General features: G+C 32.8%; 1 protein-coding gene, 1 long non-coding RNA gene, 2 other non-coding genes and 3 pseudogenes across 4 annotated transcripts; 2 read left to right on the top strand and 5 right to left on the bottom strand.

The window, feature by feature from the left end:
* Positions 1-18,323: 18,323 nt before the first annotated feature.
* Positions 18,324-80,096, top strand: MMRN1 (multimerin 1). Its single transcript, XM_039845717.1, has 9 exons — positions 18,324-18,384; positions 23,460-24,296; positions 40,138-40,257; positions 42,800-42,906; positions 53,370-53,474; positions 54,731-54,904; positions 59,386-61,371; positions 78,043-78,183; positions 79,359-80,096. Exons 2-9 carry the CDS (start codon positions 23,707-23,709, stop codon positions 79,778-79,780), a joined length of 3,645 nt encoding a protein of 1,214 aa, XP_039701651.1. The 5' UTR covers positions 18,324-18,384; positions 23,460-23,706; the 3' UTR covers positions 79,781-80,096.
* LOC120588547 (5S ribosomal RNA) lies at positions 27,191-27,309 on the bottom strand. The gene has a single exon (XR_005649258.1). It is a non-coding gene; the product is annotated as a 5S ribosomal RNA (ribosomal RNA).
* Positions 74,301-74,419, bottom strand: LOC120588669 (5S ribosomal RNA). The gene has a single exon (XR_005649270.1). It is a non-coding gene; the product is annotated as a 5S ribosomal RNA (ribosomal RNA).
* A 17,342-nt stretch (positions 80,097-97,438) lies between the features above and the next one.
* LOC120588658 (uncharacterized) lies at positions 97,439-97,554 on the bottom strand (annotated as a pseudogene).
* Positions 97,555-100,108: 2,554 nt separating this feature from the next.
* On the top strand, positions 100,109-100,241 carry LOC120588456 (uncharacterized; annotated as a pseudogene).
* Positions 100,242-108,061: 7,820 nt separating this feature from the next.
* Positions 108,062-108,916, bottom strand: LOC120587982 (uncharacterized). Its single transcript, XR_005649113.1, has 3 exons — positions 108,775-108,916; positions 108,587-108,670; positions 108,062-108,269 (listed from the first exon to the last, which is right to left on the bottom strand). It is a non-coding gene; the product is annotated as an uncharacterized LOC120587982 (long non-coding RNA).
* A 28,343-nt stretch (positions 108,917-137,259) lies between these two features.
* Positions 137,260-137,378, bottom strand: LOC120588596 (uncharacterized; annotated as a pseudogene).
* Positions 137,379-144,179: the final 6,801 nt, after the last annotated feature.

Genomic DNA, 144,179 nt, shown 5'->3' on the forward strand with positions numbered 1-144,179 from the left:
CTAAACCCTTTCTTTTTTCACCCATCCTCCAAACCTCTTACATATTGCATTTTAATAATTTTCTACATTATGAGCTGTGACCTTTCCCAAAATGGAAAATAAAATCCTTACTTTCTCAGCCACCTTTCATCTAGGATGCAGGCAATATCTTGGATTCTGTCAGATACATAAACTAGCATAAGATTTCAGTATGACTACCCAAAATAATCTATAGATTCAATGCAGTCCTTATCAAAATACCAATGGCATTTTTCGTAGAGCTAAAACAAATAATCCTAAAATTTATATGGAGCCATAAAAAACCCCGAATAGCCATGGCAATCTTGAGAAAGAAGAACAAAGTTGGAGGCATCACACTACCTGATATCCAACTATACTATAAGTCTACAGTAATCAAAACAGCATGGCACTGGCATAAAAAACAGATAAGTTGATCAAGGGAACAGAATAAAGAGCCCAGAAATAAATCCATGCCTATACACTCAATATATGACAAAAGAGGTAAGAATATGCAGTGGGGTAAAGACAGTCTCTTCAATAAATGGTATTGGGAAAATGGGACAGAAAAATGCAAAAAAAAAAAAAAATAGAAGCTGGACCACCTTCTTACATGGTATACAAGAATAGACTCAAAATAAATTAAAGAATTAAATGTAAGACCTGAAACCATAAAATTTCTAGAAGAAAACATAGGCAGTAAAGTCTCTGATATTACTCACAGGAAGTTCTTTTCAGTTATATCTCCTTGGGCAAGAGAAATAAAGAAAATATAAACAATGTGACCACATCAAACTAAAAAGTTTTTGTGCAGCAAAGAAAACCATCAACAAAACAAAGACAACTGACTGTTTGCGAGAAGATATTAGCTAATGATACATCTGATAAGGGATTAATATCCAAAATATATAAAGAACTTACACAATTCTACAACAAAAAAACAAACAATCCAATTAAAAAATGGGCGGAAGACTTGAACAGATCCTTCTAAAGAGGAAATACAGATGGCTAATAGACATATGAAAAGATACTCAAGGTCCCTAACCATCAGAGAAATGCAAATTAATACCACAATGAGATATCGTCTTACACCTGTCAGAATGGCTATCATTAATAAATCAAAAAACAACAAGTATTGGTGAGGATGTGGAGAAAAGAGAACCCTCATACATTGTTGGTAGGATTGCAAATTCGTACAGTTGCTATGGAAAACAGTATGGAGGTTCTTCAAAAATTAAAAATGGATATATCTCTTGACCCAGTAAATGCACTTCTGGGTATTTTCCTAAAGAAAACGAAAACAATAATTTGTAAAGATCTATGTACTCTGATATTCATAGAAGCACAATTTACAATAGCCAAGATATGGAAGCAACCTATATGCCCACCAACAGATGATTGGATAAGGAAATTATGGTTAATATATACAATGGAATATTACTCAGCCATTAAAAAAATGAAATCCTACTATTCACAATGACATGGATGGACCTAGACAGTTATTATGCTGAGTGAAATAAGTCAGAGAAAGATAAATATCACACGATTTCACTTATGTGTGGAATCTAAGGAACAAAAGGAACAAACTAATCAAAAACAGACTCACAAATATAGTGGACAATTTGGTGACAGACAGAGAGGTGGGGGTGTGCGGAGCTGGGGGAATGGGTGAATGGTTAAAGTGCAAATAAGTAGTTGACAGTTGGTCACAGGGATAGGGAGCATGACACAGGGAATGCAGTTAGCATTAATACAATAGCTGGGTGGAGGTTCAGGAGAGGGAGGGAGCAATTGGGGGGATCATTTTACTAACTATATAGATGTCTAACCAATGTACTGTGTACTTGAAACTAATTTAAATAAATAATTTTTTTAAAAGAGATTTCAGTATGAAATCGCAGATAATGAAGACCTTTGTTTCATTCAGGACATTGAGTTTCCTGATCTATGTGGTGGTAGAGGAGTCCAGGTCTTCAGGAACATTACTGGCCAATTCTGGTATTCAGTCCCCCAAAGTGTTGATGTGAAAGGGGCTCTAGAATGATTGATATGATGTGTGATACTTAATATCTTTTAATATATTTGTTTTTTCTTAAAATACTCACTATTGAGTTCTATTGTTTGCAACTAAGAACTATGACTGATACACAGGGATAGAGGTGACAGATTGGTCATTAAAGGACAATTGGAAAAGGTGATATGTCAGAAAAAACATAAATGTAAGAAACCAAACAGAAATTAAAACAACAAAAACATAAATAAAAAGTCCTGAAATAGGAATTGTTTTGATGTATTTTGGAAGCAAGAGGAACATTGGTATGGCTAAGAGGATTAAGCTAAGTGGATAGTTATAGGCAATGAGATCATGAAGAGAGTTATGAGGGGCCTTAAAGACTATGACAAAGAATTGGATTTTATGGTGAGTGTAATAGGAAATCATTGGATAGTTTTAAGAAGCAGTTTTATAATATCACTTACATTCCAGAAACTTACTCTGACTGCCATGCAGTGCTAATTATAGGGAATCCAGAGCAGAAATGAGAATCACAAAAGTCAGGAGAGACTTTAGTGGATTACACTAAACTGAAAATAGTGGAGGTCATAAAAATAGGTTAAATTCCAGATATATTTTGAAAGTTGAGGTGTCACTTTTGCTTGTGTAGTGGATGTGCATTGTGAGAGAAAGCAATTGGGTGAATTATGTTCATTTTCTATGAATGAGACAGCTACGGCTAGAGGAAAAGTGTTTTTCTGTTTGTATGTTTGTTGTTTGTTTGCTGTTGTTTGTTTTAATATGAGGATTGGGAATAAAAAGCTCAGTTTTGAACTTACCAATTAAGTACCTGAATGGAGATTACAAGTAAGCAATTTCCTATTGCTCTCAGAGTTCAAGAACAAATATTGGGTTAGAGATATACATTTTGAGTTATCTGCACATAGATGGTATTTAAAATCTTCAGTTATCCGATCAGTACCCAGAGGTACTGATAGCAGATAGGGAATGCAAGAAGGCCATGTACTAAGCTATGGGACATTCTAACTTTAGAGGTTGAGGAGAGTATGAGGAGTAAAAAAAAAAGAGAGAGAGAGAGAGAAATTGAGATGATATAAAAATTCAGGACAGTCTTGCTTCCCTAATTCCAAGTGAAGAAAATATTTCTAGAAAGAAGGGGGTCACCAACCATGTCAAATGCTGCTAACTGGAATAAGATGAGGACTGAGAATTTAACCATTAGTATTTATTTGGCAAGAAAGAGATCACTATGGAGCCAGGTCAACGAGATCTTGAGAATAACTGAGTCAAGTGGAATAAGAAGAAATGAAAATCTTATAGGTAGAGGATATGAAGATACTAGGGGATGAGAAAGTAGACACATGGAGTATATGGTCCACTGGTTTTCTACAAAGAAGAATAGAGAAATGGGGTTATATCTGAAAGTATAAACTTTAGGGAAAATTTTGTCTTTTTTTTTCTTTTTTACCATATTCACATTGACACAGAAATCTATTAAAATAGTGATCCATCATTTTGTCAACTTTTAAAATCTTTACATTATTTGTTTTAGCTACCATTACCCAATGGCTCTCTGAAACACAAATCAAATGGCAGATATCTTGATGGTAATGTGCCATACTTTATGAAAACTACTCAGGTTATTAAAAAGTGATTTTAGAGGACCGACTGACAACTTTAAAGTGTAGAACAATTTACTTCAAAAAACTTCACTTTATCATCTCAAAAAGATTTTGTTTTCACATGCTAGAAGGCTATAGAATAAAAAATATAACAATAAATATTTTAGGTTAAGAATATCTAAATTTTGATACTAAAAATAATGCTTACAGTATTTAGAAAATAAAGTAGAAAGAACACAAAAGTCTAGAGAAGATCAAGGAAGTGTGATATTCCTAAATTAACATAAAACAAAGTCCAAAGTCTTTTACTTTGGCCCTACTATATGTATTGAGGAATATGCTAAGTGTTATAGGAAATGTTCATGAGTATGAGGCATGGTTCTATAAATCAAACAACATACAGATAGAGTTGGGAACATAAGGAATATACATTAAGAAGATAATAAAGCAAAACAGTAAATAAATGGGTAGTGTATACAATATGTGCCATAAAGTTTAGGGCAGAAAAGAAGTTTAGATCTTGAACCATTAGTTGTCCTTTATAAAGGCAAGAATAAGAAGCATGCATAGAAACTGGAAAGGCAAGTAAAATGAGAAAGAAAATTCCCAGAAGAGAGGAAAATTTTGGAGTAATACACTAACAATTCAATTAACAATATTTTCCTTGACTCCTGTTGTGTTACATGTTTAAGAGCAGGTATACAAAAACAATGAAGCTCCTCACACACCAGAATGACTATAGTCATAAAGACATACAGTAACTGGTGTTGGTGAGAATGTTGGAGAAAATGGAACCCTTGTGCATTGCTGATGGCTATGCAAAATGGTGCAATTACTTTGAAAATGTGTGAGGGTTCCTCAGAAAACAAAATGTAGAATTACTTTATGACCCAACAATTTCACTCCTAGGTTAATTGAAACATATGTCTACACAAAAACTTTATACACAAATGCCCTTAGCAGCATTATTAATTATTGCCCCCAAAAGAAAGAAATAACCCAAATGTCCATCAACTGATGAATGGATAAACAAAGTGTGGTACACATATACAGTCAAATATTACTCAGTCATAAAAAGAGAATGAAGTGCTGGTACGTGTTATAATAGGAATGAACCTGGAAAACATTATGCTAAGTGAAAATTCAAACATCATATGCTACGTATTGTATGATTCCATTTATAGAAAATGTACAAAAATGGCAAATACATAGTGACAGAAAGTAGGTTAGTGGTTGCTACAGGTTCAGGGGAGAGGAGAAATGGAACTTATTGCTAATGGATATGAGGTTTATTTATGAGATGATGAAAATATCCTGGAATTAGTGCTGATAGTTACACAATCTTGTGAATATACTAAAAACCAGTGAACTGTTTTTGTGTATTTTGGAGTCATGTAGAAGCAAAAGTAGACGCAAAAGTTACTAGGTAGACTAGGCTGACTGGAGAGGATAATTCGGTCTCCTTGAGACATAAATAAAGTTTTAAAGATGGGTTGTACCAATCATATTATTGTAAAAATAAGTAGCATGATATCAAGAATTAGGAAAAACTGAAAGGCTGAAATCAATTTATTATAGAATGTGATATGTAAAGAAAGCATTACTAAATACATCCTCATTTAAGAGTTAAGGAAACAGGTACAGGTTCCTGAAGAAGCTTGTGTTAAGATAATATAGAAAATAAAGGATAGAATCAGGATCTGAACCCAGATTTGACTGACTCCAGAGTCAAAAAACACCCGGGACTATTTTTACTTCCCTTGAATAATGACATGTTTTATAACTACGAAGTTTACAGTATAAATAAAATCACTTTTATAGTTCCAAATTTTATTATTTTTCTTCCATTGTCAGCTGAAAAGTTAAATTTGGTTTATATTTTACTAGCACGCTAGAACCAATTGATTTTAACCAAGTGCAGAGAGGAATGTCAACTTTTTTACCACAATTTATTCTATTTAAAGTTGAATTATTTTAATAGTATTTGATCTTAAAGGATTGTTTTGAACACCCTATTTTTCTTAGACCATTCCAAATATATCTTAAAAGGTAAAAATTATGTTTATTGTAGAGATAAAACAAAGAGGGAAACTGAGACACTGGAAGAAGGATATATGTTTTTATAGTCCTATCCAAGGTCATTTAAGCAAATCGTAATAACATTTTAGACTGCTTTTTGTTCCTGCCTTCATATATAAATTGTTAAGGAGCCATTCAAGAAATAGTCCATTGTTAAAGTATCTTTGCCTTCTTCTGTTCTTCTATTATCTCTTACTCATACTCACAGTGAAAAGTTGCCAAAAATTCATAACTTTTCTAGAATTATTGATTGATTCAACTCTCAAAATTATTTTCAAAGACAGTCTACAATGTTTGAAGCTCTGTGTCAGTTACTGTGTTAGGCAGTATTTGAATGCAATCACTGAAAATCCCCACTAATTGTGGCTTAAACTGGATAGAAGTTTACTTCTTTCTCCTATTCAAGAAATCTGGACATAGTCTGTCCAGCATTGGAGTGATATATCACAATGTCCAGGATTCATCCATCCTAATGCTTTGTCCTGCACAGATTTTGATTCCAAGTTATTTTCATGATTCAAGGTGATTATCAGAGCTCCAGATGTTCTATTCAGTACGAAGGAGGAAAGGGCAATGAAAGATGCAAATGCGTTTCTTTCCTGTGAGGACACTTTTTTGGCAGTTAGATAATTTTTGCTTACAACCCATTGAACTTAATCACATGTCCACAATAGACCACAGGGAAAACTAGGACATGGAGCCTTTGTTCTGGGTATTATAGCTAAAAAAATAAGGGGTTCTATTACAATGGAAAATAAATATTTGCAGAAAACAAACAAACAAACAAACAAACAAACAAACATTCGTAGTCCCAACAAAGACAGAAACCAATGCCATTTAGAATTGTTCCTAGTCAGAGTGAGGAAGCAGTCTTCGTATTTCAACTTCGATCACTTGTTGCAGGCTGTTGTTGTAAGGAGGTATGGCACTGGGCAAGACAGTTCTCTTCAGCTGATATAATCCCCAAAGAAGGCTGACAGTTGAGGCCAGCAGTTGCAAGAATAATTCTTCATTTCCGAGGAGGGGCCAGGGTAGTTCATCACAGCATCTACCACAGCAGGCTATTAACACTGTCTGTGCTTTGGAAGATAAAAAGGGAAATAAAAGCACATCTTGTCCTGGACACATGAGGAGCTTATGTTCCAGTTACATTCCAAATTGCTCTAATACAAGGTAGAAAGAATTAAGTGTTTAAAAAGAAATATAAATGATGAGCTTTGGGTGTTCAGAAGTTACTTTTCATCTACTCATTTGCAATTTTTATTAATCACCTTAAGCACCTACTGTATGTTAGATAGTGTGCCAAGCAATATGATAAAACAAATGAATCTATGATGGACATGTTCCTTTAGCATCATGGAATTTAGTGACTCATTTGGGAGACTAAATGATAACAAGCAAATAAATGAAATAACAGCTAATTGTGGTAGGAAGGAAATAAAGAGTAAATGAATGACTAAATGTGAAATATGTATTTGAAGGAGATATTCATAGAGAAGAGAGAACTATACAAGCTGAGAAATAATAATGAGAAGATGGCAGAATGATGAGAAGGGAAGAATAGAAAGACAAAGTTCTAGGCAAGAGGCCAAAAGTGTACAATGACAAAGTTCCGTGTTTGAGAACTGAAAGAACACCTGAGTAACCGGGACATAGTAAGCAAAGAAGAAAATTGTGTGGCATGAGATTGGAGTAGTAAGATCATTCAGCGCCTGAGAATGTGGGTTGTATTTTGGGCACAATGGAAAAAACAGGGATTTAACACACACAAGAATGTATATAATCAAATTAACACTTTATATAGATCACCTCTGGTTGCTGTAGAGAAAGTAATATTTGAGGATTGAAAAGGCTTCAGAAAATTTGACATTGCTTTTGAGAGCTGCTTTCAATAATTATTTAATAAACACATAAATGTGCCACATTCTAGAGATACAGTGATAAGATAAAAAGACAATATTTTTTGCCTCATGAAGCTTACTTTTCTATAGATTCTATATATTTAATCTTTATCTCCATCTCTCTCTCTATGTATATATACACACACATAAACGTGCACACACACAAATTTATGAAAATGAATAGATGAAAAATAATCTCTAATAATTCCTATAACTATTTTTTTTTGCTCTTTAAAATGCTTATTTTTTTATCTGGGGATACACACAAAAAAATCTATATATAGACAGATAGAGATAGAGATACACTAAATTGTGTATATATTCTATATGCTATACATGTATATTATGTGTACGTATGTATGTTATGCATGTATACATGTATGTATATGTTATATATACGATATAGTATATATAATACTACATAGATGTTATAATATATAATATGCTTTATACTGCATTATGTATTAATAGTAAGAGTTTTTATGTATTTTTAGAACTTTTAAGTAAAGACATTAACTTTACTAGAATAATTTGTGCAGTGTAATCTCAGTTTTGTTATGCTCAATACTGTGCATCATATCCACACAATATTCTTTAGTGAACTCACAGACTTGTGTTTAGGTCTGTCTGTGAACATAATTTTATGTTTTTATCTTAATGAACAATTATTGTTCTAAATATATTTGTGTTTATAAAAAAGAATATATGAAAATACATCCATCCAAACATAATTTCTTATTTTAAAGAATAATGTTCAAGTGTAAATTTAGTGTCAAAGCAAAAATATTTTTTATGGACATATGACTATTATTTAATGCATTATATTTTGATGTGATAATGTACTTATAAATTTAGAAGTTTTCTACTCTGACTCTAAATAGGAGAGGCTACTGGAGCCTAGAGGAGAGCTGAATGCAATGTGCTTCATGACTTTTATACATTATATTTTCATAGAACTCTCTGATAGAATTTTGGATTATTTCATGTGAGAGATTTATACTATGTTATGGTTCTACCCATTTCATAAAAGCACAGTAACTAATGGAATGCTTGTTTTATTAAAAATAAATAACCTGTATTCTAGTTGTTTTTTTTCCCCCTAAATAACGTTTTTTTGTCTCTCAAAAGCAGCACATTGAAAACTCATTGAAATTTAGGTACAGTGACACTTCCACCCACATGCCTCTAAATTTTCCAAAGGGTTTTAGACAGAGATCTAAATGTGCTAATATCTGGAGACTGTTTTTTAACAATGAGCAATGAGTTGGGGTGTCTCATCTGATTGGAGAGAGAAAAATCTCTCAGGGAGCAAAATATATGTGGGGAGGAATTCAAATTTATGTCAAAACTTCCACTACTTTGAGCTACTGAAGCAAACACCACATATTTATTGATTACCCATCATGTGCAAGATTAGGTCTGAGGTATTAAAAAGACAACAGCACAGGACCTTCCACCCGCTAGTAGAGGCAGATCTATTTACTGAACATAAGGAATGTGACAAGTGCTGAAACAGAGGCAGCAGCAAATTGTAAAGGGATTCAGCTGAATAAAATTTCTCTATACACCAGAAAAATTATGCATGAAATGTAGACTTCCAAGAACTCATTTTTCACCCATTTACAGGAGCTGTATAAGAAACTGTAGAATGCTTTAGCAAAGAATTAGAGTAGATTTTATCAGCGAGGTGTGGCTGACTATGAATTGCTCTCAAGACCAAAACCCAACCAAGGCTGCAAGAATGCTGTTAATCTAAAAGCTAGAGCAGATGACTTGCTTTTTTTTCTTGTTTTTAAACTGGGTAAAATTAAGGCTGAATCTTAAGACATAAAATGTATATAGTATGCCTATTTTCAATGCTGGCTTAAATATTATTAACTGATGAAATATAATGCCATCAATATTTTTTGCAAAAACTCAACCTTACATTATTCAGAACACTAATCACAGAGGCGACTAAGGCTTCAGGTTGAATAATACTTTTTAGTAAGAGCCCCAGGCTCCTGCGCAACACTAAAAGGACACAAGGAGGCTGAGGGTCAGTGCCCTAGGGCATCTTAGTTTCTTGGTCTCTGGGCTTCTGTTGCTAGGCATTCACAGAGAATAAAGGCAGGGCCATTGAAAGGGTGCTTCCCTCCCTCCCACCCCAAATCCCCGCCCCTCTTAAGCTCCTGTTTCTCTGGTTCTGAAAATAAGTGAATATTTGGAGGCAGACTAAAGAGAGACTAACAGAGGTTTTCACGTGTTGTCATCTAGTTTGTATTCATGGGCAAAGTATATTAAGGTAAGAGAAGAGCTACTAGTGATTTTTTTAAGTTAATATTCTGCTTGAAAGATTTTTTTTTTTTTTAAAAGAAGTTTGCTATTGTTGCTTCTAATGAGATTGCAGGCCTATTTTGAGTACCCTAATAGTCTCATATTGTGGAACATACAATAATTTAAAAAAATACACATTAATTTTCTTTTAAAATATGTGATGTATGAAATTTATGATATTCCATTAGGACAGTGTGTACAGAAAATTTTCTAGCAGAATTTAACAATGCATATGAAAATAGCCTAAAAAAAAATTTATGTTGAAAACTGTTATGTTATTACGACTTATAGAACAGTCAATTATTCAGCTATTCCTTCATTTAATAGCCTAAATTAGCTACTAAATCATTGGATTTTGTACAGTGAAACTGTTAATCTTTTGGACATAGTATACTGCTGGTTTAATTTTACAGAAATTCTCATTGCTTTGGGTGTAGGAACCATGAAGGAGGACTGGTACATTTACAAATATGACTGCTTTCTTCTCATTTGATACTAAGCTCTGGGTCTGCTATTTCTGTTGTTTTTTTAGTGTAACAGAAATTGTCTTCTATGTGTCAATAAAATCTAAGAATCTAAAAGAGCAAATAAGATCTGGTTCACCTTGGGGAGAGAGGATTTATTTTAAGCCCCAGAGCTGAAGGACCTGAGTTCAAATGGAGGTTCTGTCACTTTTCAGCTGCCATCCTTTAGGCAGTTGCTTGACTTCTTGGTAAAATGGGGATTATGAGTCACAATGTCACGGGTTGTTAGAGATATTAAATAAAATAATACAGTTTATATGCCACTTAATACAACTCTTAGCACACAATTAGTGCACAACGAGCTAACAATTATCAGAAGGCAAAACAGTTTTAAACTATCCTATTGTCACAAGTAGAAGAAACTCAGAAAATTTATGATCTGTCCAGTGAGAGTTTATAGAACAGGTGAGACCCACAGAAGGCTTTATAACAATGCTGAGTAAGAATAACTGCCTTCAAGATCAAAGAAATTCAAGAATAGTTGGGTCCAGGCTTTTTTGCCATTGCAAAAGTAGAGAAAATATAATGGAAATAGAGTGTAGAACTGATAAACTATAACTCTGGTTTCTATATAGAGTAATATCCCAGCTTTTGCTAATATATTGATTAACAATGTATGAAACAGTCTCGTATGCACCAACCAGTCTAATCACAGAAAGAATACAGAGAGAAAACTGAAGCTTAGCAAAATTAAGGGATGTTTCTAAGAACGTAGCAGTAGTATGTGACAGAACACTGATGAGAAAAAGATCTCAGGTTCAAACTTGTACTATTTGCCATGCTGCCTTCTTTCTACACTGTGCTGAATATGATTTTAAAAGAAATAATTAAAGGATTAGGAGGGATGAGAAAAATTATGTTATTTATTAGAGTAGGGTAGATGTATTCAGGAGAAAGCATTATCTTTTGGGATTTGGGAGTAAAAGCACTGATAAACTAAGGGAAAGGCATACATTGGCTGCTTCAATGCAAATCTGAAGAATTCCTTTGCCTAAATTCATATTTTTGATGGATAATTTCCTTTACTTTCTATAACCAGTGATACATAGATTTGCACATAATAAAATAAGCAACAAACTGTAGCTGCCAATGGAGGCAATTTCTTTTTTTTTTTTTTCAAGGCATATCTTAATGTATTGATATGATATAATCTCCATAATGCAAAATTAAGGGTAAAAAAGTAAGAGCCATGAGATTGCAACAAGACAGTGTATGGAGTACTTGATTATATATATACAGGTATGTAGGCATAAAATCTCTGGAAGGATGCAAAAGAAACAGGTGGCACTAGTTGCCTCTAAGGGAGAGAGGCTTTTTTCACAGGATACCTTTATTTTGTTCTTTTTGAAATGTTTTTCTTTATGTATTGCCGATTTAAATAAAGAACCAAGTTTAGAGATTAGCAAATACTCAACCACTGTGCAGCATAGCTGCGGGATGAACCAGGGACTTCCAAAAGCCGGACTTTTTTTTTTTTTTCCCTCAAAAAGAAAAGCAACACAACATCCACATTTATTTAGTTTAACATTTCCCCTGATCTAAAGAGAAAGATGTCAAAAGAAAACCTAGGACATATACATAAGCACAAACTCAGCTGAGCCCAGGTAACCTAAAAGAAAAAAATAAGGGCAAAGCTCTGTTCAACAGATAAATTTATCTTCGCTTCTGGAAGAAGTTTCCGCGTCCCATTCCCCAGCTGGCTTGGCTGTCGCTCCAGCTGGCTTTATAGTCGCAAAGGAGCTGCAGACACCATGCTCAGGCCCACCAACACTGTGCACCTCGTTTTCCAGTGTGGGTGGCAGGATTGGAGGCAATTTCTTAACTTATTAGAGTGTATGCTAGTATCTAAAGTTTAAATTCAATCTGCCATATACATACTTCATAACTAAAATTTCATTTGTAAATTTGAAGCGAATACATTTGTAACACATTTCTTAAATTTAGGAACTACTTATTCTAAGGCATTAAAGGACTCTAAGATAATTTGGCTGTTTTCTAGCCATGACATATGAAACACCCAAAATTTGAGAACTAATGTTGGATGTACTTTTTCTGTTAAAATGATTTCTTCTAACTATAAAAGCAAGTGTTATCATTTTGCATGAATGCTAACATATATATGAATGAATTATATGCCTTTCTTTAAATAAAGGAATGAGACAGAAATTTTAATGTTTTGTGTTTGACAAGCTGCCAGTGATGAATGTAAGACGTCTTATTCTAATCAGCACTGTTACGACAACTCTAGCCATGGCCTATCTAGCATTGATTCACATTTTTACTCAGTTAAGTACTGTATACCTTCCTCAATCCACTGATGTACTGTTGCAAGTTGTATATAGAAGTTGTTTCTTCAGGACTACTTTTCAATGAATAATTTAGTTTTTGAGAACTGAACAGCAATGATACAACTAATGAAGGAGTTGAGTATAAGTTATGCATCACAATTACTGAGAACACTTCAGATGAATACAAAGTGCTTCGTGAGCTGTTTTTGTTCCAATTATAACTTTTTTTTACAACATCTGGCCATTTCTTAAATTTTTACTAAATACAGTCAACAGCCACGATAACTCTAAATTTAAGCTATTTATTTAAAGTAGGGTCTTATATTAACCACTTTTCTGCTGCTAAAAGAAAGTAACTTTCATATTTTGGTGATGTTATATGTTATAACCATATTTTAAAAGATTGACCATACTTCTTTAATTCTTGTAACATCAGAGGTATTACAGGCTCTTCATTTTACCACCTTCAGTGGCTTTTGTCATGGTAAAAAAAAAAAAAAAAAAAAGAGAATGATTGGATTGCTATTCAATGATTTATTTTTAGGTTTTGTTGTTTCTCTCATTGTAAATCCATATTCCTTATATCGAATAATTTTTATCAATGTTATTTTGGCTTAACAATAAATGTGCAAATAAATATATATGTTGTTAGAAACAGTACTTAACATTTTTCCTTCTTTAATAAAATTAGAAGAAATCTTCTAAGCTCTTAATTTAACCAAGTTTATAGGTTTTAAGGAAATACGTATGAAGACAGAGTTAGGTGTAGAAAGACTACTGACCTGGTTTTAGAAAACCTGGATTTTAGTCCTGATTTTAATAGTGACATTTTTTTAGTGCCCTACTGTATTTTTTTCCCTCCATTTAATGTTCTAGACTTACCAAATTTGGATAAGTATTAATTCAGTTTAAGTTGGTATCTTGCCCTGTAGATCATCTCTATTCTACAGATGACTGTAAATATTAGATTTGTTGTATCTGGTAAAGGAAAGATCGTACATTTGATTTAAGTATGACATAGAGAATATAGTCAATATTATCATGACTATGTATGGTGTCAGATTTATTGGGGCGATCACTTCATAAGTTATATAAATGTCTAATCAGTACGTTGTACACCTGAAACTAATATAATATTGTATGTCAACTGTAATTGAAAAATAAAATGTATGTATTAAAAAAAGAAGGAACAACATGCTGCTAGGAAGGGGCAAACATTCTTGATTTTAAGCTCATTAAATTCTTTTTTTCACTTAAAAAATTAATGTGTAAATTGGATAAAACAAAATGCACAGCTCTTAGTTGCTTTGTTCAATAATCTTGACAATTGTATGTACTCAATACCCACAACTAAGTAAAACGTTAAATATTTCCATCATCCCAGAACAATCTTTCATCCCTTTTTCCAATAAGTCCTTCCACACCTGCCCCCAGAGGAAATTACTTTCTGATTTCTACACCATAAATTAGTATTTCCTGTTTTTCAACTTCATGTAAATAGAACTATAACATTCTTTAATGTCTCAGAGCTTTCACTCAACATATTTATTTTGAGATTTCTTCATGTCATTGCATATAACAGTATTTTATTCCTTTTTATTGCACAATAGTATCCCAGTGAATAAACATTCTACTCTTGGGCATTTGGGTTGTTCCTAGTTTGGAGCTACTATTAGAAATAAGGCTGTTATGGATATTCTTATACACATCTTTTTGTGGGCATGTTTTTATTTCTCTTGGGTAAATACCTCAAGGTAAAATTCCTTTCTCAAGGGTGATGCATGTTCAGCTTTATAATTGTCACGCAGTTCTCTAAAGTGGTAGTATCATTGTATAATTCTGGAAATACCTATGTTCTGATTATTTCACTCACTTCTGACATTTGGTGTTGCTAGTCTGTTTTGATTTTAATTCTTCAGATGGTTGTGAAATGGTGTCTAATTACACCTCCTGATAAATTCATTGTATATTGGGAATATCCTAAATTGAAAATGCACTTAATGCACTTAACCCACCAAACGTCACAGCTTAACCTAGCCTACCTTAAATGTGTTCAGAACACGTTAGCCTACAGTTGGGGAAAATCCTCTAACACAGTCAATACATTGTAGAATGTTAATCGTATACCTTTGTAATCGCATGGCTGACTAGGACCTGAGCTCACTGCCACCGACCAGCAACACAAGAGAGTATCTACTGCATGTCACTTGCCCGGGAAAAGATCAAAATTCAAAATTTGAAATATGGTTTCTACTGAATGCGTATTGCTTTTGCACCATCATAAAGTCGAAAAATGTTAAGTCTAACCATAGTAAGTCAGGGACTATCTATATAGTTTTAATTGCTTTGCTTTTCTCTAATAACTGAAAATGCTAGGCGTATTTTCATGTGTATGTTGGCTATTTGCATACCTTTGTTAGGTATTTGTTCAAGGCTTTTACCAATTAATTGGATTGTTTGTCTTTTTATTATTGATATTTAGGAATTCATTTTGCATTCTGGATGAGTAATTTTTTCAAATATCTAAATTTTTATTTTTTTTTCAATGAAGGACTTGCTATTCATTTTCTTGTGTCCTTTGATGAACTAATTTTTTTAATTTTGAAGAGTTTAAATGTATTAATTTTTTATAGTGCATGTTTTCTGTGTTGTACCAAAGAAATCTTTCTCTACACAAAAATCATGAAGATATTTTCTTATGTTTCCTCCTTGAAAGTCATGGTTTAGTTTTTATATTTAGTTTATGATCCATCTTAAATCAGTTTTGGATTTGGAATGCTTTAGAGGCGAAGGGTTTTTTTTTTTTAATTTACATCTTTATTTGCTTCAATATCTTTTGTTATTAAGATTTTTTAATGATTGGATTAACTTGATGCTTTTGCCCAAAATCAGTGTATATTAATAACTAGAGTCATTATTTTTTTTCTGGAGTTCTATTTTTAAAGAAAACTCTCTTAGCTTTACATTATTAAGAAATATCAACATCATACTGTTCTGAGTACTACAGAGTAAGTCTTGACATCAGGTAGCGTGAGTCATGCAATTTAGTTCTTTTGAAAATTGCTTGACTATTTTAGATCCATTGTACTGTGAACTTGCTTAAATTCACTAATTAGTAGGTTTTTCTTTTGAAGATCACATAGAGTTTTTATGTACACATGTATGTCATCTCTGTATAACAATGTTTTACTTTTTTTTTATCACTCATTTCTTATTTCTTTTGTTTGCCTTGATGCACTTGCTAGGATTTCCAATACAATAGTGAGCAGAAGTTGTAAGAGCAAACATTTTTGTTTGTTCTTTATGTTAGGGGAAAGGCATTCAATGTTTCATAATTAATAAAGGTGTTATCTGTAGATTTTTTGTTGCTGCCTTTCTATTCCTAGTATGCAGAGCGATTTTAATATGAACTAGTATCAGTGCTTTTACTATAGCTATTTAGATATATATCTACATTTTTTTCTTTATTTTCTTTTGCTAATATAATGAATTATGTTACTTGATTTCCAAATGTAAACCAACCTTGAATTCTTGGAATAATCCCCCATCTGGTTATGATAAATTAGTGTTATTATTTAGAGTGTTTTTATTTTCACATCCACAAAGGATATTAGCCTGTGGTTTTGTTTTTTTTTGAAATATTTGATTTTGAAATATTTGATATTAATATTTTCTGGCCTCGTAAATTGAATTGGAATATATTACCTGTTCTATTTTTGAAGAGTTTGTGAAGGCAAAGTATTTCTTCCTTAAATGTTTAATAAAATTTTTAGTGAAGCCACCTGGGCTTGGAGATTTTTTGTGGGAAAGTTTTTATTGTAAAGGGAACTTTTTCATTTTTTTTATGTCTCTTTTTATCAATTTTAGTAAGTTTTTTTTTAAAGAATATATCCATTTCACTTAAATTGTCAAATATATTGACATGTGCCTTCCAGAGACCAATTCTTTCAAGTTTTTCTTATTAAGATGTCTTTATTTCCCCTTTACTTTGAATTATATTTTACTAAATATAGAATTGTAAATTAACAGGTTACTTTTTCTTTTGAATACTTCAAAGATGTCATTTCATTGTGTTCTCTAGTTCATTGTATATAATGAAAAGTCAGCCATAATTGCTGTACCTTTTATGTAATGCGGATTCTTTTTTTAAGTGAGTGCTTTCAATATTTTCTTTTTATCTTTGGTGTTTCAGTATTTTAGCTACAATATACCCAAGTATAATTTTTTTCTTGGAGTTTTCTGAACTTGAATGTTTCTGTTGATATGTTTTATTAATTTTAGAAAATTCTTATTTGTTATCTTTAAAATTTTATCTTTTGTTGTAAACTCTCTTTTTTCCTTTACTTTTCTCCTATATTTATTCCAGTTATATGTATATTAAACCATATGAAAGTGTCCCACAGATCTCAGACACTTTTCCTTTTGTCTACATATTTATCTGTTTTGTGTGTTTCACTCTGGATAATTTCTTTTTGATTTGTCTTCAAATTAATTGATAATTTTGTTTGGTATTTCTTGTGTTCTATTAACTTTATCAAATGTACTTTTTAGTTCTGTATACTTTTTATTTGTAGCATATCCATTTAGTTGTTTTTATAGTTTTCATCTCTGCTGAAGTTCCCTTTGTGTTGCCTTCAAGATATGTTGCCCACATTCTCTACTACATTCTATCATGTTTATTTTAAATTGTCTGCCTGATATTTCTAATATCAAGGCTTTTTCTGGATCTTTTTCCATTGATGTATTCTTTCTTGACCATGGGTCGCATTTTTTAATTTCTTCATTTGTCTTATAATTTAGATTATATGAGAGGCAGGCAGTATGTTTAAAAGAACTGTAGTAAATATTTACCTCAGAGAAGGGAATACCTCTTCTCCTGTCATGCCTCTAGTGTGGAAGCTGAGTCACAACAATTTGTAGTTGAGCTAGGTCTAATCTAAATTAAAGTTGTTATAGTTTTAATTAGTTTTAACTCATGACAGTCTTTAAATACTGTGAGAGCATGATCAAGATTTTTTTTCTAAGCTTGAGATCTGAACATGAGCAAAGCCCCAAAGACCTCTTTATTCTTTACAATGACGAAAAACAACAACAAAAAAAGCTCTGTGATCTTTGTGTAATATAAGGCCTAAAATTAAGATGCAACACTATGTGCTGCCTTGACATGTGAAACCTGGAGAACCTCCCATGGCCTGACCACAATTTCCCTTACCCACTCTGCTCCAGTGGATAAGGCCTCCTAGCCAAAGAATCTTTCTTATCAAGGGGACCAGGCACACTTTCTACTTATCCATGAATAGTGGTTTTCAGTTCTCTGACAGCCTGTAGAATTATTTAAACAAGCCAATCACATCCTCCAGTGGGAGCCAGGGGTAACCCACACTCCCGATGTTACAAAGTTTGCCTCCGACAGCCCTAGTTTCTGAGTATAACCCCTGTGGGACCCTGTGTGGTGTGTGATGTCCTTCTCATCCCTCACTTCCAGGGCTGTGGGTATATGTATAAACTGCTGGCAACCTCATTCATCCAGTATTGGGTGTCATGTGTTCAGTCATCCCCATAACTCTAGGGTGGGAATTCCTCCCTCACCAGTGGGGTGAAGAGGAGGTGATTAAAACACTGCGGAAGATCTCCTACTTTAGAGTAAGAAATCTTTTTTTCTTAAATCTCTGTGAATTCTCTTTTTTCCTTAGCCATGCCCTTGGATTTCTACACATGGAAGATATCTTTCTAACTTCTTGTCTTATCTCCAGTTTTTTTGGGTGGGGGTGGGGAGGGAGGGTCATTGGATTCTACTCAGAGAAGGCCTGGCATGCCTCGAAGCTATTTTTTGCTATTTGCTCTGGTTCTTTACCCAGTTTTGGGAGGGCTATAGCAGTAACTAAGTGAAGCCTTCTTGATGATAAAATTTATGGCTCCTCTATTGGCCTCCTCTATTGGCCTTCTCTGACACTGCCCTGGGGAGCGATGGGGGCTGAGACACGTTGCTACAGCCTTGTAAGGTGGGAAAGTCTAAGCCCTCCATTCAACCTTTGTTGGCAGGGGTGGGGCTAGGACCCCAGATTTTTTTCTATGGTGTCAGGTGAGAGTAGAGCAGTTATTGTCTAAAAAGTTTTCTGTCTAAGCTGACCGTTTGTTGGTTCTTGGGCTTTTCTGGAGGCTTTTATTGTTTGTACCATTCATGTTTCTAGTTTGCCAAATTCTCCAGGACCCAGTCTAAAAGATAAGAGGCAAAAAGAAGATCTAGAGGACTAGATGCTGTGTTGCTCCTCGGGTCAGTTAGCAGTCTGCTTTCTTTTCTTCACTTTTCAGAGTCTTCTTATGTTTGTGTTTTACATACAGTGTCCAAGATTTTTAGATGTACTTATTAAGAGGAACAAGGAGAAGTACGTTTATTCCCTAGTTCCAGAAGCAGAAGTCATGCATAATAACCACTTGATGGCAAGACTTAAATTTTAATTAAAGAAATTAAAATACTGTTATTTCTAAAATGTTCGATTTTAGTCTTAAAGACTTTTAAAATTAACTCTTATTTCAAGTGTACTTTTCTACATACAGAAAAAATATAAAATAAGCAATAAAATAGTTTTGCAACCTACTGATATAGCCATTTCCTTAGGAAATGTTTTATAATGTGTTCTTTATATTCTTAATTATAAAGTCAAAATGTTAATGTTAGGACAAAATATGTTGAAATGTTTTCCTGACAAACTAACATACTTCTCTAGCTTAATATAAATAATTATGTAACTTATTTTACTTCTATATTCCCTTTCTTACCAGCCCACTCAGATCTAAATTTTGTTCTTAATTTCAATTAATTTACATATTTTAGATTTTTGTTGCATTACTACTGCTTAATTATCCTTTGTTATACAGATCTGAGTCTTTGCTTTATGATCTCATGTGTCTGTGATGGAGTCAAAATAAACCATCTTAAATTTATTTTGAAAATAGATGAGGCAGAACAATAGGCTTTCTGAATTTTATTTAGAAAGGACTTAGAAGAAGCAATCTGATTGAAAGGGTATTTTAGGAGACTTTTTAAGCTATATTCATAGAGTGAGTACATTTTATTTACTTAGATTTTTTTTTTTCTTTTGTGTGGCTATGAGTTAGAGAAATAGCGCCTCCTCTGTAACCCTCTGACAGGTGCTGTTATTGTCTGCAGAAGTACATTCAGTTTCATTCATTCATTCATTCATTCATTCAATAAATATTTATATTGAATGCCTACTAAACACTGTTCTAGATGCTGGGGATATAGCAGTCTTCTACTCTCCATTTTAGCAAATGAAAGCAATATGTAACCTGTGCTGTCACGAATAATGCAATTTCTCACAATATTGCACAGGAATTGAAAAGGCACCCAACTGAAGAGAAAAAAAAAAACAAACTGCAGAGGTTAGACTAAAAGCTAACTCATAAAAATACAAAATTTTGCCTCTAAATCTCATAAATTCTAACTAATAGCAATCAGTAGATTATTAGTAGTATCTCAGTATACATTTTAGCTTTGAGATAAAGGCAAAAAATTGAAGAAGTTAAAAACGATTGAGAAAATAAATTTCAAACAATTTCAAAGTTATTTTCTATAAATTTCTATAAACTTAGATGTTTACTATTTGCCTTTTGAGGGACATTGTTAGATGGTGAAAAGAATCAGAATGGAGCATAAATGTTTATTCTACTATCAATTACCAGTGTGTTACCCTAGGAAGTTATTTAACTTATTTAAGCTTAATTTTCTAACAATAAAACGAGAGTGGAATACTTATCTAGCATGATGGGAAGAATTAAATAATATGCCAGATTTGACTAAACTAGTTCATTGGCTCATCAAAATCGCATGTAAATCTGTTTCTCTCCTTCTCCTGTATGCTTATAACTCCCTTTGTCCACATATAAATTTAAGAGGTTTTTAATACTCTTCAACCAACATAAAATTGAAAAAGGCTTAGAATTTTGTCTTCTGCAATTATCTTTTGAGAGTGCTGATTTATAGAGAAGGACCATAAAGAAATCTTATTTTAAATGCTTAAATTATTTGAAGAAAATAAGAATTCCTTGTGAAGAAGAAAGAAAGCTGCTAAAAAATCCTCTGAATCAAGTGGAAGTTATTCCTTATCGCCAACATTTTGCAAAGAATAAATAACTCTTGCAGCCATAAAAATGGCTTTAAATAATACATAGAACAGTATACAAAGAATGAACTCCTCAAAGATTCTTTTAATTCACATTTATATTTTGTTTCAACTTAATAAACTCTTTTTCCTTATGATTAGAAAATTAATGCATATGTATTATAAGGGAAAAAAGATAAAGGAAATAAACCTGTTATCATCACATAGAGAGAACATATTTTGCAATATATATTCAGTCCTACATTTATGATACAAAGAAAATTGACATAAAATCCTTCAGATAGCACATAAAATAAAAAGTTTCATAGTTTCTTTTAAAATTACTAAAGGAGAATAAATGACAATAGGGCAAAAATTTCAATACAAACATCCTAGTGGGCATTGCGGGGATAATAGAATGATTGGGTGTAGACACAGAAAATTCTGATGGTATAGTTTAATTCAGGGATAGTATTTAGAGTAGCCAGAAGAATGGATCAAGTATTCTTCAGGCTGTAATCTCAGGAATATCATTTTTCTTAATTGTTACTTTATAAGTATTAATGAGTTTCAGAAAGCAGAATTAGAGATTATGCCTCTGACAGTTTCTGGAGTACAGATAGTTTATATCTTCAATTAAAAGATAATCCATACATCTAACTCCATCAAATGAGCTGAGGATTCTCCAGGGAGTTTAAGTGCAAGATGGCTGCATGGATTGATAATGAGATACAGAACCTTTACCCTTTTGATCACAAGGTCCTTGTAAGCTAGGATGGGGGTAACCAAAAGTGATTATTGGTCAATACCTTACAAGAGATGAAATGAATTACTTAATTCAGTTCAGTTTTTATTACCCTTGAGAGCTATTTGTTACGGGTTGTAGATCCAATGAGTGACCTTTACTCCTAAAGTTCACTTGCCCTGAACAGGATCAAGATTTTTTTTTTTCAAACCAAAACTCATCTACTTTTACTCAGTCTAAGGAAATAATTTAAAATTGTACACTAAATAGAAAAATTTTAAGTGGGTTTTTCTAAATTGCTATCCTGTTGTAAGCCAAAGTTAGTTGCCTGTGTCTTTTCCAGATAAAAAAGCTGTAATATCTTTTTCTCAGTATTGAAAACCATGTTTGTGCTGTGAAAATTATGCAGTTTCATTACTCTTTTTAGTAACTAATTGACTATCTGTGCTGGACCTTTTTGCTCTTTCACTAATGCAAGGTTTTGGAATTGTTCTGTGGTATATCTGAGAAGCAGATACTTTGTAGTCCATATCAAATTCAATTGGGTTGCTACTGATTAAAGTTTTTTAGTTTAAATAACCTTATATTATATACTTTCTAATAGGTCATCAATGTACTCATAGAAATGAATGGCAAAAACTAAGGAGAGAAAAAATACTAAGAGCAAGTAGTTCATAATTAGTGGAAAAATAAGGCCTCGTTTCAAAGTACATGTCTACAATAACATGTAACAAAACAGGTACTAGGTTTCACACTTTCCAATTTTGAAAGGAAACATTCCGTGACTGAATATTTAGCAGGAGTCTAACACCTTGCACAGAAGTTTGACCCGCTTTACCCTTATCTACCTCCCCCTCTCACCGTTTTCCCTCTGGTAACCACTAAACTGTTGTCTGTGTCTATGAGTTTTTCTTTGTCTTATTTGTTTATTGGTTTCAGTTTTATATCCCACATATGAATGAAATCATATGGATCTCAATTCTTTATATCTTACTTATTTCCCTTAGCATGATAATCTCAAGATCCATTCACATTGTCAGAAATCTCAGTATTTCATCTTTTCTCATGGCTGAGTAATATTTCATTGTATATCTGTACTCCATCTTTATCCAGTCATCTAAGGGCATTTCAGTTGTTTCTATGTCTTGACACTGGTGTACTTTTGTACTACAGTAAAAGTACATAAGCATTATATCTGATCCTATTTGAACGTATTTTCATGTGACTTCATGTTTTCCTCATATTCATTAGTGGCAAAATACTAATTACTCCCAATGACTAGATCAGAATTAGAAAACAGCAGAAGCAAAATTCTGATTATTCATTCCATTAATTAGCTCTGGTAAAACTTCTAGAACAAAATTTAAAGTGAATTCCTGTATACCTGTGTAATTCAATTATTTAAGCTTTTGTTTTGATTAGTTATGATCGAGATTAACTTCAAATAATGCTACAGCTTAAGTGTATTTATAAAAATAGGGTTTGATAAATTTTTGTTCCTAATTCAGCTTGTGATGTATGAAAGGACAGAGATACTGTAAATGAGTGTTTGTTTATGTATGTGCACATGTATACAGAGTTGAATAATATGTGGTTCTTTGGATGGGGCACAGTGGGAAAGAAGTGTCACAAATTCATTTCTCAATTTCTTTGTGTAGTCGAACAAAATGTTAAACTCTTTGATTCAGCCCATTCAAACAAATCCCGTATTTCCCATCATCGACGTGAAGTTTCTCTTCAAAATCAGCAATTTACGAAACATGAGTGTACTTAGGGAAGCGAAGTTGCTTCATGTTTTTCTAATGGGTTTTCCTGATAATAATTGCCTTTGTTTTCCCATTTACCCTTAGCTTCGTCAGAGATCCTTCACCACTTACATAGATCCATCCTACCAGAGGTCGCAGATCACATACAACCTAAAGAAACAGGAAATCAGACTTCCTGAGTCCACTACAAAACACAGAAACCTGTTTCCTCTACACATCTCATATCGCCAAAGCTCTGTCTTAGCGGATACAGCGTGGAGGCAGCTGTTGAAAAGGCTGGAAGGACTTGATTCCCAACTTTATTTGAGTTTTCTTGCTTCAAACTGCTGAGATGAAGGGAGCAAGGCTATTTGTCCTGCTGTCTAGTATATGGAGTGGGGGCTTTGGGCTTAATGACACTACACAGACTTGGACTACATCCGAGGATGAAAACTCCCAGAAGAATATGACCTCTGCTTTGGTTCCTCTAAATAAAATACAAAGTCTCCAAATGCTGCCAACCACTCAGATCATGTCAGCTGAGACAGCCACTACTCCTGAGACAAGAACCTCTGAAGACAGTCTCCTGAAATCAGCACTGCTTCCCTCCGACAATAGCGCATCTCCTGGGGGTGTGAGAAATCTATCCCTAACGTCCACAGAGAAGACAGAAGAAGGGGAGCTAAAGTTTCAAACTCTCGCCCTCCCGACTGAATCTAGCATCAAGTTCAGTCCGAGAGCAGAGTCAGTGGTCCTTTCCAACTCCACGCTGAAATTTCTTCAGAGCTTTGTCAGAAAGTCAAATAACCAAGTGATTTCTCTAAACTCAGCTGGCTTTGTGGGAAATCGATCCCCACGGGAAACGTATCTCAGCAGAGGTGACAGCAGTGAAAGCCAAAGAACCAACTATCAAAAATCAAGCTTTGAAACAACTAGAGGAAAGTAAGGAAACTTCTTTTCTTTATCCCGCCTCCCACCCACCCCTCGCCAGCTATAAGGTTTATAAGATTGCAAGCTAACAATTAAACTATCTCACTCCCAGAAAATGATTTCATGTTCAAGGTAATATTGGACCATATTTCAGTTAGATAAGGTAATTGAGTGTTACCTTATCTAATGGAGAAAAGATAAATGAAATGTAGCAGTTCTTTTTTAATTGAAGTTGTCAAAGTTACTTACAGAGATGCTTTTACTTGGGATAGTTACTAACAAAGAATGTAACACCACAGTGTTTTTTCAACACAAGGGTATGTTGTCTGTGTTCAAAAGTACCCTCAGAACATGAAAGAAAAAATGTCAATATAGCTGAGACATGAACAGATTTAAAAACTGAAACAGCCTGGTACTGTGGAAAGTATACAGTTATTGAGACAAACCAAGCAAAACTAGCTGGAATCTTGCTCCACTGCTGTCTAAATCCATGACTGTGAGCAGGTCAATTCATTTTCCTGAACCTCGGTTTCTTCATATGTACAATAGAGATGTTGTACAAGGAGTACAAATAAAAAATACCAGCTTTGCAAGGTTATCATGTAAGATTCATATTAATGAAATGTGCTTAGATGTGTGCTTCTTACAAAATAGGTACTCAATAAATCCTATTTTACTTGTACTGTATGTTGAATTATGCCATCATCATGAATGTGATGAATAGAAAAGCCAATTTTTCAAATGGATTTTGATGTATAATTAGAGAAAGGTCAATTTGAATTGTTGGAGTAAAATAAAAAAGCAAAGCTTAAAAGAGTATCATTAAAGATGGCGTTAAAAAACTTTAAAAAAACCCTGAAAAATACAGGTCAATATTTTATTTATTTAATATTTAGAGTTATCTATATGTGTGGAATACTAGAAGTTTGGTGTTATGAAACTAAACTTTCAAATATCTTTTACCTATGATAAAATAATTTTAAGACACCAAAGAATGCCTAGGTGAGTTAAATACCTTGCTAACTATATGTAAGATAATTCAAGCTAATAATAGTAGCTTATTCCTGCTGTGTAAAAGGCATTGTGTTAAAGCCCTTGTTGATATAAAATTGAGAAGACACAGGGAAAAATACGGGTCAACAGATTTGTATTTATGCATTTGTTATTATTCAAATCCACTTTTTGTTGTATTTCAAAGGTTATAGAACTTTTAAAAATATATAAGTAAATATGATTTTAATTAAAACTTTTTAACTTGGAATTTGGAACAATCCTAACTAACTGTAAAACAAAAGCTATAGGTTAGAAAATGTCCAATTTGAGATGGGTAGATTTTGTCCATAATAGACATTTTAACAGATATAAATTAATCTTTCTTGTGTTTAGGGACAACAGAATGTCATTTATTAAATAATAATAACAAATGCCATTTATTGAGAGCCTTTTCTAAGTCACTTACATGATCATTTCTATTAATCATTTCAATAGACTCTATAATTTAATTTTTTAAATTGATTATATAGAACTCTTAGTCACTCAGGAAATAATTGGAAAGTAGAGCTGCTGTCATCAAGAGATTTTTCAGTAGAATAAGACATAATCAAAAGAAGGAGACAATTCGAATTAAAATTTAACAAATTTTATATAACATATAAGAAGTGGCATATAGTTGTTTCAAAATTAGAACTAGTAATTGATAATTTGAATAATATTAGTTTTTAAACAAGTTTTAGTTGTTTAATCCAAAGACTTCACTTTTAAAGCTTGTGAAATTAACCCTATTTATTTGATCGTTCTTTGGTAATCTTTTCCATGAAGTACAAAATTTCTCACTCTTTAGTTCATGCAATTAATAATGGTATTACAGAAAACTTAGGTCTATCTTTTATGGACACAGTGTTGATGCAAAGAAGACTTGATAATAGCAAACACTTTATGGCATTTGTTCCTAGAACTTACTGTATGAGTGAATATTTAATCATTACTATAACTCCATGAAGAAGATTCTGTTATTTCTTTGCAGAGAAGTTAAGAAACTTAACTAAGGTCACTTAATTAGCATTTCTCAGGGCAAAGATTCAAACCCAGGCTGGCTGGTTTCAGAGACATAGCTTTCAATCCGTATTAGCAGTCCTCAATTTTTTTTGGCACCAGGGACCGGTCCTCCCATGAGAATCTAATGCCTGATCTGAGGTGGAGCTGAGGCAGTGATGTTAGCGCTGGGGAGAGGGTGCAAATACAGATGTAGCTTCACTTGCTCAACGGCCACTCACCTGCTGTGTGGCCTGGTTCCTAACAGGCCATGGACCAGTACCATTCCACAACCTAGCGTTGGGGACTCTTGCCCTACATTATACTCCTTCAGCAAGTACAGTCTGTTATCTCATCTTATGAGCCTTTAGAGGCTAGTCTTTGCCTCTAAGATAAAGTCCAGAAGCCTTACCCCAGTAAGTAATTCAAGTCTACCTCCTGAACTTCATTTCTGTGACTTCTTGGCCATTAAAATTTGTAGTTCTTTGGTCCAGAATATGATGTTTATTAAACCTACCTTTATTCTGTTTGTTCTTCTAGCTAGCATGGTCTTCTTTTCCCATCATCTACTTTCTTTACACCTAAAAATAATATCTCCAAGAGCCTTCTCGGTCTAAGTTAGGTGGCCCTTCAAACTGTTCATATAGTTCTCTTTGAATTCTTGTATCACTGTACTACAACAGTGCATTTTAATGAACTTGTGATCTCCTCGTGTGTAGGGTCATACTTTCAGTGCTAGCAAAATCTCTGGCTGATAGTAGGTACACAATAAATTTAATAAACTGAATGTAAAGTTTGTGGATCAATATATAAACATAAAGAAGAATCCTTCCCAAAGAAATATTCTTTTTTTCCTTTCCTTTTTTTTTTTTTAATGCCTACGGCACCCGGTCTTCCTACGTGGTCTCCCATTCAAGTACAAACCAGGCCTGACCCTGCTTAGCTTCTGAGATCAGACGAGATCAGGCACGTTCAGGGTGGCATGGCCGTAGACTCCAAAGAAATATTCCTATTCCTCTGTGATAAAACCTAGCTGATTGGGATAAACTCATTTGAGATAATTTGGAATAAAAAAACTTAATTTTTTCTTTTCCTACTGCTATTGGAATTTTATAGTGATTCTAAGTAAAAGGAATACTTATGTCTATAGGGTTTTTTTCTGGCATATTTTTGTCTCATCTTGTCCTTTCTCATCTTAGCACTTCAGGAACTCCTGGTTACACCAGAGCTGTGGTTTCCTGTCTGGCAGAGTGGGTGTTGGTCAGTGACCAAGCACTTTGAATTAGGCAGGATAAAAAGAAGAAATTAGGATTAACACATTTATGCATTGAACAAGTATTTGCTGAGGTCATAATCTCTCCCCAGCACTACCTGTGTTGAGGGTGAAACAGTGAGCAAAAACTCTCACCTATCCTGCCCTCTTGGAATCTACAGTCCAGTGAGAAGGGCATGGGGTGGAAAAACAGTGAATCACAAATGCTGATATTGAATTAAAATGGTGATAAACATTCTGAATGAAGCTTATGAGAGTATATAACAGGGTGAACGGCCTACGCTAAAGGGTAGTTAGTAAGCTTTTTCTGAGCAGATAATGGGGGAAATGAGCATTGGTACACATTGCTGACTACTTAACTTTTCCCACAACCCTAACATCTGCACACACGTCCTTGACTCTTCAGCATTTCAGTGAACGGCTAGTTGAAACTTTAGATGTATCCTCGGCACTATTTTTTTCCCTTGCAGCCTTTATCTGATTTCTCAAGAAGTCCTCTTGGTAACCTCTCCAATGTATTCCACACCCATCAGCTTTTCTCCATCTTCACCACACCATCCTGTTCCTGGACACCATTATCTGCCACTAGTCTCCTAACTTGTCCACTCTTCCACTCTTGCCTCCTGTAATCCATGCTCCATATTCTCTTTTAAGAGATCTTTTAAACTTTTTTATTGAGTACATTTGACATATAACGTCATGTAAATTTAAGGTGTTTAAACTTTAAATCAAATTAATACATTTTATCGGATGAAGGAATTCATCTGTTCTGACACATTATACTACATACCAAAAAGAAAGAAAAGTATGACATCATTATTTCTTAGATTTATTTATCACTTAGACTTAGAGATTTTTAAAAATTATATATCACTTTTTCGTATGCTTAAATAAAAATATAAATGACATTGGTTAAGGTATTTCTAAGGTAATGGCAATAACTATTGTCTGACCAATACTGACTGAAAGATACCATGGATTTCAAAATATATTCTCGATTTCAGAGATGTGTGTTGTAAAATCTGTGGAATTTGGTATTTTGCTCACATGCTCAAAATTATTGAGTAGCTTTCCATTACATTTGGAATAAGATCCTAAGTCCTTACCAGAGCCCACAGATCTTGCTTAACATGACCCTTGGCTGTCTTTAAGATCTCATCTTCCATCTTGCTCCAAGCTCACTGCACTTCATTTTTTCCAGCCACACTGGCCTTTCTGGTTATCGAACATGTCAGGTTAATATGCATCTCAAGGAAACTTCCTGTTTGCTCTTGCTAGAATGCTCTTCCTTTAGTATTCAGATGAGGGACTTTTCCTCATGAAACTTCAGCTTTCATGTCTCCGCTCAGAAACCTTCTCTGACTACACACTGTAAAGTCACCATCCTTATCTTATCATCCTTATTTTTTTCTTCTTAGCACTCATTTGGTATTATTGGGTCTATTTAAGTAGATAGTTTTGTATTTTATGTCTTTCCACAATAGAATACACATCCCAAGAAAATAGAAACCTTGTCTGCCTTATTTACTATCCTATCCACTGCCTACGACAGTGCCAAGCACATAGAAGACAACAAAATTGTATAGAATGACTGATTACTGGATGAATTTGGAGATCAGAGCAGTGATCGACTAGAGATTTAAATTTGGGAAATATAATAAATATAGAAACATGGACACGCTATTGAGGAGAGTTGTTTGCTTATTTTGCTTATGAAAGGGAGGAGAGAGGGAGGGCAAAAATCAGGGTTAGCCCAGAGAGTTTTCAAACTTTTTGTTGTTTTATTTTATTTTGTTTACAGAATGGTCAGAAATATGGTAAAATGTTAATGAAAAGGGTCAGAAGGGAAATAAAAGATGAATATAAAACAACATAAATATTTTATTTGCTGATTTTATTAACTTAATTGCTTTTAGAATTTTACTTGTTTTTCTATAAGTCATACAACTTGCTTTATGTACAAATAAGTGGCTTAAATTAAATGAATTATAAGTTCCAATATAATGTCTAAAATTATAAGTTCTACAAGTCTTTTATTAGGCCACTGGTAAATAGAGAATTTAAATATCATTTTAAAAATTAATGATTTAAAATTACAAAAGCTAACCATTATATTAATTCTGCTATCTATTATAATATTCATTTTTCTGCTGTTTTTACAAATTATAATTAGATTTTAGATATGAAAAATCTTATCAGTAAAATTCATCTCTTGTCTTAGTCTGTTCGGTTGCCACGATGGCTGGGTAAGGGCTCTTTTCTGGGTTCCAGATTTTAAATTGTATTCTCACGTGGTGGAAGAAGTGAGGAATATCTCTAGTGCTTCTTTTATAACGGCACTAATCTCATCATGAGGGCACTGCCCTTATGACCTAATCATCTCCAAAGCCTCCACTTCTCAATACTGTCATATTTGGCATTTGGATTTCAACATATGAATTTCGCAGGAACACAAATATTTAAGCTATAGCATGCATAGTTTGCAAAGTTATTGTCAGGCTTAATAGCACCTAAAGGGAATTATTCTCACATGCTGTAAAATTCTAAAGAGAAACATACCAGTACATTAAAGAGTATATATTTTTTTATTTCCTTGGGAAATAAATACACCTACTGCATTACTGCCAGTGAAAACTAATACTAAATAAAGTGTATTTGGTATCTCAATTTTTTTTCTTGCCGGTTCCTTTTATTATAGTCCTTTGATATTTCTACTCAGTAAATTACTGCTAAATATATAAATACATATTATATTATACATGCTAGAATTTAATGAGTGCTTATATAGGCCAGGTTATTAAATAAGAAAATTTTATATTTCTATACTTTTTGTTTTTTTATATGAAAATATTATTTAAAAATGTATTATTTGGAGGAAATGCTAAGAATCAGTTTTCAGGAACCACTGTATTACGTATCACAGCCTCGGTTAGCTTTTCTTTCTGGAGGCTTCGCAGTCTGCACACTGGGAAAGCCTGACACCTACTGGAATAGAGACAGTTTACATTGTCTCTGAATATGTTGAAGTCACAGTTTGGGGAAAAGGAATAATGAATAAATAGAATTAGGTAAAATAAAACAAATTTATGAAAAAGATTATATTAAAGTAACTTTAAGAATTGTTACTTTTAAAAAGTATATGTTATACATATGTAATTTAATGTACCTCTTTAAAGCTTAGAAAGTAGATTGAGATCAAAAAGCAAACTCCATGTATATCCCTGGATGTGGATACCTTCAGCTCATTCTCCTAAAATTTTATGCTGAAAATATTGTATATATATATAATAATTTGTGATTCTAAGTCACTGTACAGCCATTTATCACCAAAAATTCAATTACATTCACCATACTGTGCCCACTATGGAAAGCAAATTAGTGGTACCTAACAAGAGACTTTTAATTGCAAAAGTTGATATACAAAAAGGATTTCTTCTTAAAACTTAAATTAACCAGAAAATTAAAATATAAGAAATTTCTTACGATATAATCTTTGCATGATTGCTTTTTGAAATTTGTTTCAAATATTTATTTACATGATTCTTTTGTAATACTAATACTTCCTCTGTTTAAATATTATGTACAATTTTGAATGAACTATATCAAGATACACTAAAAATGAACTACAAATTATTTTTGTTTGAGAATAGTCATTTTCTTAAGGAGATTAGTATGAAGTTGAACTTATCTTTTGAACTATTAACCAAAACTAAATATAAAAAGCTTAGTTTTTTATTCATGTCCGATTTACATATCAATAAAATTTTTAAAAAAATCTACATACTTCCAATTTCTACTTTCTTCTTTCATATTGTGTATATTTTCTTTGGGCTATTTTCTCATTTATGACTGGTGAACTATATCTAACTTCTCGTCTCTCAAATTAATAATTTGATAAAGGTCTTCCCTTTTGAATTTAATTGAAAAAATATAAATTCTTATAAAATAAAGATTTCACAATACTTGGGAAATATTTATGTTCATAACATCTTAACACTATAGAGGCATTTTGAATATATTTCTTCTAAAAGCTAAAATTCATTATATGAATTGAACATAAATGATGATAGTCTTCTGTAATGGTTTTCTGGAAATTATTACTGACCTGAATATGTAAGCAATTACCATTAAGATGAATTTATCAGGTCATTAAAGAAGCAAAAAAAAAGAGCCATGTTGCTACTTGGATATGAGGCAAAAAACATTGGGAGATATAAATATAGAAAGAGATATATAGATATCTAGTCCACAAAAGAATCCTACTGAACTCTCTGAATCATTTAATCATTATCAGCAGCAGCAAATGTTTTACATTTATTAACTCATTTAGTCTCACAGCAATCCTGTGAGGTACGTAATATTTTCACACTATTATATAGATGAAGATGCAACATTTAACAAATAAACTAACGGCTAATAAGTTATAGAGTCAAGATCTAATTAAAAGCAAGCAGTCCGGCTCCAGCATCAAGTCAACAACTACAGTACGTGCTTCTCTATTCAAGGAAATTTTTCTTTATTAATTCGTTTTGCCAATGCAGTTTTCTCCACCCCTACTGCTCCTCTTCTGCTTAATTTGACAATAGAAAAAATAAACAAATGAAAAACTCCAGACACAGGATTATACTCTTCATTTGCCCCCATGTGTAGAATAAAAGAAAAGAATGAAAAAATCTTGTTCAGTAGGCAGTCCATCATTAGAAATGATTTTCTAAATCTGACTCTCAGACAGGAAAAGTGCATTGAGAAAAAGTCCTCATTTTCTTTGTCCTCCCTTTCCTTCATTTTCCCTTTTCTACTCTATTTTGTTCCTTCTATCTTTACATTTTTTCTGTATTTCTTTCTTTCTTTTTCTTCTTCAATTTCCTCTGATTTTAGCAAGAGGCATGCAAAAATTATTTATAGCTTTCCATGACAATTTTTTTAGTGTGTATGTATTTATTTTTATTGTGGTAAAATATACATAACATAAAATTAACCATTTTAACCATTTTTAAGTGTGCAGTTCTGTGGCATTAAATACATTTACAATGTTATGCAGCCATCACTACCATTTATTTTCAAAACTTTTTCATCTTCCCAAACTGAAACTTTATACTTGTTAAATAATAACTTCCCATTTCTCCCTCCCCCCAGTGCCTGGCAACCACCATTCTACTTTCTGACTCTATGAATTCGACTGCTCTAGATACCTCATATAAATAAAATCATACAATATTTGCCTTTTCGTGACTGATTTATTTCACTTAACATAATGTCCTCAAAGTTCATCCATTCATATTGTAGCATATGACAGAATTCCTTTTTAAGGGTGAATAATATTCCATTGTAGAGATAGATGATAGATGATTATGGATAGATGGATGAATGGATAGATAGGTAGAAGATAGATGATGATAGATAGATCAATGATAGCTAGCTAGCTAGCTAGCTAGCTAGATAGATAGATAGATAGAGATCTGTACATCACATTTTTTTAATCCATTCATCTGTCAGTAAGTACTTGAGCTGTTCCCACCTTTGGCTATTGTTATCCATGATATTTTAATGATGCTCTTAATAGGGTAGTGTTCTAGGGAAAACATTTACCCTGACTAGTGGTGTTATCTGAAATCCGTTCTCTTTTTACAAATTTAGGAAGCATATTTATCCCCAGAAATAGTAATTGATATATTGAACCAAAGGAGGCTTTATTTGAATGCTTTTCTCCCTAATTATTGACATCAACAAAACTAGGTGTTGTTAGGATATACTCTTGCTTTTAAAAATGTATTTGCCTTTAAAACAAATTACTTTTTACTGATTTATACAAAAAAAAGAGAGATAGAAAAGGAATTGAGCACATATGTCAGACTTATAAAAGAGGTGAGAATGAAATAAGCAGGTTGGACGTACAGAAGTAAAGACTTGTCATTAAAAATACAAGACTATTTTTGATGCATTTAGAATATGTTTATCTCACTCATTATTGAATTTAGTGGAGATTTAATTGCTATGTACTTGAAGAGTTTATTGTCCAATGATGTGCTACACTGTAATTTTATAATTTTGCTATTAGTAATGGTTACACTTAGCTCAGGTAGGTTTTTGTTGGGGTATATTTCCATGCAATCATAGTCTTATAATTAAGACAACAGTGTTCCTCATAAGATAAATTAGTGACAACATGAAAGAATTATTCTCTTATGAAGGATTAATACTTTTCTCTCTAAATTAAATTTCATAGGAAACTTAGTCCTTTCCCTTACCACTTATAACTTTATTAACACATATATGTATTGTTAGATTTGTAATTTGTCATTTGTAGTCACCTTCAGATACAAAGTAAAGAAATGGTTATTTCAAATCTTACACTTTCCAAGTCAGAGAAACATGGGAAGGCATCAGGTGAAGTGTGGGAGTTTGATAGGAAAGTTACCAAGAAATCATCTCATAAAATATATGTTAATTTTCAGAAGTAGCCATGTCTGCCTCATTTTATTTCATTTTCCTCATGTTCCTCTTTGAATTTCTAAGTTCATCTCAATAAGGGGATGACAAGAAACAAAGTCATAGAAGTCTTTCATCTATGAAGTCTCCCTAAACACAAAATCTTCTCCAACTTCCAAGAGAAAATTACATACTATTGGCTAATTTATGGTGGGAAATTTTGCTGGCTTACCTTGATTTCTGGTGAATATTCTCAGGACCTGGTATTTTCATGCTATTGTGTCAATTCAAGTCACAGATTATCATTATAAAAGTTTAAACATTCAGCTTTTTAACCAACAGGATGACAAGCAATTAATCTGAGTTCTAAGAACTAATATTAAGGAATGATGTAAATTAGATTGTTGTCTTTTATTTCTTAAGAAAAATATTTGTTGCGGTCATTATTTAAATGAATTATTTATTGCTTCAGTCTATTATCTGTTCAAGATAAGAATGGATATGATTGGGCCATGGTTTGGTCAGGGTACACTTCAAATGGCAAATGACCAATTAAGAAGATTTTCTTTTTTAAATTTAGTCTTTTCACTAGTTCCCTAGAAGACTGGATTTCTAAATTTCTAAAGTGTTATACAGAATCTATTGTATTTTTGATTTCTAATGTTTTAATCAAAAGTACAATAGATTGTGTATGTATAATGCTTTTCTTAGTTCATTATCCACAAAACTTCAAGTTGTATAAGTCAAAATAGAATTCTTTTTCTACCTTCTATTTTATATGTTCTGCAAGCTAGGCTCATGTTCATAAATAACCAAAGATGTCTGTTTTTTCCTAGGACAAACCTTTTACCTATTAACTTGGAAAATCCAAAGAATCAATTCAAGCTTTATTCAATACATGCTGTGCAAAAGCAACAGTGTTATTACCCTTATAGAGAATCCCAAATGCAGTCTGCTGTTTGGAGGGTTACGACCCCATGGAAAGCTAAACACTTCAAAGTAACTGCTTTCCATCTACCATAATCAGACTGGAAAGGTACAAAGGATTTTTAGATTTAAGCAAAATGCTTGTCTGAGATCATTACATCTGCCTTTACACTGCCTGTCACCATTTTACCATGCTTAATTTCCTATTTTTAAACTTATATTCGTGGATTATTTGGTTTTAAAATTATATTTACATTTTTAACAGCCCTTAATGAGCTTACTTCATCATAGCATAAACCTAATTATAAGTCACACCAGGGGCTCTTTGGCTGTGGATAGTTCTACCAATTTATATTGGATCAAAGATTGCTGGGCTATGAGCAATCTGATGATCTGCTTTTTGCCTACTCAACTGTTTCAGTCATAAAATTGACTATTAAGAATTTTAAAAGATTTCTATCATCTATATCTATCATCTATCATCATCTATATCTATCTATCATCTATCATCTATCATGTTTTTCCCAAAACCAAGAATATGTAGGGATAGTGGAATTTACCTTTTTCCTGCCTCTTATTCCACCCTCCGTAGTCATTCAGCAAATGTCTGTGTGACAGTTTAACTGTGCTTCTATTGAAGTTAGTCATTCTCTGTAATTAGGATAATCAGTGGATTTGCATGAGGAATCTAATTAATTTTTTAAAATCTCCATTTATGTAGTCCTCTTAACTTCAAATCTTTTCTATTTTTATTTCTTGCTTTTGCCTGTTTTTTTGTTTCACACTATTTTTGCAAGTACCACCATGCTTTAACAAAATGCCAGTGTTTTTTAATATCCTTATAAAACTGAATTATTAAACATCTCAAACCTTGCACAATAAACTATACGGTGCTCAATTTATCTGCCTTAGAAGGGTATGTGACTGAATCAGCTTGACTTGTAGAAGAATCTTTGGTTCTAAGAAGCCTAAATATTACAAAGCAGATGATTGCTAATTTCAGTGGCTCTGCTCTAGGGAAAAGTACATTTCCTCTTTGTCTTTTAACATTAAAGTTGATTTTTGCATTATTTTATTATTTTTTTAAAAGCAGAATAGTTTTCTTACATTCTATTGATTTATAGGCATATATCTCATACATCAATATGAACTTGTAGTGGTTTGATTTCACAGTTATGTAATGTTTGTTTTAATGCTGTTTTGCAAATCATCTCTGATCCCCAGAGAGGGAAAAAAACTCAGTTACAGATGAGAGAAAAGAATATAAATTAAATGTAACAAGATGCATAACCACAATAGTAAAAAAAAATCATAGAAATAACAAAGTAAGGAGGAAAAAAAAGCCAGATATAATCCAGTCATTAATTCAACCTATAGTATTGAAGACTTTCTATAGGATATTTGGTATAGGATATTTTATGATGAAGTAACAGGTGTAGCAACTAGGAATGAGGCTGCTCCTTCTTTTCCTAAATTGTATCTATATATTCTACTGTCTACCTTGAAAGTATTAGAACAGTAATTGACATCACATATTACAAGCACAAGACAAAAATTTCCAGACTTCTATAGCCACTAGGTTTCACCCATTTGTGTTAATTTATTTTCTCATATAATTTATTAATTTATTTTTTATGCATTTAAAATTACTGTTTTCTGTGTTGGCACTTATTCAACAATTAATATTTAACTCTCCACTCCCTACAACTCTATTTGAAGCATTAATGTATATTTTCAATTTAAACTTTCTTGAGGTAAGGAATATCTTTAAATGTCTTTATTATTTTGGATAGCTTCCACCAAAATATCTAAAGATAAGTACTCTAATAAAAGCAATTTTTGTCTAATTATGACCTTTTGTGGCAAATGACTGATGCTCTTAAAGTTTCTCAGCTTCATGGAGTGTAGTTGAATCATATTTCAATACTATCTTATATGTTAAAGAGAATAAGCATACATGGATAGATATAAACAAGTTTTTTAGAAACTGTCTTGAAAAAAGTTATAGATACAATATAGTTTAAATGATAAGATGTAGGAATCAAAACAGCAAGTCAACTGAATCTTTCTATGAGACAGGATTTATTTGTTACCCTCATCATTTTTCAAATTGTGCTATATTTGATACATACAAAATAGATGCATTATTAAATATAATTTTATCATATGTATATTTATCACTAAACGATATATCGTTAACTTTTATTTTTAGCTTTACATGAGAAAAAAGCATCATACTGCGTTTCTTTAACTTGCTTGCATCACAAGTTTGTTATAAGATAAATTTGGGCTATTAGACAATATTACAGTTCATTCTTTTTTTACTGGTGAATAATATCCATTGTGTAAGTATTTCAGAATTTATTTCCCCATTCTATGGTAAATGGACATTTGAGTTACTTTCAGATTTTGGTAATTATGAATAATGTTTGCTGCTATAAATATTCAGATATGATTCCTGGTATACAAGTATAATAGTTTCTCAAAAGTATGTATCTAGAAGTGTAACCACTGGGTAGAGAGTATATGAATGTTTATTTTTACACGATATTAACAAATTGTTTTTTAAAGTAGTTACACCATTGTATATTTCCATCAACAGTATATAAGAGATTCTAATTCTCTATATCCTCTGACCAAATGAGATTGTCAAAATCTCAGTTTGCTTATGTCGAGGTATAAAATATTATTCTGTTGTAATCTTAATTTGTATTTTCTTGATACTAACAAAATTGAATTTCTTTTTATGTGTTTCATGGCCATTGGTATTTCCTCATATAAAATGCTTGTTCAAATAGTTTGTACATTTTTCCATCCTATTTTTTTGTGCCTTTATCTTAATTGGTATAAATTTGATATGTATGTCTTTTATGGATGCTAATACTTTTCATGTGTGTTAAATATCTTTTCCTAATCTGTAGCCTCTCTTTTCAAATTACTCACATGAACAAAATTTCTTAAACTTTAGATATTCAAGTATTTTAGTTCCTACTTAAGAAAACCATTGATGTTTTTGTGTATTGACCTTATATCTCACAACCTTGCTAAATTCGCTTACTACCCCCAATAGTTTCTTTTGTAAGTTCATTATTATTTTCCACATAAAGCTCATGTTTTCTGCACATAAATATAATTTTACTTCTTAATTTCCAGTCAGCAGGACTTTATTTTCCTCTTGCCTTATTACATTGACATGATAATCCCAGGCCCTAAGAGTTTTATAGTTTTAGCTCTTACTTTTAATTCTTTGATCCATTTTTGAGTTAATTTTTATATCTGGTATGAGATGGAGGTCCCACTTCATTTGTTTGCATTTGGCTGTCCATTTGTTATACCATCATTTGTTAAAAAGAATATTCTTTCCCCATTGAATCACTTGGCACCCTTGTCAAAAGTCAATCGTAACTGTAAAGGTTTATTTCTGGACTCTACATTCTATTCCATTGATCTATATCTCTGTCCTTATGCAAGTCAGTTACAGTCTTAATTATTGTAATTGCAGTAATATTTGAAATTGGATAGTATGAGTTCCAAGTGCCCCCCACCCCTTTTAATATTGTTTTGACTATTCTGAGTTCCTTGCATTTTCATTTAAATTCTAAGAACAGCTTTAAATTTCGGCAAAAAAACAAAAAAAAAAAAAAAAAGGGCAGCTGGGATTTTGATTTGGATTGCATTGAAGCCATAGATCAACTTGGGGGAGCATTGTCATCTTAACACTATTAAGTCTTCAACTGATGAACATTTTCTATTTATTTAGGTCGCCTTTAATTTCTTTCCATGATATTTTGTAGTTTTTTCACTTCTTGAGGTGAATGCTAAGGGGTGTTTAGTAAGAACTTTCCTCTTTGGCTGGTTAGAATTCTCCACTACTGGGCGATATCTGGGACCTCAGTTCGGCTCATGCAGATCCCCATAACTTGTTCTCTGCCAGCCTAGCAGAGAACTATTCTTTATAAGCACAGCATAGTATTCCGCCCAAGATTGAAGGAGACTCAATATTAACTTTTAAAATGACATCTCTTTCCAGCCCCCTTGTTTCATTAACTTTTCTGACATATTCTAATAGCCTCAGCAGCCCCAAACTCGGATCTCTGTTTCCTTCACCCAGTGTTCTCCATCTTTGGGGTCTACCCCTCTGATACAATTTGAAAATTGATCCAAAGCAGAAATCTAGATTGAATGTGGAATTCACATCATACATGAGATTCCCTTCTTTCAAGAACCATATAACTGCATTGTCTGTTGTCCAGCATCTGAAAAGTATTGCTTTATCTCTTGTCTAGCTTTATAGTTTTACCAAGGAAAGGTAAATCTTGTGCTCTGTTATGACAAGAGCCAGAAATTTCTGAAATTTATGTTTTCAGTTTATTACATTAATAAGCTTATTAAGCTTGTTTCAAACTAAGGTTTGATTAAAAACTCATTGAATCTATAGATTAAATTGAGAATTTATATATTTATTTACATTGGCTCTTCCCATCAATGAACATAAGGTATTGGATTTTCTTTCAGGCTTTTCAATAAAGCTTAAACATTTTATATGTTAAATCTTACACTTTTTGTTGGATTTAACTAAAATAATATTTTTGCCATTTTAAGCAGTATCTTTTGTCATAACTGATCTTAACCATGTGACTAAACTTCATTAATTATAAAAATTTTCATATTGATATTAACTATATTGCCAAGCTTTCTAATTGTAATCATTTGCATCTATACTGTTTCCTATCTTCCTTATTCACAGTGATATACTCTACTGCTAATTATAGCTATTTTTTCCTCTTTTTTGTCCTTACACCATTTATTTACTTTTGTCTTACTGTACATTATTCTATAGAAGTAATGAACTTAGGTCTGAATTTCCAATCTCAGTATTAATATTAGTATTTGCTCTAAGGGCAATCTGGATTTTGACTTAGCTTGTAGCTAAACAATACAGGTTCTGGTTTTAGGTCTGATTTATTCTCAATTTATTTCGATCTTGCAGTGTTTCTTTACTTTCCATGAGTAGAGCAATGAATAACAGTATGTTTTCTCTGATCTCTAGATGTTTTAAAGCTAGATATCAATTTTTCAAGGTATTTGATCTGTAGTACTGGCAGTAATAGATAGAGGTTTATGAAAATAATTTTGATAAAAACAAATTCTTTGACTATGACTTTTTTCTAACAAAAATGATCTCTTCCTTAGGAATTGGTGTGCTTATGTACATACCAGATTATCTCCCACAGTGATACTGGACAATCAAGTCACTTACGTTCCAAGTAGGGGAGGGCCCTGTGGCTGGAACAGTGGATTCTGTCCTCAGAGGTATGTAACAGTTGTTGAAAATAGACACTTCTTATACCATAATCATGTATGGCTTAGAATATGTGAAGTTAATCAACCCAGACACATATGTTTAGTAGGGTCAGGGTAGGGTCATCACATCAAACTAGATGTATGATCTTGAATAAGTAAAATGTGGATATTAATAATACTTGCCTCATATAGGTGTTTTTAAAATATGTGAGATAATGCAGTATTATACTTAGCCTAGTGCCTGGTACTTTGTAAGTTTCAATGTTAATTCTCATGCTTATTTCTATTTTTACTACTACTATTACTTTTATGCTATAATCTGATCAACAACCTGTCCTTTATTTTCTTATGAAATTCATATACAGCTTTAAAGGTTTATTGATAATTTCCTTTTCATATTAGGTTAGAGAGAAGTCCATAACTTGGCAAGCTACCAATTGCAATTATGCCTGGTAAAACAGAATAGTGGGCCCTTTCATCTCGTGTCTATTCTAATGGCTCATGTTAGTTTTCATTTAAAAAAAAAAAAAAGTCTATGTAATTGTCCTAAAACACAGGGCTGAGTAACTGATAAATTCTCTGAATTCATACAGTCACAGTAGCTCAGCTGGGGGTATTTCTGAAGAACCTGAAATAAGAACTAAAATTGTTATTCAGGTCATGATGGTTAATGTTATGCAAATTGTCATACAAATAACTCAGGCAATGAATCTGACACATCGGTAATCTGGAAGAGTGTGCAGTAAGAATACATAAAATTAAGGTGTTTCTTAACCTTTGAGGAACAGCTGAGGTTCATGGTCCAGAGAGCTAAGCATATCTTAGGGATTTGAGAAAGCCGAGCACCAGTTCTGCTTTCAGCATCTACTTCCTTTGTGACAATTTCCTTGTTGACATGAGATACAAAGAATACGTTGTTAATTCTTTTAGTAATAAAAATATTACCACAGTATCCCATATCAAACTGCCCTTCTGAGTTCAAGGTGAACTTTTTTTTTCTTTGAACAAATCGGAAATATGCATCTTTATTTTTATCTCTTATTTTTCTCTGTCTTTTAATGGGTCTTTCCATTCATTCACTATTTCAGTACATACGCAATGTTTGTCACTTTTCTGTTTATTATGTTTGAGCCACATACATCAGAAATCCAATTTCCCAAAGCAGTGACATTGACTCCACCAATAATGCAACTACTGCTTGAGTTCACCCTTATAAACTAGAAAGGGTCTCTTTCCAAACTGCCTTCCTATTACCTTTAGCTACTAGACTAGAGACGATATGTCACTGGAAAGAGTTATTTACCAAATATAATTTACTAAAACAAACATGGATAAATAATACTTTCTAATAATAAATAAAGCCTACTTATAGAGATGGAGAGAATCTCATCTTAAAATTGAGGAATAACCTCACACATTTTGAATTACCCATCAAGTTATAGCAGAAACTAAAATCCAAGTCTCCTTAACACTGTTATGTTTCTGTTATGTTTGTTATGTTAGTTATGTTTGTTATGTCCGTTATGTTTCCTCCACATAATCAGAGTTTATCCATGAGAGCGACTTGTGTTGTCTGCAAATGGTTGTATGCGACAAACTCTAGATCATACAGGAGAGGCTAACCCACACAGCATGGGTTAAAGTCCTAGCTCCATCCCTTTTAGATATGGAATTTTGAGCAAGTTATTTCATTTTTCTGTTAATCATGTTCCTCATCAGCAAATCAGGATAATAATAGTACTTTCCTCGAAGAACTAATATGAGGGTTAAACAAGATAATACATGCCAATTTTCATAGACCTGTTTGATAAATATTAGTTATATATTGAAGTCATAGGGATAAAAATAATATGGCAAAATTGTATTTATGATTTACATTTACATACATAGAGCCTGTAATTTAGTATCATTCACTATTTATATTGATTGTTGAAATGTTACAGTTTCTTCATGGTTTCCTTCCATGGTTTCTTCTCAGAAATAATATTTTCTCATGTTAGAGCTCTCTCTCTCTCTCTGAGAAATAGTTTATGAGAGAAATAATACATAGTATGATTTAAAAACTTGAGAAATGAGAAAGCTCGGGTTGAAAATAATAGTGGTTATCAATTTCGATTAGATCACTAATACCCAACTAGTTTTAAGTCATTTGATATTGATTTGGAGGAAAACAGATCCTTTTAACTTATAACAATATAAAAACTAATAATTGAAATAAAATAAATTGTCCCCATAAACTATTTAAAATTTTGAATTCAAATAAGTTTTAACATTGGTTTAGTGAAAAGCATTTCCAAGGGGAAACCTACAGTATCTTTAGAAGATATAATGATAAGTATAAGTTTAAAATACCAAATAGTATGACCCTTAATATATTTTATAATGTTTTTAAAGAAATCTAAGTTTGACAATAATATTAATAATAAATAAAATAACAGATAATGATAACTGAATGCTATTTCAAGAATCATCCCACTTTGCAATGATTATTCCAACTGGTAATTTAATGTGAAACAAATAATCCATTTTTCCCAATGGTTCTCCTCTCTAGATCTCAGAGGACATCAAATCCTGTCCACAGGATGCAACATAAAATTGTCACCTCTTTGGAATGGAAGTGCTGTCCTGGGTTCAGTGGAGCAAAATGTCAGCTAAAAGGTATATTCTAATATTAATTTTATAGTAACAATTACAGGCATAAAATTTCTGAAGAATAAGCAACTGATTCCAGTAAAGAAAAAGAGTTGCCTTTTCTCTTTGAACTGGTTAGTTCCAGTTCAATTTTTTGAAATAATATTGTATCTATGAATGAAATTCAGTTTTAAAGCATATATACAAATATGGCATGAATTATTCTGCTTTATATCTATACATCCTAATGGAGCCATTTCTTCAGCTGAGATTTTAAGGCTTTTCTGGTGGCAAAGCTGATCAAACACACAGTAATTTGCCGTGGCTTAACATCTATGTGACTATTATTTTGCTTTTGGCTTTAAACAGGTTTCCTTTGAAAAATAAGATATGGCATCAGCATACATATTTTAAATGAATGAATATCACAAGAAAGGCCGTTAGCAGGAATTCAATCAGCAGTGTAAGAGACTGTGATTAAAAATTAATATAAGTGTGGAGAAACCATTATGATTCTTATTAAAAAAAAAAAAAAAAAAAAAGAAAGTAAGTTGTAACATAAAAGCTCTAGGAACCCTGCAGTTTAGCTAGGGATATTACATATGGTTCTTCTAGGCCAATTCAACAAGAATCTAGAGGTTTGTTCTGGGTCTAGCCTAATTTCAGAGATGTTAAAAAAAATTAATACATTTTCAAAGTATAGCATGAATATGTACTTTATAATCAGATCAAGTAAAATTTTAAACAAAGTATTATCTATACAGAAAATATTTGGAAACAAGGTAATTCAGCATATTCTTTGAAAATCCAAGTATGATACTGCTTTCAAAGGACTTTGGATTTCCATGAGGTACACAGATATACTCACAGAGGTAAAATATATTTGTTTATTGTCTGTATATGGCAGATGGCTAAAAATTCTGGATAGTATTTAGAATTATATTTCTAAAGTCTGTGATTAGTTTTTATATTTCTCTTCTTATATAAAAAAAGGATTTCTTAGGAATATTAATTCCATTATTATTTCTTAAAGATTCAAGTGTTTGTTCACAGCATACCTTTCTAGAAATATAAATGCCATTACACATCCTGTTGTACATAAGGGGCTTAATGGAGATACATGTTAGGAAGCAAAGTCTGTATGTCAAGGGCTGTCCTGTGCTCCAGCTGGTAACTGTGATTTCCTCATGCATGCTTCATCCTTTTATACCTACTATAGTTGATCCTTGAATAACGCAGAGGTTAGGGGTGCTAACATTTCCCACAGTTAAAAACTTGCATATAATTTTTGCCTTCTCACAAACTTAACTACAGTCGTCCCTTGATATCTGTGGGAGATTGGTTACAGGACCCCAGCGGATACCAAAATCTGAGAACGCTCAAGTCTCTAATATCAAATGGCATAGAACAGTACATACCATGGGCCTTCACATCTGTGAATTCCAAACCACTAATCAAAAATACTATTTTCCATCCAGATTGGTTGAATCCACAGATGTAAAACATTGGGATATGGAGGGCCAGCTGTATATTTATTGAAAAATATCCACGTATGGGTAGATCCACACAGCTCAAGCCTATGTTGTGCGAGGGTCAACTGTGATTGATTATTAATTACAATGTGGACTATATACATCTAGAAGGAAAGGAAACACAGAATTTCATCATTATAAATATATACACAAGAAACAAGACTGACAGTTTTGAATATCTACTATATACTATTATTCCCCCTTTTTTTCAAAGTATTATATATTTAAATTTGATTCAAGTAGTTTAGTTTTGTTTAATGACACCTTGTGTTCTAATTGGAAGTAAACTGTGGATATCTTTCATACTAGATTTATAAATTGTTATCTTGAATTCCCATTAACAAAAATGTCCCAGAACAGTTTTGACTGTGTCCTTCTGTCACAATACCATAATTAGAATTACCCATAATTCACGTTTCTGCCAATTAAGCTGTTGTGGAAAGATCTTTCTATTGAAATCTATGGTAGGAATAATTTTCTGAAGGCATGTATGCCTATTGTGTCATTGTCATACAGTAAATTCTAATATAACTGTGATTCCAAAAGAACCCACTGTTATTCCCTACAATATTATGATCATCCCACTATTCATTTTTATTGCAGTACATAAAAATTGTTGAATTTTTCATTAGTGCAATTGATGCACTGTATGTATCAAGAACTACTGTGTCCCTTTGTCCCTTGAACCAGTCTTCATTATCTTATCTATTGTGGTTTGTTTGTTTGTTTGTTTTCACAATTTTCCCTTCTGATTTCTACCCCAAATCATGTCAAGTTCCCCCTCCTTTTTTTTTTTTTTTTATCACACTTTATATATGTGCCAACAGTCTTTTGTTCTTATGTGGGAGAGAAAATTGGCAGGTTTCCTTTGACAGCCCTCTCCACGCTGTCTCATATGACAAGCAGCCCCAAATATGGCAACGATAATCGGTGTGGCTGATCTGTTCTTTAAATTTCTTCAGAGCCCTGAAGGGTTTTGAATAACCTTGTTGGGTAGCTTACCACTATAATTACTTCAGTGCTAGTCCTTCACAACACCAGGAGATTATTTTATTCATAGAAAATTTATAAAAGACTACATAACTTTCACAAATCCCTGCTTCCTTGATAAGTTTCCTCCCCACAAAATAAATTTTATAAAACAAAAGTAATGATTTCATTTTAGTTTATATCACAGCAGAGAGATCTTTTTAATTATATGAAAAAGAGCAATAGATCAGGAATAATCACTGAAGCTGCTAGCAACTGTACTCTTTTACTTCTTCTCCACTTGTCTACTGCTCTCTCTCTATTACTTTCTCCCTTATTCTATATAGATCCATCCCCAATCTGTTAGGAAGAGATGCTGTAATTCAAAATCTATGGGGCTATTCTACCTGTTGTCTTATTCTACAGTGTGCTATTTATAATACTACTGAACCTCTCTACACATGCTCTTTTTGCTGCAACTCAGATAACCAAAATTCTAGTAATAAGTTCTAGATTAGCTTATTAAAAACATTAGTCATACTTGCAAGAGAAAACAAATTTTTTAAAAATTTAAGTGAATAGAACTTCATTGAAAAAAAAGAGCATGAAGTCCAACAAAAAGTAATAGATTTGCTATGTTTTACATTTGTTATACCTTTTGAGAGTCTTCAGAAACTAATCTAATTTTGTAATATCCAAGACTTTTTTTTTGAAATGTCAGTAACAAAATGCTTTTTAAAGAAATTTTATAAAATTTGCAATAATATGCTTTTCCAGTAGATGTCTCTAAAATATTCTGAAGTAAAACAAGTAAATTGTGGTTTGCTCTAATGACACAAAACACAGACATTTCATTTCAAATAATGTTAGATCAGAGAGGAAAACAGAAAAACTTCTCTGTAAATCCATTAAAAAATCCAGTCAGCTTTAGTTAGATCCTCCATATAGGAAAAAAAGTATTTTACAAAATTATGCTTTATAAAATCTATCACAAATATTCTAAATGCTGAAAAAATATAATCATGCAGTTCTGGAAATAGCCTGACCCCTGCCATATGTTATAAGTATATGAACACATTTCATTTCATACTGCGAAATAATTTAATAAATTTTATAAGTTATTATAACTCACATTTTAAAAATGGAGCTTCTCCAGTAAGATTATCTTAAAATATTACCTCAATTAATATGAAACAAAAGTTATAATATTTAAAACAGAATAAATATATCTTATATCTTTGCATTTTCCATTCTTCCAAGTGACGGTTAATGTTCTCCGCTTTGGAAAAGAACCTTACTTCCTGTACACATCTTGCTCAAAATTATGATGCATTTTGTCAAAACTCACCATGTACCTTAAATCTTAGTTGCACCAAATTTCCTTCTTTGATTGAACTATTAAATCCCAGTAAATCTTTATACATGTACCGAACGCCACCATGCAGACATTCACTTAATGTGGCAGGATCAGCTGGAAACCGGTCTTGTCAAGCCGCACAGGAAGGTTTCTGCTTCTAAGGGAGAGAGAGCAAGCTTCCTCATTACTGAGTTGCCATTAATGACTTTCTCCATGTCTCAGAGGCCTGAAAGAGAAAAAAAAAATACACTCATAAATAACACCTGTCTAATTTAAAAAAAAAAAAAGAAAACAGGGAAATGCACCTAATGAGGAGGCTGTTTCTCTTGACATTCACCGACTTTGCCTGCATCTCTTAAGTCCTTCATCATTAAGGTCAGAGTTTCTTAGTGCAAGGAAACAGAAGTAATCATATTAGGAGAAGAAAGAAAAAGGAATCTAATTTTTTAAATATATTGAATTTTTTTTTTTTTAAATCCAAAGTGCATAAAGATCTTTAAAAGTTACTAGACTTAAATAAATACCATTCTGTTTCAATTCCAATCTCATAGAAAGGAACAAAGTAAAGGTCTGTGCTTAAGTGCACAATGAGATACATTGCCTGGAAAATCTAGGATCAGTGGCAGTCCTTATGGTAGATACATTTGGGAAGACATTTGGGAAGACAGAAGGATTGCTAAATGAAAAAATAAAAGCACATCGATCAACCGGGAACTTTATTACAGGAGAGTAACTGACTCCATTGTCAGAGATTCTATCAGCGCTTTTTCACCAGCTAAACCTCCTGCAATAAATTGGGATGAATGCAAGTATTGAACTCCAGTCAACAAACAGAGCTAGAAAAAGATAATAAACTATTGAACTAGTTAAACAGGCATTTCAAATTTTTAACAGCCTTGGCGGGGACTCCATCCAATGAATTCCAGAGAAAAGAGATTCACATGACAATTGTATCCCAAAGATCTTTGTGTGGTACTTAACCTTTTTTTTTTTTCCCCTCTCAACTTAAGAGAACAATTTCCTCACCTATTTCATTCTAAAACAATTTAAAGATAACTGTAGCTGAGAGCAAATGGGAAGTTTTATGCAGATACACACACTCACACACACACACAGTCACATGAGTTTTTGTCATTCAATATTTATTTTTCCTATTACAGTTTCTTTCAAATCAGTCTTTTTAAAACTTCACAATATGGAGTTTTAATTTTTCTTATTTCATGTGTATTATTTTCCCTCATAATAAGGAGTAAATCACTAAAGATTAGTATGCAAAAAAACTAGACTTTTAGTCGATTCTTTTTGAATTATTCTCTCTTTCAATTTCTTTTTTTTCTGAAGAGATTAATTTCTCTTCTCCCACTTGTTACTGATTTAAAATTTTTTTATCTTTTTCATTTTTATTTCTAATTGCTGATTTTCTCCAGTATGTCACTTTCTATTCTCTTGTTAGTAATGCAATTGCATTTTTCCAGATCACATGAATGAAATTTATTTGAAATTCTTTTGACCCTAAAATAGAAAACTAGACTTTAGCTATTCATTTACCTCCTTTCTATTCTTAACACTTGATCTCTTACCCAGGTTTGTTTTCACTTTCTGTACATTCATCTTACCTCGACTGCACTGCACAAAAAGAACTCTGAGGATGACCTGCCCCCACTCAAATACAACTCTTGAAGACTTAGAATCCTCTCACACCTACTCTTGTGTGTGTAGGTCAGTGTGTATATGTAAGATTCCCTACTTTGCTTGTGCTCAAATGGAAAACACTAAGGGAAATACAATGTTATTATCTCCACATTCAATATACAACATACAGTACTGTGTAAAGAATGAGACAAAGAGAAGAGATTTCATTTGAATATAATAACGCAACATAAAATAATGCCTTACTGTTTATAATAAGGCTTTAGCAAAGCATTTTGAAACTCTGGAAATAAACCCTATGTAAAATGCTGTTGTGACTTTTGTTGAATAAGGGGCCATATTCAAACATTTAACAACTAATTCAGTATTAATTAATATATAAGTCAATTTACAAATCAAAAATTGGGAATACATTATTTTCTTAAGTTAATGCGTATATTATCTATAATATATTATAAAATTTCATACCAGGTAGTATAAATCATAATAAACCATTCATCCTACTATTCCAATAATTTCTGAACAATGTATTAATTTCTATAAATTATTGGTGTGTTCTTTCTTTTGACATAGATGACTCCAGCTAAATAATGTCCTGTCACAGAGATGATTTAATATAGGGAACTGCCACAATCTCTTTTAAAGACTTCTCCATTAGATTTACAGTCATTGGGTCACATTAGATATTGGTAAATTGATAATTTTTATCAACATCAATGATATTACCATTCTTCAGAATTAACAGTGACTGCATTTAAATTTTTTCCAGTTCTTGAATACTATTTACATTTTTAATATTCAAGATATTTATTATTAACTGAATCACAGACATTCTTGTAGGAATGTACAATTTAATTAATTTATGGATCTTTGCAAATGTCATCTGGCCAAATTCATGGCACCATAAATCAAGAAACTTAAAAATTTATTATATATTTGAGTTTTGTCATATAAATTTCATTTTTAGATAATTTATTAGGAAATCTATGTTTCTCATGTAATGGATCCCTTATCAATTTTTGTTTCAAATAGCTTATATATACATTTTTATATCTAAAATATTTTTCATCAGTATTAAAATTATCTCTAGTTCAGTAAGGGTAACTTCTATTCCCTATTTCTATTAGAATGTTATTTCTAAAAACCAGTTCTCTCTCTCTTTTTAAAAAGCTTATTTTCCAAATGCTAACCATAAAACTGATTTGCAGTGCTATGACTTTATCTGAATTATGCTACAGGTAAATTATTTTCTGAAATGATCAATTATTTCAATTATATGACATATTAAAAATTCTAATTTTCTCTTCTATTTTTCTTGTATTGACTTTTTATTGATATACTTGATAAAGTATTTTTGAATTTTTATATTATTTTCAAAGTTTTGCTTTACTTGAAAATTTTTAACATTATAAAAGCTTATTTCATAACATTGTTATAAAGTTCTTTAATATTTTTCCCTTGATGATTACAAATGAATTTTAATAGAAATTGAATGCCATTAAGATGAAAAATAAGTCTAGTAATTTTAATTTTAAATAATACAAATTTAGATCATTATTTGAATCCAACATCAATATAGCAAGTAAAAATTACCCATTAATTTTTATTGAAGATCATGTTAAATTTCATTCTAAAAATACATATTTCTTTTAGATTTAATTGATTTTTTTGATATCGATTTGATATTTTTATTGACATTTTATACATCAAAACCAGTTCCAGATTAACTGATTTTTTACATTCTATCATTAGATGATCCAGGTCCAGGTTCATTTTTGATAAAATTTGTTTTTTCTCAGAGTCAAAAAATTCACACTCATGAATCTGAAAGAAATGCTTTGAAAATTTAGTTAAATTTTTGTGTCCTTTCCAGTGTTTTTAATAATTTGTTATAAATTCTTGAATAATATTTATCAAAAACTATGCAGTGATAACAATTAATATATATTAACAAGTAAACTAAAGTACCAAATGATTTGAAAATTCTAACTACTACATAAACCAAACAATGATAAAACTGATGTCTGCTAAGACATTGAATGTTCATAAAGTCTATGCAGAGCATAACATGAGCCCAAAAATGCTAATCTGAAAAACATTTCTCAAGTGTTTTACAATAGGAATTCCATTCATCATGTATCTTACAAGACATATCCTTATTAACTTGAAATAAGTTAATATTATAATTTTTACATTAATTTTATCACTTATTACACATTATGTATTTATCAACAGGTGTGACTGTACTTCAATATTTTAATAATTGGTAGGCCTTATTGATGCATACTGACTAAATACAATCTTGGAGGTAGGTATGTGGAACATTGATAGGTGAGAGTGAGGAGTAATAGCCTAAGTTTTCAGTAGAAAGGGCTTTTATTTATGAGACATTCTAAAATTGTCTATGATTTGATCACTGGGAAGATGGCTTAAACACTCTTCACATGTTTCCATGCTTAGCAGTACCTCTTCAGGGACCTTGTGTCATAACAATAGAGAGAATGGTATTATCTATGTGAGGGAATCGGGGAGCTGTGAAAAGCACTTTCCACCCTGCCCCACATCACTTACCTCTTATAAAGGCCCACTTCTCTATGGAATGGTAGGAGACTCAAGGTTTTCATTCATTAGAGTTTTAATAAATCATGTCTTTAACTTAAGTTCTTGTTATCAACAACCATGTGTGACTGTTTAAAAATCTAGGAAAATCGATTTTTAATTGCAATTTTAATATAAAAATATCTGGCATTTTCTGCCTCTAACAATGAATTTACTTATTAGAATCAGAAAATTTGCAATTCATTCTAAATCAGTACTTCTTAACCAGGTTCATACCTCATAATTACCTGTTCATACCTCATAATTAGACTTTTAAATATATACATATATACACATGCGCAATTCCCTAGAACAGATCTACTTAATCATAATCTTCGGATGGAGGAATGGAAAAAAATTTGATACTTTTAGCATTTCAAAGTTTACAGGTGCTTCCGATTTCCATGCATGATGAAAAATTACTGTTTCTGAGAAACATTTTTTAAAAAAGTAATGTCTTTAAAGTTCATGAGACAAAAGGAAATTTGAATAACAATCTTGCATGCCACAAAACAATATAGTTTTTGTTTTTACTATAATTATGTATTGCTTGCTAACAAAGTGTCCACTGGCTATCAAGTTATGGTATGCCCTTCAATCCATCAGCTCTTTTTGTTTTCTATGGTCTAGCTCAAAAAGGTAAGCAGTAAGACAATGAAAATACTATTTGTGCATTTTATTAAACTCATCTGTTCCTTTTGCTGTAAATACTTAGAAGTCTGTATCTTGAACACTCTTATACTGTTAAGAGAAATAAAATAGAGAGGTGGGAAGTTGCTAGAGAAGATTTATCTTGATGCTCTACTCCAGTGATTCTCATACTTTAGTGTACATTGGAATTACCTGGAGAGCTTGTTAAACCACAGATTGCTGCCCCACTTCAGTGTTTGTTTTAAATTAGCAGGTCTGGGCTGGGGCCTAGATGTTGCATTTTCAAAAGTTCCCAGGTGACGCTGATACTGCTGATTCAGGGACCTGAGTTTGAGAACCATGGCTTACTCTCTAGTTGCCTTCCTGGATAGACAGCTTTTAGCTGCCAGAAAAATGCTTTATTAGATCATCTAAGGAGGAATTTTGATTTTTTAAAATTATGCAGTTATTTAATTGATATGTTTGTGTGAATTAATTTGAATTTAGACTATGAGAACTTTATTGCTAGGACTGAGTAGAAAATTAACACTTTTTGCCACCTACCACAGCCCCCAGATAAGTACACTTTCTCCCAAGCTGCAGACTGTCTTCTTCAACCGAATAAATCAACAATTACGCAGGACTTTAAGTAATACTTTTGGGGGAAAAAAAGAAACAAAATCAAAACAATAACTCTGAACATGAATGGAAATTCATTAATTTAACTCAATGCTCTGAAGAAATGCATTGCAAAATTCAATCTAACAATAGAAACTAACTCAAATTAGTGTCAAATATATTATACTTTCTATGGAGTGGAGATGCTTTAAGATTATTGTCACAGCCACAAATACACTAGGGAGTATAATTAACATGTGCCCAAGGTTCAGTTTCATTGGTACATAATTTCACATGGGAAGAACAGATACCAAACACTTGTTTTCTCAGATTTTAATATGCAGACTTTAATGAATAAATTTGTTCATTAGAAGTCTGAAAATTACAGACATACATTGCTTAATGTTCAATATTTTTAATAAATTTCTTTAAACTGTTTTCCCCAATGAAAAATTATATTGCCATTGAAAATATTACTTGATTGGTGGAAAATGGGAAGGGATTCTTTAACAGAGTTAGATTTATTTTATTAGAATTTCTTTTTTTCTAAAATGTCACTGATTTCACAGGTCAATCCCCTTGAGATATATCCTGTAACAGTTTACAGTTTACTTGTAGTCTTTACGTTCTGAGCCTATGTATTTCTTAAATATCTGGTAAAAACCCATTTAGGTGGCACTATTACTTAAACAGATATTCTTTCAAGTAAGAATCCTGTAGCTCTCCCTTATTTCCAAGTAGACACCAGTTGGCATAGGCATTGTCAAACAAACAGCTTTTGTGGCTGTTCCCCTAAAAAACTGCTACAGCTTTTAACACAGCTGATTTTAAAGTCCCCTTAATTATGCAGGCACTTTACAACTTCCAGTTTACAGTTTCCCCCAAACTACCAACCATTTTCCCCTAATAGGAGACTTGAATAATTTTATTTTTTTTTTCAAACATAGAGTTCCGCCTCCAAGAGCAACGTGATAACACATTGCCCTATGAGTAGGGGCAGAGCAGCTTACTCTGCAATCATCCTGGACCATCATGCTTCAGTACACAGGAAAATGAACATCAGCCACATATTACTGGAAAAAAATGAGGCAGGCCCAATGCTTAACTCTCTCTTCTCTCCTTTTGCTTCCATCTAGCCCAGGAACAGCAGCATTTGCTACACACCAACCAGGCTGAGAGTCACGCAGCTGTTGGCGGAGCAATAGCAGAGCAACTGCAGCAGCAAGACTGTTGTGACCCAGGTTCGTAATTGCTATCATCTCTAACCTAACTATTGTCAACACTTTAGGACAACATCCAAACAAGAAATCACTTGGCTGTCAAATGTTTGATGATGACACATTAACATACCTGGTGCTTATGTTGGGAGAAACTGGTTGCGCTGCAGGTTCCCGGCCGGAAAGGGACCATGCGTAATTATTGAAGCTCTGTGTGCAAACACAGAAGGGAAACAAAAATGCTGTCATACAGGGTTGTAAGGAAATCGCAGGTCCCCAAAATAAATTCAAACTTTTCTCCTCCTAAGACCGCATTCGTGGAAGAATCTTGATATGGAAGGAACGACTTGATCATTTATTTTAGGGGAACTAAAAAGGCTCCCTTTCATTGGTTGATGAGATCACCAACAGGTGTTGATCGCTAAGGAAAATAATTGTGACTAAGAATCAACAAGAATCTCTTGATCACATAGTTTTTCATCTTTCTAATCATAGTACTTTATCATTTCCTTTAGGCTTAACTTTATCATTTAGAAATATATTCGGTTACTGATAAAAACATCTCTTCATTGTGTTTGGCATAGGTCTAGTCGTACAATATCAGGCACTCAAATTGAGAAATGTGAATTAAGGGGATCTCTTTAAGACTGCAGGTAAATATATCTTAGAAACTGTAGTCTGAATTTTTTAAGGGATTGAAATTCAGGATCTTCATAAAATACCATAAAATCCTCCTTGAATTATTGAAGTACATGCATAAAGGCATGGAAAGCATTATTGCTGTATAAAGTGATTTAAACTAAATTCTGAATCTCTTTATCTCTCATTAAAGAATGTCTCAGTAAAGAATAAAATCCTCAGAATACAGAAAAACCTACATACATGTAAGTGTACAGCTGCACACATTTAATGCTGAAGTGTTGGATTTGAAAGCAGAAGATTGGGCATTAGCCCTGTAACCTCAAACAAATTATTTTGGTTTTCTGACCCTCAATTTCTTCATCTGTTCAGAGTGTAACAACTTTTTAAGGTTAAAAGAAAAATGGAAAATTCTGGACATCGGTAAAACATTTTAGAAATCTAAGATATTATAATGCTTTTTATAAATTTCTGCTCCAAAATAGTGTAAAATTTAGGTTGCCATTTGCTAAATGCACATACTTTGAAATATATAGTGCAAACATGGTTTATTTAAATTACCTTTAAACTTACCATGAAATTTGAGAGGTTTTAAATATGTATTTTTAAATGTTTCTAATTTTCTCTTCTTCTATGTACAGCAGTGACACAAAAAATGACTGACCAGATGAGTCAACAGGCAATGAAACTGACCCTTCTGCAGAAGAAAATTGACAATATTTCTTTGGCTGTAGCTGATGTAAAGGACACGTACTCCTCCCTAGAAGAGAAAATCAATGAAGATAAAGGCAGGGAATTTCAATCTTTTCTAAAAGGTAAAATTAAAACAAAATAAATTATTTAATTAAGACAAAAGGCAAATAACTCATTTATCTTTTCTCATATTACTTTGGTATCTTTGCTTTAGATTGAGTGGCATATAAGTATAAGACAAATGACTTAATAAAATATTTTTAAATCACTCAATCTCTGATATAACTTGAAACATCTGAATATTTTTTCACTACATATCAAATCTTTGAATATATCATCTGATTTATGGACATTATGTATGTATCTAGTTAAATAGCCTAACTCATACTTTGTTATAGTTAAAATGAGCCATATGTAATTTACTTCTATTGCTGTTTCCAGTTCAGGATAAAAATAAGGTTAAGGGATGATTAACAGAGTAGCTAGATAAGTGGTTGTCTCAATAATATTGATGAAGATATTGAGGATAAATCTAAAATGCATTACTATCCCAGAAATTATTTAGCTCCTAGAGTATAATAAATAAAAAATATTCCAAAACATCTCAGGCTATAGATATAATAAGTATTTTATATATATGGATCAGCTTCTCCTGAATTTTGTGCTCTTAAAATAGCAGGCAGTGTTCCTTTCTGAAGTTTCTACATTATAACCTATTCCCTGTTCTAATCCAAGTTGTAAGAATTTATTTTCTGGCAGGTGTAGGAATGAAGTCTTGTTTTCTTGGTGGCTTTAAGCTGAGGCTTGTTCCCACTTTTTAGAGGCCACTGCATTTCTTGGCTCATGGCTTTCTTCTCCCATCTTTAAAAGCCAACAACAGCTGTTGAGTCCTCATGTCATCTCTCAGACCCACTCCTCTGCTTTCTTCTTCCTCTTCTAAGGACTCATGATAACACTGGGCTCCCCTGGATAATCCAGGATAATCTCCTCATCTCAAGATTCTTAACCTTAATCACATCTGCCAAGGCCCTTTTGCCATGTAAAGTAACATATGCACAGATTCAGAGAATAAGGATGTGGACATCTTTGGCAGGACAGCATTATTCTGCTTCCCACAGAGGAGCATATATAGTAATTGCTATGGTAGAGTTATATGCAGGGTACAATGGGACTGTTTGATAGAAGAAGGCTTCTATAAAAAGAAAGCATCTCAACTGACAAGTGATGGATTAGAAGTTGTTAATTAGCCAAAGGTGTTTCAGGTAGGGGTATGGATCTTTTAAGAAAATAGTTTAGTTACTAGGAGTGGCTCAATTCATTGGGTTTATTGTATGTTTCCAAGTTTCAGATTTACTGGTCCCTTTTATTTTGTTTTATAAATTAAAAAATACTTACTATACAACCCCATTTCTATCACTCACAAGTTTTGTTTTGTTTTTCTATTTTTTACCTGTGGTTCATAGGTAAAAGAGATAAAAAGGTGGAGGTTCCATTTCCATATCATCTACCCACACAGCAGCAATCACGATTGTATTTTAACCATTCAGATAATTGGTACTATTAAGCCACTGAAAGAAAGCCCCTGTCCTATGGCAGCATAAGAGAAGAATATATTTTCCTGTATATTTTCATGATAGCATGAGAAAGATGTCAAATAGAAACTATATAATTGACTATAACCACCATAATGAAATTGTTTAGCAAAATTTTGTTATCATAATCTGAGAGAATTAGGCCAGTCAACTGCTTTTTTGTAAGCCTACTAACAAAAATTCTGATACTGACATAGTAAAAATATATACAATCATAACAACAGCAACAACAAAAACAAACAACAAAATTCCCACCTCATTAGGAGGCATTGATTATGTACTGAGCAAAATCAATTATGAGAAACAGAGGGCCTACAATTAATGAATGTTTGTACAGGCAACAAAAACTAATCTCACTTCCCCAGGTACTGTGTTTGACTAGCAAAACCACAATCTCTTCTCTTGCTTACTTTATATCTGAGGTGAGAAACACTACTTTATCAATGAGTAGCCATAAAAAGTGTTCAAAATCCAATGTCTGAACTCCTTAAGATGTATCTGGATGTCATGAATAGGCCATACATTCACAGCCACAGAAGGGACATGTCAAGGTATCTGATATCAAATATATCTGTTAAATTACCAGAATCAATATCATCTTTTTTAGAAAGTAGAAGCACATGAGTCACATGAAACAGAATCAAATAGAGTTAAACAATGTGCTCACGCGGTATTGACATAAAGCACTTTGATATATTTTTGCAAACCGGATTCTTACACATATTTTTCTCTAGTAACAAATTATAGAAATGTTATCTTAAAAGCTTCTTAACCTGAAACAAGTTTTTAAGTTAATAATCTGACTTCTTTTTGGACACTGCTGTGATTTCACCCTTTATCCAATGTATTTTTTCATTAAATTTTAAAGCTAAAGTACCTCCTAATTTTCATTTTTTCCATTGCTTACCATTTTCCTAATTATTTTGATCAAGATTCTGTACTGAACTTTACCTATTTACAGGGTTTTTTTTTTTTAACCTCTTATCATTCTATTTCAAACTTTTAGATCATGTAGTTTTTCACTTGCTGAAATTAAGCATCTATTGTCATTGTCCACAATTAAATAAGTCAATTACACTTAAGTTTTATTTTATCTTTTCAATCTTGAAAACATTTTAAAGCCAAAATTATAAGGTTATAACTTCCAAAGATATCTGATTCTTTACCTTGAATATTTTATTGTATTTCATTAAGTTGTTGTCATAGAATTAAAGACAATATTAACTAACAGGAAATGAATAAATGATCCTGTAGAAAGTGTAAAGAAATAGCTTTGCTATACTCAGGGAAGTTAACATTTTATTTTAATATCAGAAATCTAATTTTCCAAATTTCACTTTGTATTGTATATAAAATGTACTCAATTAAGCTTTGTTGTATGAATGGGTGACTGGTTAAATGCTAAGTAAAATTTAGAAAATAAAAACACTTTAAAATCTTTCTGATGTGATTATTCATATTATTAAATACAAAAGCTGGGACTGTTTCAGTATAATTTATCTTAATCATGGCTATTTAATCCTTGATAATTAGTTTAGCCTTTCCTTAGTACTTTGGCTCTTTGTGTCACTGATTACTATTCCATACTTCACCATGTTTTTGTTTTTGTTTTTTACATACAAATTAATTTTCACTTATGTTTTTTGGCCTTTTAAATTTATTTTCATTTCATTAGGTTTAGAAATTTAAGATAAAGTTTTTACTCTGGAAATATTTATCCATGTAAACATTTACAGCTTTGTCTTAGTACCAGATTAAATGATATCAAGGAAGATCAAGTAATACATCATCTTATTTGGTATAATTGCTCTTTTCACAATACTTTTTCTATAGTCTCTCAGGCATCTTAAATACTTTTAGAAACTTGCTTACAAAACAAATAACACTTAGAGACTATTTTTTGTCTTATAATTATCTTTCCTGAATATATTTTGCAGTAGCCATACTCGTCTCACATCATCCCATCATACAAACCTTGCCTTTTAAAATGCTTCGTATTATTTTACTGGTACATTATGTTACAGTCATTGATTACACTTTGGGTTTAAATGGGCAGCTTCCTTTTATATGTGCTTCATATGTGCTATAAATATACATCAAGTATGTTTTATTTTTTTCTCATTTTCTGTTTTGTATATAACAAGTTTTTTGTTTTGTTTTTACATTTTTAAATACATATTTTTTTTTCTATTCTAAATAGTTTTGAATGGTTCAGAACCATTTTCCCTTTTTTTTTTTTTTAAAGCTGTCTACAATTCTGGCTTATGATCAGCCCATGCTTTCTAAAATACTTGAGATACTAGTATGTGCTTCATTACTGACAAGTTTCCCCTCCTCTTTTTGTTAAAAATTAATGTCATATTATGATAATCGAGATATATCTTATATTCCTGTTTTCATTTGACTTACTTTTGGGATCCCCAAAACTCTCATTATTATTTTATTGTTTTTATAAACTATTGTTGAATCTTGTGGCTATTACTTTATATTGTTCCTCATTTGTGAATCTCATTAAATTTCTGCAGTCAATTTATTAGTTTTTGTAAGCACGAAACACAAAATTTGAAGCCGAATTATTAGAAACCTAATAACACAATCACAAAATAACACACCAGGTATTATTTACTAGGACAGAAAGCCCAAAGCCATTTATTTTCATATAAGACTAAGATGAGCCCTAAAATCATTGAGTAAAAGGTCGATTAACTGAAGTCAGTAGTAGTTCCTTCATGTCTTTTGTCTAGAGAAGCTTAGCTTCATGGTTCTACCATGTTCTATACTACAATTCATTTCTCCTCTCAGACTTATCAGTTAGGAATGTTATCATCTTCTATAAATTATGTTAATCTTTAAAAATTTATAAGTGAAGGAGTATATATAGTCAAGGAGTATTTTTATTATTACATGTTATTAGTGTTTGACCTCAAACTTTTTATCTTTTTAAATATATCTAAAGTTTACATAATTAAAGTCCCATGTAATTTATTGTTGTTGGTTATTTCTTTCCCTAGGTCTAAAATCCAAAAGCATTAATGATCTGATAAAGGACATAGTGAGGCAACAATTAAAAAATTTCCAAAACGACATGCAAGAGACCATAGCACAGCTCTTCAAGACTATATCAAGACTATCAGAAGACCTTGAAAACACCAAACAAAAAATTCGACAAGTTAATGAATCCATAGTTTCAACAGCAGTCCAAGAAAAGTCTATTTTAATTAAAGAAAATAGGCCTACTTCGACTGATATACTAGATCTAAAAAATCGCATTGTGGATATGAGGCAAGAAATAACTTTGACATGTAAGAAGCCTATTAAAGAACTAGAAGCAAAGCAGACACATTTAGAAGGTGCTCTAGAACGGGAACACTCAAGAAACATTCTGTATTATGAATCCCTCAATAAGACTCTTTCTAAAATGGAGGAAGTACATGAACAGCTTTTATCAATAGAACAAGTATCAGATCAGAAGAGCGTTCCAGCTGCAGAATCAGCTAGCGATAATGTCACTGAGTACCTGTCTAGTCTACATGAGAACGTAAAGAAGCAGGGTTTGATGCTGCTGCAAATATTTGATGATTTGCACATCCAAGACAGCAAAATTAACAATCTCACCATCACTTTGGAAATGGAGAAAGAATCTCTCAGGGGTCAATGTGAAGATATGTTGTCCAAGTACAGAAATGACTTTAAATTTCAAATTAAGGACACAAAGGAGAATTTACAAGTTTTAAACCAAACAATGGCTGAGGTTCTCTTTCCCATGGACAATAAGATGGATAAAATGAATGAGCAACTAAATGATTTGACTTTCAATATGGAGATCCTTCAGCCCTTGCTTGAGCAGGGAGCATCATTTAGAGAGACAATGACAGATGAACAATCAAAAGAAGCAGTAGTTACAAGGAGAAAAGTGGAAAATCTGATCAGGGCAGTCAACAATCTAAATATTCTTATCAAAGAACTTACAAAAAGATACAATTTACTTAGAAATGAAGCACAGAGTCAAAGTGATGCCTTAGAAAGACGTATCAATGAATATGCCTTAGAAACAGAAGATGGCCTAAATAAGACAATGACTATTATAAATAATGCCATTGATTTCATTCAAGATAACTATGTGTTAAAAGAGACTTTAAGTACAATAAAGTATAATTCCAAGGTTCATCACATATGTACCCAAAATATGGAAACCATTTTGACATTTATTTCTCAATTCCAGCGTTTGAATGATTCTATTCAGATTTTGGTCAATGATAATCAGAAATATAACTTTGTTTTGCAAGTTGCCAAGGCCCTTGCAGATATTCCTAAAGATGAAAAACTAAGTCAGTTCAACTTTCAAAAGATTTATCAAATGGTCAGTGAAACCACTTCCCAAGTGATAAAATCCCAGGAAAATATAAGTCATTTGGAGGAAAAAATACTCTCGGCCACAATGAGTTCCAAAGATTTTGAAACTCGGTTGCAAGATGTTGAGTCTAAAGTGACCAAGACTCTCATACCTTATTATACTTTACTAAAAGAAGGCAATATGCTCACAAATAAGAGAGACCAGGCTCTTCAACTGCAGACATTAAATTCTAGATTTAAGGCACTGGAAACAAAATCCGTCTATCTTTCAATTAACTTCTCTTTACTTAACAAAACTGTCTATGAAACTTTAACCAAGTGTCATAATGCTTCTACAAGTATATCGAAACTGAATGCTACCATACCTAAGTGGATAAATGGTTCCCTTCCGGATACTCAGCTTCTTCAGAAAGGTCTGACAGAATTTGCAGAATCATTAATTAAAATAAAAACTCAAATTGCCTTATCTAATTTAACTTTATATATAAATCAATCATTGTCTAGCATTCTTGCAAACGTCAAACCTCAGAAGCAAGTAAAATCATTACTGAAGAAACCTAATATGCTTAAGAAACCAGCAGTGAATTTTACGACTGTCCTCGTAGGCCGGACCCAAAGAAACACAGACAACGTTCTATTTCCTGGTAAGCTATCATCAAAAATTACTTTTGACCTCTCTTTCTATTTAAATGGTATTTAGTAGATCTATATGGTTTAACAAGACCCTAAGATATAAAAAGTACTTACTTGAACTTGGGTAAATAGTTAAATAATTCAGAAATCATTGTAGCATTATTTGAATTGGATTCCATCCTGTGTAAATTAGGCATAAATACAAAACAAGTGCTTACAATGTATATATTTGTCTACATGTTTCTTAAGTTTATCTCTGAAAAGATCCCTATAAAGCAATCAAATTTTGCCCCTGCAGAACCCTTTTTCTTTGCATACAAAAATTAAAGAAAGTTGTTAAACAACAAGCTCCTTGGTGAATAAGACCAGACTGTGTCTTATTCATTCTGGCATTAAATGGCGAAATGTTGGTGTGCCATAGGAACTCAGTAAACATCTGTTGAATGACTGTCTGAATGAGTGCATAAGTGAGGAAGAATTTGATTTGGGTAGATCACAGAAGGCCATGAATGCCAAGCTAAGTGTCTTAGTTCATTTGGGCTGCTATAACAAAATGCCACAGACAGGGTAATTTATCAACAGCAGAAATTTATTTCTCACAGTTTTGGAATCTGAGAAGTCCAAGGCCAAGGTCACATAGTCTATTCTGGTGAAGGCCCTCTTTCTGGTTCACAGCTGGTGATTTATCACTGTATCCTCCCCTGGAGGAAGGAAGTTGAGGAGCTCTGTGGGTCTCTTTTAAAAGAACACTAATCTCATTTATGAGGACTTCGCTCTTATGACCTAAACACCTCCCAAATATCCCACCTCCTAATATCAACTTTGGGGGTTAGAATTTCAGCATCTAAATTTGGGGGTGGGGGAGGGCACATTCAGATGATAGCCCTAAGGCATTTAGACATGATTATGTAAAGAGTAATGTTTGAAAATTTGGAGCAGGGTTTTAGGTGTGGTCAGAAGCACAAATCTAGCTAGTAGTAGTGTGTATCCTGACTGCAAAGAATGAAGTTAGAGATAACAAGTTATGACATTATTGGCAAGAGCAATAAGAGCCAGATCTAGGGAAGAAGTAATTGAAACAGAAGAGACAGATGCGAGAAATGTTATGAAAGTAAATCAACAGAAACAGAAGGATAGTGGGAAAAATAATTTGAGGATCAACCAATCATGATTCTTGTCTTAGTTGTTTCAGTGAGTTTCTGTGGAGCCTTTAGTAAGATCATCTCTCTGGGTCACAGTTTACTTTTTTTTTTAAGTGATGGGAGTGTAATAGATACTTTACCGAGCTAATTAGTACGTTGCGGATTGCATCATCTTAAAAAAAAACAATGTACACTGTTCACAGGCTGAATGCACAGCACCTGGAGAAGGAGAGAATTAGAATATTCTGAGGTTTTGAATTTGGGAAATAAAAGAGTAGCAGTACCATTAACAGACAGAAACATGGCAGAAGGGGTATAAATTAGGGAAGAAAGAGAAATTCAGTGCAATGAATATAAACTACTTAATAGTCTCTCTGCATGAAAGCAGTGTTTTATGAATTTGTTTGGCATTTGAGTAATATTAAATTATCTTTCCTTGGTGAGAGAATAGCTACTGATTCCTACTAAAGAAATGGAAGTGTTCCTCTCACATAAGTCGGCTGCTAAATTATAATCCCATTTGGGTGAATTTTGTATTTTATTGCTTTTTAATTACAAAAAGGTGATCATTATCCTAACAATATAACTCCTCATATTTAATCTCTGAATGTTTTGATAATAATAATAAAAGTCATAAAGTAGTGGAATCACAGAACAAGCTATTTAGACATATGTTTTCAAGAGAAAGGCAATATCTCAATAAAAGATGTTCTTATAATAATAATTTTAGAAAAAAATAATAATTGTTCTTTTTCCATACTGTTTTAATCCTTTATCTCCTGGGGAATACTGCAGATGAGTTTCTGTTGAGCTCTGTAGGATGTGTGATTATACAGCAGGCAAACCGTATTTTTTTTTTTTTTTTACTTAAACTAAAAAAATACCTGAATCTATACAGTACATATAAATCGTTGAATATTAATTCAAAATTAATTGATTTAAAAGATTTACTAGAACATAAGAACTTGTAAACTTTTATAGAATGAACTATACATGTAAGGAGCTTACAAAAATTGCTTTTGTATTTTTATATAGCAGTTAACTCAATATTGGGCTTACTGGGCTAATAATTAACTCATTTCTGATTCTTTGTTCCAAATATGCCTTGATAAAATTGCTTGTTATTCTTTTATTTACTGTAAGTAGAATTTTTACAGGCCTAAAATTAATAATTAAAAGCTTTTTATTTTATTTCAGTGAAGATAACCAATAACTTTGTAAGGGCAATAAAAATATATTGATCTACTTTCATGTGTGGGGTACATATTCACTTTATGTAGGACTAGCAATATAATTTTAAGCAGGTGCACAGAAATGCATGCTCATTAAGCCAGGCCTGCTTTTATGGGCCACAAAACTGATGACATTCATTGGACAACTGGGCAGGTAAAGTCTATGCATGGTGATGAAAACAGCAGATTCAAGCTAAGTTCTCCCATAAGGATAAACCACTTGCAAAATAAACTACTTCCTTTGATGCTTTGTTTTATACATGCTAACATACTGGCTAAATTTGACTGTGTTTCTTTTCATCTTTGCTATTCTATTAAAAATACCAGATAACCACATTGCTTCCCTACATAACTAACACCATAAAATAATTTATCATTTTACTAATCTCACAATATTATTCAGATTATAGCTGCTATTATTTGCAGAATAAGTTTAGTTTTTAGAAAGAAAACATGGTGAAATTTAATCTTAATTTTAATTACTGATTTACTTTGAAGCTTAATAAAAGATATACTATAATAAGATAATATTGGGTACTATTTATTGACACTATAGATTAGGCACTGTACAAATTATACTATATACATTATTTTATTTAACAATGCCTACAAAGTAGCTATGATTATTCTTATTTTGAAGATGAGCAAACTAACCCTCAAAGAGGTGAAGTAATTTATCCTACCCAAGATCCTGTAGCTAGTAAGTGATAGAGCCTGGCCCCTTGTTTGTTATACATGGCTCAGTCCTCAAACACTATACCCAAAAAGATCGTAGAGTTGTTCACCTGCCTTTCCTTTCCTTCTGCTTCTGTTTGATGAATCATATCTGTTCCAGAGTCTTGCTATATCTGAATATTCCTTACAGCCAGAGTTGATATTCCCAGGGAGTTCCCTTTCTTGAGAATCCAAATACTGCCCTTAGTTTCTGCACTGACCAGGAGGAAGTAAAAGTGCAACTTCTCAGTCTGGCTTTACTGTGATATGGCCAGTGGGCAGTTGTCATTGAAAGTCACCATCAATTATTCACAAGATCTTCTTTTGACAGGTGCAGTAGAAGGGCGATGTTCAGAGTGCTCATCCCCATCACTTCCTTTGGAGCCATTCTGACATTCGGTTTTGCTAATTATGATTTCTCCTAGGCCAGTGCTGATAAGCTGTTCCAATTGATTCACTAAATATTTGATTTGTTTCTAAACAGTATTCCAATAGACACCAAAAGGGTTTTATTTCATCTTTAGAGATTTGTTCGTATAGCAATTGACAGACTTGTCCCTGTTGAGAGAATTTGGCTGCTTGCCTTCTCAGAGGAGTGGAATCCTGCTATGAGATCAGATCAGCAGCAACTTTATTGATGATGCAAGCTTCCTGCTTGTGAGACCATTGACTTTTTAACTATTTCCCCAATATTTACCAAATGTTTTTAGCATTCCTTAATAAACTTTTTTTTCTTCGTAATTACCCCTTTGACTACTCCTCTTAAGAAAGATTACATTCTGTAAAAGATTTGGTAGTGTACCAAATACAACTTTTTAAATTATCATTACTGTGAATATAAGCAGTTTAAAAGGAGAAAATAAGAACCTAGAACCTAGTGGCTATTTAACTGTTTTACATGACCTTAAAACATTAGAGGCATTTGGGATGACTAAAGAGTGCTGAATTTGGAATCAGGAATCCAAGGTTCAAGTCCTGCCTGGTAACGTATTTATTTGTAATAAGTTATTTTTCTAGACCTTACTTTCCTCATTTATAAAATAAGAATAACATATCCACCTTACAAGTTTATTTTGAGGATTGAGGAAATAACTTAATACAGTATATTAAGTTTGTTATGACTATATGATATAATTTTTAACTATTTTCAATGTTTATATTTTATTTACTTTAATGTCTTCAGTTAATATTTGATATATAATTATTTTCACATGGCAATATAATTTACAGACTCATGGTATTCCATTGTTCCCTATCTTTACTTTTAGAAGTTACTGTTTTAAACTTAACATATGTTTATAAATGAGCTTATGCTCATCATATAAAGATAAATCAAAAAGAATAAGATACAAAATGTAAAAACTTAACTATATAAAAATGCATCTGCATTGACAGGCACTGAAAAATATCTGCAAATAGCTTTAATAGTTTTTTTCCAAGGCATTTTCTACCCTTTATATGTTTTTCCATATTATAAAAAAAATAACATTTTCAAATATACTTCAAGACAGTTAATAAATTTACTTCTATACAATATGATTGAATATAAGCTAATTGAATTTTAAAGGATATCTGAATTTATAATTATAATGTGTTTTATAAGGTCTCCAAAACCACACACAATTTTGACAATCTGTTAGACGCACTCATGAGACTCAGCATATAGTCATACACACAGCTAAGGTTTATTATAGTACAAAGATACATGATAGGATCAGCAAGGGAAACAGACACAGGCAATCTGGAGACATCTATTCACAGGCTTTCTTATGCTCTTTCCCTGCCATGATGGGGCAGAATTGTGTGTACTATTTCTTCCAGTCACAAAAAAAATACAGTAACGTGTGCAATATTTCTGCCTGGATAAGTCCATCAAAATATTTAGCACCCAAAGGTTTTACTGGGCTTGTTCGGGTTGCTATCACAAAGTACCATAGACTGGGTAGCTGATAAACAACAGAGATTTAGTTCTTACAATTCTGGAAACTGGAAATCCGAGATCAGACCAGCATGATCAGGTCCTGGTGAGAGCCCTCTGCTGGGTTGCAGACTATCAGCTTCTTGCTGTATTCTCACATAGCAGAAAGGAAGAGTGACAGAGCTCCCTGGGGTTTCTTTTATAAGGACATTAATCTCATTCATGAGGGCTCCACCATCATGACCTAATGGCTTCTCAAAGGCCCCAGCTCCTAACACCATCACATTGGGGGTTAGAGTTTCAACATATGAATTTTGGGGAGATACAGACATTCAGTCCATATCAGAGCTGGCCATGTAGGCACCCTCTGCTTAGCACATACAAAACCCCAGACTCTCAAAAGGAAAGCAGATGTTCAGCACAAACCATATCATTTGTAAAAAGAGTCTGGGAACAATGAATGACACTTAACAGTTAGTAAATAGAAGCCAAGTTTCCAGATACAGGTCAAGAGCAGAATCATGCACGTAGGCCTCTCTAAAGATATCAGTCTCAAGCCTGCTATATTAACTCTTTTCTGCTCTTAAAAATGTTCTTTGTGTCAGAATTGATTATCAAGCCTGTCCACTGGGGATAGCCTCCCCAGTTGGTGTCTATAAAGCATATCAGTGTTGAAGAGAATATTAAATGAACAACTTTTTGTTCAATGTTCCCTGGGAGAAGAAAAGATCCTCCATAGGATTCCCCTTTATATGGCAGAATGACAGTTGAAGAAAGAATGCTGACAAATTGACAAGCCTTTTCTGCACCTTATCTTGCAATAAAGTGGCCACATCTAAGGTAAACAGTCCCATACATTTGATTCTGACATCTGAACCAAAATTTATAATGCATGGTCTGCCAATAAAAAGGAAATAGGATGGAAGACTAGGTTGCATTTACGTAGTCACTGCACATGTGTGGGTTCTTTCTCTGATAAGAATCACAGGAGCTATTTCTCAACAATAGACCATTTCTTTGACAACAGTGACTTGGAGCAAAATTTGATTATGAACTCATCTGTAATTAAATACAGTGAATAGATGTCTTTCTACTGGTCATTAACAACATTATAAATTTCAAATTTCACATGATAGCACTATTTAGTGCCATATTGATTATTAAACATGAAAGTGCAGGGATTATTAAATCACGGATTGTGAACTTGCTGCACAATTGTCTAAGTGGATCTTGCATCTTGAGAAAAAAATGCAGCATAAAAATATTAGCCGTGCCGTATATTAATTGCACATGAAGTTTATAAAACATATTTTAAAGCTTTTAATCATCAATTTTACTATACACAGCTTAAAAGTGTTTTTGAAAAGTAATATTTATTATAAAAATTTAATTTGAATCATTCAAATCTGTTTATATTGAATGTCATTATTTAAAGGGAAATATCTCCTGGAACTTTATTGATATTATTATTGATTGATCTAAACTCAACTCTAAAAACAAATTACCAGTAAAATTATTACAGCATTTGGAGAACTAAAAATATCAGTGAAAGTTATTTCATGTCATTTGCTAGAATGTTATATGAACCAAAAAACACATCGACATTTTACAAAAAAAGGAAACCATTTTTATAGTTAATCAACGCTCCTTTAAGAATTCTTTATATTCTATGTTTTATAATCTTGAGTGTTAAATTTTAAAATTAAGATATGAGAAACACTGGCAGAAAGATGATATTTTGAAACTCTGGGTGTGGGTGTCATAAACCAGGGGAATACACATGCTGCAGAGAGACTAGACAAAGGAGCAGAGTCAGGGGAACAAGAGCCTTTAATGAGTAGTTGGAGAGAGAAAAGTCAAGAGCGAATATTGAGAGGAGACAAAGAAGTAGTGAGATGAACACATTTTATGTGGACATTATCATCTAATTGTATTTTCTAGCTAGCACTGCTTGAGTAAATTAGAAGTTATGAAAAATGCTCAATAACCCAAAGAATTATCTGAGAAATAAGGAAGAGACATCAACACTACCTGTCAAACATAACCTAAATTCAGTGCCTATATTGTAAACTAAGAGGTTTACAAAATCATGTATATTTTTATGTAGTAATCCATTATAAGCTAAGAATTTTGTTTGGAAATGTCGAACTACAAATCTGCCTCAAGATCTTTTTAAAACACTTTCTTAGATTAAAGATAGAATAAAAGTACAAGATCATTTTTATTACTCAGTGTTAGATTAGCTCAAAATATTATGCTTAAACTCATTTAAGCAGTTTTTCTCTTAGAATCAAAATAAGCTATCTTTGAAGTTATTACTCTTACTTACAAATTATAATAATTCATAACTGCTCAATTCAATTTAACAAACATTAATTAAGTACCAAATGGTAGCAGATACTGTTCTACATGCTTTGAGTACATCATAATGTTAAAAAAAATGGACTTCCTGAATAAAAATATAAATTACATAGTTTGTTAAAAGATGATAAATGCTATTCATAAAAGAAAAGGCAGAGAAAGGTAAGGGACATCAGAGTACTGTGGGGTGTGCTGGGATATGCTGGGGGGCAGATTGCAGCATTATTAAATAAGATGACAGGATAGATCTCATTTGTTGGAAAACTAGTGAAATCTGCAACAGACTGGGAATAAAAAGGAACAGAAAGCAACGCTTGGCTCAGAAGCTTTGTAATTTTGTTTTAGATAAAGTTGTTAGTGGAAGGTGTGCCTAAAGAGAGATGTGATATTTTGTGGTTGTTACATTTTATATTCTTTTTAAATTTTTTTGTCACGTGCTTATGAATACTATGTTATTATAAAGCTATCTGATTGTGGGGAGAAAAAAAAAAACACGCCACGGGATATATTAAGCACCAGAAGAGTGTTTAGGAGTTCAGTATTATAAGAGTTTAGTGTCTTATTAAGAACTGAATGTTTGGGCATATCTCTTGAAAGAGGCTAACTTGGGCTGAGCGTTTATTCATTCAAACATTTACATAATGTGTTGCATGTAGTATGTTTAAATTCATTCTTTTAGTAACAATTAAAGATTTTTGTTATGCCAGAGCATGACATAATCTGTATGTGCATTATTAAGATTTATTCTAGTTCTTCACACTGACCAGTTAGAAAATCATTACGTCAACTAGATAGTAGAGATAAGAATAAAATGGAAGCCGGGAATGTTAGTTAAATGTGAATGTATAACTAGTAGAAAAAAACAGCTAATTAAAAATACTCTTAGAGTAAAGAATAACATCAACATTTAAATAAAGCATCAGTGATTGGAACGTTAATCATTGCATTGGTGGAAATAAGAATGTTGAGGAGGAAATACAGATCTACACAGGAAGGGAAGCTTCATCTGCAATACATTAGTTTAAAGAGCTCCTGTCTCTGTGGAAATCAATTAGAAATGTAGGTCTGGAACTAAAAGAGGGTTTGTAGATAAAAGTTGGAAATTATTTGCATGAAAATGATACTAGAAGACACAAGTAAATTAGATAGCTAGACAAAAAAAAACAGAACTGAAGATTTCCCTTGTTTAAAGAGCAAGAGAGAGAGAGAGAGGGAGAGAGAGAGAGAAAAAAAGAGACAGACAGACAGGTTATTGAAGGAAAAAAGAAAAAGAGTGATCAGAACCAGGAAAATGGTTGTGTCATGGAACTAAAAGTCTTTAAGAAAAAAAAAAAGAAGAAAGCTATAGGAATACAAAGAGGACTGTGTAAACCAAATAACATAAGTGAAAATGTTGGGAAATAAAAACTGGATTGGAAAAGAACAAAGGCCCATCTCAGGGACTACTGACAAATGTGAGTAGAATGTTGTCAATATGACCATTTAAATGCCTATTATACTTAAGCTGTGAGAAGGCAATTGGAGTTTGTGGTTTTTGTTTTTTTTTTCTGGCTCCATGAGTAATGTATGTACATTATGAAAATATGGAACGTCTCTAAAATATAAATAAGAAAATAAGCTGGCATATCATAAGTCTTAAAATAATGCTAGATATTTTATTATGCATATTTTATAATTATAATAATTATAATTCATCATAAATACTTATTATGTGATTAATATTCTTATCCAGAATGTTTTTTTAATGTATTCTATGTACCAAGCTTATGGTGCTTTATACAGTTAATATATCAGAGTTTCAAAACAATTGCTACTAGTATTTCTTTTTTATAGATGAAGATACTGTGTCAAGAAAGATTGAGTGACTTGCGCAAAGTTTCAGAGCTAATCTGTTTTGGAGCTGAGATTCAAACCCAAGTAATCTATCCCCTCTCATGTTCGAGATATTACACTGTCTCTCCATTGCATGAAAGAATGTGCTGAGATTTATTTATTTAACCTACATTTACTTTTTATATTCAGGGCCTTTTCAAATTGTTCTCTGTTACAGGTAATGCTGCACCAATAGAGACATCTCTGTGCACATCTCTAATTTTATTTTCTTAGGATAACTTCCAAGAAGTAAAATGTTTGTTCAAAGCCCATGTATGTTTTTAAAGAACTTGATAAATATTGCCAAATTTCTCTTCAGAGACTATCAGTGTATGCTCCCTAGAAAACTTTATGAAAGTCTGAGTATTATATGTGTGTGTGCATACACACATACACACTTCAAAGTTACTTGAAAAGTTTCCCTGAAAAATCTAAAAATTTAATAATACAAGATTTACAATGATGTTTACATTGTAGAGTGTTAGAGAAATGTATTTCATAGCTATACGGACAGAGGTTGTTTGTTTAGAGGCAGGCATAGTAATTTTTAAACTACTACAATCGTTTAGTCACGCCATAATGAGAATGTCAATTAAGAAAGTTAATGGGGATGAAATGAAAACCAAGGAGTAGAGGCATTACTTATAGGACATTGTGTTTAGTAAAAGAATAACTACAACAACAATAACAATAATAACAACAACAACAACAACAAGAGCCTGGAATATATCTTCAGTGATTTTGAATTCCTAGGTAGGAAATTGAGAGAGTTAAAGGAAACAAGTTTCTTTGTTTGTGGTATAATTTACAGAGTTAAACTTGCTGTATTTGATATATAGTCTATGAGTTTTTGACATATGCATAGTCATATAATCACCACTACAATCAAGACAAAGAACAGTTCCAACACCTTCCAAAATTTCTTTATGTACCTTTATAGGAAAACCTTACATCCACTCCCAGTCTATGGCAATCAGTGATCTGTTTTCTTCCCTTACAATTTTATCTTTTCCAGAATATCTTATAAATATCTTTAAGTTCTTTAAAGAAGCATGATTCGAAAAACTATACACACTGTATGATTTCATTTATAAGATATTCATCTATGTTGTTACCTGTATTCCCTTTTGTTATTGAGTAGGGTAGTCCACTATATGGATATACTAGTGTTTGTTTACCCATTTACCAGTTGAAGGATATTTTGGTGGCTTCCAGTTTGGTGTGATTATGAATAAAGCTGCTAAAAACATTCACATACAGTTTTTGTGTGAGTCTCAGTTTTCATTTCTCTTGAATAAATACATAGGAGTAGTGTAGCTTAATTGTAAAATAAGTATAGTTTAACTTTATAAAGAATGGCCAACCACTTGGCACTTGCACTAGTAATATATGAGAATTCAAATAGCTCCACCACCAACATCTTACCAGCACTTGGCATTATCAATATTGTTTATTTTACCATTTTAATAGGTGTACAGTATCGTGATTTTATTTTGCATTTTCCTAATGACTAATGATGTTGACCGTATTTTAATATATTTTCCAGTGTTTTTAATTCTTCATTTGATTTATGTTATGACTCTGAAGAACAAGGTGAAAACAGTTGATAATATCAAATAAAAAACATTGAATCTCCTAAGTCATGGCTAAAGGTAAATCTTTTGAGACAGGGCTAATACATTTGGTAAAGATCACTGATTGCTTAAGTGAGCTTTAAAATGATATTTGGAGGGTTGAGAAAAAAGATCCTAGAAAGCAATATCAAGAACAACAGATTTAGTAAAATAAAAAAAATTACAATGGATAATTTGAAGGAAGTCATAAAGATGGTTGGAAATAATATTTCCATCCATCCATGTACCAACGAATATGAGTAATTAAAACAAGGAATTTAAAATTTTAACATAAACAAATATTGGCATTTCTAGGAGTTGTTGTAAGGTGCATATGAAGTGATTCCAGAGCCCTAGAAGAATAAGCCCCTGATTTGATAGACACAATATTGATAAAAGGGGAGGCAGAATAGCACTGGAAGTTAATATATCCATAAGTATGATGGTCAAAACATTTTAGAGAACACAAAATTAGGATGAAAGATAAAGAAAAGTGCCAGCATTGTGTGGGCATATTACCTAGAGTAGAATTATATGGAGGATTTGTATAAGGCCTTACTCTATGTATGACAAAACTGGCCCAGAGGCAACAAAAGGCTCCATGCTAACCTGTTAGAAACTCCCTTCTGCCCCAAACAAGGATCAGTTATCTGCCTTCTGCAAAGTTATTGTTTAAATGAAAAAATAAAAAAATAAGATTTTGATGCTAAAGCAGAACTAAGCAATAAAAGTAAAAATTAAATATTACTTAAATAATTATTAATTAAATAATAAAATAATAAAATATTATGGAAATATATATAGCTATAACATGTCTAATATAAAGAAAGATAAGAATGAAGTAGAAGACATCAATGCAACGTGCCCTTTCATTTTATTCATCAAACACTTGTTGAGTAAATTCTAAATGAGCATTGAGAGAGACTGAGTCAGAGTGGTAAAGTCAACACAGTCTCTGTCATGGAGCTCATACATTAAGCAAATAATTATATTAAAGAATGGCACATATTAGCAAAGACAGGGTGATTTGAAAATGTAGGGAGCTCTCCGATAAGCTCAAATTTAACCTGAACATTTATGAAATATGGAAGTAGGATTAATAGAAAAGTATAACTTGAGCATCTATCAGGGTCCAGAAAGCAAAAGCCAGAATAAATGAAGATTTATGAAACATTTCTAGCCAATGACAAAGTCATTTTAATCATGTTCAGAGCAGAGAAATGAATATTGAAAGATTGGTTATACTACTTGCACAAGATACTAGAATGTTGAATTGGCAGAAGTGTTCAACTAATTGCATTGATCACCATCAAAGAAAATAAATGGACTAAAATTTAAGAGGTTTTGAAGTCTAAGGTAGAGGTGAAGTTGTGGAAAATACACTTGAAATAAGTCCATTTCTGTAGAAAATCATGCTAATGACATGTGACCTTTAAGCTCTGAATTCACAGGAAACATGAAAAATACCAGCTCATTTCTCATCTTAAAGTTCATGCACTCCTGCTAACTGAAAAATTCTTATTTTATCATTGTTATGCTTCTAGTTTGGAGTTTTACAGAATAATAGATATGTTGGAATATAGATACATTGGAAGGACTCTGTTTCAGTAATTTTCTTCCAGATAATCAAATCATTTTGCTTATTTTATAAAATGAATAATATGTGAAATCTGTGTAGATTTAGAATATTTTAAAAATTATAACATGAATCATCAGCGCTTTTATTGCTTTGATATTTGAAGAAATATCATGAAATTTACAGATATATACTTTGAGTGTTGCTTTTAATTTAAACTAGGCAGTGGAAATAGCTATGAAGACTGACTCTAAACCAATATTCCACAAATAACTATTGGAATTGCACAACTAACATTGGTGATTAAAAAAAATTCTATGTGATCTTTGAGAAACTGTGAAGAAGGGATAAAGTATTGGATGAGAATGGTGTGGTCAGCAATCTCACATTACTTTGCTTATACATCTTTATTTTTATTTTTTTAATTTTTTTTAGTCAAGGCAACCCTTGGTTGATCTCACAGATTGCAAGGACTTTCTCAGCTTACAATCTTTTATTTTTCTATTTTTTTACGCCTACAGCACCTGGTCTTCCTAGGTGGTCTCCCATCCAAGTACTAACCAGGCCCAACCCTGCTTAGCTTCTGAGATCAGATGGGATCAGGTTTGTTCAGGGTAGCATGGCCATAAACACTTATTCATCGTTAAAAACATATTATCACTTCTATATGTCAGGCATTGTGCTATTCAGTGGTGACACGAAGTTTAGTAAATAAAGGAGCTGAGTCCCGACGTCACAAAAGCTCACACTCTAGTTGGCAGTAAGAAGGACATATGAGCAATTACAATTGAGTGTGATAAATTCAACAAGAAAACTTCTGAAGCTCAGATAATATTAATTAATAAAGTTAATGTAATTTAGTCTTTTGACAGGGATGGAAAAGATGTCAAAAAGAAAATAATGCTTCATTCGAGTCTGATTTTTGTTGCTAATTCAAGAATAAATTGCTTATTGAGCACAGATATGTGCAAGAACTTTTAAAGGTACCTAACTATTTTTTTAAATTTTAGAAATAAAGGAGAAAAATGCAAGTCAGGAATGCACAAAAGTAGAGCTGTAGCCAATTGTGTAATGAAGTACAAATAGTTTCCATTGATAAATCAGTGCCAACCACTCTTAAGTCGTCTTTTGTAAGACTGCATACCTGATGCTGATTCATTAAGTATTTTTATCAATGACTTGGATGAACACATAAATTTAGAAATAATAAAGCTGGGAAGGGTGGTTAAAACATTGGATACAGAATTAAAACAAGGAACAGAGATGATAAATCAAGTGTAAGATACATTTACTTATCAGTAATAATTGTGAATTCATGTTAAAATGAGTTAAATAAATATGGAATTTTAGAGATCTTTAGTGACATCAGAGCATAGAATACCTGTTAGGGCACAATGTGATACAGATGCAAAAATAGATAGACAATGAACACTTAATGCTTATGTCACGTTAACAGAAGTGTAAGGTCATTTCTTTATGACAATTGTTATCATAGCCTGCTCTGATTGGACTCAGTTCACAATATGTCCAGTTCTGGGAGCCATGGGCATCATTTTATGTACTGTAATGTAGATTATTTTGGCAGAGACTTGAAGACTAGAGATGTCTAAAATATCAAGGAAGGCCACGAAAGGCACTTAAAACAAAAGCAGCAGAAGCAAGTGGAGACCAGCAGGTAAGGTATCCTGGACAAATAATCTGTAGGTACCATAATAGATGTCCTAGTAGGAAAACCATACATAGTCTTAGCAAGTTTGAGCTACTACAGCAATAAGAGAAAGTGCTGGCTGCCAATCAAACTCAAGTGGACCCTTCCTCCAGTGACCTTACAAAGGAATTGAAATAAAAGGCAAAATGGCACCTTCCAAGATGACTCAAAGAAGGATAAAGAAACAAGACCCCATTTCTAGAAGTAATGGAATAGAAGGAGGAGAAAAGAGGACTTGCATCCTGGATGTTAAGGAGACATACAGGCCTGGTCCTCTAGAATCACAGTAGAGCTAATAGCAATGCAGAGAAATACATTACTCACCGTTTCTCAAATTTTCCTGCCTAGAACAGGTTTGATCTCTGATTCATGGGCAGGGCAGAGTCTACAGGTGAAAGTGTCATTTGCCCAATGATGAAAATAAGAATTTCTAAGCTGATAATTTTTCTAAGCATAGATATGTTTCTAAGCATAGATAATTCGGTGTTCTCCTAACTGCACTGCAGAGTTCATTCATTCCTAGTGAAACACATTAATTGAACACTGTCTTATGAGTTGAATACCATGCTAGATTCAGAGAATGTGAAAACAGATGAAACTAGTGCTTTGAAATAAAGACCACATTTTTATAGGTAATAGAGAATCATTAAAATTTATAAAGCCAGCAAGTAATGAACTAGGTTTTAGAATCAGCTAATAGCAAATGGAAGGGTTTAATAACCTATTTGCGTGGTTGAGTAATGAATGATGTTAAAAAAATATAGGCCGATTTGAAACATTTGTTAAAAGATATTAATTGGAAAAATGTTTTATGGGAAAATAGAGTGAATGTATCAATAATTTAAGTCAATTTCTCATTGCATAAGTAATATATATTTTCTTGGCAAAAAATTCTAAAAATAGAGGCACACAGTTTGGTCAAATTTTATGTGAATCTGAATTAGTTAAATGTAAAGTAGAATGTATATGAAATATTTATAGATCTCACTTCTTGAGAAAAGTGTTAAAGCAAATAACCATAAATTTAAAAAAACAGTGAAACGAGTGAATTGTAAACTGTTTACATTATTGCCACAAGGTGGTGCCATAGTGGTAACTGTGGCCAGTAATGTAAGTGTTCTTCCAAACTTTTCTCTGTTTGCATAATTATGTATTATATTTATAATCATACTCATAATTTGAGGCTTTATAAGTAAATGAAAATTTTCTGTATATCTAATGTGCAAACTGGAACTTGCTGTCTTCAGTAAATCAAATATGTTGGGGATCCATTTCATTCTTTAACCGCTGTCTAATATTCCTTAGTAAAAAGATCTGTAATTCATTTAAGTTTCGTATCAATGGTCATTTAGGTTTCTTAAAATTTTTCACTAATGCAAATGATGTTACAAAGAACATTCTAGAACAGTTATCTTTGCAAACATAAGCAAGTGTGTCTGGAGTACATATTCTACCAGGAGAAATTTCTGTCTCAAAGCAAGTGAACTTTTGAATTCTGACAACTGTAGTCAAATGGGTCTATTTAAAGGTTCTAACAATTTAAGCTCTAGCCAACATTGTGTGCGAACACTCGTTTTTTTCTCATACCACCAATACTGAATATTTTCTATCTTTATAAATGTTGCTACCTGATATAAAAATGATGGTGGTGGTAATTTATCATTCCTTCATTAGTAGTAAGGTCGAATAGGTTTTAAAATTTTTTGTGAATTTTTGTGTTTTTTGTTTAGCAATTTGCCAGCTCATATCATTTGCCACTTTTACTTTTTTCAGGGAGTTAATTTTTTTCTTTTGGATTGGTCAGAACTTTTCATATGTTATAGATATTAGTCATTAGATTGAGTTGTCTGATACTTTTTCCTCCTAATCTGTCATTTATCATTAAACTTTGATAACAGGGCTTTCATTGTAAATGAGTTTTAATTCTTAGGTGTTCAAATGTCAGGAATTTTCTCTTATGGCTTCTGTTGTTTTGTGTGTGTGTGTGTGTGTGTGTGTGTGTGTGTGTGTGTGTGTGTGTTGTTTTACTTTGAAAGAATTTTCAAAAATTTTAAAGCTCTACAAAATTATTTTTTTATTTGACTGTAATATAATCATATGTGTTTTTTCAACATTTAGTATTTTTGTATATATGGAATCTGTTTTAATGGATATCCAATTATCTGAGCATGATGTATTAAATAGATGTTTTGCATCTCCAATGATTTGAAATATTATCTTATTCATGTACCAGTTCCAAATACTCATGATTTTGTGATCAGATCATCTGTACTGTTCTGCAGTTGACCAAAATCTTAACATTTCCACACAAATAAAGGCAATGGATCACAGAATTATCTCTACTTCCAAGAAACAGAAAAGAGAGCTCAGAGAGTTAAGGGTTTTGCATGAAGTCCTGTAACTGCATTAGTGGCCAACTTGGGCCTGAGAACCCGTTTTTCTTATTTCTTAGTATTTTTTCCCATTCTACTGTAAACTATGATTTGAGATCAACAGAAAATATGTCACTTTTACCCTCTTTTATTTTGATTCATTTTCAATAACAGAGGAAGCCTGCAGTAAATCCCCATGCCAGAACGGGGGCACATGTATAAATGAAAGAGCTAGCTTTATCTGTGCATGCCGACATCCTTTTACTGGTCACAACTGTACTATCAAGCTGATGGAAGAAAATGCTTTAGCTCCAGGTAAGAAAGTGCATACACCCTTGGATTTGTTAATTCATAAAAAAAAAACATTTTTTGAAAATATTTACAAATGAATATTTAAGCCTTCTTAATCTGAACTCTTATGAGAATTAATTCCTTTAACTGCTAAAAGTTATTGAATAATGCACATGGTTTACAAGTGGAAATGTCTTTGTCAGGTAAATTTGTATTAATATACATTTGTTGAAATTTTCAAAATTGGTATAATAGAGACAGGGGTGTTTTTTTCTTTTTCCTTGTGCTTCTTAAAGGAAAATACAGATGTATATACCTGACTGGTGTAAACACTTTCTCCTCAAACAAGTTGTTAAAGAATACACTTTCGATTCATATCAGACATGGTCATTTAAAAGAAGCTTTAATAAGAGCTTAGCAGCATATTTGCCATAAAGATTAAACTAATAGTGCCTTTTGACTGGGTGAGGACTGTAGAATAAGATGCCTCTTTTTGTCCACTTCATAATTATTGGTTGCTATAAATTTACTTCAAAAGTGTACCTGATTCTTTATACAAGAAAATATATGCAACATTTAAAATATATTCTCTTTAATTACAGCAAAAACATTTTAAATCAGGCTTTCCTAATATGCTGCATAATGAAGAGTAAATTTTTTAGTCTATTTTTACATCTCAGCCAAGTACAATTGGCATTAATTACATAGAAAATTCCTTTTGTCTTCTCTATAGTTCATATGACTTCATTTGGTTTCCGTTTAGCCTCTAGAAACTGTTTGACAAGGTGCTGGAAAAATTTTTTCTACATCATGTCAACTTCAGTTCCTTCAAGGGTTTTTAAAACATTCTGGCATACCATAATAATCATCGAATGCTTTGAATTTCTTTATCTCTGGAGAGATCAAAGCAACATGCAAATTAATCTTAGAGGCACTTTTATGAAGGAGGTATCAACTGTCGTTATCATTCTATCCTGATTTAAATGGAGAAACTGAGGCTCAGAGAGGCTAATTGATTTTGGGCAACTTAGCCAAGAGAAGAGGCAGGCATCCAGACATGCCTGTCCTTGTTAAATCTGATGAATGACTTTTTTCTTTCTGCTAACCATTTTTGTAACAGATAAAATGATAGAGATATGAGAACAGGCAAAACAAGACAAAAACATGAAAATTAACTTTTCACTTTTTTCCTCTAACAGATTTTTCCAAAGGATCTTACAGATATGCACCAATGGTGGCATTTTTTGTATCTCATACATATGGAATGACTACACCTGGTCCTATCCTATTTAATAATTTGGATGTCAATTATGGAGCTTCATATACTCCAAGAACTGGAAAATTCAGAATTCCATATCTTGGGGTGTATGTTTTTAAGTATACCATTGAGTCATTTAGTGCTCACATCTCTGGATTTTTAGTGGTTGATGGAAGAGACAAGCTTGCATTTGAATCTGAAAATATTAACAGTGAAATACACTGTGATAGAGTTTTGACTGGGGATGCCTTATTAGAATTAAATTACGGGCAAGAAGTGTGGCTGCGACTTGTAAAAGGAACAATTCCAGCCAAATTTCCTCCTGCTACTACGTTTAGTGGTTACTTGTTATACCGTACATAAATTGGTATGAAAGACAGACTATCACCTTTACTCAGAAGCAGCCAGTGTTTTTATTTATCTTTGCATGCACATCTGTTCTGTTTTTTAGTTTTCCTACATGTAATGAAAAACAACTTCTTTTTTAATGTGAGTAAGTCTGTATTTGATATAATCAAATTTGTATATCTTTTGGATAACCTATATATGATGTTCTTGGTCCCTAAGAGATTTAGTGGCACAGAAAACAAAATGAATGTGTAACTATTTTTGTTTTCTCATATTATGTCATTTAAATGTAAAGTAATATTCTAAACTGGAAATCACTCAATATTGTCAGTCACAGTAGTCTTTTTAATAAAACATTAACTTGTATTATTCCTTATATATATAAATGTATAACATATATTTCCTAAATTCACAAATTCAAATAAATTAGTCAAAGACCAAGAAGTGTGTTTTTTAAAATTTGATTTTTACTCCTTACTGTTGATTTGATCAATTTTATATACTAAAATTTTTATTTGTAATCAAAAATATAAAGTTGAGTTTGGCACTTGATATATACTTAACTATTGTCCTCTTCCTGTAATGAGGTTAAAGTAAAAATTGACAAATATTTAAACATTTACACTATGTTGAAGGATATATAAGTGGACCTTTTACCTGCCTCCATTATAGCATATCTACAGGAAAAAAAAAATAAAATCTTCCTCATAGGATGTCCTTCTGCAGCAGCACCTGCAGACTTGTCCAGATTTTTATACAGAATATGTAATACTCCATAGAAACACTAGAGTTTATGAGATGCTCTCTATGCCTAGATTCTCTTCTAAGAAACTTACATGTCATATCTCATTGACTCCTCACAGACTCATATAAAGTGGGTATTATTGTCACCATTTTTATAGTTGAAGAAACGGAGAAAGAAAGATTAAGGATGGACCAATCTCCACAACTAGTAAGAAGTGAAGCAGAATTTAGAATCATACATCCTTTCTAAACTATACTGTCTCCTATAGGGGTACTACAATTTATTTACAAATCCCTTATCAAAAGTCGCTGAGATTGTCTCTAGTGTCTCCAAGACTGTTTACTACACCCTTAAAAATACATTCCATGCATATTCAACAAAGTATTTTTGAAGAATAGATTCCTACAGGTAACAGTAAAAGTAACAGTAAAAAATTGGGGGTATACAAGCATTTTTCATGAATTAATTTATTGAATGCTTACTATGAATTACATATTAAACCTATGAGATACATACTATATATTATGATCCTCTTTCCACTGATAAGAAACAGATACATACAGAATAAGTCATTTTCCTGATATTGTAGCAAATTACAGAGAATTTCTGGAACAAAGGATAAGCATATATTTTTATTTTGATAAGTACTATCAAACTGCCCTTGAAAAGATTTGTACTAACCCATAGTCCTATTTTGTTTATATAAAAGAGTGCTCTTTACCCACCACATATCCTCATCAAAACTCATTTTTTTAATACTGCCAATTTTGAAGGTGAAATTTCCTTGTAGCAGAATTTCAATTTTTTTTTTTAATTTGCTGCAACTTGAAAGCATATGTCCAAAGACTTATACACAAATGTTCACAGGAGCTTTATTTGCATTAGCCAAAAATTGGTACCAGTCACATGTCCAGTAACAGATGAATGCTTAAGCAAACTCTGGTACATTCATATAGTAGAGGACGGTGAAGTAATAAAAAGAAATGAAAACACTCTACAACACATGAAACTCATAATAATTATGTAAGAGATTTCAAACTGTAACCTGAAGAACCTTAGCCAACTTAGCGGAGAAGCGTGAAGTGAACATATTTTTAAAAGTTGAGATATAATTGGCATATAACATTATATTAGTTTTAGGTGTATGACATGATGATTTGATATATGTACATATTGTGAAATGATTACCACAATAAGTTAATAGGTATTACCTCACATAGTTATATTTTTTCTTGTGATGAAACTTTTAAAATCTATTCTCTTGGCAACTCTCAAATATATGATACAGTATTGTTATCTTTGGTATTGCCTATCAGAGTATCTCATGTTGAGCCAAAACAGCTGGGCATTCATATCCCAGCCTCACTCAGTAGACACAGGCAGCCAGGGAAGATGTGAGCTGGATGCGAGAGATGGAGGCTAGATGACTGACAATTTCTATTCTGTGTAAATGTGCTGTTTTTAAAAATATTTAGAAATTTTTGATAGTTTCTTTAGTCCCTGCCGAAAATTGTATTCAATTTAAACTGTTTTTCATTTTATTTCTTTAAGGACTTATAGGCTAAATAAAATTTCTGTCTTACAAATATACTTTTCAACATAGAGTCTAGTGATTTTAATATACTGGTTTTTTTTTAATATTAACAGAACAGAAAGAAATAAGTCATTTGACAATACTTGTCATTGCCATACACAAGTTAGTTAAGCAATTTTGTAATTAGTAAGAACATTTAGCATTGGTGTTTGGAATTTTAGTATTACTACTATTGTTTACTTTTATAAGTATTTGTAGAAATACACAAATGACAATTTGTCACTAATAGCCAAAAAGCATTGTAACAACTTTTAAATTGCTATGATATTGTTTGGCTATTTTTTTTAAATCCATACAACATAAGACAATTAATTTAGTAATGTATTTCTAATTGTCATGATCAAACTTTCCCATGTGTATAAAATACAGCACTAGGATTTTCTCGATTTCTCCTATGGAAACAGCACATTTTCATATATTTTATAGATTGAATTCCAGAGCACTTCTCTTTCACCAGACCTTCCTGCCCAGCAAGCTCCTGAAGTACACTAAGGCTGTAATTACTAATGACAGTCTCATATCCATTCATTCATCAATTATTTAGTAAATTCCTACTGTGTGACAGGCAGGATAAATCACATAGAAAAATAATATAAAAATAAATATTAAGTAAATCAGTACAGACAGATGCTGCATTTGAAATACATTATCCAGAGTCCTGAGGGTATTTACTACCACCGAAATCATTAGTTGCTTAGTTAGAGTGGAAATGTATCTTTAATAACCACCCCCTCTTTTTTCTACACATCCGACTAAACTTTCATTACCTCCTTTTGGGTCACTCCGGAAATTGAAGAAGTTCAGATTCAAAGCAAAGTATGCTTAAATTGCTCTTCCTTACTTTCTTTCACCAGTCAAAGCTCTCATTTTGGAAGAATGAGCTAATATCACTTGGGCATTAAGAAATTATTAAAATAAGCCATATTGATTTGAGGTTGACTAGCCTATTTAATTCTCTTAGAGGAGATTTTTTTTGTTGTTCATCTATTTCAAAATATAAATTTACTGAATCAAATGAATTTCTAATTTGTATAAGTTCAGTTACATTATATATAAACATATCATTTATAAATTAGATATTTATATCATATATACATTCAGTTAATTGTATACATATGTAACTTAAGGTTTTAATTTATTCAACATATAGCTAACATAAATATATATTTTTATCTAATATACATAAATATCTATAATAAGATATAAAAACACAAGTTTTTTCCCCATGCACTTTTTATTTGTCTGACAAAATGGGTACACAACTTGGTACATTTTTATTAATTGTTATATTTACTAGTGTCAATTTTTTCACACTAGAAATTAGTTGAGTAATAGTCTTTGTCTTTATCAAAGGCAATTTTTAATGTAACACAATTTACCTTATTATTCAAAACTGTTTGCCTATACTCTATCCTTGCAAGGCGTGTTTGAGACACATTAAAGCAGAAACGATAGTCCTGTCCTTAGAGAGTACTTTCAGTTGGGTTGATCTCCCCTGTTGAAGGCAGAGATAGGTGCGGCCTCAGTGGTGTAGAATCCAGGGTTTCATCAATGAGCCCGGGAATATTATGAAGCACCTTACCTTGTGAGCTTTTATCACAGCTCAGTGAGAATCTTCAGTGAGCTATACTGTATTTGTGTCTAGAGAAAACAATCGCAAAGTAGTATTCATTTCTCTGGGCTGATATCCTAATTAAACAACCTCAAACTCTGGAAAAAGTTCAAATTTTGGAGTTTTTATTGCATTTATTTATGGATTGTTTCATGAATTGTCAAAGCCCAGGCTTTAGTCAAATGTTTTCCAGATACCAAGTAGCGATATTTAGAATATTTTTAAATGTCATTTCCACAGCTTTATAACTGTTAGTCTATAGCAAATCCTGGTTATAATATGATTTTCTATTAATAGTTAGATTCAGATAAATATTTATATTAAGCCCACTGATGATTACAGTGAAAATGCTACAGGACACAACCTGGAATCAGTGGGGTTTTTTACTACATTTTCAGCATATTTAAATCTAAAGCCAAAAATTTGGATTTAAATATATATTTGAATTTACTATTTTTTAGATTCAAATAAATATCATATTGAGTCCACTCAAGTTAAGAGTAAAAGTACAATACATTTGCAACAACATGGATGGACCTGGAGATAATCATGCTAAGCCAAATAAGCCAGACAGAAAAAGTTGAAAATCACATGATATCATTTATATGTGGGATGTAAACCAAAAAACAACAAATGAACAGGACAAACAAACAAAGACTCATGGACATGGACAATAGACTAGTGGTTACCATAGGGGAGGAAGGAGGTAGAGGGGAGAGGTAGATGGAGTGAAGGGGGTCAAATATGTGGTGACAGAAAGAAATCTATCAGAGTTGAACACACAATGTAAATATGCATATGCCTTATTGTTAAACTGTTCAGCTGAAACTTACCGGATTTCATTAATCAATGTCACAATGAATAAATAAATAAATAAATAAATAGATAAATAAATAAATAAATAAATAAACAAACATCCTCCCCTGCCAAAAGAAAAGAACGAAAGTACAACATGACACAACCAAAGGGTGTCTTCTTATAAATATTACTCTGCTTACTTTAGGCACTAATGAATGAATTGACTAATTAGATTCTTTTTACCAGAATACAGACAATTACAGATAGATTTTGAAACTTTTCCTATCCTCATTGACCTTTGCTGTCACCATCATAACCACGAAAACATTAATTGTGTAAAATATGTATAAAGAGGACTACATGTCTATTTCTTCAAATATATGACATCTTTTGATTAAGGATGACATTAATTTATCAGAAAACACATATAGAAAAAATTCATTTATTTGTACTTCCTAGCCATTTCCAAAAATAATCTGAGGTGGCTAGATGGATAATACAACATATGATAAGAAAAATATTAAACTTTGACAAAGATAGTTGCTACTTATACATCAAATATATGTCAAGAACATGTGCTTTTTTAATCCTGTTTAGAGATATATTCACACACATTAATTTTCATAATTTATCATAATCTTGCTGTTAATAAAGAATATCCTACAGAGAGGCTCCCGTATTCTGAACCCTTTTTCTGATTTCTCACTGTACCTTATTCCTTATTTTACCATTGAAGATTTGCTATTTAACAAACATGTTTAGATCTTTTTAATCCTGCTAAGGAGGCAGCTAAATAGTATGGAAGTTATTCTGTAGATGAAATTTAAAAGACCCTCCAGAGATTGCAATTCTTTTTATTGTGATTTTCATTGCCCTTTCTAAAATCTCATCATTACATTTTTTGAATCATGATTCTATTTCATAAACTCTAATTCTATTTTCTTTAAATGGTCAGCACACTAACGGATCATCAGTGGGTTCTAGCCTACCATGGAGCTCTATATTAACAGCAAACTATGACCTCTGTGGCATACAATGAATGAAAACAATAAACAAAGACCATGACTGCATTTCTGTATTATTTTGGTTTCTCTCTTCCAATGTGGTATAAAGTAAAACATGTTTGAGAAAATGACATCATTATCAACAGCACCTATATATCCTAGAGGCATTCTTGAAAGTCATAAAAGAATCTATACTTTCAAATTTAAAAAATATAGAGCAGATATCGCTGGAGCAGTATTGGTATCTGAAAACTGATTCTGTGGTCTATTCTGGACAATGGGCAGACTCAGATACCCATAGGGCACCTTAGAATTCCATGAGACTGGGTCCCAAATGCCTATCAATAAAGTTATTGGTGTGGTAGCTAGTGGAAGAACACTGAAATCAGTAAATGCAGAGAACATGCATGGAATGTGAAAAGAATTAAATGTCTTGAATTCATTAATTAAATTTTAGTAATTTAGAAAATTTCCAGGTAAAATTTATTTTACTCACTCTAATGGAAACATATTTGAAAGTGTATTCACCAACCCAAAACTATTCCTAATTTCTCTTTTTTGAATCTAGAAAATTAAAATGTAATATCTATTTTTGGCTAATGTTATCTTTGATAGAGGCTTTAGACCTATGATAAAGACATCAAAATTTCTTAAAATGTTATCATTCTGGGCCATAACAACCAGCTACTATATGCCCTAGCTATGTCCTTAATACACTGATGCAGTTTTGCCACCAAGATACATCTTTTTCACATCATTGGAAAAATTATCTTGGCAAGAGATTTTGTGAGTATCCTATTTGTACTAGGGCTAAATAGTTACTACCTCAGGAAGAAAACTTTTTCAACAGTAAATAATTATGCAGAATCTGATCTGTCATTCTCTTTTGGAAGTACACATCACTGCAAGTTACTAATTTTACTACAACACTACAGTTTAAAAACCATAACATTATTCCTCTCCTACAATTATAAAATCAAAAACAACACAAACTACAGGAAGGAAATACCTGAATATTTTTTTCCCTATTTCTTCTGACAGCTATCTGGCAGAACTTGTATGACCAAGACAAAAGAGGAAGAAGAACAAAAAGAAAGAGCAAAACAGAAATAAAATAGAGGAAGAGGAAAAAGAGTGGGAGAAGGAGGATGCCAATGAGAGGAGAAAGGCAGTAAGAAGGAGAAGGAGAAAAAACTAGATTCAAATTGAGAGATAGAGTATGGCCAGATACAGGATGAGAAAGTGTGGAAGAGTGAAAACAATCTGAGAAAAAGCTACTGGTACCATTTCATTCGTTTCCCTCTAGGCTGAAAACTAGCAGAGCAAACCTATGATAAGGAAATTGCTACAGTTTCTATTCACTCAAGCTAGCATTTTGAAAAGCTGTGCATTTGTCTTGAAAAAATTTTAGAACATACATTGCTCTTCTGATTTTGTGGAATGCTAATCTCTAAGAAATGTAACTCTAGCCTCACAGACTAGGAAGGAAAAGGACAAGGATTACTTTGTAATTCCAAAAATTGTGGTTATGTGGTTTCATTTTATTTCTCTCTTATTTCTTGAAACTAGGCAATTTGTCTAATGAGAAAAAAATTTACCATTCCCACAAATTTTCTTTTAATGGTATCAGTGTGTTTATTCAGCATACTTCTTAAAGTCCTGTGAGGCAGCTTTGCATATTAAAACAAAAGGCATGAATGAGTAAAATGGGAATATTCTTAATAAATAGTGCTTAAGTTCCAGTAATGGAATTGCCAAGTTTCTACACTGATATTGTTGCTGAATAAATGTAAGAAGTTAGCAAATGGAGCTCTAAAAGTTAAGAAAATGTTTTCTGAGCTCCAAAAGTTAAGAAAATGCTATAAATTTTTAAAAGATGTCTTAGAGTAGTAACTTTAAAACAAATCTGCTTTGAATTCAGATTGATCTTAATATAAAGTATGTCTGTATAGATACATTGATTAGAAAATAATTTGTAATGTATACTTTTTTCTCTCCTAAACAGCTCTTAAAAAGTAAGAGAAAATAAATTTCCATCTGTAAGGGAGGAAAAATAATCTTTCTTCTACCTTTTTAAATTCTTCTGGCTGGACTAAATCAAATTAACATGAGACAAATTAACAGGAGAAAATGACCAAATTTATTATGTATGTATGTACTGGATTTCTCCAAAAATGTGGGACCTGAGGACAGAAGCAGCGAAGGCCAAGGAGAAAGCAAGGGTAGGGGTTTGGGATTTTAAAGGGCAGAAAGGCAATCTGCGTGGAGATAGAAAAGCAAATGTTTGGTAATCAAATGTTTGCTGGGCCATTTTTAATAATGGGACACATAGAGGACTCTGATCAAAGGGACCTTGCTAAGTTCCTCCCTATCTATCACACTTAGTTTATATTAAACTATGATTATTAATGATAATAGCTCTCTTTCTGGAGCAGGACTTCTATTGAAATTCTTTTAGGTAGTATGGGGGAAGGTCAAAGCTTTTTTCTGAATCTTTTGCTTCTTAAAAATAACTAGCTTAAAATAATATCTTAAAAGGCATATTTTATAGTGGTAAACTGCTTCCTTTCACACTTAAAGTAAAATTTTATTGATTTTAGCTCATATCTCTTTCGTAAAAGAAGAGATAAACAAATATTTTATATATATGAGTGTATATATAAACACACACACACACACACACGCATATATATATGCGTGTGTGTGTGTGTGTGTGTGTGTGTGTTTATATATACCTTGGAGAAACAAGGTTCTTTACAAAACCTTGGAGAAACAAGGTTCTTTACAAAATCTCAGCACATATAAAAGGTACATTCTTCTGATTTTCCTTTCCTGAAATGTAACATCATCAAAAATTAAAATGACAATTTTTTAGAATAAATGGAAAGATATTCTGGAAGGTATACTATTTTGTTTTCCAACCCAAAGAAATAAGGGCAATTCTATTCTTTTTTTTTTTTTTTTTTTTTTTTTGCTCACTTTACATCTTATTTGACCCCTAGATTCACCCTCCTTGTGTTTCTCTGCATCCCCCTATATTTCCTCAGGAGCCTCTCAAACTGTCCCAGGTGCAGACAAATGGCGGTTTGCATTACCTGAGAACTAGCCAAGACCTAATTGCCTCTCCCCAGGTCCCATTGGCATGGACTTTTATTCATTTCTCCCCGACTTCCATTCCTTTTATATGAAAGCAAACCTCAAGGCAGGATGTCACCTTCTCATTACCCAACAGCTTGATTCTCTACAGTGAGCCTCTGAATGTCAGCAGGAGAACGTCTGGCCTTGCAAGTGGAAGCAAAAGCTTTGGTCTTTTCATTTTTATGATCTTGCTTCTTCTGTGTCTCCCTTCTCTTTTCCCTTCTCTTTCCCTTCTCCTCCTCCTCCTCCTTCTCCGCCTTTTTCCGTCTTCTTTTTGTTTTCTAACTGCCAGTATTTTCTCTACTAATCTCTGCATTCTTCGTTCACTTTCACTTCATCTCTTTCTTTTGCTCTCTCTTATTCTCCCTTCTCCTTCCCGCCCTCCATTTCTTACACACATTTTCATAAACTATCATTTATAGAATGTGCTGATTATAAAATCCTGTGACACCTTTTTCCTCTTTTATTTTTTGCCACGTATTTTCTCAGATCAAATAATTAGAAACACTCCCTACGAAGTACTATGTTTTCAATGGAATTTATTTCCATTGTATAGAGTACTGAATCAGGCCTAAATTGTATTTTTTTGATAAAAATATTATTGTCAATGTGCTACTCAGTAGGATTCTATAATTATCTGAATAAACTAAATTAAACTGCCATCTGAGTAGTACATTTCAAAGAAATAATTTAACATTATTATTTACAAATTATATACAGTTTTAGTATAGATGACATTTTACTTATTTAGGTGAAATACTTGTCATGTACAAAGAAACACTGAATGACAAAAAATTAATTTTAAAAAGGCCGTATCTATAAAAACAATAGCCATATTTATAATTAAGAAATATGAGAATAATGCACAACTAAATAAAATTATTTATAGTATGGAATAAAGAAATCCTTGGGGTAAATTAGCCACTATACAAAAACTGTTCCAGTCAAAAAATTTTCTTCCTAAGTATCAGAAGCCTTTTGAACGTGCAGGGCTCACACTGAAAATCAGTACATTTCAGTTGATGAAGATTAAGTATGATGAATGCTTGATTGTCTCAGATGAAATCACATGTGTTGACAACATCTGTTACAGCCTTCTTTCTTGTTATTTTATTGGGAATTTACAAGCTATTATAATTAAAAGAACATGATTAAAATTATAGACATTTTGCATAAAGAATACTTTACAGAGCTCTCTAAATAATCAAATCTATTTTGAAAATGACTGAAATTTTTAAAAAGAAAGGAAACTCTATATTTATTGCTTTTCATTAGAAAGAAACACTGGTATTTAGTATCTATATTCAGGCACAGCTCCCACTGGGTTGCGGGGAGAAGAATCTCAGAATTTGAAACCTGTAATACCCACTTATTTGTTATATTTATTAAAGCTATTTCACAAAGACTTAACATTGTTTTTTCTAGTTATTTTCAGTATCTGCAAGGTCCAACCAAATGGCCAACATATAGTAGACATTCATTTAGTGTTTGTTTACTAATGCTTGACTTGAAATAAGAGTGAAGTATTCATAAGGGCATATGTTTTAGGTTTGCACAAATATATCATGTTGCCTGAGAAAGTAACAAATTACTTCATATAATTGTGTAATTTAAACATGAAGCAATGTGAAATAGTAAGAGTAATATTAAATGTTTATAAAAACAATCTCCCTCATATAACTGGGGTTCCCTATAACCATTTGTCTGTTCAGTTTAACAATTAAACTAAATCTGGGGAACTGGATCAGCTCCACATAGAAGGCTACAAGAATCACTTGTAAACTACGGTTTAACTATTTGCATGTTACTTAAAGTTCTGATTCCATTAATTATTTACCATAAATCAATTTTTCTAACCAGAATTAATCACAGATTTAGATGCCAAAATAATCAGGTTTTAACAGGCTGTCAACAAGGCCTGTAGTCAGTTTTCAGTTGGTCAAACCCAAGGGTCACAGGTTATCTTACACAATAGGCAGTCTATTAAGGGTAGGGGATCTAAAGAGCATGGATTGACTAGGTTCAAATTCCCGTCACAAGTTATTTGATTTTAACTTTGCTGTGCTTCATTTTTTTAATCTGTAAATAGACATATAAATTGTTTCTACTTATTATCGGGATTCTTATATAGATTAAATATGGCAATGCAAGTAAAACATTCAATGCAATGATCAGCACAAAGCAAATACTCAACAATTGGCTGACACTATTATGCTAGAAGGAAGATTGTGAAGGGTAAAGGGGAATGCACAAAAAAGAAGAGGAGACATTAGCAAACTCTCACTAAATGCTTATGGTTGGATTAAAGTTTTAATAAAGAAAAGAGAGGCAACAAAATGAACAGAATTAGGAAAGTAAGTAAGTTTATGTAAATGGATAGGACAAAAGATACCATGTTATCAGAGTAAACTTGCATAGGCATCGAAAAACAGAGAAAAAAATAGATAAAAGTTAGTTTTGTGAGCTGGATTCATACTTCTGAAATGAAATATATCTCTAACATGAGTTAACACATCAATGTTTGGGGGAAAGACAGAAAAAGAGGGCATATGAAGAAGAAATGCAACAGGGAATTATTTGTTGAACTTCAGCTGCTGTATTAATTATTCACATTCATTTCTATTATAGTGATACAAACCTTGCAGGGGTGTAGAGAAGGCTTAACTACAAATCCTATGAAAAAAAATCATTGCCAAGATGAAAAAAGAATTTCTCACATAAATCGACTTTTAAAATCTATTTTAGACTGATTATTACCTTTTAAAATCACTTTTACCATAGTATTAATAGATTCTTTATGTACTGTATTAACCATAAATGTCAAAATAACTGTAAATGTCAAAATAACAGATCACATAGAAAAGTAGAAGTTAAATCTATAGATCTTCACAAGCTATTCTAAACTATCAAAATTGCATAAAAATTAAGAAGTCATTTTATATTGCTAGAAAATGTCTGCTTCAGTAGTGGTAAAATACTTCACTAAAATTTGATTGAGCTATCCTAAAGTAAGAATTTTCAAATGTTGGATTAAAAATATTCTTCCTCCACCCCAGCACGCTGGAAAAGACACTACAGAAAAAGCAGATTAATTTAAATGTTTTATTTAACTGGTTACAAGAAAGATTGTTTTGCTCAAAACCTGGCTCTGAGCATCAGTTTTATCTTCTGTAAAATGAGTAATACTAATAATATCTACCTCATAGGGTTGGTGCAGGGATTAAATTAATTAATAGATATAGATCATTTAGAATACTAGTTGGCACAGCAGTACTCTTGAAGTATTCACTTTTGCTATTTCTGGAATTCTTCAATTAAAGATTATGGCAACAAATATTTGCAATCTCGAAGGTAAAAAAATATGATACAAACTTTTAAGGTGTCAATACAATGTCGCTTAGAGCTATATACTTCAGTTTATTGTCTAACAAAATATTTGTTTCTAATCTCAAAGATTTTACTCGAAATAAAGATTTTGAGATTCTTAAAAAATCTCCCATGTAACAAACATAAGGAAAAAGCTACAGGAAATATTTTATTAAGAATCTCTTGAGTAAGCCCATGTGCAACAGAAACATTCAGATACTGAAATGAATTTCCTAGTCATGATTTTCATCTATCTCTGTTGCCCTTCCGAAGTTTTTCATATATGGTGAAGTTCTTCATTATGATACAGGTAAATCATAGATTTCAATTAATCCACAGGATTCCTACATGCTTAATTTAGTTGTCACTCAAGCACAAGTTTATAAACGATCTGTTTAGCTATTTTACAGAGTGATTAAATCCACCTGTGATGTTGTGATATATATTATAAAGACCAAATATATGTATATGTGTTGTGATATATATCACAATTATATATTATATCACAACATATATACATATATTTGGTCTTTATCTCTGGCTCCTGGCACAGAGCTCCTAAAACTTTTGTAAATTCCTAAGTGATCAAGGTGAGAGGAGTTTCTTTTGTTATTCATAAGCCCCTTTCAATCATACTTTAGTTTATGTTTATCAGATGACTGGTGGCTGGAGCCCCTAGATTGCTTCAGGAAAGGGGCTATTTGCCAGGAGAACCAACCCTGTGATTAGAAGGTTGAAACTTTTAGCCTGAACCACTGGACCTCTAGGGAAGCAAAAGGGGTTGAGGTTTAAGCTAACCACTAATGGCCAAGATTAAACAATCATGTGTAGACAATGGAACCCTGTAAGAACCTTAAATGAAGGTAGTTAAAGAGCTCCTCAGTTGATGAAGATGATACATGCGGGAGGATGATACACGCCAAACTTCATGAAATTAGAAGTTCCTGCACTTGATCCCTTCCAGACCTCTCACCCTACATAGCTCTTCACTTGTCTTTTGTCTGTGTCCTTTACAAGAAACTGGTAATAGTAAGTAGAGTTTTTCTCTGAGTTCTGTGAGCTATTATAGCAAATTATCAAACCTGAGGAGGGGGTCATGAAAACCCCAGTTTGTAGCCAAGTTGGACAGAAGTGTGGGTAACCTACTACAGGTGACCTACTACTACCTACTACTGACATCTAATGTGGAGTGAGGGGCAGTCTTGTGGGACTGAGCCCTTAACTTGCAGGTCTTCACTGAGTAGTTATTGCCAGAACTGCATTAATTTGTAGGATACCCAGCTGGTGTCCACGGAGAATTGAAGAATTGAAGAATTGCTTGTTATGGAAAACCCACACATTCAATGTAAGAAGTGTTCTATATAGGTTAAAAAAAAAACAGTAGTAGAAGAGATATTCTGATTTAAGGAGTATTGGTGAAAGAATAAGCATATTAAAACAACCCGACACACACTGACAATGAATGCAATTAGGTGAAATAAGATGGGTAAAGCTCTAGATTGAGATTGACTCAGAGGTGTTGTCAGATTAGTGATTTGGAAAAGAGAGAAAAGCAACAGATGAGAATTGAAAACATATTTACAAAAGATACTGTTTCTTTTGTCATATATACATATGAAAAACTGAAGTACTGGGGAAAAAACACCAGTAGGAAATGGTTTTGCACTCTGGATTTCCCATCTACTGCTGAAATACAAATATGTCATTAACCTCTAGTAGAATAGTTAGTTTGTGTTTGGGAAAAAGTTGGAGATTTAAAATGGGATCATAGACAATGGAGGCTATAATAGGAAATTATTTTCTGAAATTCAGAATTCTACTTATATTTATGCTGTTGTACACAGTAAGTAAATATTTTGTTCTATTTAGAGTTAATATTAACATTGACATGAACTATAACAATATTTATAGATAAAACTTATTTTATAATATAAAAATATCTGATTTTGAGAAAAGTCACAATGGTTATATTTTTATTGTTTGTGATATGCTATTTATTCCCTTGACGGTAACAGAATATTGGGGAAAAAATTCAACTCAACTAATATGAGAGAAACATCTACTTACTTCTTAGATGTAGCCATATGAATCTCAGGCCACAAATACAGGTGTCATTTCCCTTTCCCCTAGTAATTGTTCCCTCCCATCCCCAAGTGAATCCTAATTCCTGAATTCAAGATCCTATACAGGGTATGCAGTACCCTGAGAAATGTAATTCAGAAATTCGTCTCAACCCTCTTCCTTCATTTTCTTCCCTATGTGCCTGTTTCTTTCTCTCTTGGACAGTAGTTCCCCCAAACAGAGGGCTTTCTAAATCATTGGAAATAAAAATGTCTTCACTTATTTTGGTCTAGTCATTTAATTTGCCATGAATTAGAAAATATAAAGAGTAAATATACAATCAGAGGGAGTCAATAGTTTTAAAATTATTCTAAAAAATCCATTTACATATTATAGTAAGGTATTATAGACATGCAAGAACATTTATGTAAATGGATAGGATGAAAGATACCACATTGCCAGAGTAAATTTGCACAGGAATCATCTGACCTCTTGAATATATGAAGGAAAAAAATAGATAAAAAGATAGTCTTACAAGCTGGATTGCATCCTTCTGAAGTGAAATGTATCTTTAGCATAAATTAACATATCAGTGTTTGGGGGAAAGACACAAAATGAGGGCATATGAAGAAAATGAAGCAGGAGAATATTTGGATTGCACAGTTAATTATCTGAAAAAAAAAAGATATATCAGAGCATAGTTGCTTTATATTGAAAAGAATATACCTGTTTTATACAATGAAAATGACTAAAAAGAAGTTCTCATGTTAATTTTTTAAATTATTAATTATAACTAAAAATCTTTAAAATATTGAAAAGCTGAAGGAGAATAAGATGATAACCATCCCACTGTATTTCATAGTCTTTGACCTTGCAGAAATTCTGAATGCCATTAGATGTTAAAAGGGCATTCAGCTTTTCACTTATCCACAGGTTTCTTTTCTCTGGGAGGAAACACATCAGTAATTATATACTGAACTTAGGTAATGTTTAAACGATTCAGTTACATCAACAGTAGAAATTGAAACAGGAGAGTATTTCATGGAGAGTTGTCTGGGGATTATCCAGCCTTTGGATACTTTATTGGGTGGTGGTGGTGGGGGGGGGAGTGTATTACATAATGGGAAGCTCATTTTATTTTAAGGCACATATATTGTTCCCAATATTGAGATAAAATACATTTCCCTGTTATTTTCACAAGTGAGTTTAGTTCTGTCATGTAGTCATATGGAAAATAATATTTATGGTCTTACTGCTGCTTGTCAATTCAGAGTGCTGCATCCAGAAAGGAATGCTCTGATCCAAGGACCAAATCAACTGTCACGTGGGAGGATGCTCAGAAGCTATGCCTAACAAGAATTGTCAGGGATGTCAGGCTCTTGACATGGAGATTGCCATGTCCACCCCTCAACACTTCCAGTTTGCCTGGAAGTGTCAATCAAGGATCATTTGAAATAGAACTATAGGCACCTTTCCCCACTACTGTAGCAGCTGAGATTAAAAAAAAAAAGAGTCTAAAGTCATTTCACATTATTTAAGACATTCTACAAACAAAAATGAAGCATGAACTTAACTGATGGTAAAACCTAGCAACTGTAATCAAATTATATGATTATGCACATAATTAATATAAAATCTATTGTTATAGGCTGAATTATGGTCCCTCCCCAACAAATTCATATGTTGAAATTCGAACCTCCGGTACCTCAGAATGTGACTGTATTTGGAAATCAAGTATTTAAGAGGTGATTAAGTTAAAATGAGGGTCTTTAGGTGGGCCTTAGTATTCATATAATAAGACGAGCACATTCACAGAGGAAAGATCATGTGAAGACATAGGAAAAAGCCAAAGGGAGAGGCCTCAGAAAAATCAAACCTGCCAACATCTTGATCTTAGACTTCTTGCCTCCAGATAAAACAAATTTCTATGGTTTAAGACACTCTGTAGAATTTTCTTACAACAGCTCTAGCAAAATGATACATATATATTACATATAATTATTTGTATGTATATGTATTCATATATGTATTAATTATATACAATATTTTAATAAATGATATGTGATATATTCTATATTAATTTGTTATTATAAATTGATAACATTATATCTATGTCTATGTCATCTATATGTAATCTATATCTATAAATGTTTCTACAAGGTGAATTCTCTTAGAAGAGATGATATTAAGGTCAATATAACTTATTTATGTCAGCAAGCAAATTTTTATATTTGTCTATATTGGAAAACACTAACTGTGAATTTAAAAATAATAGCATACTGAGATCATTCCCACAGATAGCTTGTGGGGAGTGCATAATTCTGCTTTCTTATCAAGCAATTTGCCTTCTCTAGCCAAGAGAATTTTAAAAATTGCTGACTACACACTTACACAATTGCCTCCAACCTAACAACCTTAATGAGAAATTTCTATCTGTGTTTTGATCTTCCTCAGTATGGTGACTGCCTCTTTCAAAGTATTGTACCAATCATTTGCTCATGTATGCTGATAACAGCACGCTATCAACTTCCACATTATTGGACCTATCGTATTTGACATACTTGATCATGGGCCTTCATACTCATATATAGCATATGTTTTTGCCTTAAAGAAGCCTGATTCTTTGCTCATGCAATATATATAGTACCTTATTGTTAATATTGCCCAGCATTTTCTGATTCATTTTAAACAAAGCAGTAGGACCCATGGGATTTAATTCTTGAATAAAGATGGCTCCAGAATTGTTGAATCTAAGATATATTTTTCTTTGAAGATCATCATTCTGAAGTACAGTTTCGGTTGACATTGTTATGTTGATGACATGTGAGTTTATTTTTCATCTCTCAAAAAGCAATTTAAAAATTGATGAAGTACCCAAGTGTCATTTGGAAAGTAAAATTGTGAGCATCCATCCATTACTTGAAAGGTGCCTTATAATTTTCACTTTCATGTGCATTGTATTTATTCCACAGCTATAAGGACATTTTGATTCATATATTATATGTGACAGCAGGAAACTTCACCGGATCCTACTATAGTTTGTGTTGAAAATATTTTGATACTTTACTTCTTTTAAATGCTTACAAAAGTGATATATTAGAATAACATCATATTAAGGTATCTTACATATAACAACAATTTAAAAACAAAATGAAACTACCAGGTAGACATTGTTATCTCTATTTTACATAAGAAGTTACCAAATAACTAATAAACGTTAGATTATTCACTAATCTAAACTAGATGTCAGATTGAGGGTGTGAACCATGTCTGATGCCAAAGTTTACTCTCTTACCTACTATGCTGCACTAACACATAACTCTCATTAAAATAACTTTATTATTATTATTATTTATGCCTACAGCACCTGGTCTTCCTAGGTGGTCTCCCATCCAAGTACTAACCAGGCCTGACCCTACTTAGCTTCCGAGATCAGACATCGGGCTTGTTCAGGGTGGCATGACACTAGGGTGCAAACCCAGGAACTTTTGCATATAAAGCAGATGTGTTAACCGCTATACAATGGAACCACATCCTCATTAAAATAATTTTGAATGTATTCTAATTGTCTTCTACACCTGAAGATTTATTATTTTAAGGCTGATGTTATTCAATAAACCAGTTGTATCAAAATATTTATATAAAATAATATAGCTGGTTGATCATGTGATTAAAATCAAGCATTAAAAAATGATTGTATAAGCTCTACTATAAGAAAAAAATAGAGATTATAATTAATAATTGGTCAATGTACAAAAATAACATTAAGAAAGTAAAAAGATAACCTAAATAATGGAAGAAATATTCTCAATAGATATATTAAAAAAATGATTGATTTTTTAGAACATATAAAGAACTTTTACAAATCAGTAAGGAAAATATAGCTTAAAAGAGAAATGGGAATAAGTCTTCTACAGAAACTTGGCAAAAGAAGACATTTAAATGGACAATGGACATTTAAAAAGGTGCAAAATATCAGGAAATGCAAAATAGAAGCAGAATGAAATAAGTGTGCACATCACTAAATTGCTAAAAATAAAATGATTGAAACTAACAAGTATAGGTAAGGATGTAGAGGAATGAAATTAAGAAACTTTGTTAGCATGAAATTGAGAAGCAAGAATCTAAGATGGTATTTTTCAAAGCTCATCTTTCAGACATGGTGTTGAGGGACTGAACATGTTAATATTTGGAAAGCTTCCTGAATATATATTCACATATGAGAGTTCCAAATAGCACTAGGCCCAAACAATTATTTTCAAGATGTCAATATTGTCCCTCTCTGTAACAGCTTTGAGTGACTGTGAAATAACCAACTTAAATTTGAATGTTTTTCTCTTATATTTTATGTTTTGGTTTTTTTTTCACCTAATAGGACTGATATGACATTTGGAAAAGTTTTCAATGATGACTGACAACAGTAATTTTACTATACAGACACCCTCTGTGGTATGATTTAATCATCTAAGACAGTGTTTTTGACTTTTTTTTTCTCCCTTTGGCTAGAAAAACTTATGTGTGGAGTGTAAACAAATAAAATGAAACAGTGTGTGCTGATCTGCTCGAAAAATTGTTTTTGGAAGCGTGAAACCATGCTAACCTTCCCAGCTCCCTCGAAAGGGAGTATCTTGGCTATACAATGCTAATTCTATCTCTCCAGGTGATTGAATGGAAATAATATTTAATTATCTGAATTACTAATGCACTGAAACACAGATCTACACCACTGTTTTCAAACACTGCGTATTTAGAAGAAGAAAATTTTCCAAAATGCTCAGGAAAATTGTCTATAAATCCCAGCTGATAAACACTAATTGAAGACACTAAATTCTTAACCTAATAAAACATTTTGAATTATGTTTTATCCATGCAACTTAAAAAGGGTTATCATTGAAATAAAACCACACAACTTATTATTTCTTTTTGAATTTTTGATCCTCAGTCTTTGTGATTCACCAATTTCTAGTTTGCCTACAAAAACCCAGTTTCAGTAAACAGAAAAAGCGTCTGCCTGCTTCTAATTTAGTGTGAAATTTCCTCAGCAAGGAGACTGCCACTTGGCTTCAGCCCTGCCAGTTATTAGATATGTGCCTGAGTAGATCACTTCAGCTTTGCATCTTTTTCCTTCACCAAAAATGTGAGTTACCTTAAGTGATCTGTGAGGAATTGTGTAGGCCAAACGATGATGCCCCTCTCTCCAAGACATAACTCCTAGAACCTGTGACAGCTACTTAATATGGAAGATGCGATTAAGGTAAGAATCCTGAGATGGGGAAATTCTGGATCATCTGAAAGGTCCTAAATGCAGTCCCAATGTCTTTATAAGAGGAAGGCGGAAGGACACTTGATATAGAAGAAAAGGCAATGTGACCACTGAGTAATACAGCCAAAGTCCAGGAATGCCAGAGTCACAAGAAGCTGGAAGAAGCAAGAAACAGACTCTTCCTTAGAGCCTCTGGAGGGAGTATAGTAATGTGATGACTTATTTTGTCCCAGTGATACTATTTTAGATTTTTGATCTCCAGAACTGTGAGAAAATTAATTTATTTTTTAAAGCCACCAAGTTTTTGCTAATTTGTTACAATCGCCACAAGAAACTAATGCAGGACCCTTCCAGCTTTAAAATTGCATGTAGACGAAAACAAAAGAAGATATAAAAGTCAACAGGCTCAGAATAACTTGTTTTTATTAGCTAAAATTCTAAAATACAACTAAATGTTAAGAGCTATGGCCTTTTGACATCTGTGATTGGCGGAGATATGGGCTCTGAAATTTTTTACTTTATATAAATGCTTTTTACTTGAAAAATAAAGCCAGTTATTTGTTACTAGTCCAGAACTTACCTAATGTCTAACTTATGATGTTTATATTACAGTTCCCCACGACATGGGCCTTCCTGACCTTTGTCATGTCCTACCCCACAGCTCATCCTATAGCCTCCTCAACATTTCTCATTTACTGGGGGGCTAGTTGGTTGTTTAGCTTTCTAATTCTTTCAAGAAATATTTCTTAAAAACTCACTCTTGTCTATGGCCATGCCACCCTGATCTCGGAAGCTAATCAGGGTCTGATCTCGTCTGATCTCGGAAGGTAAGCAGGGTTGGGCCTGGTTAGTACTTGGATGGGAGACCACCTAGGAATATCAGGTGCTGTAGGCATTAAAAAATGTAATAATAAGGACGTGGTCCCACAGTGTAGCGGTTAGCATGTCTGCTTTATATGCAGAAATTCCTGGGCTCACGCCCTAGTGGAGCCATGGTCCACAGTCTACAGCCATGCCACCCTGAACAAGCCCAATGTCTGATCTCAAAAGCTAACCAGGGTCGGGCCTGGCTAGTACTTGGATGGAAGACCACCTAGGAAGACCAGATGCTGTAGGCATAAATAATAATAAATAAATAAGTATATATATATATAAAATAAACAAGAAATAACTCACTTTCTCTGTTTTTCATTATTGTTTTTAATTCTTCACCTCCCTCTCACTCCTATCTGCTCAGCTCTAGCTGAGATAAAACTATTTTTCTCAAGATCACTGATATTGTCCATATTATTAAATTCAAAGGACACATTTATGTTCTCTTCTTTATTCCCTAGCGGCATTAAATATAACTGATTTCCCTTTTCTGCCATAAAACAATTTCCTCTTTTGACTTCCATATTATTGTGCTCTCTTGTTGGTCTTCCTATTTCACTGTCTACAACTCCTCAGTTTCTTCTGATCCTCTTTATTTATGACATCTAGTTTTAAACATTACTCAGAGCTCAAATTTCGTCCTCTTTTCTGTCTTTACACTCAGTTTAGTTGATCCTATCCACTCCCATGGCTTTAAATGCCTTCTGACTTCTGATGGCTCCCTGACTTATATGTCTGAACTTCAGATTCACAAATCTAATTGCAAGATTCATGGTTCCTCTTGAATACCTAATGGCATATTAAGTTGAAATTGTGCAGAAAAGACTCTCCTTTTCTACTTGCAGTCTCCCGTTCCTATCTGTTCTTTCTCTAGCATTTGCTATCGTAGTAAATGGTGCCACCATCTACCAAGTTGCCCCAACCAGCAATCTGAGAGTTATCTTTAATACTTCCTTTTCCTTTGGCCACATGAATCAAATATGTTTTATATTTAATCACATTTCTCCATTTCCATGACTACCACTGTCTCTACCTGACTTACCTCCTAGATGGTCTCCTTGACCTTACTGTTGCTCGTGTTTAATTCATTTTCCATGCGGCGACCAGGCTGACCTTTAAATAAATTCCTACGCCTGCTTAAACATTTTTCTAAATATTTTTTATAAATATTTCTTCTAAATATTTTTTATAAATAAAATCCATGCCTTATCTATCCTCTTCCTGTTTCTCCTAACTCATCTCAAACTTTCCATTACACACACTATGAATATTCCCTCATTTCTCTAAAATGTCAAGTTGTTTCTGCTTCAGGATTTATAATTGGCATTTCTTTCTGTGGGGAACATTCCTCAAACTTCATCTCCAGCTATTCTCAGGTGTGACTTTTTCTTCTAGTTACAACTTACATTTCATTTCTTGAGAGAAATAAAGAAATCATCCTTGACTACCTAAGGCAAAAAAAATTATAAAGTCTGAAGTTACCCTCAGTTATTCTCTATCAGGGTACCCTGTTTGTTTCCTTCACTGCACTTTTCAGAACTTTTTTCATTATTTTATGTGTTAATTACTTCTTTGTTTCCCTTATTAGCCTAAGCCCTATGGTAGGTGAAACATCATTAGTTCTTGTTAATGTTTTGTTTTTAATATGTTTTGCTCTACATCTTTATTAAAATTTTACATATACAGAAATTTTTTAAAAAGACCTGTACAATAAGTTTGGTAATAATGAAAAAGCATTCCCCTGGCCCCCTCTTCCACTTTTCTCTTTTTTCATAGATACTTTTAGTCAATTAAAACTAATTATTGTGCTACTTAACTCCATGGTTCTCAAAAACATGTTTGTATTCTTATTTCTTGATATTTCAGTTTTAATAATCATTTGCTCACTTGCTACTGTGGAATATGAATATTTAACTTTCTTCCTTTATGCTCCACATATACACACACATCCCACCATCAAGCCTCCCAATATAGTTATGATATTTGTTTGATTAGATTAATATTTTTTCACATTATGATAATTGTATAAATGCTAGTCACAGATGAGTTTTCTCTGCAGTTAAAAATCGCCTTCGTTTGATTGCTTAATTTCCTCTATACTCATCACTAATTCAATCCCAAGCCCTTGGCCAATTGTATAAATTTCCTCATTTAACAGATTCATGAGTTATTCTATCAACTTCATTTTTTGACTCCAATTAAGTTTTATTGCCCCCTCTGCCTGATGCACAGCTGTCATCCAGGAACTCTTTTAAATATCATAGTGAGGATTCCCTTCATGTCATTTCAAGCAATCTATTCCGTGTTTTCCTTTTTTTTGTTTTAGTCTTTTGTTTTAATGGGTCACCTTCTCAAGCTTTCTTAGAGTATGAGGGACATGTTTTTTTTCTATCCTTCATGACTAAAATATCTTTATTCTATGCTCATCCTTGATTAAGTATAGATTTATTTCAAATTCTCAATTTAAAATAATTTTTCTTCAGCAACCTTAGAAAATTATTCATGAATTTGTTAGCTTTCAATATGACCATGGAGAAATTCAAAGTCGTTTTGACCCTTCATCCTTCGTTAATGTCCCTCCTTTTTGTGTTTTCTTTTCCTCTCTGGAAGCCTATAAAAGTTTCTCTTTGTCCACAGTCTTCTGAATATTCACTATGTCTAGGTGTGGATTTATTTGTATCCATTAATTTGGGCACTCCCAAATTAATGGATACAAATGAAAGGAAGGGAAGAAAGAAAGTAGGAACAGATATAGTTGTGCCCAAGTTGGTAAAATTATAATAATTTCTGGTAGATTTATTTTTTTAATAAAGTAAGATCTTTTACTGAGGCCCACAAAAATTTTTGGAAAATCATTCAAGCCTGGTGGAGAATAGGAGATTCTTATTAGATAAAATTTATTCTTATTCTTAAGTAAGAAGATGACACTCTTTGGGCCTCAAGTTTAACTGAGGGCCCAAAAGTTTAAGAACTTGTTACTAATCTGAGACCATAACAAAGAGGTTGAAAATATTTTTACATTTCGTAATGATGTGCTAGGCATCTATGCAGGACACGTAAAGTAGTTGATCAAAAATCAGTTTTTAACATGAGCCAGTATCTACCCCATGCTCTTCCTCTTTGAATTCTAAAGGTTTAAAGTTTAGTGAACAGAAGAGAAAGACTTTCTTTGAGGAAAGCTGGAAAGACTTGTAGCATTTTCTTCTCTCTTCCTCTTTTCTCCCAAAGGAACTGAGAATCAACTTACTGGCTTTTTACCATGAGCCTGTCGAATGTGTAGTTGAGAGGATTACTTAGAGAATTTAGTTTATATTCCCTGGAGTTTTGAGAAGGTACTGAGTCAGTGTCATTCACACCTGGAGAATTTTAAAAGTGAGATATTATGGATGGCTAGCTTCCGTGACCTCAGAATAAGTAGAGGTGGCTCTATTGGAAACAAAAACAAAAAAACTACATCTGAAGGCATGAAGGATTTGGCGGTCTTAGGATAAATGTTTTCTCTGAACCAGAGTCATCTTGAGGGGACGTTTCCCAAAGAGGGTGGCGAGCCAAGGCAAGGGACCATAGGAGTAAAAGGATAAAGGTGGGGAGGGTGTGAAACAAGAGCTCAGCCAGATACATATCACCTGCATGAACAAAATGTGCATTATCCTCACAGAAGCATTCCAAAAGTGAATATCAGCTTTGAACACATGTGGACCATAAAAATCTTCAAAACCAGATTGCAACAGGATTGATAAATAGATTCCTGATCCTTATGGATCATTAGCCAGTACTATTGCTGTTCATATTGCTGCTCATAGAGGTGCAGATATAACCATTAGAAATTCCTTCAGATTGGATCTTGTTTCCTTTCGATCTGAATCCCGTCTTTTTTTTTTTCTTCTTCTAACGTGTTTGTACCTTATGGAATCTCAAAATACTCTGGGCTCCTTTTGCATTTTTCCTGCCATGGCCCTGGAATCACAGCTTCTCCAAAGAGTTCTGGTTTCCTTTATTGAAGAATGTATTTAGAAACAAAGATCTGGACACTAGATATCCTTGATAATGCTTCTAGACTCAGTGTTCAGAGCTAAGAGATATATGTTTGTACAGTAAACCCTTACACACATACATTTATGTTTGTATATATATATCTATTTGTAGATACATTTTTTAAACTAGTTCCTACTAATACCAATCTAATTTAGTACAACAGGATTCATTCAAGCATTCTCCTTTTCTTTATTCGTAACCTCTCTGACAGTTTAAAAAAAAAATCTACTTAAAATCTATAAAAGAATTCCCTTGTATTGAGAAGAATATAGTTTCTATGGGATACAAGCCCTGTATGATCAGGGCTTGTATCCCATAGAAACTATATTCTTGCTCATTCACCCTTACTGTGGTATACTCTACTTCGAGCTCATTGGCCTCATTTCCCTGTCTTAAAAGCCCCTGTCTTATCAAGACAATCCTGCCTTCTTACTCTCCCCTCACCCCCAGCAGCAGAACAAATCTAGTTATTTGTCCTACAGATGACTTCTTTGCTTTGCTGGCTGAACTCAGATGTCTACGAGGAATGCCTTCCCTGACCATGAGCAAAAGTGGCACTCTCCATATCATCCTGGTGATTTCATTTATTGCACTCAACAGTCACTGAAATTACCTTTTTACAGGTTCACTTGTTTATACTCTGTCTCCTCAATTGTAATATCAGTGTCGTGAGGGAAGAGATTCCTCTCTGTTTTCTTTACAGCTCCATCATCAGAGCTCAGAATAACTCTTGGCACATAATATAGACTTAGTAAACATTTAAAGAATGACTCATAGAATGACTGACAGTCAACAATGGGAGTCTGTTCTATCAAGAATAGTCATCATGAATTTGCCATAGTACCAATTTATGCTACTGTGGACAATGTGGATATAAGCTTTCTAGAACTATTAGTCAAAGTTGCGTTCTGCTGGTGGGGGTGAGGGGAGAGTAAGAAGGCACAAGGATTTAGATAACTCCAAAAGTCCATATTCTATATTGAATAATTTGATTTATGGCTAAACCATAACATAAGTGGGCAGCAAGTAATGTCATTTTAATTTCCTGGCCTCTCCTAAGTTTTGGAAAGAGTAGCAGTCTCTGATGCTTGCAGAGAATAGATGTATTGGGATTCTAGGAGTAAACATTGGTTAGCTTCTGAATTACTGATTAATACATAGCAGTCTTGGTAGGACACCTTAATACATTATTATGCAAACAGCTACAATAGACTCAATTTTCGTCTTCCACCAGGCTCTATGGAGATTCATCTTGTTAGAATGAAGTCTTTTTGGTGGCTCGCATTAGATCAGTGAATTCAGTCCCTGTCTTTTCCTGTTGAATTTAACTGTGCTTTGTCTGGTCATTTCCAAAGAATGAGTTTTGAAGTCATGCATGCTTATATGAAGATAAAGCTGGCAGATAATTTGTGAGGTTAATAGTGATAAAATAGAGAGAAGAACCAAGAACGTGGTCTCTGACCTATCGTGATGGAGATAAAAAAATAGAAAAATATACTTAAAAGAACTAAACTGTACAGAATGCCAAAACCAAACAGAAAGAATTGAATGAGACATAGATTTTTTTTTTTCTTCTGAATTTCATGATCTTTTTCAAGCCACTACAGTACAATTTACTTCACTTGAAGTAATTTACTAAATGTATTCTGGAGGAATTCCTGAGTCCATGTATCACTGAAAATGAGCATTTTTTTTTCCTTTCTTGTAATAATAAGTCCAACAAATTATATAGAAATAAGGAAAAAAGATGTCATTAAATATATTGAACTGGTTGAAGTAGTGGTTTTCAAATTGTATTCCAAGGTCAAAGACAGAGCAGAAAGGCAAAGCAGAAGCAGCTTCAATTAGATCTACTCCATTTTTATCTGTTTTATATATTGAATTTCTACATGTGATTACATTTAAAAACATGATTCTGCTCGAAAATAAATTAGAAAATCACTGATATATAATAAGAAAAAATGGAACATCTTTAAAATACATCATACAACTATGTTTAAATACTATATAAATACTAAAACATCATAAATAATGTTTTAAATTTCTGTAGTTGTTATTTAAAAATATTCTCATATATCTAAGTTAGTGATTTTAAAGTAAAAAGGAAGTAAGAAAAAAAAGAGAGTGAAGAATAAAAATAGACCTGCTGTGTTAGATTTCAGTATCAACTTTATTTTTATGGCAAATTATTCTTTGACCATTGCCTTTGTAGTCCGTGACTACATGAAAATAGATTTTAAATAGACATGTGATTATTTCTTTTTATTCGTAAAGCTATTTAAAAAAAAAAGGAAAATTTCTTCAGAAAGAGAAACCGAGTGATGCTAAAAAATTAACTAGAACATAGTAGGCATTGTATAAATATTTGTTAAGTTAATAAATGATAAAGTTTCAAGAAAAGATAAAAAACTATAATTTCACTTATTTATTCAAATATGAGGTGATTAGATAATTATTAAATGTTTATGAAAATATAAATTTCCATGGATTGTTAGAAAATTTTTTACATTTCTCTTGTTTCATAACATAAAATTAACCATTTAAAGTGACTAATTAAGTAGGATTCAGTACATTTACAATGTTGTGTGATCCCTAGCTGTTTCTAATTCCAAAATATTTTTATCATCCCAAAAGAAAACCCTTTGCTCATTAAGCAGTCACTCTCAATTCCCCTCTCTCTTCAGACCTAGCACCCATCAATTTGCTTTCTGACTCCATGGATTTATTGATTCTGGATATTGCATATAAATGGAATTGTACAATATGTGACTTTTTGCATTTGACTTATTTCACTTAGCATAATATTTTCTAGGTTCATCCATGTTGTACCTTCTATTAGTACTTCATTCCTTTCTATTACTAAAAATATTCCATTGTATGTATATACCACGCTGCGTTTATCCATTCATGTGTCAATGGCCATTTGAACTGTTTTCACTTTTGGTTGTTATAAATAGTGCTGCTCTGAACCTTCATGTAAAGGATTTTCTTGAGTATCTGTTTTTAATTTCCCAGGGAATTTATCTAAAATGAAATTGCTGAGTCACATGGTAATTCTATATTTAATTTTTTTTGAGGAACTATCAAACTGTTAATCACAGTGGCTGCACCATTATATATTTCTCCCAGAAAAGTATGAGAGTTCTAATTTCTCCATATTCTTACCAACACCTATTGTTTCCATTTGACTATCTTTTAATAGAACATTGCTGTGATTAAATGTAATTATTGGTTTTATAGAGGAATAATTTGTTCAAAAAGGATTTCATTTTTCATATAGCTACTTTGTTTTTTTTCCAAATTTGAATCCCTTACTCCTCTTCATTCAATGTATATAAAAAATAGGTTCCGGCTTTATTAAGGCATAAATGTAGAATACCATGTCATTACACTGTGAGGATCTGCTTTCTTTAAATAGAACTCCAGGATTCATTAAGAGCCTAAGTAATATTTCTAGAAGTTTTTATCATTTCCCACTCCACTCCCATAATGCCATATGTTTTCTTTTTTACTAAATATTTTTGGTGTAGCATTTCTAGGTCAGTTATAATAAAGATTAGGAGTGAGTAGGGAATAGAAACACAATGATAAGAATTAGAAAATGTTTTTTTTTAATCATAGTTTAATCAGTTATAGCCATACTACATGCGGCTTCGCATGTATACAAAAAATTATTTCATTAGAAAATGTAACTCTCAGGATTATAGAAGCATGGGTATTTTGTCCATCTTTTGACATTTTTACCATTATTTTAGTGATTTCACTGGCAATTTTGCTTTTTGTTCATATAATTTTATTTTTCTGCTTTATGGCTCCTTTATCATCTAAAATCAGTTGTTTGGGTGACTAATGTGGCCACATATCAGTTTAATACATTTCTGTTCAAGCAGTGATCAGTCACATGCCACCTGCCAAGCATTGTAACTGATCATCAAGTAGACAATTTTGACAGACTGTTCCCAGGAGATTCCTGTGCTGTGTTTTGTAACAGGCGGTCGCCCAGCAGGATCACAGTCTAGGAAAGTAAACCCAAAAGCAAAAATGAAAAAAGAAGGAAATGAAGAATGAAAGTGACTAAGTACAGGATAAGACTTTTAAAAATTAGAAGTAATTGTTTAAAGATTATAAAAACATTAACTAGGAAAGAAATAGATTATGAAGTGTTTTGGCCACAGCATTAGAAAAATTAATAAGACTGGATGGCATGATAAACTATGTAAATTAAGTATATGAAAGCAGAAATTCAGGAAAAGACAATGGAGAAAACACATAGCACAAGTCACACACAAAGCAATAATCCTAAAAGTTATCGTTCATTGCTGAAACACATACCTTCCCTCTGTGAAGCTTGGGGTTTCAGTTCCAGCATCATCAGTTTATGTGCACTTATAAGAGCTCAGTCGATACTTGTTGGTTCTATAAGAAAGAAAGGCATGCCACACAGGACATTTACATATGTAAAACATAAAGAAAACAAGTATTTATTTTTTCATCCATAACCTGTGAAAACATGTATTTACCAATATTTCTTAAATGTGTCCTTCCTATGAGGTGGAATAATGAGCCTTGACTGTATGATGTACTTCTCAGGAAGTAACAGCAATATAACCAAAGAAAAAATGTTTCTTTAAAGCCTCCTATTAAGAGTTGTAGGCTGGACTTCAGAAGAATGATGCGAACACCCAAAGGTTTGCTCTCACTTGGCTCTGAATGGTGTGGCAGGCAGGAGGACCACAGACACACTCTGTTTCTTCCTGTCACGCTGAACGGTTTGGAGAAGCCACAAGCAAAGAAACTAGGGCTGTCGCCTTGAATCCAGTTCAAGAGAAAGACAAAGGCAACTTTGTGCTCTCTTCTGTCCAAGGGAGAATCTTGTGGGCACAGGATTTGTTACTGAAAACCTGCCTGGAAGAAAAGTATATCTGAGACCAGACTCTGGGTAATTGGAGATTCAAGCTTTTGTGGTGCTAGAACCTGCAAGGGACAGTCCTGATTTGCTTAATAAATATCTACACTCTCTAAATTGTGCAGTAATATCTTCTTTGGTGAAGACACTGAAGCTGACTTTGTGGTAGAAAACTATTCTAGTATTCCCCTTTTTTCCTAATTTTTATGAGTCGCAAAATAGAACAAGATAAAGTCACAAAAACAGGAAGTCCACGAACACAGAAAAAATGACTGAGTAGTTCTTTGAAAAGAGGATGGAAAAATATTGGAAAGTTGTACTATAGTGGGGGTGGTGGTTATGCTTTAGAATCAAAAGAAGTTTGCCTAAGGAGCACCAAATAGCTATTAAAATGACTTCTTTGGAAAAAATGTTAGAAAAATATTAAAGAGTGTATCCTCTTATCTAGAAATTTCACCATTATTTCTTTAGAATTTAAATATAACCTTGTATTTACATACTACATGGATTAATTTTTTACAAATCAATTTAAATAAAACTTGTCCATAATGATGTTACAACAAATTTATCTGGCAGTTATAGAGACATAATGTGATTAGCTATTAATACAAAATAAATTTGATTCTATTATAGCTATTAAAAAATACCTTCAAAATGGGGTGTTTCTGACATCAGTAAATTTAAGGTACAGCAGAACTACACATAGACAGGTCAGATTCAGACATCATTAGGTAAAGGAAGCTGCCTGCCTGGTCAGCCCACAGAACACCAGGTTTGTGATTACAAATATGAGTTTGGCCCAGCCTCTCCCTCTGCTCACAAGATGAGATATCTTTCTTAAGGTCAACAGAATAATGTTTATAAGCATTGACAAAACACTATGGAGTAAACAGGTTACAGTTTACTAGGCAGATTAAGTGTTTGATAACAAATTCAAATAATATGCAGATATAATTCCAATGATGTTCTTGCTAATCACCAATATCACCGTACTTAGCCACCGAAGACAACTTAGTTCAACTAACAGTTCTATATGGATCCTTTTGGTCTTTCACCTTCTGTTTCTTCATTTTATGATCATTTACATTCTATATGGGATTTTGCTGAAACATGTCAGACTTATTTCCTTTTATCAGAATTGATGAGAAAATTTTAAAATTTCTCAGCAATTGAGGAAACATGGACCTTTAGCCAGACTAACCAGTGTTTGAACTTTAGTTCAGTATCCTTGGACAAGTGGCATAACCTCTCTAGCCCTTGGGCTCCTCAGAGCAAAATGGGATGACCTATCATGCAGAACTGTGTGAGGATTTGAGATATCTTGCTCAAGGCCTTGTGCAGAGTAGGTAGTTACTTGAAAAATGGCATATTATTTTTGTTTATTTTATTCTCCTTTGAATTATTCTAGGTCAGTCTCAAAACTGCAATGATTTTCTTTCTCAAAGAGATTTTACTAATTTTTATTTCTCTATTTCTTTAATAAGTTGTTGACATATATATCTATGCAGAAAAGGAATGCTGGCAGTAAGGTCCTGTCAGGTGTGTATACACAATTGACATATTCTGTGTATATATTTCTCTTATAAAATGTCTTCTACCGTAACTCAGTAGGGCTTTCACCAGTACTCCTAACTTATGTAGGAAAGAAAGTCTTCTAGGATGAGTCAGGTTTGAACATACTATTAATACAAATTTATTTTACTAACATATTTAGTTTGCCTTCACTGTCTCAAAAGCAGATGAATTCAAAAAGCTGTCCCTTTGCTAAATTCTAACCTATCAATATTTCTTTAACTATTTTAAAACTACACGTTTTCACAAGAATATCCTATGTATCACCTGGAGTTTCATCATCCCTTGAAATCTCTTAAGAAAAATTTGAACTCCATTCTATGCCTATGTATAATTTGTTAAGATTTATGAAAAATTTACATGAGAATATTTGCTAAGATTTAAGAAAATTAAAATGGTCAGTTCTAATTCTGGGCTCCTATTTGCATACATGCTATGTCGACCTTTCACGAACCTCAAGTTTATATCTTCATCTTTACCAATTTCACATGCAGGACAGATGCCTGAACATGCAGGACAAAAAACTTTGGTGGGAGTGGGGGAGTTGAGGGAGGTTTACATTAAAGCAACACCAGCAACTTCCAATCAGACATTAACAATCACATTCTTTGAAATCCTTTTGGCTACTATGCAGCCTGGAGTTTCTCCATACTTAAACTACCTCACTCACTCCTCATTCCTGCATAGTTTCTCTGCTCTTTTTTTTTTTGGTCCCCCAAATTGTTTCTTTTTTCAAAGGAGACCTTTCATATTGTACATTATAGTGTTATCTAAAGCTCTCAGTTGGTGAAAGTAATTCAATTCCTTTAGAAAGTATTGCTTTAGCCTTCTTTGCTAAAAGGCATAGATGAACCAGTTTGGTCTTGTAAAGGGCACTGTGATGTGCCACCAAGACCCGCTTTGGGGTGCCCTTGCTGCTGGTAATGTTGTCTCTGTGGGCCTGGAATTGACTCAGGTGAAGAGAGTCTCCTTGACCAAGGTCATGCTCCCACTCTGAGGCAGCTCAGCATTAACGGACAGTCTAGGTGGAAATATAAAGGTCTTGGCCCCTCACTTAAACTCAAAAAACTTTGATAAGCCATGTCAGCCTGAGTGCTCCTATGGGACTAGATGACTGAGCTGCAGTCTTTCCTGTGGCTATGTTGCATCTCAACCTCTCCCTCTGCTCAATGCTGCTTTCCATCTTTCCTTTTGGCAGTTGGTAATCCAGAGACCACTCTCTAATAATCTTCCTGAATGAAATTTTCATCTCAGAGTCAGCTTGTCTGCCAACCCAACCTGCAACAATCCCTTATGAATTAAGAATATGTAATAAGATAAAGATGTTCTAGAGAAATGAAGACAATGTGTGTGGAGAGATCTACAAAAGAATTTAGGGTAAGAAAAGTGTGTAGAAAAATAACTATGAGTTTGAACACTTAGAGTGATCATTTTAGTTACAACATCTTGGCATGTCAGTCTGGCAATAGGAGAGGAAGCTGCAATGGATGGAGATAAAAAAAGTAAGAAAGAAATAGAAAAGTTTTCTTATACTACAAGAATATTTCTCTATAGCAGTCTGATGCCTGTGAGACTGAATTTACCTTGTGCTTCCAGCAGTTTTGAAGTACACAATGTTGCACTTTCATGAGACACAATTTTTGGTTCATTGGTTACAAGTCCAAGAGTTCTTACTTCTCACCTAAATATAGAAGCAGGAATAAATTCTTGATTATTAAAATGAGGAATATTTTAACAATCTGTTTGAAAACATGATTCCCAAAAGACATTAGCTGTGAAAACCATTGAAGAGTATTTCCTTGGTTTGGTCATGGTTGCTTCACATCTGGCATTTGGTCAATCACTCATTAAATATTAATTAGCGTTAGTTATGCAATTTCAATGCTCTTTCACCCTTTTAATGGGGAAACCATGAAGAAAGAGATCTTCAAAAGAAAGTTAGGTTTCTGTTCACTCATCTACAGATTGTTTATCTAATTTAACTAAATTTCTTTTTATTTTCTTTTACCTTAAGCCTGAAACAGAAACAATAAACTATATGCAAACAAAAGATCTTTACTTCTCAGCTTGCAATTTCCTTCCAAATAAATAAAAGTTATTCAGTGAATTGTTAATAATATAAAGAAGAAATTACTGTATTACTTAGCATTTCCAGAGTCTGTTTTTAGTTTTTAAAAATATATAGAATACATATATACGATAAGTTTCAAACAATATGTTCTAATTTTGAGGAATTTTATACAAATATTGCTCTAAAATATGCCAAGAGTTTAAAAACCATTCAGTGAAAATGTAGAGATTTGGAAATATTAAGTTTTGTAATAGTAACATGACTCAAGAAGTCATATAATTCTTTTTTTAATACACATTTGAGTCTGTTATATGCCAAGCATTGTGTACAGATTTCAGAAGTAAACACGATCTCCTGCCTACTCAGCAGATGTTCACCTTCTAGTGAGGACACCAGTGAAAAGTTAGGAATTATAATATAGTTAAGAAATGTTCTCCACTCGACCTATGCACAGAGAGTAGAGAGAAGAAAAGGCCTAATTTATCCCGAGGAATGGGGCATGATCAAGGAACACTTTGCTTATAAAATCAAGAATAATGAGTTAGTCATGTACAAGTGTGACGTGAATTGAGGAAGGAAGTAGGAAGATGAAAGAAGATGTTCATAGCTGGAAGGGATTCTGCACATTCTGAGAATGGCAAGTGTGTTTACATCATTGGCAAAAGGTTGTGTGTGTGTGTGTGTGTGTGTGTGTGTGTGTGTGTGTGTGTGTGTCTGGATATACATCTAGTAAGAAATTAATGAAGGGTCTTGTATGCTCTGTTAAAAATTTTAATTTTATCTTGAAGTCCGTGGAGACCCATTGAAAGATATTCCAATAATCTTCCTTGGGAAACACAGAAGTAGCTAGGTCTCTAAGAGACTGTTAGAGGTCAATTTATTCCATACTTATGGCCCTGGGGCAGTCTAGGGGATTGTACTACTAATTTTTTTCAGTGGCCCTGGTTATGAACAACACAGAAGAGCAGACCTCCACAGACAGTCTATACCAGAGGTTCTCACATGAAAATCATCTGAATATCTGCTTTAATTGGTATAAAGAGGTCTCCGTGTATGGTTAATTTTTTATTTTAGGTTTGAATGTTTTTGGTTTTGTTTTATTTTAATTTTTCAATTAGAATTGACATTCGATTTTATTTTATATTAGTTTCCAGTGTGCAGCATAGAGGTTAGACATTTTTATAATTTACGAAGTGATCCCCTGATTAGTTTATTACCCACCTGGCACTGTACATAGTTATTAAAATATTATGACTATATTTCCTATGCTATATTTCACATCCCTATAACTATGTTGTAACTACCAATTTGTACTTCTTAATCCCTTCACTTATTTCACCCAGCTCCCCAAGCCTCCTCCTAGCTGGCAATCATAAGTTTGTTCTTTGTATCTATGAGTCTGTTTCTGTTTCATTTATTTATTTTGTCTTTAGATTCCATATATAAGTGAAATTTATGGTATTTATCCTTCTGTCTGACATATTTTACTTTGCATGATACCCTCCAGCTGCTGTGTGGGGACTGACCCCGCGGAGTTAGATTTGCCCCAATAGGCTCTTATGCCTGTTGAGACAACCCTTTGGGGCTTGTGGAACTAATCGGGTGGTGCTCTATTGTGGTCTGATGCCAGCCTCTGGTTGTGTGGGTTCTGGGGCCTCATCACAGGGGCTCCCATGCAGGCTAATGTCAGCCAGTGCTTATAACTAGCCCGGGGCTACCTGGTAAGAGCTAAAAAGCTATCTGAGGTTCATCACTGCTTCTAAGGGACCTGGAGGCATGTGAGAGAGGCCATGCTGGGATCGGAAGCCAGCTGTCACCAATACCGAGCCTGGGGAAGGGCAGCAAAAGGCCCAGCACACCCCAAGGCCTAAGGCTGCCTGCCAGTTGCCCATAAGACTCAGCAGGAAAAGAGCCTCGGACATTATGAGAGCTGGGTGAAGTGGGATCCCAGGGAGTCACCAAGATGTAGCACATGGTGTTCCTCGGGTTAGTGCAGATTCGGATTTGGTGCCAGTGCTAAGTTTGCGGCCACTTGCAAGACTCAGGTCACACTGAGACCAGCTGTTGCCCGCCTTAGGCTTGCAGCCCATTTCATGTCTATGCCCCTCCTACCAGCCTGTTCTTTATCTCCTTAGTTATAGGAATTCTGTTTGGCTAGTCTTTAGATGGTTCTCCTGGTCGATTGTTCTATAACTTAGTTGTAATTTTAATGTGGTTATGGGAGTAAGCAAGCATTTACCTACTCTACCATCTTGACTGGAACTCTGAGTATGGTTGTTTTTAAAAAGCTCTTTAGATGACTCTAATGGATAGTAAAGATTGGAGCTGCTAACTTTCTCCATGTCATGGAAGGTAATAAATAAAAATAGACTATTGTGAGGTTTATGAACAATGTAAAAAAGTTGAATTGCAATGTTGAGGTATTTGAGATGTACATAGTGTCCCCGAGTCTAATGCTTAGTAGTGGTTGTAATAGATGGATGCATTTTAAAAGGAGGTTTTTGAGCTAAAAATAGAATGATTGGGTAATGTCAGTGTTGAGGGCTATCATTCCTCCAGGACACTCAACACACACTGTTCTTCAAATATTTATGTATATAAATATATACATGTGCCTACATTTTTACATATATGTGCCTTTTCTATCTGGAATAATGTCTTCCAAACTATTCAAATGAAAACATTCCACCCACGCTTCAAGGCTGCTTTGCTGGGTCTTTCCCAAATTCACGTTCTAGTCCAAGAAAGAACAAATTGTTCCTTTCACTAGACCTCTCTAGCATAGTTTTATTACTCTGATAAAGCATGAACCACGTTGTGTCTGTGGTCCTTGCTGGACTGTGCCCTCCACAAAGAGTGACTCACCATGAATTCCCCTGCGGTGCTGTACAGGAAATGTTTGTTAAAAAATTTTGAGTATGAAAAGAAGAAAAAGTCAAAGTCATGAATTATATATTCATAGAAGTATATTAGGAAAGGTGGGTGAGCAGAGAGCAGGGGCAATGAAAGTCATTCTAAGAACTATTTTGCTTCACTGAGAGAATGAAAGAGAGTTAGAAGAAAAAGAGAACTGACTCTTATGCAATATAGACAGGGAACAAACCCTCACACATTTCTATCTGCGGTGGATTTGGAGTGTTGCTGAATTAAATGGGAAAGAATAGACAGGACCTCACAATCTTGATTTTGTATTAAGACTGTGCGGAGTATGTGAGTGAACAGGTCCTCAAGGAAATTCTCAAAGCTTTTTATGGTCTGAACAATTACTTGGTGGAACTAAGACAAGTTCAACTACTACTATCCACTGGTTTGACTACTACTACTATCTTCTGCAGAGTATGAAGCTTTTTAAAATCATTGATTTATTTGTGTGTTTATTTTTTGACTTAAGACTTTTGGGAGCACAGACAAGCAAAGGAAAGCTCAAAAAACCTCTTGTACCACTTTCGACAGGAGAAACAAAACGCAAACAAAAGCAAAACCCAAACCACTATGTGTGCAATACCCTCACATTTATATGTGCCTGAGATTATATGTTCAGATTCCATCTCTAATCATATCCATGGTAATAAGGCACATTATGTCACATCCACATCAATTGGTGTGGATAATTTGGATAGACTTGTATTAGGCATTCTGCCTTTGATTTTCTTCATAATTTTTTCCTGGAACTATAACTATCAAACAAAATCTATTCTTTACTCCTTAACATGTGTGATTATGTGGGGGAAGGAGTTAGAATATTCTATCCTCCTTAGAATATCAGCATCACTACTATTTGAAAATTATTTATTTTGAAAATAATACAAAATATGTACCCTAGGCTGTTTGTAATGTACTAGAGATTAATAAGCCTCTGGGTTATTACAATATTTGCTAAAAAAAAAAAGAAAAGAAAAGAAAAGAAAAGAAAAGAAAAGGAAAAAGAAACATATAGATCAGATGTTTGAGATTTAAAATATACAAACATAATATTTAGGATATAATGAAACCTAAGTCTTCAGATTTCATTTTCTACAAAGTAACTATAAAAGATCTTCTTATTAAGGATTAAGTAAAACTGAGTAAAAGATCTGCTTCTTATTTTATACCTCTTTCCTGCTGACCTGATCTTAAAATGAAGTTCATATGTCAAAGCCACAGTTTGAGATAAAATAAGGAGTTTGATTTGATTCTGCCCATCAATACACTATGCAACCATGGAGTAAGCCTTTAACCTTTTTGAAATTCATATTCAGTATGTCAAAAAGGACTTTATTACGAAGTTAATAAGATCATGTCTGCAGAGTATTTTAAGCTCTTTTATTTTCAGAATGATAAGCAAACGTGAGGTGTTATTATCATTATCATTGCCTTCAAAGGGAATTTGGCTTTCATAGCTCAGTGGGGTAAAAAAAGATAAGAATCTGGCTGCTGGTGTTCAAATAAATTTCAAGGTTAAAAATTCAAGGAGAAGTGAAAAAAAAAAACGGAGGGAGAAAAACCTCATTTCATTGATACATCAGTGATGAGAGCCAGCTCAAGCAAGATTTAATCCTAAATAAACTATCAGGGTAAAACATACATATTTTCTCTCTCTCGCTCTCCCCATTCTTCCCTCTCTATCTCTCTCTGTCTCACACACACGCACACACACACTCAACCTTTTAAATTCACTCCTCTGTTATTAACTTCTCTATGTTCAGTTCAAAAGGTATGTAAAACCACTCTAAATATATTTCTGATGGTTTTTCTTAATGTATGTATTAATGGAGTTATCCTATATGTTTAATATTGCATATTAATGAAAAACAGAGCAGTCTACTTCTGTTGGATTAGCCCTAAACACAGCTTTTTGGTCCTGAGAAGTAACATCTGAAATTTCCCAGTTGAAATGGATGGTAATATTGAAAGGAAAATCTAATGTTCTATGGTTGTTGGTACTCCTATTGTAGGAAGTCAAAAGTGACACATATCTAGCATAGTTTAATATTTGCATTTCTTAGCTCAACTGAGAGCAGAAAGAAAAATCGGACTTATGTATTTAATACTGCTCATTGAAATGTAAATCACTGTAAATGAGATGTGGGAATAAGTGGACAAACAGCAGAAAAAATAAAAACGTATTACCTCTATACAGCCATTTGTCTTCTGATAGCATGAATAAAGCTTAAGTCAGATACAATTAAATGTATTAAAGCTTTAACAGTGACTTTTGAACTGCTTGAATTAACAAAATCAATCCTCATAAATTAAGCTATCAGTGATCTATGATACAATTATGCTCCATAATCAAAAAATGCTACAGTGCATGCAGTGTCACTTGTGCTATTTCTAACACTGAATTTTAACTACTACTGGCTAACTCTTCCTGCAGGGTTGTGTAAAACTCCATCTGGCATCCTAGATACTAACATTATGATACACGGATTCTTTTCCATTCTTCAATTTAGGCTGACATCTGGTGGTCTAGGAAAACGACAAGTAATGCTTCTCTGAATGTAAACCAATTCACAAACGTGGCTTTTTTTCAGTCTTCCCTTTGTCTTTCTGAAGTGCTTGAAATTGCTACCAAACCAGTTAATTACATGGAAATTCACATAGAATAACAATTTAAATGGCAGAACAATAGAGGTGAAGAAAGTGACCTTCATGTGATGAATTATATACATGTAAGTATATTGAACTCTGTCCTGACAAAAAAGCATCAATAGAAAGCACCGTATATCGGCCAATTAGACCCACTCAAAACGGGTGCTATTTAACGGCACCACACTGGGGATCATAATGGGAATGTGGTACATGTGAGATTTCCTTCTTCCTTTCTCCTTGTCAGGATAGTTGGAGGGAGGGAAATGAAGAGAATGAGGGGGAGGAGAGAGCTACTGTGTATAGTCAGAAACTGATGTTTAAACAGGCATAAGGTGGTGTTCAGAAGCATTTATCTTTCATTTTTTTCTTTGGGAGGAAGGGGGCACTTCCAGCAGTCTGTGGCAGTCCAGATGGCAAAACACATTGGGCTGAGAGCAGGAGCAATTCAACTCTCCTTACGCCTAGCTTAAAAAAACAAAAAAACAAAACAAAACAAAACAAAAAAAAACACAAAAAAACCTCCAATTAAGTTACTGCAGTATATTCCACTAATTACCAAATTGTGGAGGAACAGTAAGATACACTGTCAACTCTATGACTTTCATACCATTTGTACAATTAACCAGCAAAAAAAAAAAAAAATTGGCTGATTTTTCTCACATTCAGTGCTTAGCTATATCACTTATAGTATTTTGACCATAAGAAATCTTAAAAAATAGGCATATTTTTTTGTTTGGATTTTGGTTACTATCTTTCTGTGTGTGTGTCTGTTGAAGTGATTGTAAATAGTACAGGAAATAAATGTAATGCTTGATTGACTTTATTTTTATATTTATAAAGAAGTTCTAGATTGACAGAATTATGGGCAAATCTTCCTGTTAGGAAAAACAACTACAAAATAAAACAAAACATAACAAAAAAGCAATAAAAAACTTTGACCTTGTCTAAGAAAGACCATTGTGAATGTTTGATTTATAATCTGTTTCTCCTTAACTTTGTGACTTTGAAAAGGTTATTGGAAGGAGTGCCAATTATATTGGTGCTTTTGAAATATGGCCAGGTCCTCTAGGAGGTAGCATCAAGCTGCCAATACCTAATCTTATAAAGGTCACTGAGAACTTCAAATAAAATTGCTTTAAGTTACTATAAAACTCCTCTGAGTTGACATGAGTAAGCAAAAGATAAAATGTTTCCATCTGCTCTTCTAATCAGTAGCCATAAGACCTCTCAAGAAAATATCTTATTTTCTTTTAATAAATTTGTAACTATGATGTTAACTTTAAAGGAGAAGAATGAATACATGTTCTGTAATAAAAATGTCTATAACAAAGCACTAACAGGAAATAATATTATTCTAGTAGATTTCAGGTGACTATTATACCTATTAAGGGTTGGTGCAGAGAAAAACAGACTGTGATTTTAGGAGTACTCAAAGAGTCTTTGTATCACAAAGATCTTACATTGATTGCTAATGAATGAGATCTCAAAATTAGACAATGATTCTTTTGGCTTTGGACTTTGTGGCCTCCCTACATGTAAATATTTTCCAAGGAAACACTTTTGGAATTGTGTCTTATTTTTTTTGTTAGAATAAAAAAATGTTTTTTATAAGGTAACTTTAATTTCTTCTAGCTACTTTGGTCCAGGTATAAAAATGGTGTAATGCTCAGAATAAGGAAAACATTTCTTTGAAAACATAATATAGTGTCTTTATCTTCTTCAAAGACTTTTCCGCATATTAGGTAGAGTCTCAAAGAAGTAGCTCATGTATGCTCTTGTGTAAGTCCTCTATTCTGAGACCTCTATTGCCTGGTAACCTACACGAAGCTTCCACATTAGTTCTACCAGCCCTACTCCCCACCATCACCTCTACTATTACCTCTATCAACATTGCTTTTGCTGTAGCCGGCGTGGCTGATGCCAACAAAAACCACTGTTATCCACTGAAGACTGTATGGTTTTGGCAATGGAGCACAATGCCAAAAATCCTCTTCTACTTTTTTTTGTATATGAATTATATTTTTCTCAGTGTAAGTTATTTCTCTCAAACTGTATGAAGAGTGATTTAAATGTTGCCAATTGGACTATGGGAAGACAAAAGAAAGAGGGACTCAATGAATCTAATACATGCTTTGTTTTTTCACATTGTCCTTTCCAATTCTCATGAGATTGTGAGGACAAATATAAGTTGTTGTTGTTGTTGTTGTTGTTTTTAAGAGAACTGTTATCGAAATGGCTTTATTGCTCCTATACTATAAGATATGGAAACATTGGTAATATTACAGGTTTTTTACTTTACTGTAGATAAAAATAGTAATAAAAAAGAAAACTAATAAAGTGAAATGTTTTTAAAAAGATTTATCATAGATAATATATATTAAATTTGGTTTTATGCAAAAATACAGGCAATATATTTAAACATTAAAAAGGATTTATAACATATACAATCATTAATGTTTGTCATTATTTTAAAATAATAATCACTACTTCACTTGTAAATGAAACTCGATCCCTTAACAAATGAAATTCAGTCTGGCATTAATTCATAGGTATTAGGGGTTCATTCCAGAAATGTAGAGCACTTTCTGTAACACTAGCAGTTGGACCTACTATATGCTTTCAGGTTCAAGATGTAGGGACCATGATTTTAGGTAAGGGCTACTGTGCCAGTCTGTCTGAATGCCATACCCACAAGGTGCCTCATCTTAGCAAGCAAGTTCCATTTCCAGATAGTTAGCTCGAGTAGACAGATTAGATGCCTCTCTTGTCAGGCAGCCAAGAATTCCTGGGATGGTCCAAAATGTTTGTTTGAAAAAAATAATAGCTGGATAATGACAGCTGTTATGGCTGCTGAAATTTCCTTGGTACAGAGAGAACGATTGCTCTTCTTTGTTGAAAGGATGAGTTTTGTTGTTATTGTTTTATTTTTTTACCTGCACAGTCACAGCAAGGATTAAAATGTTGGCATTTGTTCTTCTCCTTAGAGAGCTAGTGCTTTTCCTGCCCAGCTGTCTGTGGTTCCAGAAGCCATTATGCATGAGGTTATAGAAGCCAAGTAGTGGTTTCCTCGATTCATTCCTGGAAACCTTTCCTTCTATCTTCTTTCTTTCCTAGATGTCCACACGGCCTCATGTAGGAGCCAGAACCCAGAAAATGAGTCAGCTAAAGGTGGATTGAAGTTTCCCAAATGTCACTATTGAACAGCAATGAGTAAGCCTGCCTTAAACATAAGTGGCACAGTTTGAAAAACATCTTTTCCCCTTCTCACATATGTAACCTAAAAGTTTCATCATTAGATTCATTATTTGGTTAAAGGTATTATCTCTGCTAAAACGAATTATGCACCTATCACTATGCTAGGCACTGGAGATAAAGGATGACTAAGGAATTGTCCGACTATTACTATATGATGAGATAATGTTTCAGTAGAAATACACAAAGGACTGAGAAATGGAAAAGAATAATTCTGCCTAGGCAAGAGAGAGGAGTCGGTGAAACCAGCACTTGAGGAATGAGTGCATTTAGCAGGTAGACAGAACAGCATGATGTTTCAGAAAAAAAGAATTCGAAAAGCACAACCTGTGAATATAATAGGAAATGAGACAAGTAGAAGGCAAAGCCAGAGCCTGGAGGGGTATATATGATTGCATAAATAATTTAAATTATATCCTATAGTTTTGAGAATCAACTGATAGATTTTAAGTAAATAAATAGTTTGATTAGGTTTCCAGCAACGTGGAAGATAAATTTGAATACTGAGGGCCGAGAAGGCAGTTAGGACATCAATGCAAAGAGCTGATTGTGATAGAGAAAAGCCAATGAGAGTGGAGAGGACCTACGAAAGTTTACTCAATAGCATGGTTCTGGGGACTTTATAAAGATAACATCAATGTTCTTAAGTAATTTTTTTCCATGAGAATTTAACCAATGAATAATTGTAAGTATTATTTTCCATCAAAATTATACAGCTAAATTATCTATGAGAGGGGAGAGGAAGCGGGAGGTAGATGGAGTAAATGGGAACAAATATGGGGTGACAGAAAGAAACCTAACTATGGGTGGAGAACACACAATGTAATATATATATGCCTTACTATTGAATAAAGTACACTTGAAACTTTTTGGATCTCATTAACTGATGTCACTATATTAAAAAAAGAAATACTGAATTATGTAAAGTTCAGTCTGTTATATCATTGCTCTGCAAGTACTGGTCAACGTACCTTCTAATAAAATAGTTTAATTTAAAAAAATTATCAGTGAGAACACAAAATAACATAAAACATAGGACTTGGAATCAATTTAATACGAAGGGTCAATTCTCAAAGTTACCTATTTATTCCTCTCTGCTGCAGGGAGCACTTCACAGTGAAACATTTTAAATAATTTATATTAAGATGTTTTCCAAATAAGGTTACTTTAGGTTTCTAGGTGAAAATGAAAATATTTGAATATATTTGTGGTTAATCAAATCAAAAGAGTGAAACTGGTAAATAATGTGCTATTCTGTCTTATTCCAATATCTCTAATGGGTCTCAGCAAATGTCATCTTTCTCATAACCGAAAACTGGCATTGATAAGGAGAGAGAAAGGGTGAGATGGTTGGGGCGTTGTGGTCAGAGCTTTCTCTCTTTAGTGAAGTGAGGTTATCTCGGCCCACGATATCCCACTATTTGAAGATTTATTTAGTTTAAACTAAGAATATACTTTTATTAATATGATATTTGATATCCATTTCAGCAATGCTATCACACTGTGACATAGTAAGAGTCCTGACAGTATTTGCACATAATGAGATGGGAGCTTCTTTTCATTCCCCAAACCATGTTCCCAGTTCGGAACCTCATTAATTCTTGTCTTCCTACAATAACCTCCTGACTGGTCTCTTTGCCTTTAATCTCTCCTGACTTGAATCCATCATTCTGTCTGATTAATCTTCCTTTAGTACCATTCTACTTTTGCCACTACCATTCTCAAAAAGTCTCAATAACTCTCAACTTTCCATATAAAAATATTTTAAATGGTCTAAATTTTTAGACTAATTATTTGTAGCATTTTGGGTTCCTGCTCCCCCAAATTTGTTAATCTGCTGAAAGTTATGGACCCTCTCCTAATGAAACTGTTTACATTATGTTTACATTTACACCAAAGTTCTATAAAATGTCCAACTAATTCAAACACACTCTAAAATACCTAGGAATAAGAACTCCTGTCTCATTCATTCAACACATATTAGTGGACTTTTACTATGTGTCAGTCACTACTTTAGGTGCTGAGAATAAAGTGGTAAACGAAACATAAAAATCCTACCCTTATTTGGCTTATATTCTAGTGTGGGGAAGTAAATATATGTGTGTGTGTATATATATATATATACATATATATATATATATATATGTATATATATATATACACATTTATATATGTATTAATTTAAAAATTATCAATGAGAACACAAAATAATATAAAACATATATATATATGTATACATAGTATGTGAGGCAATAATGGGTACTCGAGAGAAAATAGAAATCAGAGAAGTGGGATATGAAATGCAACGGGCAGTTGAGAAATTAAATAAGTAAGTCAGGGAAGCCCATGTTGAGAAGTGATTTTGAATAAATACCTGAAGGAAGTGAATGAACTAGCTATATGACTATTTGGGAATAGTACCCAAGGCATTGGAATGAGCAAGCACAAAGACCCTGAGGTAAGCATGTTTGACAAGTCTGAAGAGTAAAAGAAGGCCATCAGAGTTATAGTGGAGAGAATGGGGAAGGGATAATTTACAAATGAAGTCAGAGAATAACATGTTACCTGTATGTAGGGTCTTACAAGTCATAGTAAGTACTGCAGTGTTTATTCTGAGTGAGATGCTAGCCTACAATGCATATAAATCTCTCCAGAGTCTGGTTTTAACCAACTTTTTATCTTAGCTGTGACTATTCTTCAAACCATATAATAAATTTTATTTAATCCTCACAATGTAAAATTTAACTGCTTGCCTATATATATATATATATATATATATATATATATATATATATATATACACACACATACATATAATTATATATATACACAAATATACATATATATTTTTAAAGTGAATGTGTAGATATGTATACAAAAACATTTTTTCCTGACATGAAATCATATCGGATAACTTACATTATAGTAACTACTAAAGAAAAGTAATTTCTTATTCAAAACATTTATTTTTAGTAATTATTCCAACCACACAGTATTATAAGGCCATTAATAAAGACTGTGGACTTCTTCAAGTACTTGATTATCTACTATGTTCTAGGCGTTTTGCTGGGGACTAGAGATACAACAATATGTCAATTAGATTTTGCTGCATAATAAACGACTCAAAAACTTTGCTGCCTAAAACAACAAAACTATTTTTTTCTCATGATTCTGTGCATCCACTGGACAGTTCTGTTCTGAATTAGCTTGGATGATCCCTGTGGACAGGGAGTGTGTCAGCTGGAGCTGTGTGGTCTAGAATGACTTCATGGACATGTGTAGCCCTGGAGGTGTCCTTCACCTTTGGGGCTGCGACTGAGATAGCTCATCTCAGCTCTACGTAGTCACTCATCCTTTGGGAAGCTAGACTGGACTTCTTTACAGAGTGCAGTCACAGTGATCTCAGGAAGAGAAAAGAGGGCAAATCCTATGGTGCAAGTGTTTGTCAAACCTCTGCTAAGTCATATCTGCTATTGTACTGGCCAAAGCAAGTCCAGTGTCAAGTCCAGTGTCAGTATGGGAGGAGTCTATATAAGAGTGTACATATGTGAAGGCAGGGACAAATTGGGAGACATGACTGCAAGTCTACCACAAACAGTATGCATCGTCGAAGGTGACAATTACTGTAGATTCTCTCACAGTGGTAGCAACAAGACATTTAATATTGCAACATACATTAGTGTCGTTTTGAAAAACGCCAAAATGTAAACCAAACCTAATAAAACAAACTTTTTTTTTTTTTAAGAATGTTATTCTTCAGAGAAACATGCTCCTAAGAGTAGTTTTTATTTGTTGACTGCCAGGTGCTTGACATAATTTTCTAATTTAATATTTACAGAAAATCTTCCAGGTAGCAATTATTACTCCTCTTGTATAAAAAACAATGTGAGGGTAACAAAGCTTAGCTTAATTGTTTAAGTCACTCAACCTATGGTGTGTTTTTATGGCAGCCCCAACAAAATAATACATACTTAAAAACATTTTGTCAAAGTTCATTCATCCTCCACTGATGATTTACAGTGACCCCAGATCTTCATTTGACATACCATGTTTCAATCATCTCTCTCTCATAGGTCTCAGCTAAAAGAGACCTTTAAAGAACCCAGTGTTATACCACTGAGGAATATAAGATCAGCAGTTTTCCTAAGATTCTACAGCCAGCGAGATTTCTGTGTACATTACTACTGGTCTTGGGAAATATCCAAGCCATGACCCTAGTGGACATTCTTTGGCAGAGTGAGTCTACTCGTCCTTAGTGTTTTATAAATACATTCTTTACAAGCAACATGAGAAATGTATCTGATATCATCTTATATTTTTAATGTCTTCTGTGAGATAATTCAAAGTTTTACCTGCAATAATCTCCCATATTGCATTTTGTAGCAATACTTTTTGTTGGAAATAATTTGATAGTTTAAATTCCTCTTACAGTTGGAAATATTTTTGTAAAAACCATTCAAATGGGTTCAAAATTTATTTCAGATTATTTTTCACCATTCTTTTTCTTTTTTCTTTTTCAATTACAGTTGGCATACAAATTAGTTTCAGGTGTACAACATAGTGATTAGACATTTATATAACTTGTGAAGTGATTACCCCAATAAATCTAATACTCATTTGACACCATGCATAGTTATCACAATATTATTGACTATATTTCCTATGCTATACTTTACATCCCATGACTATTTTGTAACTACTGATTTGTACTTCTTAATCCCTTCTTCTCCTTTTTGACCCATCCCCCAACACTCCTCCTCTCTAGCAACCAACATAATGTTCTCTGTATCTATGAATTTGTGTCTGTTTTGTTTATTTTGCTCTTTAGATTCCAAATGTAAGTGAAATCATATGGCATTTGTCTTTCTCTTTCTTAATCCTCTCAGCACAATACCCTCTAGGGCCAGCCATGTTATTGCAGATGGCAAGATTTCATTTTTTATGACTGAATAATATTTCCATTGCATATATGTACCACATCTTCTCTATCATTTCATCCATATCTTAGTTATTGTAAATAATGCTGCAATGAACATATGGATGCACATGTCCCTTCGAAGTAGTGTTTTGGAATTCTTTGGATAAATACCCAGAAATGGGATTACTGAGTCCTTCTTTGTCTCTTGTTATAGACTTTGTTTTGAAGTCTATTTTGACTGATATAAGTGTTGCTATCCCAGTTTTTTTTTTTTATTTCCATTTTTATGAAATATGTTTTTCCATCTCTTTACTTTCAGTTTTCGTGTCTTTTGATCTGAAGTGAGTCTCTTGTAGGCAGCATGTGTAAGGGTCTTGTTTTCTTATTTATTCAGCCACCCTATATTTTGATTGGAGCATTTAATCCACTTACATTTAAAGTAATTGTTGCTAGATATGTAGTTATTGCCATTTTATTATTCACATTTTTTAAATCTTTTTTTTCTTCTTCATCTTAAAGAAATTCCTCTAATATTTCTTGTAAAACTGGTTTGACGTTGACAAACTCTTTTAGCTTTTTCTTGGCTGGGAAGCCCTTTATCTGTCCTTCCATTATAAATGATAGCTTTGCTGGGTAGAATAATGTTGGTTTCAGGTCTTTGCTTTTTATCACTTTGAATATTTTCTGCCAATCCCTTCAGGCCTACAAAGTTTCTGTAGAATAATCAGCTTACAGTCTTATGGGAGCTCTCTTGTAAGTAATCAACTTTTCTATTGCTGCTTTTAAGATTCTCTCTTTGTTTTTATCTTTTGGCATTTTAATTACAATATGTCTTAATGTGAGCCTCTTTGGGTTCATCTTCTTTGAGATTTTCTGCGCTTCCTGGGCTTGTAGGTCTATTTCCTTTGCCAGGTTAGGAAAGTTTTTGTTATTATTTCTTTAGATATGTTTTCAATACTTTGCTCTCTCTTCTCTTCTCTATGATGAGAATGTTGTTACACTTAATGTTGTCCCAGAGACCCCTTAAACTATCCTCATTTTTTTGGATTCTTTTCTTTTTGTTACCATAGATTGGGTGTTTTCTGCTACCTTATCTTCTAAATTGCTGATTTGATTCTCTGCTTTATCTATTTATCTATTGATTCCCTCTAATGCAGTGGTCCCCAAACTTTTTGGCACTAAGGACCAGTGCTCCTATGAGAATCTTATGCCTAATGATCTGAGGTGGAGCTGAGGTGGTGATGCTAGGGCTGGGGAGCAGCAGCAAATACAGATGAAGTTTCACTCCCTTGCCCACCACTCACATCCTGCTGTGTGGCCCGTTGCTAACAGGCCACAGACTGGTACCAGTCCATGGCCTGGGGTTGGGGAACCCTGCTCTAATGTGTTCTTCATTTCTGACTGTTCCTTTTTTATGTTTTCTATCTCTATTTTTATGTTTTCTATCTCTTCATTAAAATTCTCACTGAGTTCATCTACTCTTCCACTAAGTTCACTGAGCAGCCTTATAACCAGTGTTTTGAACTCTGCATCCAGTAGATTGCTTTGTTTAGTTCTTTTTCTGGAGCTTTGTTCTGTTCTTTCATTTGGAACATGTTTTTATGTCTTCCCATTTTGGCTGCCTCCTTGTGTTTGTTTCTATGTATTAGGTAGGGCTGCTCTGTCTCCCAGTGCTGCAGTCTCCCTGTTCACCTGAGCCAGAAGGTACTTCTGCAGCTAAGATAGCCCTCCCGATTTTTTTTAAATTAAGTTTATTGGGGTAACAACATTGGTTAATACAATTACATAATTTTTAGGTGTACGTTATAATTTGACATCTGTATGTTCTATTGTGTGTTTACCACCCAAAGTCTAGTTTCCTTCAGCTACCATACATTTGATCCCCTTTACCCACTTCGCCCTCCTCTGCTCTCTATATTTGACCTCCTTTACCCCTTTAACTCCCCTCTCTTTCCCTACCTGCTACCCTCTGGTAACCATTAGCTTATAGTCCATGTCCATGAGTCTCTGTTTGTTTGTCCTGTTCCTTTGTTGCTTTTAGGTTTATATGCCACATATAAGTGATATGCGATTTTCAACTTTTTCTGTTTGGTTTATTTCACTTAGCATGGTTATTTCAAGGTCCATCCATGTTGTCACAAATGGCAGTATTTTGTCTTCTTATGGGTGAGTAATATTCCATTGCGTATATGTACCACAACTTCTTTAGCCAATCATCTATCGTAGGACACCAGTTGCTTCCATGTCCTGGCCACTGTGAATAATGCTGCTATGAACATCGGTGTGCAAATATCTTTTCAGATATGGATTTTCAAGTCTTTGGGTTAAATACCCAGTAGAGAGATTGTTCGATCATATGGTAGATCAATTCTTAGTTTTTCTTACTTTATATTTTTATCTGAAAATAATAGACAGTATGAATTATTTTCAGCCCTAAAATGAAATGTGGTTTTTTGAGCTGCATTCCATACACAGATTATGAATAAACTAAGATATTTATTGACATTAAATGTGAGTAGAAATAATTATTTCTTTCAGAAACAAAAGTTTAAAAAAATCATTTCTATTTCAATATATACTATTACTAATAAATTCAGCATGTAAATACAACCTATATTGCTCCATTTATTATAAGAATTACAGATTTTATCACTAATTGTTAGCACATTAATAATAGCTCTACTTAAAAGAAAATACTCATATATATCTGATTATATGTTTCATAAGTGTATTGTTTCTTATTACCAGACTTTAGAATAATTCCTGATCAGTGTGTAATCTGATGATGTCCAGATCACTCTTCAGTGTCACTTACAATGAAAATTAATTTTTGTCATTGAGCTCTTATCTTACTGAAAAGGTAGTTCCCACTGTCTATGATTTACTTAAATATATTTTATTCTCATTGTTATATTTCTAAGGATATCATTAATAGTTAAAGTATTTTTAATCTGTCTCATGTTTAATAGCGATATTTCTAAAACATACACTTATATGAAATACTAAGTTTATTAGCCAATGGGTGTGGGTTACTGCTATACTTGTTACAGATTAATATCTCTCTAGAGCAACAATTTGATTCCTTTAACTCAACTGTTATGAGTTCCTAGGTTGCATATTGATCATGAAGGAAGAATATTTTATCCAGGTTTATCTTTAGGATACATTTCCTTTTTTCATTTAGAGAAAGTTTTGATCATGGCCAAATCCTTTTGATACAAAGAGGAAATGATAAATTTATGGCTTACCAACTAGAAATGAATAAAGTGTATGCACTAAGGAAGAGGAATATTTTCAACCATCCAAGTGAAAAAAAGAAAAATGAATGAACTAACTCAAGTTTAGCAGCCAAAAGCTAAAGGTGAAGACATTTATGTTTCTTAGGACTTCTCAATATCTTTTCTGTCTTCTTCTGATAAGAGCAGCTAAAATTCACTTCAGAGAATTGGCACACTGTATTGTTTTATGGGTTTTATGGTCTCAGTAAGACTTTAAATCAAGCCAAAGCATGGATACATAACTCAAATAGATGAATCAGAATGTCTTTGTTGAATATCTCCAGCCATTAAGTAATGAGAGAAAAGCATCAAGAACAGATAGGAAAAAGTAATCTATAATCTAATGCTGTGAACAGAAGTAAACATTAGTAATGTTACTATAGACCAAATGTTTTTGTGCCCCCCCAAATTCATATATTGAAACCTAATCCCCAGCATGATAGAATTATTAGGAAGTGAGACCTTCAGGATGTGATTAACTTGTGATAGTGGAGCCTTCGTGAATAGGACTAGTGCTCTTATAAGAGACCCCAGAGAGATCCCTTGCCCATTTTGCCATGTGAGGACACAGTGAGAAGATGACTGCATATGAACCAGGAAACAAGCCCTCACTAGACACTGCATCTTCTGGCACCCTGATCTCACACCCGCCACATCTGTGAGAAATAAATGTTTGTTGTTTAAGCCACCAAGTTCATGGTATTTTTTGTTTTAGTAGCCTGAACAGACCAAGACAGGTGGATTAATTATAATGTTATAATTCATTACATACCTGGTTAGAGTATTGTGGAAAAGAGTGTACTATAATGTGGACTTCATTTTCTTTCTTCTCAAGGGAATAAATATTTTCTTGAATTACCAGGAAACGGAGCCTTAAATTAAGAGGTGAAAGTTTGGGTGCACTTCTGGCACTGTTCCACCAGTGTTAGTTATATGGACTTGAGCCCATCCTCTCACCCATGGCTCTACATACATAAGGGGAGAACTACTCAGCTTAGCAGACAGAGTGGTGAATGTGTGGACAAAGACAGAGCTAGACTGGAGGGAGAGTGTGATCAAGTTACTGTTTGAAAACTGTCCATGAACTATGGTAGGGAACAATGCAGGAGATCAAAAGCTTTCAGAAACAATTTGCGCTGTCGATCTACAGAATTCTGGTTCTAAATTTCCCCGGTACCTAGGGTATTTATCTACCAAGAAGAAGTATATTGTAAAAATAGATCTGCCTGAATACAAAGGCCATGATTTCCATTACATATCGCTGTTTGGTAAAATTAATTTAATTGTAAAAATCATCTCTGACTATGAAGCCTTACCTAACTTGAACATTATAGTTTATTTTTTAAGAAATACAAAAATCAGAAATAATGAGTATTGTAATAACTACTCTGTACCACTAAATTTCATAGAATACCAAAATAACCTAGACAATGAAAAAATATGGGAATAAAATTCAGAAACCTGAATTTCAATAAAGCATGGAACCATCAGTAATGTTCTGGATGTGGGTGGTCAGCTGTGATTACCCAGAGCACTTGCAGTAAGACTTGTCTGCTTTTTTCTGAAAGCAGAATACTACAGAGCATGCCTACCTATAGAAATCCCTCTTAGAGAAATGACTGTCCCAAGAGAAAGCCTCACTCTATTCTAGAAACTTTAGCCCTGTATAAATTATTAAGTGGAAGATTTACAACTGTTTTTGTTTTTCAGTCAAACATAGTAGCCATTACTTCCCTTTACCTCAGTGCTTTGTTTTTTCAGATTTGATCAATGTTTATGATTTGTTGCAAATGGCATGAAGAGCCTGCAAGTTGGACCTGATCATGTCTCAACTATGCATCCTCTGTTGTTAATAGGTTTTACACACTGTTTCAAATTTGGCTTTCAGCCTTTCCCACATCTTCAAAAAGAATGTGAATACCAATATTTATGTCTGTAAGTTTATTTTTTATGCTTTTCCTTCTAATAATAATCTGTGACCCTCTGAGTTCTTATTCCTTCCATGCGTTACACAGCTCAACTGAATATTGTTACATTTGTCAGAATGTAGACATCATCTGAATGGTCTTCTTTTTTTGATCCAACTGTGTCATACCTCCTACTGCATTTCCTTAGCTCAAGACATTTTTACATCTTGCAGCATTACCTTTCCATCTAGCAAATGGCCTTTTATGATTTTTTACTTATCGAGAATGGCATGCACCTTCGTTCTGGAGATTTTATGTGTATTTTCCACATATAATAATATCATTGCATATCTCTTCAACTTAATTTTTGGAAGATAATATACATTCTTGAGAAAAACGGAAACATGAAACTTGAATAGTTTGGTTGTCTGTTAAAGGTGCTAAGACAGCAAGAAATATACTTATTGAAGAACGTCAGTGTTACTGTCTGTTATTCTGATTCATTGACTAATGTGGCTCTATAGTAAACTAAATATATTTCTGTAAAATAGACTCCATTACTCTCTCTTAGAAAATTTCATTTGATATTCAAAAATTAACTACAGTTATAACAAACAAGGACAAATACATACCCAACACCATTAAAAAATATGCAAGTGAAGTAAAAATTTAAAAAAAATTTAATTTAAATAAAAGAAATAGATTGTCAAGTAATTTTCATTGATTATCCAGACTGCTAGATGCTAGTCATTAAGTTTTGGGTGTTTTTTTTCTTTTCTTTAAAAGGGGACAGAGAATATGTTTTGGAATTAATTTTTCTGTTCATTAGCCCTATCATTCTGGTCACAGTAATGGAGAAGCACTTGTTACCTTATTAAGGGCAATGCAAATAACTTAAACTTGGGTTCCACATTCCTAATTTTTAACTTTAATCACATTTAACTTTCCCATTTGCTATTTCTTCATATTTTAAAAGAAAGGAGTATTTGCTATTCTAGTTATAAAGCTGTGATGACATGCCTTCATCACATTTCTCCTTTCTATATTTTCTCCCTTACTCCTAAGTCTCTAAAAATCTCCAGTTTCTATCCAACCTATTAGTTAATTTTGTGACTATTCTTCAAATGTATAAACATATAATTTTAAGTTAAGAATAACATATCACATACATCTGATGAATGTCTGAGACACGTTGGACAACATTCAAAGTATTTTTTTTTCCTGAGAAAAGACTAAAGATAGAGAATAAGCATTATTAACCTTTTCAAATTCCCTAAATATGTTCTCCATTCACATATTGCCATCTATGAGTTGCAATACTATTTTTATTATTTCAACTTTATCTTACTATATGAAGTGCTTTACCTAATTTAGCAATAATTCTTAACTTACAAGACTGAAAAATGGGTTTATTAATTTAGTAAAACCTAAGTAAATAATGTTTCTGTATTTCCATAGCTCTCCTTTTCTTTTTGCACCAAACCCTGTTTGGAAACTCCAAAATAGCATTGTTGACAACAGGTGGCTGTGCCATAGCGCCTCTTCTTTTATTTTTTTCCTCACAATGTTCAATTCTATTTATAAATATTGCTCCGTTTACCGTTATTGTAGACACTAACTGATGGAGTAGTTATGGTAACTTGTCCATAACTTCTCAGAACTGGGAACAGAGCACAGAAATCTGGCCCTTGACTTTTCACATTGGCCACTGGAGACCTCTGGAAACTTTTAGAGAGCAAAGGGATATTGACAGCTCTCATGATCCAGCCCTCATTCCCAGACATGCTCACATCTAAGTGAGTCTCAGTGGGACTCAGGCCCAGGACATTCTTTTCCTTAATCTTCCTTGAGTCTGTGGGAGAAGAGACAGAAAGACTGTGTTCAGGAGTCTGGGTTCCAATCCTGGTTTTGTCACTAACTAGCAGAGTGTGTCCTTTGACAAGTTCCTCTTTCTGGGCCTCACTTTCCTTATCTGTAAAATGAACACACTAAACTAGATCATCTTCACAGTTTTTGTCAGATCTAAGTTTTTACTGCGGTGATACTTTCTGAAGATAGCCATAACAGTTCCTTCTCCCTTTTATTTCCTACCTTTTTTTGGCATAACTTGCCTAATAATTACAATAAAAGTCACACATTTTGACAAGTGTATACACCTGTGCACCACATGCCTGATCAGGCCACCATGTCATGCCTTTTGTTCACTCCCATCCACCTCCCAGCCCCCAGGCAACCCTGATTGATCAGCTGCACCAATGTCCTAGATTAGCCTTTCCCCAGAAAAAAAAAAAAGAATGATGCATCACTGCGTGCACCCCTTATATGTAGAAGAAACCAACTTAAAGTAGGTGTGCCAGCTATTACTGCATAGTTCATAAGAAATTAATAATTGGTGATGGTTATCTAGTTGACCTGCTTATTTTTATATATTTCCCTCCTTTTTTAATACACTTCAATCTTTTAATGCATTACATTTGGGTTTTTTCTTCTTTTATTTTTTAATATATAATTTCAGACTAATGGTCAGTTTGTTATGAACTATGACCACAAGCCATTTTCCTGCCAGATTTATGGGATATTTTTATTTCCTCTGCAATGTACAGCTCCACAGTTGTTTTTATTAAACTACATTCTGTATCTGATTATTTCATTATTTGAATATGATTTTTTCCAATTTTTAGACTTTACTCATTCTGGGCTCCAGTTTCCTTCCTGCCTTGCAAAATAAGCAACTTTGGGTGGATTAACTCCTTAAATACTTTTTACCTCCAAAAAATTATTTTCCAGGCTTCACTAAATCAATCTTCAGCTCCTTACCGCCACATTCAGATTTAAAGAATGTGCTTTGTATTTTATCATCTAGACTACTTGATGAGAAGATACACTGACACCAGGCCCCAAATCAGCTGTTTCAGAACATCATTTGTCACATTCTCCTGAGTTGACACTAATGCATCGATCACTTCCCTATTACTCATTTATTTTCTCTGCAAGTGTTTTCAGTTTTGGGAATGTTTGTTGATGTTTTACAAAATTTCTGGGGTATATTTATTTTACCTTCAGATTTTTATTTTTAAAAATCTTGTTTCTTCAAATTGAAGAGAATGTACAAATTCATTTTACATATTATTTTCTAAGACTTTAAAAAGATAGAAATGTTAGATTAGTTCAATTCAGATTAATATTCTATTCTAGGAATACCAAATTTTTCTAGTATTTACGATTGATAGACAAATGGACTATAATTATTGTCAGAGATTTACAAAGCTCAAATTAATCTTGTAAAGTAATTTAGCTTTTTTGTCTTCTAGAACTTTAATGGAATTAACCAAACTAGATATTTAAGCTTCATTATTTTTTTAACAAATTGACATAAAATTCTGAAGAGTAAAATATAACATTATTATTTTCCAATAGTTTGATTTAGCCTTTCAATAAACTGCAATACTAAACTTGTCTGCTATCCTTTTAAGATACTTAATTAATTCAAATCTGTTCTGCTCTTTCTGTAAAATGCCTTAGAATATAATGCACTGTTCTGCTTTCAGGATTTTGATTCTATTGTTTCTAGAAAGAGACTATGATCTTAACTTTGCCAGCAGAGGGCACATACACATATCCTTTGTGCCCTCTAATCTTTAAAAAGGAAATTAAAAGAAAAGCCATATTTGAGGTTTTATAATATATCACCTTATTTGACTATATCTAATTTTAAAAAGGAAACAACAATTTAAGATTTTTCTCTTAAAATCTAATGCCTGAATGAAATCCAAAAGACACTTAGATGCTATTGTCACTAAACCAGAGATTATATATTTATTTTTGCTCTGCAAAATTTGGGAATTTTACTACTTATTTTGTTCTTATCATATTTTTATCTGGCCTTTCTGCTTTTGGCATTCAATTCTGGACCTATAATTAATAAAGAAATAGTCAAATAATATTTATTTATGCATTCATTTGTAGAGTTAGCAAAAATTCAAACAACTAATAATCTATATTTCAGCATAAAGTCAATAAAAACACATATGCAGAATACTGAATTTAATGGGTCAGTTATTTAAATGTTTCTGAGAGAAGAACAATTTTAAAGAAAGTAAGTTAGAGCAGAGTAATAAAAATTAGTCTGTTGACCATTTTGGTTAATAGCTTAAGAACAGATGTGAAAATTTTAATCTGGCTGCTTCTGATGAACTGATAGAATAGTAGAATATTTTTACACCATCAGCTAAATAAACACAGAAGAGCATCTGTAATTTCAACATTATGCATATGTATTCATGTATTTATATAATCGTAGATAATGCTGTGCCTGCACACATGGAAAGTTTATGCTTTTAAAATGGAAAAGTAATGTTAAAAAGCAGAAGTCACAGGCTTATGTGTTGATATCTATCTCCAGCAGCATATATTTTAAGTATTTTGTATAAGCCACTGTACAGCCCAGTTTGCACCAAACCCAATGCAACAGTCCAAAGAACTCACAAATGAAAGTTCAAATGCTACACCAGCTTTTAAAAACCTAGTGTATTAGGTCAAGATGATTGATAACCTTTATAAGTTATTTCAAATTTTAGTATATGTAGGATGAGAGCCACCATGGTATTTGCTATAGAGATGTATAAATCAGGACATTTTGGATTTAAAAAAATAAGTTATTTGAATATGAAATACAGAAAAATAATAATAATAATGTAAATAAAGAGTTCAAGGCTTAGATTATATTTTTAAAATATACCAGCAAAAGGTAATTAAAAGTGATTATAGAAGGAGGAGAGACAAGATACCAAATAAAAGAAGCAAAATCACTCTGAGAATATGACACTATTTCCATTCATAAAAAATTATTTTTTACCAAATAAAGTCTTTTTCAGTAAAACCCAATCTGTATTGCAACCTCAATTTTAAGGCCACTGGAGTTATCATTAATAATACTAAACATTTTGTCAGGTCTAAAAATCTTAAGCAATTCAAATTTTTGACAGTTCTAAATTTTACATATTTATGTGTAACTTTAGTTAACATTTATGTATATAATTATGGGTGATAATTATTAATTTTTGATTTTTAAAAAGACCTAGTATCTTATAGCCCATAATATTTTAATGTTCTTGCCTCTCTCTTTTTGATAAAAGAATTTATACAGTCTTAAAACATTGAATCTATATAATATGTAGGTACTGGAATGTTGAGTAGAAAAAGGGAGAAATCGTAAGAACAGAATAATCAGGAAGGTTGAATATCTTACAAAGAAACAGACTGTGCACACTACGAGAACATATGTCAAGCCTTGTTTCCTACTTAGCTGGCAAACATGAGGCTCAAAACAATACTTCTTTGGAACCATATCTTGCTTTTTCTCTCTGATCTCCTCTCTTTTTTTTCTTTTCTTTCTTTCTTTTTTCTTTTTATTTCTTTTTTCTTCCTTTTTTTTTTTTTTTTTTTTTTTTTTTAGGTGAGGCAATCCTTGGTTGACCATACAGATTGCAAGGATCTTGTCAGCTTACAATTTCTTATTTTTTTAAATTTACACCTACAGCACCTGGACTTCCTAGGTGGTCTCCCATCCAAGTACTAACCAGGACCAATTCTGCTTAGCTTCTGAGATCAGATGGAATTGGGCTTGTTCAGGGTAGCATGGCCATAGACTTCAACCTCCTCTCTTTCTGCTTCTCTCCCCACTCCCCTAGCCCACTCCTCTCCATTTGCTAAACAATATTATAGTATCACAGTTTGCTGCATTTATAGCTAATACCTTAGATACATTTCATTTTACTCTAAAACCTTACCAGAATCATTGAAAATTAATATAATTCTATGGCATGCATTGAGCAACAAGGCCTAAAGGAGGAGGCATAGGATCAGGACTCAGGCTCCTAATTTTTAAAAATTTATATTATGAAACTGGACAAAACTATCACCCTTTTAAAGTCTTTATTTCATTTCCTAAGACAAAAGAACGAAAACAACAATAGCAAAACCTGGTTCTTATTTCCATGGCCTGGTGTAAATTCGTTTGTAATATAAATTTTAAAAAATTTATACTACTCTGGCTCATACAGACATTTTCAAATGTGCAGCACTTGACTTCCCTTTCAGTAATAAGGAAGTAGAAAGAAAGTTGTGGTTCCTTGAGGTATGTACTTACTGGGGTTTTCCACTATCTGAGTCATCCTAAAATAAAGAAAGAGAAATAGAAAATAAACATTGATTACAGCACCAATTAAATGAATGCCATTATCATTTTAAACATTAAACTTATTTTTTAAATTATTTTGTCAAAGTTTTCTATTTGATTTCTGAAGTTGTGTGAACCAATAACCTAAAATGGATAAATCAAGTTAATTAATACCTTCAGCTGAAAGAGTTGAAAAAAATGAATGCTTTCTTTAGTTACCTAGGTAGCTTTTTTATTATTCATATTATTTCGAGGTATTGCTCATCTTTGAAGAGAGCGGATAATGAGGATATATTTATTTCTGTCCTATTACAAATCTGCCTTGGTGCAAACTAAACCTATTATACTAAAGTGGTTATTCGGTGGCTTCTATAGGAATGATTTTGTGTTAATGATTAAACAGTACGATATATATGTTATAATTGCAATGTGATAAAAATCTTTACAACAGATAACATGAATAAATGGTATCAGCTTTTTACTTTCCTTCTTAAATAATGGCCAAATGAGAAAAATGTGGGTGAGAATGGGTTTGTGATAAATAAGTAAATAAATACTACATTTCAGTCCTTAACATCCTCTGAAAGTCCTTTTAGTGACTTTCAGAGTACATTGCATACTCATGAAAGAGGAAGTGCTGTAACCATCGGCAAGAATTTTTTTAAAACTAATTTATGAAAGTTAAAGAAACGAAGCTAGCTGAGGGCAGAGAAAACCATAATGGAGGTCTCCACGTGAACTATCTGATGGCCACCAGAAGGTTGCAGGTTCATGGAAGTCTGCTATTTAAAAGATGGATAGTATATCTTATGTTGACAGAAGAGTGTTGTTAGTAGTGATGTTAGGAGGTGCGATGATAGAATCTAATTAATTAGTGGTTTCCAGCAGGTTGGAAACAAAAGGAAGATCATATCTATTCAGCAGCTAAAATGTGCTAATACCAAATTAGTTGCTTAGTCAATATAACCACCTCTGCATGTGGTTAAGTGCTTATACCTCAGAAAGCAGTTAATTATCTCTCCTCAATTTACCAGCCTCCACTTGAAACCCAACTTTAGCCATATATTTAATGCCATATTTGAGGAAGATGTGGATTTTGTCCCCCTTTATGAAACAGAATCAATCTATTTCTCCCCAAGAGAATGACATTTAATCACCCCTGTGTTATCAGGCTTATGATTGGGATTATGATTACCATTCTCATTTGCCTTGCAGGCTTTGTGCTTTCAAAGCCTTTATAGCAAATTTCATACCCACATAGAAAGGTTCACAGATCACCAATTCTCTAGCGCCCCTTGTCAAGTGAATCCTGAAGAAACTTTCTGATATTTCTTATCAATGCATGGGCTTAAATTGTTTATATTCAATACAGAATAGATACAAATGACACAGAAACACGTTTCAATTTTTAATTATATATGAACAATCTTAGAAATGTCACCTAAAAATAACACTTATGTCAAGATTATTCATTATTTTTTATATCTTCTGGATTTCTTTAAATTTTTAAACTAATAGAAATTATTTAAAGAGGATAAATAATATTGTATGATGTATAAGAATTTATACTTTCTTTTAAGGAAATTTAAAGACTTTATAGATAATAAAGATGCTAATATTCTAAAGTCCTTATTTACTGAATCACTATTGAAAGAATAATGTGTCAAATAAAGCATAGGAGACAATGTATTACAATGTTTTATCAGTAAAAACATTTTCTTGAGAACATCTAGATATCTTTTTAGTATTTTTTAATGTAGCAATTCTATTAATATTTATTTTAGCACCTACAAGGCATTGTACTAGTGAGTTTAGGCATGTGGGAGTATTAACATCTCAGTCTTAAGCTCTTTTTTCTAAACATTGTGCTATTTTACTTATTCTCATTTTTTTCTAAAATAACCCCACGAGATATGTATTACTATTTTATCTGTTTATTGATGAGGAAGTTGAGACACAACAAAGCTAACTAATTTACCCAAAGTTACACAGCTTATAAATTACCCAGATATAAGTAGTATAACTCCAGAATCTTTACTCTTTTTAGTTTTAAAAATGAATTATGTTAGCAATGAATATGTTTCAGGTTTTGTGTTTGCTTGGGTTTGGTTCAATTTTGGTTTCTTACAATTCAAAATCTTTTTTTTTTTTTTTTTAAGCAGAAGAAGTAGAAAAATTATTTTCCACTGAATCTGGATAGATAAAGGAAGAGAGTAGATTTGTTTTCAAAAGTAAAATTAATATGCTTTTATTAGTAATTGGTGTAAAAAGTCATTTACTTGTACTAAAAACACAACACAACACATACACATTCCATATTATTTGGGTGATATAATATAGAGCAAAAGTCTGCATTGACAGGAACCAGGCCCGGCTACATTAATTGTGGTGTCCAGTGCAAAATGAAAATATGGAGTTCTTTGTTCAAAAATTATTAAGAATGATTTTGAGATGGCTACAGCTGCATATTAAACCAAACGAGATACACAGGTCACATGCCCATGAAGCCACCCTGGCAAGAACCTAGCATTGACCACTGAAGACCTTCTATTGCCTTATTTACATTTGTACTTAAATCCAATGGCAAAGTGACCTGTGAGCTAAAAAAGATTCCTGGGAACACAAAAGACCATGAGGATAGACTTTTTAGGATTTTGCCACTCCAAGTAACATCCTTTATTTTCTTTGTTTCTTTCATGTTTTTGTTTTCAGTTTTTTGCTTCAAAATTTTTTTTGAAAATAGGGATTTCAAAGGGCAGTGTCATTACTATAGACACTAAATCTTGTTACTTGTGCTAACCCTTCCTTGCCTCAATAGATTAGGTTGGTTTCCAATACCACAATTGGAATGTTTCACATTTAAGATGGTCAGAATTTTGCAAAGCTTCAAGGACTGTTTATGAGCAGAGCAAATGTGTGCTAACATTTTTGTTATATGTCAGTTTTATGGTAATATATATAAATTCCCTAATTAAAACATATAAAACAGTATTTGTGGAATCATACATTGCGAAGAAAACTAAACTAGTGACTTCTAAGATCCCTTTAGTCATAAGATTCTGTGCCTCTGAAAGAATGGAATGCTAACTGAGATGAGAACTAAAAATAGCACTCCTGTGACAAAAAGATGTTGAGCACGTGGTAATGTTTGAGTGGTCGGATAGACTATTTCCCAATTTCCTCCAAATTAAGGAGAGAAGATGGAGATAAAAATATCATAGTTATTGCTGACAAAGCTAAATTACCAAATGTACTTAAACCTGCTGTTTTTACTCCCCTTTCCCAAATCAATCAACACTCCCAGCCACATTCAGAACAGTTGAATAAATGCTGCTTTCTCCAAGAAGACGACTTTAAAGAAAGAAGCAGGAAAAGATATTGTGATTTCTACAGAGTTGCTGATCTGAAAAAGAGAAACTACAAAGAGCTGAGCAAGCACTCATTTTCTCTGGAAAAGTAAGGAAGAATGGTTATTCTAAGAGGGCAGAGTACCTATCTTGTTAGTTCACAGAAATGCTAGAAAGACCCAAAAGAACATCCCCCTCTCTTCTTAATTCCTGCTATACTAGGGTTTGAATAATAAATTTTTCATTGGAATCAGGATAATCCTAAACCCATAGCACTTGGCACCAACAAACGGTACTATGCTGCCTCAAAACGTAGGAATTTGAACGTAGGAGATTGCATCACATGGGAGAGAGGGTGCAAGATTTAGATTAGATAAACCCGAGTCTGTGTCACTCTTCCATTGATCAGTGGCATACTACTTTGCATTTTATGTTACACATCTTCTCTAGGTCTCAGTGTGTTTATCTTTAATAATAGGATAACATTTTATTGTGCAAATTAAATGTAACAAGGATAGGTTTTTCAATACCTCTCCCTTCCTCTCAGTCTAGGATACCCTGTTGGAGAAATTCAGCTCATATTCTTCCTATTGAGATTACTCTTCAAATTTATCACAAATGTATTTCTAAGATAAATGGTGGAATTTCTAATATCATAAATTATCAAGAAAATTAAGAGGAAAAAATACTATAACACTTGAATCACCCATGAATTACTCATTTTTCAGGTGGCAGATGACAAGGTTTTTAAGTGAAAAATGGATTATAAATTTCTGAAAAGGACCAAATAGTAAATATTTTAGGCTTTGCCAGCCATATGGTCACTGTCACAACTATTTAATTTCACCATTTTAGTTAAAAACTTATAATATATAAGTAAATGGATGGTACTTTGTTCCATGAAAACTGTACTTACTAACACATAGTTGGCTGATCCATATTAAAAATAAGGTAAAATGTTGGTTGTATTAGCTTATTTTTCTATCAATAAAAATCTTCTCGAATATAATGTATTTGACACGTTACCACAAATAAAAACTATTAAGCAGCTTGCAAATACTGCACCAAGAGTTGACTATGTTCCAAATAGTGTCTACATTTATTTTTTTTATATTGCCAGTTATTCCAGCCCTATTTGTTAAAGACTACTTTTTCTCCATTGTATTGCCTTTGCTTCTTTGCCAAAGATCAACCGACTAAATTTCTGTGGGTCTGTTTCTTGATTCTCTAGTTTGTTCCATTGATCTATTTATTTATTCTTTCACCAATAGTGTACTAGCTTTATAGTAGGTCTTGAATACTGTGGTTTTATAGTAAGTCTTAAAGTTCGATAGTCCTCCAAATTTGTTTTTTTTTTTCCTGCAATATTGTGTGGCTATTTGGAGTCTTTTGCATTTCCATATAAACTTTAGAATCAATTTATCAATATCCACAAAATAACTTGCTAGGATTTGATTGGGATTGACTTGAACTTATAGATCAAGTTGGGGAAAACTGATAATAAGTATTGAGTTTTCCTATCTATGAATATGGAATATCTCTTCATTTAAGTTCTATAATTTCTTCAGAGATTTGCTGATTTCCTCACACAGATTTTGCCCATATTTTGTTAAATTTATACTTAAGTACTTTATTTTTGGAGTGGTAATGTAAATTGTATTGTGTTTTTAATCTCAAATTTCATGTGTTCACCGATGATATATAAGAAAGTGGTTGACTTTTAACCTTGTATACTACAACCTTGCTATAATCGCTTATTTGTTCCAGGAGTCTTTTGTCAATCCTTTTGAATTTTTACAAAGATGATTGTTATCACTTTATTTCATTGTTCCCAACTTGTATACCTTTTATTTCCTTTTCTTGCCTTATTGTACTAGCTAGGACTTACAGTGAGATGTTAAAAAGCAGTGGTGAGGGAAAGTATCACTGCCTTTTTCCTGATCTTAGTGAGACAGCTTTGAGTTTCTCACTGTTAAGTATGATGTGAGCTGCAGGTTTTTTTATAGATATCCTTTATCAAGTTGAAAAAGTTTCCTTCTATTCTAATTTACTAAGAACTTTTATAATAAGCGGGTTTTGAATTTTGTCAAGTGCTTTATGCATTTATTGATGTAATCATGTGGTTATTTTACTTTAGCCTGTTGATGTGATCTGTTACGTTTACTGATTTTTGAACATTGAACCAGCCTTACACACCTGGTATAAATTCCACTTGGTTTTGGTATATAATTCTTTTCATACGTTGTTGAAGTCAACGGACTAATATTTTGTTAAGGATTTTTGTATTGATGATTGTGAAAGATATTGGTCTGTGTTTATCTTTCCTTGCAATGTCTTTGTCTGGTTTTAAATGAGGAATATTCCTTCTGTTTCTATCTTCTGATAAAGATTGTAGAGAATTGGTATAATTTTTTTTCCTTAAATATTTAATTGAATTTAATAGAGAACCCAGTGCTTTCTGTCTTGGAATATTATTAATTATTAATTAAATTTCTTTAACAAATATAGGCCTATTTAGATTGTCTATTTCTTCTTGTCTGGGTTTTAACGGACTGTGCCTTTCAAAAAATTCATCCATTTCATCAAGGTTATCAAATTTGTGTCTGAGCACAGATAAAGGCTTATTGATTTTATTGATCTTTTTATAGAACAAGCTTTTGGTTTTGTTGGTTTTCTCTATTGACTTCCTGTTTTCAGTTTCATTGATGTTTGCTCTAATTTTTATTATTTATTTTTTCTGCTCACTTTGGATTTTATTTGCTCTTCCTTTTCTAGTTTTCTAATGTGGAAACTTTGTTGATTTTAGATCTTTTTTTCTTTTCTAATATATGCATTCAATGCTATAAATTTCCTTCTAAGCATGGCTTTTCCTGCATTCCACACATTTTGATAATTTGTGTTTTCATTTTCATTTAGTTCAAAATA

This window comes from Pteropus medius, unplaced genomic scaffold (assembly GCF_902729225.1).
Source record: "Pteropus medius unplaced genomic scaffold, Ma_sr-lr_union100, whole genome shotgun sequence".
Classification (NCBI taxonomy): Eukaryota; Metazoa; Chordata; class Mammalia; order Chiroptera; family Pteropodidae; genus Pteropus; species Pteropus medius.

What these genes read in the sequence shown, in the direction of transcription:
- MMRN1 (XM_039845717.1), top strand. Translation starts at nt 23,707, where the DNA reads ATGAAGGGAGCAAGGCTATTTGTCCTGCTGTCTAGTATATGGAGTGGG. An exon ending in TTTGAAACAACTAGAGGAAA is followed by an intron (nt 24,297 to 40,137) that starts GTAAGGAAACTT and finishes TCTCTTCCTTAG; the next exon opens with GAATTGGTGTGCTTATGTAC. An exon ending in AGCAAAATGTCAGCTAAAAG is followed by an intron (nt 42,907 to 53,369) that starts GTATATTCTAAT and finishes GCTTCCATCTAG; the next exon opens with CCCAGGAACAGCAGCATTTG.